Consider the following 140999-nt stretch of genomic DNA (forward strand, 5'->3'; position numbering starts at 1 on the left):
TCTGGGCCTAGCAGATGGTTTTTAAGTGAGTATTAATTTACTTCATTTAGTGGTCAGAGAGCTACTCAGATTTTCTGTTTCTTCTCAGATCACTTTTGGTGAGTTAGTTCGTGAGGACTTAGGACAAAGTTGGGGGGCCATATCCTGCAGATAGCCTTCTGTGATCGCCCCGTGCCTAGACGAATTAAATTATTCTCCTGTTAACTCCTACGTAGCACTGACATTCATTCATTCCAAAAGTATTTATTCAGTATGTACTGTGTGTCCTTTGCTATATGCTGGGGAAACAACATGAACCAAACAGGCAAAAATCCTTATTTGCACAAAATGTACATCCTAGTAGAGGTGGGCAGGCAATAAACAAAATAAACAAATGAATGATGTGATATCCTGGTGAGAAAAACCCAAAATAAAGGGGTGCCCAGGCAGGAAGGACCACAAGTTGTAATACACAGTCAGAAACGTCATCGTATACGCTGCTTCATAGAAGAGATCTTTATTTATGTGTGCTAGGCACTGGGATTACAGTAGAGGACTAAACAGACAAATTTAGATTCTTGCTTTTGTGTTTAAATTTTAGTGGGAGGCGAATAATAAATAAGTAAAAACCGAATAAAATTTATAGCTATTGATGGAGGAGATCAGCAGGTCCTTTGACGGAGAGAATAGGGGAAGCCTTCATTGAACGGGGTGTTTAGAGAAGACCCTTTGAGGGGGTTGCCTTGAAGCTGGCGTCTGATGGAAAGTAGCAGGCCGTGCTACGGAGCGTCCTTCTCGGATGGCCTGGTCACCTCCAGTCTCTTCCACTGGACTATGAGCTCCTTGAGGGAAGATATGAGTCATTCCTCTGGGTAGCCCTGACCTAGCACGGGGCCTGGCCCAACAAATAGACGCTGAGCTGTGAGGTACAGGAAACCTAGGGTAAGCATTGAGAGACATTTGAAAACGTCAATGAACCAGCTGGAAGAATCCATTTATAAAGGAAACAGCTATCTTCTACTCAACAGATGCTAATTGGGCCTGGCATTGGGTTACAAGGTATGAGGGACACCTCCCCTCCAGGTGTCACAATCTAGGGGGGCAGACAACAGGCCCCAAGCAGCCCCAATCCCGTGAGGCCAGTGAGTGGGGTGGCAGCAGGCCGCGAGCTGAGTCTCTACACAGCCCGTGTTGCATAGTCCGGGTGAGCCAGGCCCGTGCCATGGAAGGGTGGACGCAGCGTTAGAGCCGGCCTGGGGCCTCCTCAGCCCAGGGCCTTGCAGGTGGATCTGAGTTGTGACCAGGCCACTGGAAGCTGAGCCCAAAGGACCCATCAGCTAGGTTCCTTGTCCATGGCAGGACACCAGCCAACCCTGTCGAGAAGACACTGCTTGGGCACTCGGCACATTCAAAGTCACTGGGGTGTCCCCAGGGGCCGGCCAGTTGCCGCTGTTTAAATCCCAGAAGCACTTGCTTCCTTGTCTCGGGAAGCTTGGTGGGACTAATGGGTTGATTTGCAGTCCAAGAGGGAGAAGGATGCCCTCCTCGGAAACGCGCCCTCAAAACCGTGGCAGTGGCTGGAATTAACGGGGCAGCTCCACGTTTCTTGGTTTAGTAGCGACGTCCCAGCGGCATTTTCCGCCCGTTCACTGCGCGCAGCTGTCCTCGGATGGGTCAGAAACGTGTTTCCGTGCCCGGGCATCGGCAGCATCCGGCTAATGCCTCATGAGGGAGGCGGACATTTGGAAGAGTCAGAAAAACAAGCTTTTGAAATATGCAAATAATAACACTGTCTTGTTTCAATATTTACTTATGCTTTGTAAGCAGGGGTTTCCGAGAACTTAGAACCTGCTAATTTTTCCCACGTGCTGCTCAGTAGGTCTTATCTATAGTGAGCGAAACTGAACTCTCCTCTACTAAAGCAAACAAACAACAAAAAAAGGAATCTCCAGCTGCTATTAATAAAGTAATGGACAGTTTAGGACAGAATCTAAAGAACTACGAATGAGCAGGATCAAGCAGGTACCTTCTCAAAACCCTCCAGTTATCAACTGGCACTGTTCGGTCAAACCCAGTCTTTGCGCTCAAGCCATTTCCCGATTTCTACAGGAACCATAGGCAGCCACACGGATGGCCCGGAATGCTGGGGGAAGAGCGCTGGTCAGCAGCATGGGGCCCATCTGGGATCCTCCTATGGGAGAGGCCGTCGCTGCTCACCTTGCGGTGGGCTACCGCAGTCATCCACGCAGGCTCCCGGCCCCCCACCCCCAGCCGGGTATCTAGCTCTCTCCTGTCTTGGCTGCTACAGCAACGAGGGAGCCACAAGGTCATATAAGAGGCAGTCGTCATAAAAACTATCAAGAGAGAATCTGAGACAGTTGCTTTTCTTATTTTTCCCCAGTTTTCTCCTCTTTACCTTGTAACCACCACCAACCGATGTCTTGAAGAGACTTACAACCCGCCCTTTCTTCTACCTAAAATTAGCTGGAGCTTTGTCTCCTTAAATAGCTTTATAAGCTAGGCCTTAGGCATGAAAGTTAAGCAGAATCTGTCCTATGCAGAGGAGGATTTCCTCTCCCCTTCTTCACTGAGCTCGCCATTGCTGTGCGCGTGGAAGTTCGCAAAACCGTCTTTGCCTGTCACTATTCTTCAGGGAGGTGTCCTGGTTAGGGCTTGTCAGATATTGTCACCCCACTGCTTTCATGGGGAAACCGAGGCCCCGCGAATTTGATTCCTCGTCTAGTCCTGCTGTCTCCGTCTTCTTCCCCACTGCTGTTGCCATCGATCACATGTCACCATGTTGTCACTGCACTTGGAGTCCCCAGGGATCCCATCCTTCTGCGCTTCCAGCGTTATCTGTCCCAGTTCCTCCATGGCCCAGGACAGCTGCACAGCTGTCCTCGAGGGCACTGCCATGGTAGCAGATGGGACCACGTGCTATCATCACCCAGGGCCACAGGAGGGCAGGGACTGGGTCTCAGTTGTCTGCACCAGCGGACACGGAGTAAGGGGCCCAGGGCACGGCTTTGAGCTCGTGTGTAACCAAATGCAGAAGAAAAACCTAGAACCGGAACGAGGGTCTCAAGTTTATGGGGTTAGTTTGGGAACAGAGCTGAAGGGAGAGGCCAGGCCCCCGACTCCTTGTTTAGGGTCCCTCCCTTGCATTGGGACTCCTCTTTGAGTTCCCTTTGAACCACCTTCTGCCATCTTGCTTTACCTTGCACGAAAGAGCATCGGTCAAATATGTGCTTTCTTCATTTTGCTTTTAAAACCCTGAGGTAGAATTATAATTTTTTTTTTTTTTGCAGCCATCGATTTACAGAAGGGTGTTTAAAAGTAATCACTGGTGAGATCATAACATTCTGGGTGAAGGGAAAAGCTCCCATCTCAGACCTTGCTTTTACCTGTGACTGGGAGATGCCCCAGTGTGCGTGTGTGGTGGGGAAGGGGGCACTCCTCCTGCAGAGAAGCTCCCCTCGCAGCTTCCGGAGGGTAACCCACTCGGCCCCCACCTGCCCTAGAAGCGAGGCCCTCCCTGGGACACCCCGCACCCTGGCCCTGGGCCAGCATGATGCCCCAGTCTCTGCAGACATGCAATGTTGTGCACTGTGGGGTCGCCAGACTGCGTCCCCGGCATGCAGCCCCTGTCCCGTGGCCCTGGGATCCGACATCCCTAACTGCAGGCGACCTCAGCCCCACCCTCTCCTTTCCAGGCAACACTTCGATTTCTTCTTCTGAGACGGCAAATTGTGGGATTAAGCGGACTGCTGGTTTGGGAAGCAAATGAATGTTAAAAATATGTCGAAAATACTCAACCAGGTTTAAATGGTGCCATTACCTTCAAAACCAAGCCAGGAGTGCAGTGGGCTCTCCATAAACATTTGTGCAGCGTATGAATGAAAATGTCAAATCCTTGAACCATAGACAGGAAAAACGATCACACAACAGCTGAATTCTTATTTCTCTATTTTAGCTTGTTTTTGCTTTAAGAAAAGTGCAAGTGCCCATGTTAATGTTTAATATCTACGAACCTCCAAGTTTCAGCCCGAGGCTAACTCGGAATATCAGTGACTCTGGAGAGACTTGTTGAAGTGACAGCAGAAAAAGGATACGGATGGCTTCTGCCCGAGGGTCTGCAGGGAAATCCCAAGACGCTTCGTGAAATGCTATCAGCGATGTTATTTCAAAAGACTTTTTTCCTTATTTAATTTTTGATGCCATTTTGTTTCCTTCTTTATCTGGTCAGGCCATTTGCTCGCGACTTCCGGCTCCCCTCACCCCTCATTCCTTCCTATATTCTGGGTTCATTTCAGTCCTCCAGGGGCTAAACCATACAGCGCATCTCGGGCTGGGACCTGAAATCCGGGGAGCATCAGGGAGGTTGAGAGAGGAGATCCAGAGAAACCAGAAAGCCCCAGAGGGGAAGGAGAATAGGAAGAGATGCTTCCTACCTGCCCCCCGCCCCACCAAGCGGGTCATAGGGTCTCTCCCTGCAGCAACTTCGGTCCCGCTGGAGATGGGGGGGCAGTAGCTGGGAGAATCTTACTCACCTGGCATCTGACGTACTCGGCGTGAGCCCTGGGTAGCCCCGCACAGGGTCACACAGCCTTTCCACACCCTAAGGCACCGGTGCACGCTGCATTCCTGGGTGGCAGCCTCAGTTTCCCTGCCTAGCACTCCAGGTCTCAGTCCCACCCCGAAACGTGTCCTGAGCTGCTGGAACCCTGACGGGTGACTTGGGAGCCCTTTGGTTCTCCCCACTGCCCCTGGCTAGGCCGGACCAGGCATTGCCGCGTCCTTTCCCGAAGTCCTTTTGAATGTCCTTCTGACCCCGGCAGGCTGGCCTTGAGTTTGGAGGTCCTTGTGCATCTCAAAGCCTGGCCGTTTGTGTGTGTGTGTGTGTGTGTGTGTGTGTGTGTGTGTGTGTGTGTGTGGTTCCTAACCAGTCTGGGGCTCAGACGACACACCTGTAAAACCACAGCGCTGCTGACAATCTGCTTCTCAACGCTTCTGTGAGCCGCAAACAGCACTGGGTCAGTGTCAGCCTAGGAGGCGGAGCTCGGACACCAAAAACCAGCCTGCCGCTCCTCTAACCTCTGGATCAGGCCATCTCGTTTCCACCAGGCTCTCCTTGAGAGAGCGAGAGTAACAGCGGAGGCTGAGGATTGGTGGCCGGCACTCTGAGAGGGAAGCCAAGCCTATAAGCAAGCAGGGTGTGCTGCCCGGTGGTGGCTGCGTCCCCCACTTCTATGCCCTGGCACAAGGCCAGGAGCCCAGTGATGTGGGCCTCTTCCTTTAACGACAAAAGGAGCAAGTGCCAGTAGATGGGACTGCTTCGAGTTGACAGATACTGAAGGCCTGGGTGCTTCTGGAAACATCTAGGGAGGAATTGTAGAGAGGCAAAGTCGCAGCCAGAGTCTGAATTGGAAAGCCCTGTATTACATTAATTATCCCACTTGGAGACGAGAGCTGTGCTTCCCAGGAAGCTTTTAACATCATGGCCCCAGACGACTCGGGGCTGCACTCGGGGAGAACGGGGCTCGTCAATTATACATGGCCCGGGCGTGTGCGGCGGGGGCGTCAGCTTGGTCCTGAGTGGTCGGGAGTGGCGGCTGAGCCTCGGACCACGATCCCCTGGGAGAGGGAATGGGATGTGGCTCATCTCCAGGCAGCCCCTCCCGGCTTCGCCCCACCTAAGCTGTGCCCCCACTCCCCTCGGGAGTGGCTCAGAGTGAAGAAGAAATCATTTGAGTGGTTGAAGGTTAAAAGGGAAAATAATCGTTGGGAGATCTGTGCATAACGGGGCTGGTTAACGTGTGATAGCGGAGCGGGAAGAGCTGGCTTCTCCGGGTTTGCCGGGCCCCCAGCCTGCAGGTGCTGGACCCCAGGCTTGGATGTGCCCAAGGTTTGTGCTGGAGAAGCCATGGCGTGTCTACTCCATGCTGTCAATTTACGGATGAGGTTGTGCAGAAGGGGAATGTGACACCCTCCCCCCAATGCAAGGTTGCACAGTGGGTGCGTGGAAGGGTAAAACATGGTGGAACAGAGGGGGCACACAGGGGGGCTGCTTGGGGAGAGCCCAGGAGGTTGGGTGGGGAGAGAAAACACCTGCTCCTCCACATTTTGTGGCATCACAAATCCGGGGGCCTGAATGCCTGCTGCTCACTCCCCACCAGCCAGACCGTTAAGGGCAGTGGAGCCCCCCAGGCCTTGCCTGCTGTTCTGCCCCACACCTCCCCCGCCAGCCTGCCTTGAGGGTTTGGAGAAGGAAAGAGGGAGCAGAGGAGTAAGGAAGGAAATGGATAGGTTGGAGGCAGCAGGGATCCGAGATGGACAAAGGGACGGGATGTGGCAGGCCTCGGCAGAGGGGGCCGTGCACCCTCAGCAAGGGGCAGGCTCAGACTTTGCTGAACATTTTCCCTCCTTGGGTTGTGCTGCCCCATTTGGGCAATGAAGGCTGTTGGACCCCCTGGCATCTCAGACTTCCCCTGGGCAGATAGTCACTGATTCTGTCTTCTCTGGTGGGTTCCAGATGGTTCTCAGTCATCTCTCCTGTCCAGCCCCTGCCCTCTGGAAACTGGGGAGCTGACTCCTGACCCTCACCCCCAACCTCAAGTCCCCCACCTCCAAGAGGAGAAGAAGGGGCCCTTCTCTCTAGGCCAGTGTCAGAATGGCTGTGTGCTTTCTGCCCACTCTGGGGATTGGCCTCAGTTTTATTTATTCTTTTTAAAAGATTTTATTTATTTATCTGACAGAGAGAGAGAGAGGGAACAAGCAGGGGGAGCAGCAGAGGGAGAGGGAGAAGCAGTCTTCCCACTGAGCAGGGAGCCCGGCCCCGGGGCTGGATCTCAGGATCCCAAGATCCCAGGTTCATAACCTGAGCTGAGGGCAGACGCTTAACAACCGAGCCTCTCCTCTCCTTTCTGGCCCAGCCCCCTGCGCCTCGCCGGGGGGGGGGGGGGGGGGGGGGGGGGGGGGGGAGGCAGAGCCCAGCAGAAAAGCACTCCGCTCAGGAAGATCCTAAGGGCGCCCAGTGCCCGCCCCGCCTCCAGGATCCTGAGGCTGGCTCCGCAGGGCTTTCCTCTTGGTCCTGCAGCGGGGCCAGTGCCCACGCCCTTGAGCGCCCCAACCGTGTCTGGCCAAGGCCATAGCTAAATACCAGACACTGGAGCCCTGCCTGGTGAGGGGACAAGAAGGGCAGCTAGGGCCAGCTAGGGAAGGGGACAAGATGAGGGCATGGGCTGATGGCTGGTGAGCACTAGAAGGAGGAGAGGCTGGGGGGGCTGACTGGGATCTTCCGGGGGTCACACAGGGACTGGGGACATGGGGGCAGGTGATCATTCCAGGGCTGGAGTCATTGGGCTGAACGCGCGCTGCCAAGATGGCCCTGGATGGGTGAAAAGCTCACGGTGGGAAAAGAGCTCTGAAGTCCAGTCTGGGCTTTGCATCCAGTTCACCCTCGAAGGCTGCCTCTGGGCCCCTGGATCCTCATCCTTCACCGGAAGGTGAACAAGGAGTTCCCTTGGCTCCTTCTGGAGGCTCGAAGCCCGGGTGGCTGGCATCCACTGCCATCCCAGAGCGCTTGGCTGCTGGAGGCGGCCCGTCCTGGACCGTGGCAGGAGGGCTGGAGGGCATGCCTCGCCCCCTGAGCTCACTCCGGGGAGAGGCTTTCTGGGCCGTGCTCAGCTCAGAGGCGGAAGGAAGCCAGGGCCTCTGTAGCTGGGAGGTCACATGGCCGAACTCCAAGCAGGGATAGATTCGGTGTCTGGCAAGAATACCACACGAAGGGGTAATTTTTCTCCTGTTATAAATCCATCAGGAAATTAAAAACCTAGGCTGTGACTTAAAATATGGAATGGAATTTTCTTCGGAGCCTCCAGGTATATTTTTTTTTCTGTAAATGTAGAAATCTAATGAATCTAAATGTCCTCACGGAAGATAATGTTCCCGGAGGTGGCTGCCCCTCCTTACCCATCCGCTGACTTGCAGCTAGGATCATGTTTTCAGGCAATGTTAACGTGAAATCTGACATTGTTTGCCCTGGGCCGGAGCTGACATCCGTGCTTGTGCGTGTTAAGGAACACCTACTGTGTGCCAGGACCACCTGCGGAGCCAGGGCCGGGGCAGAGGGGAGGGAAGCAAGGCCAGGGCCACCAGCAGATGGTGGAGGTGTGCTCACAGCCCATAGCTCACGGCTGGTTTGGGAGACTGAAACCATTTGACAAAGGTGCGCGTCAAACGAGGCAAGGTAGGGCTCAACCAGGACTAGTGAGTCTCCGACGAGGGAAGTTAATGTGCCACCAGGTTGAGTTAGTGTCCAACCAGGAAAGTGGCTGTGTAACCAGGTCGAGCTAGTGTAGGACAAGGGCGAGTGAAGGTGTTATACGATGTAAGCGTTCTAATATTCTGCCATCTAGAAATCGGACTCGTAGCAAACCTGGCTCTGGAACAAACTTGAGACCCGAGTTCCTAAGTGAAGTGGGATCTGCCCAGCCAAGCACTTTGCTCTGTGGTTCTTCCCTCGACATCTGCGCTCCTCATGAAGCCCCCCGTCAGGAGCAGAAGCACATCTGCCATCAGAGAGCAGCGGGAAGAGCCAGAGCAAGAGCCCCAGAGGGGCCTGCAGCCAGGGAGCTCGGAGCCCACCAGACCACCTCAGACGTGAGATGGAGCAGACATGGCCGTGTGGACGCGGGCTCATAATGATGATCTTAAACCAAGCAAACTATAGTTATCACTATGGAAGAATCCAAGGAGCACGTAAAATTTTTATCAAGGCTTTTTGACCAAAGTGGTTGAAATTCTAAAAACTCATGTCCTGAGGATCAATATCATTGACCTGGAATATTTGATTTAATTTCACGCACATTCTTTAAGAATGGTGGATGAGTGTGACTGTGTGATATGTGCGGTGCACGTGAGGCCTGTGTCTGGTATGAGTGTAGTGTGTGTGATGTGTATGCGATGTGTGTGTGTGGTATGTGTGCACAATGTGTGTATATGGTACGTGTGTTATGTGTGAGATGTGTGTGGTGTGTGAGTTGTTCACATGGTATGTGTGGTGTGTTTGTGGTGTCTGAGGTGTGTGTGAGATGTGTGTGGGGTTGTGACGTGTGTGTGCTGTGTGCAATGTGTGTGGTGTGGTGTGTCTGAGGTGTGTGTTGGGCTGTGAAGTGTGTGTGGTGTGGTGTGTGTGCCGTGTGTGTGCTGTGTGCAGTGTGTGTGGTGAGGTGTGTGTGTGGTGTGTGTGAGGTGTGGGGGGGTGTGAAGTGTGTGTACTGTGTGTAGTGTGTGTGTTGTGGTGTGTGTGAGGTGTGTGGGGGGTGTGTGTGTGCCGTGTGTGAGGTGTGTGTGTGGTATGACTGTGGGGTATGTGAGGTGTGTGTGAGGTGTGTGGGGTGTGTGTGTGCTGTGTGTGCGGTGTGTGAGGTGTGTGTGTGGTATGACTGTGGGATGTGTGAGGTGTGTGTGCTGTGTGCAATGTGTGTGGTGTGGTGTATCTGAGGTGTGTGTTGGGGTGTGAAGTGTGTGTGTTGTGTGTGTGCCGTGTGTGTCTGTGTGCAGTGTGTGTGGTGAGGAGTGTGTGTGGTGTGTGTGAGGTGTGTGGGGGGTGTGAAGTGTGTGTACTGTGTGTAGTGTGTGGGGTGTGTGTGTGAGGTGTGTGGGGTGTGTGTGTGGGGGGGGCGTGTGTGAGGTGTGTGTGTGGTATGACTGTGGGGTATGTGAGGTGTGTGTGAGGTGTGTGGGGTGTGTGTTTGTGCTGTGTGTGTGGTGTGTGAGGTGTGTGTGTGGTATGACTGTGGGGTGTGTGAGGTGTGTGTGGTATGACTGTGGGGTGTGTGAGGTGTGTGTGTGGTATGACTGTGGGGTATGTGTGGTGTGTGTGAAGTGTGTGTGGTGTGGTGTGTGTGTGGTGTGTGTGCGGTGTGTGAGGTGTGTGTGGTATGACTGTGGGGTGTATGAGGTGTGTGTGTGGTATGACTGTGGGGTATGTGTGGTGTGTGTGAGGTGTGTGGGGTGTGTGTGTGTGTGCCGTGTGTGCGGTGTGTGAGGTGTGTGTGTGGTATGACTGTGAGGTGTGTGGTCGCTGGCGTCAGAGGAGGGGCAGGGCCCTGGGAGCAGGAAAGGCAGAAGCAATTGAACCTGCTGGTTTGACTCTCCCCAAATCAGATAACAGTTTTCTCAAAATATTTTCACACAACGTGGTTGCGTTTAAACGCCGTCAACTAGGAGACGTCTCCTTGGCAAAGATCCCCACAGCGGCCCCGGAGGATTAGGAGCGTCACGAGCGGCTCGTCGATGTGGTTCCTGAGCAGAACGATCTGTCCTGTAATCAATTAGGCATCAGGAGGCTGAGTTGCTGGTCCCGACTCTGCCCCCGACCTGCTGTGTGACCTGGAACGATCACTGCACAGGCTTTCATTTTCTGCAAAATCTGCAAGGTTTGGGAGTCTCTCTAGACGCCAGTGGCTCTGAAGCCGAGTCTGTATCAGAATCACCCAGAACGCTTTCTCCTGACGTGCACAGCCAGGGCACACAGCAGATCGACGTTCACAGAGCATCTGGCGTGGAGCCGGGGACTTGGATGTCAAGTAAGCTCCACGTGTGATCTGAGTCACGAGACGCACTTGGGCACCAGTTGCTTCGATTATTCGCGCTCCTGTAGCAAACACGCCCCCAGGTCTCACTGGGTCAACATGCCCATCGTTTGTTCTCGGTCATGTCGCCATCTGTGCACCAGCAGCACCCCTCCAGTGGAGATCTGGCCCCCCGGACTCCTGTCTAGTGCCTCGGCCATGGTCACTGTCAACTTCAGGCTCACTGGGGTGGCATCTCCACTCTGGCGAGCTGGACCCCTTCCAGCCTTCGGCAGAGAGCCTTCGGCAGGGAGCCGAGGAGCCGGGGCTGGTCGTCCGCAGCAGGGTCTGTCGCAGTGGGCATCACTGCTGAGATTCTGTCCGACAGCAGAGCTCCGGCATGCTGGTCCCTTTGCTGCCACAATCATCAGGACAGACCTCTCTGCAGCGCTGGTCCAGTCCGCCTCCGGTCTCCTTCGCATCAGTGTCCCCCACCCCCCGATGCCACGCGCTCCCTGAAGCAAGGGCTGCACTGTATGCATCATTCCTGCTGTCCCCCGAAGCACCCTCAAAGATTAGGCACTCCAGTGCAAACTCACAGGATGGCTTCTATTTGTGATTTTTAACAACCCCGCTAGCCCCGGTGGGAAAGGCAGGAGCCCAGGGATCTGCAGATCCAGCTTCCATCCCGGTTCTTTTACTAAACAGCGGCCTCTCCCCAAGCCCAGGTTTCAGTCAGATCGGCCCACGACAGTACCAAGCTCATAGAGCCGTGGCGAGGATGAAGGAGGAATGGCCATGAGATGCTGAGCGCACTATTTCGGTGAACAGTTGCACCTCCGTTTGTCTCGGCACGGGTTCGTGCCATCTTGAGACAGGCTCAGCTGAGGTCACACCCACAGGCAGCCGGGACCTGGACAGATTGGCTCCATTTGCCATTGCAAATGGCCTGGAAGTCTGGCACTATGGAAAATAATACCTAGAATGTTCGATACTTTATCTGGGTGGTCCTGCTGCCTCTTGAAGTCCGGGCAGCATAATGTCACTGTGTGATTCCTTTCATTTATACAGTACTTTGTGGCATTCAAAGGCTTTTGACATCTGTGGTCCTAGTTCAGAGCTGAGCTAATTTCTCTGTAAAGGGCCAGACAATATATAAAGAAATGAATGTGCCCATGCTCCAGGGAAACCTCATTTCTAAGACAGGTAGCAGGCTGGATCGGGCTTGCTCCCAGCTCCTCGGCAGGTTCAAGCTCAGGCATCGTTCGGGTATCAAGTGACTCTTCTTGCGGTAGCTGATTGGATGGGATGACAGTCATCCAAGACCAGGGACCAATCCAATTATTTCCCTAGAGAAATGGAATGACGGGGTGGGCCCATGAGGGTCAGTATCCTTGTGGACCCTGTGTCCCCGCACTTCACAGTAACTGCCAAGCAAACGGTGGGCACTTGATAGGAATTTATGGAACAAAGCCCTAGACCAAGTGACCTCGAGGATAGTTAGTGTGTGGTGGACGTTGAAGCTGCAAGATGACACATACTCGTAGCAGATCCGAGAGAGAGAGAGAGAGAAGAGAGAAGGGAGATCAGAGAGACCACATGGTTCAGGGAAGAGAGAGAGAAAGAGCCTCTGATTCCTAATGACTTCCCAGCCCCCACGCACTCTGCTCACCCTTAAGTCCACTCCCCTCTCAGCTCTGCGTGCGTTTGCGCTCCGAACAAGGCACCGGCATGGCAAGGGTTAGGACGCAGGCCTCCTGAGCTGTCCCAGGACCTGTTCTACAAATCAACAGTTCCCAAGCCATTTTATCCACCAAAAACCATACCGAAAACCCGGGCTCCCCCAGGAGAGAAAAAGAAACCGGGCTTCCTGAGAGAGCGTTACTGAGTCCTGGGCGTTCCACGTGTTCTATAGAGCTCCTAACCCCCTACATTGCCCTGGACCTTCCCATCCTTAGGGGCTGCCCCCTCTGCCTGGAGAACTGCTGGGGGTCAGAAAGCACCCCAGGCTGCAGTGGCCTTGGTTCCACCCGCATCTGTGAATGGAGTGCATTCCACAGACAGTGCACAGTGTGCACATGTGCGTGCGTGCACACACACACACACACACACCCCCCACCACCACCACCATCGTTTCCTGTTTTTCTCACTATTGAGCCTACTGGCTCCTAGGTCTCCTCTTCACACCCCTAACATCTTCAATGCAAGGCTTCTGGATAATTCCGCAATAGTCAGACAGTGTTGCCAGTTCCCCTCATTTCCTCCTATTGTTTGAAGGGAATGCATTTGATGCTGGATGTGTGTGTGTGTGTGTGTGTGTGTGTGTGTGGCTGAGGAAATGGCTGCAAGATGCTCTGTTTGTCAGGTTTATCAGTGAGAGGAAGGCAATTTTAAATTCTAATTCCTGGGGAAGAAACAGGGGGGGGAGGCAATCCTGTGTCCTCTCCTTCTGGACGTTTGTAATGCACTGAGCACGTATTTGCCAAATGCCCCCTGTACTCGGCCCTTTACCAGGCACTGAGAAACGCTCAAGAGACAACAAAAGAAATGAGACCTGGACCCAATTCTGGGGACAGCCGTCCATTTGCAGGTGTGGGGCAAGGAGGAGGAAAAACAACCAACATTTGTCAAGTCCTTGTTGTGTGTGTGGGACTACCCCCAGTAAGCCCCTTCCTCCCTGCCACCCAGAAGGTAGGTTCCATTTTATAGATGAGGCAGTCGAAGCTCTGTTAGAAGGTGACATAGCCGTTAAGTGGGGAAGCTCAGATTTGAGTCCAGGTCTGCCATGGCTGGGTCACCAGGCCAGGATGACTTTGGAAATAAACAAAACCAGCAAAAGAAATAATCCTTGCCCACCAGACATGAGCTGGGAGCAAGCCAGCCGCTGGACCTGCAGGTGCATGGGAGGACTCAGAAAGTAGCCAAGAGTGAGGACAGGGCTCCCGGGCAGGGGAAGCCCCCTTAGTGAGACGTGTCTGGGTAGGAACACTCATCCCCACCAAGAGGCTTCCAGAAAGAGGTCCCTGCACAGGGGTTGGGGAGGCTGAGCAGACCCAGCCTTCAATTGGGGGCCTTCTGTGTGGCCTGAAGGGGACCTTGACCCAACACACATGCTCCCTCTTCCCAGACCTCCCCCAGAGCCTCACCCTCCTTCCCTCAGGCAAAGCTGGTAGAATCTGTGTGATGCTGGGTCTCCCCGTGTCTGGAATGCCCTTATAGGTGAATCTGTTTCTTTAGGAGCAGAAAATTGCGTCTTTTACAATGTGACAAGGAGACCTTTCTCAAATCTGTGGGGCCCTGAATAATATACCCCAATGGGAAAGGGACATGGCTTTACACCATCCTTGAGAGTGTCAGCATGGCTGATGGTCGCACCCCCTCTTGGGAAGTTCAAAGGTCTCAGGTGGCTGGAATGCCAGCTTGGGCCACAGCTCAGATCCCGAGAGAAGTCCGTGGGCACCGCACCCTGGTCCCACCAGCCCTGTATCAAGGCCTGCCTGACCCAGGAGTTTGGGGACCTGGGGTCCAGCTCAGTGGTACGTAAGCAGGACAAACTGCCCTCTCCTCCTGTCCTCTGTCTCCCTGTAGTTCAGCGGGGCCGTGGGCGAGACAGTGGCTGCCCGTTAGAATCACGGCAGCTCCAGGCCCTGAGACTCGGACTTAATTGCCTGGAGGTGGGACCTGGCTGTTGGCCCTTCTAAAAATCTCCGCCAGCGGATTCTAATGCCCAGCCCGGGATTAGAGGACACTAGAATTGTCCTCCAGGTCTCACATAGGGTCATAAGTCTTTGCCTCTGGAAGGAGAAACCAATGTCTTTGAAAGTCAGAACTGTTTTCCCTTCTGTCTGTTTCTTTATTTTGATGACCAGCTCAGATAGTTTGTAGGTACCTTATTGAGATAATGGCTAATGCTTTCCTATAATTACAGAGTATCTGAGATGGAAGTCTGGGCAGGGAGAATTACGCTGTCCCATGTGGTAGCCACCAGCCCTGTGGGCCGATTTAAATTAAAACTGATAAAAGTGAACTGAAATTAAAAATTCTGTTCCTCAGGGCGCCTGGGTGGCACAGCGGTTAAGCGTCTGCCTTCGGCTCAGGGCGTGATCCCCGTGTTCTGGGATCGAGCCCCACATCAGGCTCCTCTGCTATGAGCCTGCTTCTTCCTCTCCCACTCCCCCTGCTTGTGTTCCCTCTCTTGCTGGCTGTCTCTATCTCTGTCGAATAAATAAATAAAATCTTTAAAAAAAAAATTCTGTTCCTCAAGTGTTCAATACCCCCATGTGACTGGTGACTGCTGCCTTGAATAGCGTGGGTAAAGGATGTGTCCGTCATCACAGAAAGTTCGACTGGACGAGAATTGGGGAAAGCCTTTAGGCTTTTGAGACTGAAGGTTTCCAGATCCACATCTTTTCTTTCTGACTTTCTGCTTCACCCACTAAAATGTAATGCTCAACGTCTGGTCACCTCTGCCCATGCCTGGCACACATTGGGAGCCCAAATGTTTGTTGACTGACTGCATGAAGGGACTGACTGCATGAGTTGGGCAGGGAGCAGGCACAGAGGGGGCTGCAGGAGAAATCTTTTAAAAAGCAGGCGGGAACGAATGGCAGGAGCTGTAGGAGGCAAACCACGATGGTAACCATGAGTGAGTGCCTAATGCTGCCAAGAGCCCCAAATAGGGACCAAACTGTAAGGGGACCCTGGGGGACAGTCTGTGGCGCGGAGCCTGAGGGCTCTGAGGCCAAAGCTACTGGCTTGGCTCGGGTGGGCTGTGTTTGCTCTGATGCCCAGTCAATGCTGGCTGCATCCTGTCCTTCGGGACCTGCTATGCCAGGGTGTGTCCCAGAGGACATCTGTGCCCTTGCCCTGGACCCTGGTGGCCGGAGGCCCGCCTAGTGGCTGAAGGACCTCCACTGTGCCAGTTGTGGGAAGATGTGCTCCCCTGCAGCTTCTTTCCTTGCAGAGCCTGGGGTCTCAGACAGTGGAGGGCACCGGCTCCTTCTCGAGCCTGGGCCTCCCGGTTGGCCTACTGGTGTCCCTGGATCAGCAGACTGGTGTCCCGGGCTGCTTCGGAAGCTGCCGCCATCGGGTGGGGAGGAAAATGGATCTTTCTCTGTGGCTTCCAGCTCTCGGCCCCAGGACGCCATGCTCTGAAACATCTTTTCAGAAGTGTGTTGATTTGATCAAGTGTGGATCAGAGCCGGGTCTGTCACCTGTGAGACGCCTAAGCTGGGCTGCCCAGAAGCGACAGGCCCCTGGCGTGCATCCTGGTCCTCCAGGCCTGGCCAGCCCCCCTCCTGCATTGCCACGTCCTCAACCTCGTGTGTCTTCAGGCAGAAGTTAAATTTCAAATGGAAGGTGCTTCTAGGATAATGCTGAAAGGTTTTTAAGAAGTATTCTGTTTTCTTTTTTCAAGTTCTCCAGGGACTATGTGACTATTAGGGTTTTGTATCCAGGGGCTGAGGTAGGGACAATTAGAACAGTCACATAAAATATTCCAGCTGTCCCCCAGAACCCTAAAAGTGGTGCGCTGATGGCATTACTGGGGCTAGTAGGGTTTCCACTGGAAGGAGAGAGAAAGGCACACCTTCGTGGAGCTGTGCTCTGGTCTGCAAGGTGGCTCGGAAGATCTCATGGTGGCAGGCAGCCTGCCTCGCCCCTGCGACATGGCTGTGAAATGTGTCCACTCTCCTTCTATCCCTAGAAGTAGCTGGGAAGGGGGTCACGTTGCTCTCTGAGAAGCAAGCCCTCTCTCTCCTTAGGAACACAGCCCCAAATGCTGGCTCGTGACAGAGGGACTAGGATTTGGACCTGGACCTCTGGCTCTAAACTGCATGGCGTCCCGCTCCAATGCTGCAGAAGTCATTCTCTGCGAAGCCTACCTTCTCTTTGAGACTGTTTTCCTATCTGGCAACTGGGTTTGCTGGGATAGATGCATAGGTTGTCAACGTGGACCACTGCCTCAAAGCTGGGCGGGGGTCCCCAGGTGTGGAAGGGGGATTAGGGAGTGGGTAAGAGTCTGGTACTGGGGTCACGCTCTCTGGCCAGAAATCTTGGGGGGGGGAGGTGGCAAATTGCTTAGTACCATAGAATCTGTGGCGTGGGGATGATGGCATTCTCTTCCCTCTCCCTCCCTCCCTCTCTCTCCGATTGCTAGAATTAAGAAGAAGCATCCCTGCACAGGATTTAGACCAGTGCCTGGCATGAGCAAAGAGGGGCATAATCCCCAAACACTACTTGTCAGAATCTCCAGGAACCTAAGTGGATTTGAAAAATGCCCTGAGATTCCTTCTAGAGAGACCACAGGTGCCTGGAGGGTGGGGTGGCCCATTATGTTCTATGTGTCGCCAATTGTACTTGATGAAATCTTAGCTGGGACGGTTAATTTTCAATTCTCCTGGGCCACAGGGTGTCCAGCTCTCTGGTTAAACATGATTTCTGGGTGTGTCTGTGAGGTGTTTCTAAAGGAGATTAGCATTTGAATCTGTAGACAGAGCAGAGCAGATTACCCGCCCCGAGGTTGGCAGGCATCATCCCATCCATTGAAGGGTTGAATAGAACAAAAATGTGGAGAAAGGCTGCATTTTGTTTCTCCGCCTGACCACTGAGCTGGGAAATTAATTTCCTGCCCTTGGACGAGGACGTACGGCGTTGGCATTCCTGGTTCTGAGGCCTTTGGACTTGGACCGGAATTTACACCACCGGCTTCCCTGGGTGTCCAGCGTGCAGATGAGATCGTGGGACTTCTCGGCCTCCGTAGTGAGCCAGTTGCTGGAAACAAATCGCAATCTCGCTCCTCCTCTGTGTCTGTACCTGTACCTGTACCCAGCCTTTTACGTAGCCCTTCCCTGACTTGTCTTTTCTTCTTACGCCTGTCACCAGTGTGCTCTGCTTGTCGCCGGCAGTCCCCCTAGAATTAATCTCTCTGAGGACAGGGATTCAGTCTTCATTTATCCAGCTGTCACTTTAGGTCCTAGGTCTGTGCTGGTGTACAGCAGGGGCTAAATAAGTATTTTTTAAACGAGTGAACGGATAAATTCATAGATGTACGCTTCCACGTACATCAGTGAGTCGTTCCGCTGGTTTTCACCAGCCTCCCTGGGGTTGCTCTCAGTCGGCCTCATTTTGCAGAAGAGAGACAGAAACACTGGAGGTCGATGAGCTTCCCCAAGGCCACTGGGTCAGGATGGTGGCAGGTGGAGCTCATGGGTGACTCCTAGTTCAGTGCTCTATCCTTGACCCCATGCTGGTGTCCTGGTGGGAAGGCTTCCTGTCCACCTGCTTTGCAAATGGGCCAGAGCCAGGGAGAACGAAGCCAGGACTCAAGGAGCAGATGACATGCTCTAACCCCATAGCCCAGGGCGCTAGCAATCCCCTCCCCCCATCCAGGGCCGACCTTCCATCGCCTCTCGAATCTCCCTAGTCCAGTGCGGGCATCGATTGCCCAATGCGTTGGTTAAGATATTACATTTTCGGGGGTGTAATGATTTCAAAGGCAATTAGATATTCAATATTTCTTATTCTGCCTGCCGGTAGGAATTAATAGAAAACCTTTCAATCAGGAACAACTGCAAAACAATTTCTGACCCCAAAGATAATCAATATTACCCAGCAGAGCATTCTTCCGTCTTCAGGAGGCTGTTCATTTCTGGTACTTTTAAAACCAGAGGGGACCATTCTATTTCCATCTTCTTCAGAAGCCCCCACCTGCATCCTTCACACACAGTCTTTAAAAGACACAGAAATCTATATGGCTTTCTCTTACTGCCCATCTCCATGTCAGCTCCAGGGTGCTGGGCAGAGTGCTTGAGGACAGCGGGTGATGTTCATGTTTTTAGGAACATTAGTTACCACCTTGCCCTGGGCCTCTGACCAGGTTTTCTGGGGTCTGTGGTGGGAATATGAGGCCTTTAACCTTGACACTAGGTAATGTGTCCTGCAAGTCCTCCAGAGCCTGTGGACCTGGCCCCCTCTCAGGAGCACCTCTGAAGTAGCTGGTGGGATCTTTCCTCCCTTCTGCCATGTAGGCCCAATTCCAGGGCTGGCCTCTGCCTCAGTTTCCCTGCTGTCACAAGTACTGATGTTCTGCCTACTTGGCAAGGTCCCTGACGTCCTATCCACCTCTTGCTGGGCTCCTCCCCGGGTGGGAGCTGTAGATACGGGCACTTGAAACAAAGGTTTGTTGTTGGCTCCCGCTCTGTCTATTCCCTCCCCCCACCATTTTTCTGTGTTCACACAGTGTTCTGCTCTTAAGTCTGCAGGAAATTACGAAGGGGACTCAAATGATGGCAATCAGTAGAACAGGACAATTTTTCATATGCTAATAGGAACAGCTGATCTCAGACCTCCATTTACATACAACAGAATAATGAAGACTATAGGGCAATGAGGTCCTGGGGGAAATGCAGAGAATGTTCTAGAACAAAGACATCCTTTGCATTGGATTCTTGGATATGAAGATCCCATTTTCAGTGGAACCAATGCAATTTCTACACTTGCCGCCTCTACTCTCTGAGAGAGGGTGAATGTCCCATACCTTCGGTTCATTTGCAATTCTGGTCGCATAGGCTGCTGTCTTGGGGACGCTGTGGGAGTTCTGAAAGCTGATGGAAACATCACCACACAAGGGCTTATCAGGGAGGGAGAGGAGGGACCTAGGATCCTTAAAGCTTTGATGTCAGGGGCAAGTGGTGAGAGTGTCTCTCAGACCAGCTGAACACGAGGGTGCTGGGAATCCATCAGATTGCTCCCAGTTTCAGTTGGGCGATGACAGGGATTCGGGAGGGCTGCAGCTTAGCTGAGCCAACACAGAAAGTGTTGGAGAAACAACCCAGCTGAGCAGAACCCAAGCAGAACACAGTGAATCTGTGCAAGAGAAGAAAATGCTAGGAAGGTACAAGGGACGGTGAGCAAATGTTCGTTTCTAATCACAGACCCGAGTCCCCTCCCCCAGGCCCGTGCTGCCGCCCCATCTGAATGCTCTGCTTCTGATTCTTCCGAAGAGCCGGGGTCCTCCCCTCTGCCTGATGCCATCTCACAGCCCCCCCTCCCCCCGACCATGCTACAGTCGGGGAAACTGAGGTACAGAGATGTAAGGTGACTCCTTCACGGTCACGCAGTCAGGAAACGGCAGAGACACCGTATCAACTCAGGTACGTGTGTTTCCACGTGCTTCCCCCAGCAGAGATGACAAGGAGATTTTGAGATGACTCCACACAAGTGTCCTGTGAGGGCCCAGAACATCCGGTGGTCCATTTACCAAACGTTTAATGAGCGTTCGGGGTCCGGTAGGTGGCGGCTTTGGGCTGCGTGGCTCCTCTGAGGCGCACGCGTGAGACCAAATGTCCTAATTGTGTGATCTGTTCTGTTCTCTGAAGTCCCGGCACTGTTCCTTCCTGGGCTTCGGGCTTCTGAGCTCTCCCCTGTTGTTTATTGGCAAAGGGAGTAAGGAAGGGATGGCTGTGATGACCTGGTCCTGACTCCAATTAAGCAAGCTCTCCAGTGACCGTGTGTTGACAAATCAGGCGTGGTGCCATCTCCGAGGGCAGGGGGGGATGGGCACTGTGCCTCTGGGGGGTGCCCTGTGGTGTTCGATGTCTGATGTCCTTCCAGGCCTCAGCACGCTCTCAGTGGCTGGATGGACCTACTGCTCCATGGGTGGTTTCCCACACCCGGTGAATTCTTTGAAAGGGTGGGGGGTGGCCTAGACTGGAGGGTCCTCAGCTCCTACCAGCTCTAGTCCTGCCCGCTCCTGACTCCTTAAAGACCCCTTCTGAGGAGCCCTTTAGAGTAACCTCGTGCTTTTTGACCAGGCCGTATCTGTCTGTCTGACTGTCCATCCATCCATCCATCCATCCATCCATCCATCCATTCACCCATCCATCCAATCATCCACCAGCACATTTTCTATCTGTTGTCCACTGCCCCCAGCTCTGGGCAGACACAGACAAGACACTGTCCCAAGGCAGAAGAGGGGCCCATGCTTCTGTCTCTTTTGAGAGCCTTTGGTCGTGGATTTTCCAACCCCTAGATTGGGAGCCACGAGCCAATCATGAAAAGTGAATTCAAACCCAACTGGCTGTCTCAGGGGATCTCCAATCAGGCCAGGCTGGTGGAAAAAGACAAATACCACCTTCAGCTGATTCTTGGAGGCGCGAGCCTGGTCGGCTGAGCAGTCATTACAGCACAGTGGATGGCACTGTCTTTCTCTCTTCTGCCCGGAGCCTGGCATCACAGCCGGCCATTAAAGGACAAAATCCAAACTGTTTGCTCACCTGGCAGCTCTCCTCCCTGCATCCGTGCCCCTCCTGGAACTGGCCTCCCCAAGTCTTTCACACCGTCTTCCCACTTGTTACTTTGGGTTTGCATTTCTTTTTGCCCAGGAAGGAAGACAATCAGCATAATGGCTCCCTTGTGTTGAATGTGACACCAGAAAGAGGACACCAGAGCTGCTTGCTAACTCCCCTCTTCACTCTCACTCTCGGTGTCCCGGTGTCCGTGACAAGCCATCAGCTTGCCTCCTCTGCCCCCCAGCACAGAGGCAGCATGCGGTGGGGGAGCCTATGTCAGCTCTGATGCCAGAGAACCTACAGCTTGGCCTCTTATGAGTTGGCCAAGCAGGGGTCATCACCCAACATCTCTGGCCCCAGGTGTTCTCATCTAGGAGGGGGATAACCCCATGTCTCAGAATCAAATAAGGTAAGGAACTTGAAAAGCGGTTTGCACACAGAGGAGGACAGGAAGCTATTCTAGGACTGGAGGGATCAAAGCCTTGGAATCCTTATGTCAAAATGGAAGCATCGGACGAGGACTGTGACCATCCCATCCTTCTTGAGTTTTCTTAAAAAAAAAAAAAAAAAAAAAAAGCTCATCACAAACATCTTCTGCAAAATGAATCGAGAGAAAATGTCTAGAGCTAACTGCCCTGAAAGGAAAGGGGCCCGAGGGGCATCTTTCTGGGCATAACTTGTCACTTGTCCCTAACACCCTAGTATGCAGGCCCACCTTTACCCCGAGGCTCTACTGCGTAAAAGGAAGGTCAGAAAGCAAGCATCATTTGTGCAGTCAACAAACTTCCCCGGGCACCTACTGCGTGCTGGAACCTGTGCTAAGTGCTGGGGATAGGGAAGTGGATGAGGGAGGGGCCAGCAGGGGTGGGGCACCTTGCCTATGGGCTTGCATAGTCCTCAGCCGCTGGACCACCACACAAGCCTTGTAACCTCTCTGAGCCTCAGTTTCTTGGTCTGCAAAATGGGGACAATAAAGAGCACATACTAAGAGGGTGCTTATCAGGACGAGATGAGATATGGAATATGTGTGGAGCATTTAGACAGTACTCAAGAAATGACAGGGGCTGACGATGGTAATGCCAGTGATCACAGTGAAGGTGAAGAAACTTCCTCCGATGGGGAAATCCTAGGACACGCAGGAAGCAGAGAGTGGGGCCCTAAGCTTCACTAGGGGCCTGGGTAACAGGCCTCTGGAGCAGGTGGCTCTTGGTCGTGGGAAGGGAAGGGAGCCCCCCAGGCGATCAGTCTGGATGGGCTGGGCCTCTGCTGTAGTTGCCACAACCCTCAAATCTCGGGGCTTTGACATGTATGATTTATTCTTGTTCATACACAGGTCTTGTATGTCCAGAGACTCAACAGCCAGCTGTCCTCCTCATAATGACTCAGTCACCGAGACTGCTGTCTCTTGGGGTCCACCACCTCACCAGCAAGCACACGGAGCTCCCACTGCTCTTCTAGGCTTCGGCCAGAAATGTCATCCTACCGCCTGTGCGTTGGCCAGAAACTCATCTCGTGGCCAGTCTAACTGCAAGGAGCGCTGGGAGATGCAGGGGAGTACGTGGATATTCAGTCAGCAATACATTTGCCGCCCAGACGGTGGGGGTGGAGAGTGCCTCCAAGACTGGGGGAGCAATATATTCAAAGGCCCAGGGACCAGAGGAAGAAGGGTGTCTGGGAAACCGTGAGCAGCTCAGGGGTGCTGCAGTAATGAGAGCAAGAAAGGAAGGAGGGGTTGGGGGCTGGGTGATGGTAAGAGTGTGACAGTGGGTCAGGCTGAAGCGCTCTGGCTGCCACGGATCAGAGGGCTGGAGGAGCCCGGCTGGGGCCAGAGCAGGAATCCGCACCAGGGGAGTAGAGGCCTGAGTTGGGACCAGGGCAACAAGGCAAGAGAGGAAGGGACCGATCCTTGAGCTGTCAACAAGTGGAACTAGGGGAGAGGGGGAAGAGTTGAGGGCAATCCCCAGTCTCTGCACTTGGGTGATTGCCGTTCCCTGAGATAGGCATCAGGGAGGCAGCTTTGGGGGAAGATGAGAGGCTCAGGGGTGCACCCGCCCAGAATGCAGTGGCTTACGACATTCCAAGGCTTGGGAGAGAGACTTGGGCTCGAGACCACAGAACACAGCCCTCCCTGGCAGAGCGCCCTAGGCACCGCTTTGGGGGGGGGGCAGAGCAGCCAGCCAGTCCTGCAGGAACAAGAGGGAGGCTGGCAGATTGAAAAGCACCATCTGTTATCTCAGCCCCTGAAGTTCTGATCAATTTCCAGGCTGCGAATTTTCAATGGGGGAGGGGGCGGGGCTGGAGGTAGGACAAAAAGTTGAGGTGCTAATTACGGCAAAGGGGAAGTACACGTTTAACTCAGGGGACAACGGGGCACAGCCAGCCAGCTCGTCCATATCCTGCTTTGTAATTGTTGAGGTAGTTGAAATGTGATTAACCCCTGGTCTCTGGTCTTTGGGATTTGGACTCCAATATATTGTGAAGGGCTCCCTCCTGGAAGTGGCTCTCTCAGCGCATCCTCGGAAGACAGGAGCTGTTCACACAAGCGTCATAAAAAGCCTCTTGCATTATTAAGTAGCCGAGGTACTTTCCGTGTGCCCTGAAGTCCTTCGCCGATTTCTTGCTCTCACTCTGGCATTTCAAAGGCTCCTTTCAAGTCAGCAGGGACCCGCGATTCAAGCCTCTAGGGAGGAGTCCAGGCGTCCTGAACAGGGAGGCTCTCTGAGGATGGATCAGAGGTGGGTGTTTTACAATGCAATCAGTACTTGCCTTTGATTCTAGCCATTTTGCAGACGGGTAAGTGGAGGTGCAGAGGCGTGAAGCCATTTGCCTGGTGCGCATATGAGAGGGCAGCCAGGCACGGAAGTGCTGCTCTGGCTTATGTAAATCACGGCTGCAGGGCCTCTGCGGAGGGAAGGAGGGAAGACAGAAGCCCTGCTAGAAGAACGGAGGACAGCACCCGGATATTCCTGCCCAGAAGTGGCAGGCGTGGGAAATATAGCCACACTTGTCTGAGCTTCTCTGCCCCGTAAAAGGGCCTGGGTGCCTTTTATTAAACAGAGGACTATTCAACAATAAATATTTCTCACACAGGGCCAGAGAAGTTACCACGGTTGGCTCCTGCCCAGCCTGGCTGAGTCAGCAGGAAATTAGCCAAGGTGCAGAAAACCTTGTGTTCTGTGGTTTGGGGGTGTTATTTTTTAAATACCAGGCTGAAAAGCAACAATGACTGAAAAACACACGTGAAAGCCTCACCTCTGTGGGTCCCGGATCCCAGGAAAAATGGGTCAGGAGCCTGGGGTGCTGGGAACGTCCTGTGGGTGAAAGGCTGGGTGCATGAGCATTACAGGGGACTTGGAAAGGTGTCCAAGATAGAGATTCCTCAACCTCAGTTTCTTATCTATAAAATGGGTCGAAGAATGTCCACTCCTCAGGGCTGAAGGAGGTTGAGATTTTCTGCAAAGTAAAGAGGGTTTTACAGGGAGAGCGTTAGCATGGGATTCACTCCTCCCCGTTACACTTCTTAGCTGAGTCTAAGCAAGACCTGCCCCCTTTCAGAGGCTACTGCTTCATTTATAAATGGTGCATTAGTATTTCCCATATGAATCTTTATTTTATTTTTTTAAAAGACTATTTATTCACTTGTGAGAGAAAGAGAGCGAGAGAGCACAGGAGGCGGGGAGGGGCAAACAGAGAGGGAGAAGCAGGCTCCACGCTGAGCAGGGAGCCCGAGGCGGGGCTTGATCCCAGGACCCTGAGATCAGGACCCGAGCCGAGGGAGACGCTTCACCGACTGAGCCAGCTAGGCACGGAGGCTCAAAGAACCGGGCCAACATGAAAGTTTGTAAATTGTGAAGCCCTCCGCATACTCAAAGTAGTGGTTTTTTGGTGCTACTGAGACTGTAAGCACTTTGCCCAGAGCAGGTCCTGACCGGGTGACCAGCTGCACGTGGGTCCTTGTCTGTTTGTGTGACACTTTCAGCCGAGACTGGGGACAGCTCCTTGGCTGGGGCTTCACAGAAAAGGATTGGTTCTGTCCGTCCCTTCACATAATTAATATTCCAAATAAGAATTATACAGTCGTTTCTATGAATATTTGATTCCTCGAATCTTCAAATATCAGCTCAGCTCTCGGGCTGAAGTGAAAGAAGGAATAATTGTTTTTACAACGACCGGAGCCAGGGAGGCAACTCTAGGTCCTAATCACAGCCTGAAAACTAATGACTCAGTTTGGTCGCCAAGATGTGTGATATAAATGTCGGTGTCCATGGCTCCTGGAGAGAAGGAGAGAAACTCCACTCAGCAACTTTTGGGGCAGACATCGAAGGCACCGGCTCCTCAGCCCTGAGCCCCTGAGAGGCAGGAGGGAAGCCCCATGCGAAGGCTGCTTCCAGATGAGCTCCCCACCCAGGACTCGTGGAGGCCCAGCACCCCCCCAGGGTGGGAGAGGGTGACTCTCAGCTTCGTGTCCAGTGCGGCCCCCCGGTGGGCACCTGTGGGAGGCAGGCAAGGACCAGGACTCAGGATGAATAGCGCCCTCTCCTCGTGGTGCAAAGACGGTGGGTCTTCCTAGAAAGAGGGTCGCCAGGCCCAGAGGCCTCTTGGCCCAGAAGAGGTCCTTCCTCCTTCTTGGCTTCTTGGGTCCTGGGCTCCTCCCTCCCAGAATTCTCCCTCCCTAGGGGCCAACCAGAGGCCAGATACATCACATTTACTGTGATACAGCCTGGTGTGGGCCAGGCAATAAAAGGAGTAAACAAGAGATGATGAATGGCTCAGAGGATTGTAATCGTAAGGTCGTCATCTGAAAATGCTCACCGTCCTTGTTGGCATTGTTCACGGTATATAAATGTGGGAATCAGAAGCGAGGTGACTGGTGGTCCCTCGGGCTCCTGGAAGAGATCCTGATTGAGTTCTCCAGCCCTTCCAGGATGCACCTGCTAGGGTAAGACTCTTGGGTGACATCTGGCTCGTTTCTGGGGTGGGGGTACCTCGAACAGAGCACTGATTCAAGGGGCAATGGGTCCTACCTGTCTTCTGCTCTGCCATTGGCAAAGCCGTGTGCCTTTGGCCATCTACACGAGCCTTAGTGTTCTCACCTGTAAGATGGGGGCAATATCCTCTTACCCTCACCCAGACCGTTCCAGCTTGGCTGGTGTCTGGAAGTCATTGGTATAGAGCTACAGAGGTGGTGATCCATGGGCATCTGTCCAGTAATCTGACTGGACTGGCTTCTAATGCGTTGTACATGCCCCTCCCCTGATGTAGTTGCCAGTTTAAGATTGTTTTTAAAATTGGGCTATTTCATAATAATACTCATATTTCTGGTTCTCATGCTTCATCGAGCAGGAGCTGAGAGCCAGCTGCCTCCGTGGATGGTGTGTGAGCTCCATGGTGCCCCAGACCCTACCATTCCCTACTGGCTACCTTGGTCCCTTTGGCAGTGTCTACACCTGAAGTGATGTGCAAGGCCCTGGCACAGCGCCTGGCACGAGGTCAGTGTGGGATAAACATCTTCTTATCTTTATGTAGCAGCGAGGCTGGGAGAGCACTCTGCTCCTGGGGAGGGACTGGTCCTCCTTCCTCTCCTTTCCCCTGCGGCCTCTGTACCTCCAGGCCGTTGGCCCATCTTCTCACTCTGCCCATATCCTTGAGAGGCTGGGGCAGCTTGGAGACCAGGCCTCTGAGAGGTGCTAGGAGGTCAGGAGGCCTAACTCCACCGTTGGCCAGAAGGGCCCACAGCTCAATTCTGGATCAATGGCCCAGCTGTGAAGCCAGCCTCTCCTTCTGGTTCCATTGATTGTGGTCCGTGGGTTTAAGTCCCCAAGTCCTGCCTGGCTGAGTACCTCCCTTTCAGCCTCCTCAGGGCTCAGGATGCCTTAGACTTAGAAGGTGACAAAGCAGGGCACCTGGGTGGCTCAGTCGGTTAAGCAGCCGACCCTGGATTTTGGCTCGAGTTGTGATCTTGGGGTTGTGGGATAGAGCCCTGCACTGGGTTCTGTGCTTGGCCTGGAGTCTGTTTGTCCCTCTCCCTCTGCTCACTCTCTCTAAAATAAATAAATACATAAAATGTTGAAAGGAAGGAAGGAAGGAAGGAAGGAAGGAAGGAAGGAAGGAAGGAAGGAAGGAAGGAAGGAAGGGAGGGAGGGAGGGAGGAAGGGAGGAAGGAAGGGAGGAAGGAAGGGAGAAAGGAAGGGAGAAAGAAAGAAAGAGAAAGAAAAGAAAAGAAGTAGTGGCAAAGCCACCTGCAGTCTCTTCTTAGATCTGGGAGGGGAGGTGGTGGGACAGGAGGAGAAAGGCCCTTACTGGTCATTCAGTGAGGATGGAGGGCCCCCTGGCTCTTTCCCAGGGCCGGCTTGCAGCTGAGGGTGGGGGTATAGACAGCGCTTGGGGTCTAGAGTCTTGAGGGGTGGTGGGAGGGCAGTTTAGAGAAGGTCAGGTGCCCAGGTAAGGGGAGAGGTGTCAAAGGTATACTTAGAACCCAAGCTTTTCTTGCCTAAGGGGGCTCTCGAAGCTGCTCTGGGCTGTCCCTCTCCCCCCTGGCCCTTCCCCCCCGCCCCCAGACAGCACGCTCACACTCACACTCACAGACGGGGACACTGCAGCATCGGAAGGTGACTCAGAGCTCCTCCGACCACAGGGGCTCTTAGGGATGCACACATCCGCCGTTAAATACAACTTAGCTGCTTGCTGCTCTGTGCTTGCTGAGAAAGATTTAAGGAAAATTGATAAGTCCTCTTAAAAATTTATGCCAGTGAGGGGCACCTGGGTGGCTCAGCTGGTGAGCGTCTGCCTTTGGCTCAGGTCCTGATCTCCGAGTCCTGGGATGGTGGAGTCTGCTTCTCCTTCTCCCTCGGCCTCTTCTCCCCCCACCCTCACTCGGGTGTGCACGCACGCTCTCTCTCTCTCTTCCTTCTCAAATAAATAAATAAAATCTTAAAAAACAAAAACCAAAAAACTTATGCTAGTGAGAAAGCCCACAGAGCCCTTAAACTCTGATATTTGCTAATCTCCTTGTTAACAAGGAGGAAACATCCATCAGTACCTGGCCGGGATTGAACCACTTAGTTTTCTTTGAATTATATTTACTTTTTGATAATTTCTTATGGCAAATGACAGTGGTTTTTCCATTTATGAGGAAAAGAAATCGTCCCTTAAAAATGCATTTTTAAAAACTCTTTTGGACATTTCCCAACTCAGACCAGAAACTGAGATGGGTGCCTGAGAGCCCACCCGCCAGCATCAACCATCGTTGGCCTGTGGCCAATGTCATTTCTCTATTCCCCTGACTCTTCCCACACTTCATTATCAAAGCAACTCCCAACTTTGTCAGTATATGTTTCAGGATGTAAATTCCTTCTCTGTGAGTGTACTGAGAGAACGCAGTAAGTAAATCATCGAACAGGGAGATCCAGATAAAGAGAAAATTGAGAGTGGCTGGAATACCTGGGGGTTGGGATCCTTGCCGGGTCAACTGCTTACTGAGTGCACAAGACACCTGCCCCCAGTGGGCCCTGGACCCAGGCCAGGCCCAGGCATGGCACCTGATTCTTCCCATCTCTATCCTTTCTGACTGGGGGCTTCCAGAGGGCAGGGCTGCGGTCCTGGGGGTTCAGGTAGGGTGTTCCCAGACCCACTCGGGAAATGTTTGCTGAAGAAATGGTGTCCAGGCGAAACCAGCCTATTGGACTTCCTAACACAGATGTGTTAAACACGCCCATCGCCTTTGCCCCCAGTGTCCTGCCTGTGAATATGTCGGTCACATGGCAAAAAGGACCTCACAGATGTAGTTAAAGTCAACCTTAAGAGAGGGAGATTATCCAGCATTACTAGCATCCTGCATTCTTCTTGGTGGACGCACTGTAACCACAGGAGCCCTTAAAAGCAAGCAGAAGAGAAAGGCAGAGGAGTTCCAAGAGGGAGGAGGACTTGAACATTGTTGCTGTTTTGAAGGCAGCGGAGGCCGTATGAGAAGACAAGCAGGTGGTCCCTAAGAGGAGAGGGAGAGAAGCCCTGCTGATCCCCATCAAGGAAATGGGCACCTCAATGACCACAAAGAACTAAATTCTGCCAACAACCTGAACGAGCTTGGAGGTGGTTTCTTCCCCAGGACCTGCACACGAGAGCTCAGCCTGGCTGGCACCTTGACCTCATTCTCATGCAACCTGCCGCAGACAGCCTGCCCGACTTCTGACCTCTGGAGCTTCGAGGCAACAGATGGATGCTGCCTTACGCCGATAAGGGGTAATTTGGGGTAATTTGTTTCCCAGCAGAAGACTGATAACAGATAGTGAACACTTTCTGTCACTTCTCATGGATGTGTAATCAAGATTCCAATGACCCTTTGGCGAGGGCACAGTCCCAAGAGATAATCCAGTTCCACACTTCGTGTCAGGAGCAGGGATGGGAGGCCCAGAGAGGGGAAGGGTCCCAGAGCAAACCAGGAGGGCCACCGAAGTGCAGTTCCTGAGCCTAGGGACTTGCAGCCCATCCACCAAGTACCTGGGCGCACCAAGCAAGGTTCAGCCGGGTCGGGGGGAGGCCCCCAAACAGTGCACACACCCTTCTAGCACCCCACACCACACCATATCCGCAGCCACACTCTCTCTGGGCTTTGCTCAGGGCTTTTGTTTTGTTTTGCATAGACACGGAAATTTGTGCTCTCCGGGTTCTGGAGGCTGGGAACTCCAAGACTGAGGCGCCCAGCAGGTGGATTTCATACGGATGCCTCTTCTCGTGGCTTGTAGGTAGCTGCCTTCCCACCGTGTGCTCAGGTGACCTCTTCTCTGTGCATGCTTGGAGAGACAGATCTCTCTCCCCCTTTGCTTATCAGGCCACCAACCCTATAGGAGTAAAGCAACAACAAAAGTAAATCTCATTGGTCGCCACTGGAGGATGCTGGAGAACCAAGCCATGCTTTTGAAAACAGTAAATGAAAGAATTAAGTGTTTGTCTTGCCTTCTCTTGACTAACGGTACCGCGAGGTGAAACAATAACAGACCAGGAAAACTTCACTTTTACAGAAGAATTCCATCCCATAAATGAAGACAGAATAGTGGATTTTGAATATTATAATTTTGGTTTTAGAAGCATTGTTAGCTATTAACATCACAAGAAGAAAGACAACCAGAAGTCATGTGCTCCTGATGGAAATACCCACCAGCATCCATCAAGAGTTCTTGCCAAAAAGATCTACCCTGAGTCTGACCAACCCTGTAGGACATCTTCTTTCATTTTTTAAAGATTTATTTGAGAGAGAGAGAGAGAGAGAGAAAGAGAGAGTGCACACAGGGGTGAGGGTAGGAAGGCTAGGGGTGGGGAGGAACAGAGGGAGAGGGAGAGAGAGAGAGAATCCCTGATGAAGGGCTCCATCTCACGACACTGAGATCATGACCTGAGCTGAAATCAAGACGTGGACGCTTAGGGCACCTGGGTGGCTCAGTCAGTTAAGTGTCTGCCTTTGGCTCAGGTCATGATCCCAGGGTCCAGGGATTGAGCCCTGAGTCAGGCTCCCTGCTCAGCAGGGAGCCTGCTTCTCCCACTCCCCCTGCTTGTGCTCTCTCTCTCTCCCTCTCTGCCAAAATAAGTAAATAATATCTTTTTTAAAAAAAGAGTTGATGCTTAACCACCCAGGTGGCCCGGTATCACTTCTTCTTTACCCATTCATCCATCAGGGGCCACTTAGCTTGCGTCCATGTCTTGCCTATTGTAAATACTGTTACAATGAACATAGGAGCACACACATCTTTTCAAATTAGAGTTTTCACTGGTTTTCAAATAAATACTCAGAAATGGAATTGCCGAATAGTAGGGTAGCTCTATTTATAATTTTTTGAGGGAACTCCATACGGTTTTCCACAGTGGCTGCACCAGTTTGCATTCCTACCAGCAGGGCATGAGGGTTCCCCTTTCTCTACATCCTCACCAACACTTGTTATTTCTGGTCGTTTCGATACTAGCCATTCTGCCAGGTGTGAGGTGATAGCTCATTGTGTTTTCATTTGCATTCCCCTAGTGATTAGGGATGTTGAGTATCTGTGTGTCTTCTTTGAAAAATATGTTTATTCAGAGCTTCTGCCCATTTTTAAATCACATTGGCTTTTTCTTCTTTGCTATTGGGTTGTAGGAGTTCTTTATATATTTTGAATATGAATTCCTTATCGGACATATGATTTGCAGCTATTTTCTTCCGTTCAGTAGGTTGCCTTTTATTTTGTTGATGATTTCTTTATTGTGCAAAAGCTTTTTCATCTGATGCCGTCCCACTTGCTTATTTCTTGCTTTTGGAGTCAGATCTAAAAAGTCATCACCAAGACCAGTGTTAAGGAGCTTACCATCTTCATTTTCTTCTGGGAATTTTATGGTTTCAGGTCTTCCATTCAAGTCTGTAACCCATTTTGTGTTCATTTTTGAGTAGGGTGTAAGGTAGTGGTCTAGTTTCATTCTTTTGCATGTGGCTGTGCAGTTTTCCCAACACCATTTATCGAAGAGACACGCTGTTTTTTTTTGTTTTTTGTTTTTTAAAGATTTTATTTATTTATGTGACAGAGAGACAGCCAGCGAGAGAGGGAACACAGCAGGGGAGTGGGAGAGGAAGAAGCAGGCTCCCAGCGGAGGAGCCCGATGTGGGACTCAATCCCGGAACGCTGGGATCACGCACTGAGCCGAAGGCAGACGCTTAACAACTGCGCTACCCAGGCGCCCCGAGACACACTGGATTTTAATGCCATCAAAGCAACTTCTAAGGAGCCACCTTTTCTCTAGTTTCCATCCAAGAGCAGATAGTCCCCAGAAATGGCACAGATGTTTGTGATGCTGATGTCACAGAGCTGCCATGTCTGTTGTCCGTGAGCCACTTTGGAAAGCAGTGTGAATGGAGCACATGGGTGTGCAAGAGCTAGGAAGGGAGGTGGGCCCAGAGAAGAGGCAGGATTACAACTGCATGGCCTATCTGGCAGTGTGGACATGAGCCACTTTGCAGGTGCAATGGAAGCATCACAGATATTTAATTATGGGGCCGGCCTGATCAGATTTGCATGTCGGAAAGATCCTGGCTGCATATGTAGAAAGAATCAGTTAGCGGAGGTCAAGGAGAGGAGGCAGGGAGAGTAGCTAGAGGCCATTGCAGCAGTCCCAAGGGAGAGCTGAGACGGGTCCAAACTAGCAGCTTGCAAACTTCAAGGGACAGTGGGGGAGCCTATTAAATATACCGATTCCTAGGCACCATGCCAGAAATTCAGATTCCTGGGCCCCACCCTAGACCTACAGAAGTGGAGTCTCTGGTATTGAAGCCCAGGAATCTGAATTTTTAAAAAGATTTATTTATTTATTTGAGAGGGAGAGAGAGAACGAGTGCATGCACATGAGTGGGGGAGGGGCAGAGGGAGAGAATCTCAAGCAGACTCCCACTGAGTGCAGAGCCTGATGCAGTGCTTGATCCCACGACCCATGAGATCATGACCTGAGCTGAAATCACGAGTTGGACCCTTAACCGACTAAGCCACCCGGTGCCCCAGGAATCTGAATTTCTAAAACCTTCCAGCCTTCTAAGGTGAGCCAGGCTCGGGAAGGGGTTGGTGGCAAATTGGAGGTAAGAGAGCTAAGGATGACAGTGGGGCTTCTGCGTCAGGCACCTGGGCAGATGTGTGGTGCGGACATTCACAGAAACGGCTGTCGCAGGGCATGAAGCAGGTCTGGGTTGGACCCAGCAACGAAGCTGGGCAGGGAGGGAGCGCAAATCACGAACAGCCGCTCAGAGCCTCTGCGTGTGGGTGTCATTCCCATTATCCTCCCCAGCACTGCTTTGTAACATTTGACTGCATTAAATGCTCAGCCAGGAAAATGAAATTTATTTAGAAGGCTCAGGTATTTCACATCGAGGGCAGGCAATGCTGCTCTAAATTTACCAAGTCAACAGCTCATTTTTGCTGTTGGGTGGATTGTAGATCTTATGACAGAAGCAAGTGAAAATGCTCCCAGCTATACACTTTCACCTTATTGGCAAAATGTCTATCCGGCAGCTGAAAACACCTAGTTAATAGGCACTGCCCTTCAACAATTGGTAGCAACAGAGTCTCAGGCGGTGATGGCAATGACATTATGTCTCTTTCATCACAGGCACGTTCTCTGTATCACCAATTACTGGCCCTACATTCACTCCTAGCCTCAGATACTGCAGAATAAAGTAAGGCTCTTCCCATGGTGCTGTCGTCACTCACATCACCTGGGGTCCTCAACTGATTTTCCTTCCGAGGTTTCTGCCTTAGGATCTCCAGTCTTCACTGGGGGGAAGACATCTGATTCTAGGAAATAGGGAAAATCATAGGAGGTGAAGTCTGGGGGACAAGGCACTAATCAAGCCAGGAGATTCCAGCTGGGTCATTCACCAGACATTGACTGGGTGTGTCTGCCAGGCCAGGCTCTGAGCTGGCGGCTGGGAATCCTGACACTCACAGGACCTTGTTCCTGCCCTCCCAGGATGTACAGCCCCTCGGATCAGACTTCTCAGGTGCGAACTCTGAGACAGAGCTGGAATGCCTTCAGGCTGCAACAACTTCGTAGCAGTAAAGGGAGAAGCCGTGGGGCGGGGGGAGGGGAGTAGGCAGTTCTCAGGTGCATTCACAGGTCCCAGTGTTTGTTTCAAACTGGCCCAGTTCCTCTCTTGAGGCAAGTTTCGATGCAGAGCTGAAGTCTGCAGCTTTAAGGAACCACGATTTGTTATTACCCTAAATCCGGTAGACGTTTTGGATGGGGTGTAGGAAGTTTTCACAAGAACCTAAATTTCACGTCGATTTGTGATGGATTAGCATACCAAAATTGGCGTAAAGTGCACTTAATGGATGCATTACTGCAGAAGGGATCTGTCTAACCAGAGCATTTCTAAATTTATGAAATTGAAATGCACTTCAGGTTACCGAGCAGTCTAAATTTGTCAAAGTCACAGGCTGGAGGCGGGTCGTGGCTGGTGGCAGAGATCCGAAGCCAGGTCCACTGAAACACATTGGAGAGCCTGTGCACTGGTCCCCACGGGCCCCTCACACTCGGGTGCAGCCCCTCCCCGCACAGGCAACTCCCAGCAGCCCTCCACCCCCACGCAGTCCCCTTGGAAACCACCTCAAATGTGGGAACAAGGTGAAAGTGAATTGAAACTTCATCCCCGTCTCTGCTAAAGTGCTAATTGAAAATGAAGGCATTAGCTGATAACTAGGGCCTTCGGCATCTGAAACGGTTTTTCTTTCGGGGCCTTTTGCATTCTAGTAGGAGGCACTGGGAAGACCCCAAATGCTCCAGTCTCAGTGCTCTAACAGTGGAATGACCAATGTCAAGGCTGCTGTTGTGGAGCTGGGTCGTGCTCAAGGCCTGGCCTTTCCTCCTGAGTGGTCCTCTGTCCCTACTTTCAAATTCCTGGGCTAGTTCCCAGAACTGTGATTAGCATCCCTTAATCCCCGGAAAAGGGACTTCCTACAGCAATTCCTCTAGAATTCATGGCTCTGGAAAACGCCAGGCCGTAGCTTTCGAGGTCCTTCCCCCTCCAGTGGGAGACCCCGAAGGCCAGAGAAGGGCTCCAGGTCTCACAGAAGCTGGTGGCAGGAGCAGAAGCTAGGTCTTCTGAACCGCAGTATTTCCCAAGTGCTTAGTGCATCCCTGGCGTAGAGAGTGGCCCCAGCTGTGTTCACCCCTTTACTCGCTCCTCACTTCACCTTCCCATCAGGCATGCCTACCGTTCACTTGAATTCATTGGCGTTAGCTCATGCTAATGGTAGAGGAGGAGATTTTGGTCCTTTTCCTACGTTGTTTGGTTTCTGAGCCTCTGTCTCCTTGCCTGAGAAATGAGGATAAGTAATATTGGTTCACAGTTGGCTCACGAGGCTGATGTGAGGGTCAAATGATACAACGTGGCAATGTGCTTAGCAGTGTGCTTATCACCTGGTGGGGTTCCGTAGGTCCCCATCCCGAGGAGGGGATGGAGACTTAGCCATCTTAGTGGCTTCAACATTCACTCCGTCGTGCAGCACAGAGCAAGTGTTCCAGGGCAGGCTGCTGAATGAATGAGGGAGCGAGTGAATGTGACTCGGTCACCCTGGCAGGTCCCTGGCCTTCCAGTTTCTGATGCCCCTGCACTGTCTCGTATGTAGAATCTTTATTCAAGCAATACTTGTTCATTGATTCAATTACTCAGTTAAAAAAGTTATTGTGTGACTGTTAACGCACGATATTACTTTCAGTAATGTTGATTGCTAATCACAGTGACTATTTCTGAGCTCTTACGATGTCCCAAGAATTGTGCTTAGTATTTTTCAAACATGTTGTCATGAATCTTTACACAAGCCCACTGAGGGAATGTATCAGTCAGCTACTGCCACAGTAATGCCGCGTAACAACCTCTGGCATTCAGTGGCTTACAACGAGCATTTCCCCCCTTGCTGGTGTGTGTGTAGGTTGGTGGAGGCAGTGCTGCCTCCAGCTGCAGGTGGGGTGGCTTGGTTCCAGGCTGCCAGTTGAGTTCAGGTCTGCTGCGTGTGTGTTCCTTCTGAAGCCGTGCAGGATGAGGCAGCAGCTTTCTTGCGACATCTTGTCATGAGCCACCAGAGCACAAGAGAGCAAGCCCAGCCCCACAACTCGTATCAATCTCCTTATTTAGTAACATTCCCTAAAATCGCATTGTCTAGAGCAAGGTATATGGCCAAATCCAAAATCAAGGCATGGGGAAGTACACTGCATGCGCTTTGAGGGTGTGTAAGTCTAACACCCCCACAGGATCAGTAATTCGACTGACCACTAGTAGGTGCTATCATTAGTCCCAACTGACGCACAGAAAGTGACATGCCCTCAGCTAGCAGATGTCAGCGGTACGGTTCGAACCAGGGCAATTTAACTCCAGGATTATGCAGGGTGTACACATGCGGGAGAGGATATTTGTCTTCTTAAACGATCTTCATTTTTCCACCCATTAGCTGCCGGTGTCATGTTGGCACCAGGCTCTCTCACACATCCAACTGTCTGTCCATCCGCTCATTCATACACGTCTGGCATTTGGGTGTTCTCTCAACCCTCCAGAATAACAGGCAAAGTGCAGTTCTTGGGTAATTTTGTGAAATGAACGTTAAGGGTGCAAATTGCCCTCCAGTTAATCTCAGGCATGTGTATAAATACCTTTGGAAAGTCCCTGGTGGAATTCGTATCAAAGCGGGTACCGTGATTTTACTTAAAAACAATTTGTTTCGTGTCAGCCGTGATTTCTGACACCTGAATTTGAAAGTGATCTGGGTGGGCCCAGCGCCATCTCCATAACGGGGTCATGTGTTTACTTGGAGGGAGGAGAGGAAAGATCGAGGTATGTGTGGCCATGGAATAATGTTCCACACAGTCTTACAGGAGGGGATTTCCTCTGCCGTGTTTCCATAGAACCTTCCCTGTGTTTGTTTAAACCCATTGCACACTCCGGTCTGACAGCTGCCTGGCCCAGGGCCTCCCTGTACAACTAACCCTCTTTAACAGCACCCTGCACTGTGTCCCTCGATGCAATTACTTGAGTATATAAACTTCACTGAAAGGCAGGCTTTTCTTGGGAGCTAATAAATAAGCCCCAAAGCCACAACGTGTATAAGACCTTGAAAAATGGCATCATCATCTATTGGGAATTGTGAACCCTGCAAAAAGCAGCTCATTGTATTTTCAGAAAAAGGTTTTTGTGTAAAAAAAATAATAATGAACACAAGTCACCAAGTGGAGTCTATGGAAAAAGCAGTGCCGTCTGAGATCTGAGGCTGGTCTCTTGCATCAATCTTTCTTCGTAGATCTTATGTAAAGGGCATTTATTTGCAGGAAAACAAGACACAGTTTTGAAGAACTCCCCTCTCATCCAGCTTCCCATCTGCAGTTATAATCCTCTGATTGTGACCTCTGCTTTAGTTGCCATGGATGCTGAGCACAAGTTTAGGACCTCATGGCAGGCTGTAGTTTCTGGGGGGTGAAAGAGAAGCCCCGGGCAATATAGATCAGATTTTCAGAATCAGAGGAAAGGGGGGAAAGGCAGGCTCAGGAAGCCCCCCTCGGCCCAGGGCCACCACTCTGCAGCACTTAGGAAACACTTTCAGCTTCACTTCTGGCTGCTCTGAGCAGGAGGATGCTGGACCGTGGCCATGGGGACATGGGCAGGCAAAAGGCTGTGTGATGGAAGACAAAGATTTTTTTTTTCTGTCCCTTGGACCCGTTTCTTGAGAGGCTGGGCTTGGTCCTCCAAACGCCCCTTGAGCTGAGTCTTCCAAAATCCAGTGTCTTTTCTTTAACTGATGGCATCTTTGTCAAGAGACACGGAGTCGACCACTGGGGCCGTTTCCTTGGCCTCGGACAGCCCAGGTGATTTTCTGGAGCGGGCGCCTCTGGGCCACTGCGGCAGGGCCCCGGGTCCCGCGGAGCCTTCCCCTCCCGGGCAGAAGCAAACAGGCTGGGCCGAAGAGCCCGGCAGAGCCTTCGCGGGCTGCAAAAACACAACAGAGGGCGCAGAACCCGCCAGCGCCGTGGCCTTGCATATCAATGTATGGGCTGGCTGCATACCGCCAAGTTCGTTAAAAATGTCTCTGGCAGAGCGTCACTGGCAGACTTTAGGGGTTTCGGTTTGCTTTCTATTTAGAACCACCGCATCACACAAACCTTGTTTACTTGAAAGGGGAGGGGGCGGGGACCAAACCCACCGCGCGGCGCACACGCCTTGATCTCACATTCCAGACTAGAGCTGATGTGTGTCAGCGCGACATGGGGCGGGGGGAGGGTTCTCTTCGGAGGTTTCATTCGCCATCTGCACGTCACTCCCAAACTTTTCCTCCCTGCGCTCGGGGAGTCAGGTTGACGCGCCCTGGATGCGGGGCTCGAGGCGCGGGGCTGGGCGCGCTCCCGCGGAGCCGGAGCCGCAGAGGCTCCGGGGCTGGACTCGGGCTTCTCAGGTACAAGTTGGGTGCCGGGCGCGGGGGTGGGGGCGGCGAGGAGCGGCGGGTGGAGGTCTGGCTCCGGGCTCCGGCGCCCCTCTGCGTTCCGGCCGGGCAGCGCGGGCGGCGGCGGGGCTGGGCGTAGGGAGTCCGGGCCGGCGGAGGCTGCGCGCAGCCTCACTCCCAGCGGCGCTCCCGGCGCGGTGGCGGCGGCGGCGGCCCAGGCAGACAATGAACTTGCGAGCGCGCCGAGCCGAGGCAGGTTTGAGCCCCGCGTCCCTCGGCCCAGCCTCCCCGAGGCCCCCGCGGTCACTAGAGGGGGCGGCCCCTCACCGCCGGTCCCGGCCACCTCTGGGCGCCCCGCGCGCCGGGGACCCCGCGGGAAGGGCTGCCCGGCGGCGGCGCCGGGGCTCGCATGCCCCCTCTCTGGCTCGAGAGAATGCAGCCGGAGCTCGGGGACAGGGGACCAGAAGGGGTGGTGGCGCTGCGGGCAGCCGGAGGCCGGCGGGGGGCGCACGCCGCGGGGCACGCACGGGCCGGCTGCCCAGAAGAACGACCCCAGGAGTCGGAATCGGGGCGCCCTCCCGCCGCCCGGCTCTGGAAGCTTCAGGCGGAGGACGGACGGACAGATACACCGGTGCTTTCGCCATGTGAGCTCGCGTTGGGGAGTGGGGGGTGGGAATTCCCCCAGCCAGATGCTTCGCTCCCCCGCGCACTTCGGGGAAGTTTCCAGGCGCAGCCCCGGGCAGGTAAGCGGGCATCCGCCTCTCTCTTCCCGACTCACGCTGGGAGCCGCCTCCCGACCTCCCGCTCCAGTCCCACGGCCGCTTTAGGTGGAGGAGGGAGGGCAGGGGCAGGCACTGACGCCTGTGGGACCCGGTTCCTGGAGGGGACACCGCGGGGGCGGGCGTGGGAGGAGAAGGGGGCGCGGCCGGGCCCGGAGCGGCCTGAACTTTTGCTCCCCGCCCCTCCTCCTTCCTCTCGGCCCTCCGCCCCCTGCTCCTTCCCGGCTGCCGGCCGTGGCTCCGGAGGCGGCGGCACTCGGAGTTGCCGGCGCTTCTCGGCGGTGGCGTCCCTGGCCGGCTGGGCGCGGCGAGCGGAGCGCGGCAGGTCTGAGCGGCACGGCTTGGCGGCGGCGGCGGCGGCGGGGAACAGGGGCTGCGGGGCGGCGAAGCTGTGGGGAGCCGGGGAGGTAGCGGCCCCTGTGCGGGGGTGACGCTGGCAATCGTGCTGGAGCGCGAGGGTGTCGGGGTGTGTGTGCGGGTGGAGAGGACGCGTGGCGCAATTGGCCCTCTTGGAGCCCGCGGGGATGGCGGGATGGAGGCGCCCTGGTGAAGGGAACCTCGCCTTTGGGGAATGAATGAAGAGCTGTGGAAGCGCCTTCCGACTCCTCCGGGCGAATGGATTGGGCGGCGCGCGTGTGTGCGTGTGTGTTTAGGATTCCGAACCGCCTGGGTCCTGGGCGCGGCTGCTTGGCCGCCCCGTCGCGGCCCTGGTGCCCACGTTGCCCGCCCGCCCCGCGCCCTGGCTCGGCCCTCACGGCTGGAGAGGCCGGCGGACACACTGAAGGCTGGGGCTCGGTTGCCGGCTGCTGGCGGCTGGACGTCTGCGCCTCGCGTAGGGAGGTTCGAGAAGCAGGCAGCGAGGCTGGGGCTGAGGCTAGCTCCTGGGGGGCGGGGGGCATTTTCCCGTTCCCGGTGTACACTGGGTGAGTTAATGGCACGGAGTTTGGGGAATGAAGTTGTATTATCAGGAAGCCCCAGGATGCCCCGTGAAGGGATTTGGCGCGCTGTTCAGTGAAATTGAGCAGGGGGCTCCGGTTCTAGGCTCCTTGGGAGTACCCCCAGCCCCTCTTTCTTTATCAGTCGCTGTTGCTGTGAGGACAGCCACCCAGCGACGGAGCAGAAAGCCACCTTGAGGGCATCTGCACCCCCTGCGGGGCCCAGGAGGAAACTGAGGTCTGGAGATTTGCCCAAATTTCCTCTAGGACCTTCCCACAAGGCTCTCCATCAGAGCTTTCCTGCCCCCCCCCTGCAGAATCAGGAATCCTCCCTTACAGAACATGGTACTTATTAATTTTACAAACTGCATGTTGAATCAGGATGTTTTAATTGGTACCTAAATGTGTACAAGTCATACATGATTTTGCCTAAAATAGCATGTGAATAAAAACATCGTTTAATTAGTTTTTATCAAATAAGTTTTTCTTTACAATACTCCTGGAAGATTGGCAGGAAAATGTTCTTGTTTCTTCCTGGATGGGGAGCGTGAGCCAGCAAGGTGAAGCCGCTTGCCATGGTCTCCCTCTCAGTATATTTGAGCCAGAAGTGGAGCTGCAGGTCTGGCTTTCCCTTCAAGGTCTAGCTCCCCAGGAGAACCGTCTCTAGGGCCCTGGGAAGGAAATTCAACAATGTCTGTCTTTTCTCTTCGGATCATTGCGTGACTGCAGAGAGCTGGCTTGTGGCTGAAGCCAGCAGCATTAATTCATCCAGGATACGGAGGGAGGGGGCAGGGGGGCAGGTCTGTCCAGAGTGGGTTACACCTAGGCCTTGCTTTTCTTTGATGCCTAGAGCTTGTGATGCCTGAACCACGGTCTTGGCCTGGGATCCCAGCACTGTCACTGTGGCATCTCTGTGGGCTGCTCTCTGTACCCTTCTCTCCTCTGTTGCTGCTGGCCCTGGCCAGGAGAGGAGAGGCATTTGGTTTTCCTCATGCCAGAAAGAGAGAAGATTAATCTCTGCATCTGGAAGAAGCAGTGTTTGCAAGAGAGGTTGGGAGAGGTTGGGAAGTGGATTGTGTTTATTTAGTGTTTAGAGAAGAGCATAAAAGAAACTCCAAGTTAACCAACTGGGCCGTGGGAACCCCAGGCCTTTTGAACCTGCACTGTCAGAAGCTTTAGATTAGTACTGGGTTGTGATAAGACTGTGGTTGTCCAAGGCCATCTAGGGCCCAGCTGGAAATTGCCATTGCAAGAGTAGGGGGAGAGCGAGGGGAGGGAGATTCTGGAGCTACCCTGAACAGGTGAATCCATGCCCCACCTATAGGGGGCAACTTTGACTCAGCCTCAGCCAGCTGGAGAAAAACAGACCTGCAGGTCTTGTTAATTTTCAAGAGAATTCTCAAGTGTGGATATTTAAGTGTGGGCTCAAATTCCAGAGGTGGAGTAAAAGGTTGGGGTGGGTACAGCACCAGGAGGCTTGAAGATTGACATCTGGCCCTGTGTCTGGATAATGGGAGGAATGTCCCATGGTCAGGGAGATGGGACACATGATAGGCCATGTGAATCACACCCCCAAGGGCTCAGGGACTAAGAATTGGTGGGTGCCCCCGTGCCTGTGGCCACGTGCCAGGCTCCTTCACGAGCTTGTGGGTCGTGCGCGCATTGGGTAGCTACGTAATGAATTCCCATGATGTGGAAAGGGACTCCATGCTCAAACTTTTCATATGCTTTCATTGACCAAATAGATCCCATGGCGGAGCATCTGGGGATGGTACAGCGATAAGACAGGCCTAGTCCCAGCCCTTGCAGGAGGGGAGTGGACAGAAATGCCTGTACCAGCTTGTCAAATAAACCTGGAGCTGGGAAGGACAGTATGGCAAGAACAGTGCTGGAGGGGGTGGGTCGTTGGGGAGGAGTCTCCTTTTACAGATGTGGAAATTGAGGCTCAGAGCAGTTGGGTGACTTGCCCAAGGTCACACAGCCTGAAAGTGGAAAGTCAGCGCAGGTCGCCGATCCCCAGCTCCCGGGCCATGCTGTGCTGGAGCCTCTCGAAGGTTCCGAGGTGAAGGCACACTCCCTGCGGTTGCAGCTCTCACTTTTCTCATCCGCTTGTTCGGACCCCATCCCCTTGCCGGGGCCTCAGTAGGTGCAGGCTTACACAGATGCCATTTGCAGCCATGTGTCAGAGAGAGGAATTTTCTTAAATTCTAAAAGCAGAAACTATGTTTAAAAGTAGCAGCTGGCACGGGAGTGTCATTTATGCGAGCAGCCAACCAGCGGGCTCCTCTTTAGCAGCGTGTCATTCAGAAGTGATGCTTCCAGTCGTTGCTGAGAATAATGCAACTTGTCTTCCCTTCCGGTCTGTGTGCTGGGAGGCTCAGGAGTGATACTCACTTCCATGGGTGATTTTGAGTCTGTCGTGTGAATCAGGAGACTGTGTTCTGACTTAGCCGAGTGGGTACTGGGAGAAGGAGTGTTTGGACAAGCACAGTGTATTTCTTCATTGTTCTCAAGTGCTAAGGTCTGATTTCCTTCCTGAGACGCCTGTCCCTTACAGTAAAGCCTGGGGAGAAGATGATCCGTGTTTTCACAGCACGAAACAAAGCATAAAGGTGGCAGTTTCCTAGTTAGTGTAGCCCATCTAGATAGCCGGGAAGAAGGGTAAAGGTTTTGTGTTGATTTGGGCCAATACGGATTTTTTTTTTTTTTTTTTTTTTTAGCCTATGGGGGTTGGGGAGGTAGACATTTGGTCACAACAGCTGTCGTTTGCTGGGTCCCTACTGGTTCCCAGCTGGCCCTGTGCCAGGCAGGTCAGGCAGGTGTCCCCCTTTGTCTCAATGAGAGGGCGGGGAGGCTGTTCGAGATCACACAGGCCAAGTTTGCAGCCATCCAGATGTACAGGAAGAAGGATGAAAAAATGACAGTGGAGGAAGGAGGGGAAGGAGAGGGGGTGGAGACTAACAATTGTGGCTTCCCCAGCAGGGGAAGGCGGGTGTGAATCAGCAAGTGGTTAAGTTAGGGAGAGGTGCCATGGAAAGCAGGTTCTCCATCTCGGCTGGTTTCAAAAGGGATGCGAGGGAACCTCGAGCTGCGTCTCTTTCATCCGTGGTAGCGACGTGCAGTATGTATGCAGGGTCCCAGGTGTGGGTCCTGGGCCAGGTGCGCGGGCCGAGAGGCAGCACTCAACACCAGGGAAGCACCCAGTAGTGGGCGAGAGCTTGCACAAGTCGGTTACGTAATGCTGCTGAGAGCGTGGCAGGACCTGGTTAGCGGCTCTGAGCTTGGAGTGGTCCGAGGTGACTTCATGCCCTGGCCTGATGGCTGTTATCCTATACATGCGTTGACACCTGCCAGGTGCTTGGAACAGTGCCTGGCACACGGTAGGCACTCAAGAAACGTTGGCTCTTGGGGTATTCTAGAGCTCATAACCAGGGACAGAGGATGTGTCCGGACTCCCAGAAATTGCATGGACAACTTCGGATGAAGATGGTGGATGTGTAGTATTCACGATTTCTAGCAAATTCTACCTCAGAGGGCTTCTCTGACACTTCATAAGGCCAGGATCCCCAGGACTCCTAGATCCTATTCGGGTTTTCTTTGGCGGGTTGCTTCACCTCCCGGGGCTGTTTCTTCACGTGTGCGAGGAGGGGCCAGGTCAATAGCCGCTTTCTGACCCTTTCAGCTCGCTCTGTGGGCAGGCCCCGGATCAGTTCAGCTGTGTTCCCACTTGTCACAATTAAACAGAGGGCAGACCGGGCAGGTCTCGCCGGAAACGTGCTGGGGTAGCTTGCTTTTCAGTGTTATGTCTGGAGCCGCTAAGCTTGAAGGACCCTGAGCAGGCTTGCAGGGGCCCCCTCTCTGGGCCAGGCGCTCTCTCCCTGACACCTTTACTACATTTCTAGAACCCATCCTGGTCCAGGCCTTTTGGGTCTCAGAAGAAAGTGAGGTTGGCAGATCGTCAGAAGCAGAGGGTGTCATTATAACGGAAACTTGGATGCTTTCCAGAATTGTGTTTGTGGTGAAAATATTGAAGCAGGCCGCCTAGTCACCCAGGTGCCTGGAAAATACCCCAACATGGGCAAATAATTAGATGCAGGCTGGGCGCAATTATTTTTTCCTGCAATGTGCTGGGACCTGGTTGTTTCACATTTTCTCTTGAAATGGAATACATTCCCACCGATCCATTTGCTCCCTGTGGCAAAAATGTCAGTGGTGGTCTGGGTGCGGGAGGCAAGGCCCCGAGGGGTAGTGGTTTGGTCCCTCCCAGGGCGGCCCTGGGTCTCAGGGAAAGTTCTGTCCTGTCTGCTGTGCCCTTGCAGGGGCCTACCCCAAGGGCCTGGGCCTGTGGCACCTTTGCTGTGAGCTTGGGACCTGCCTTCCAGACTCTGAGAGGTCTGGGAAGGTGGATTATTGTGTCCTCCTGTTGCTGAAAGGGGTTGGGTAGCTCTGTCTGCCCCTCGTGACACCAAGAGTTTGGTGCCTCCTTGCAGACGTTCTTTTAGCCGGGGGTTGAATCCCTTAGGAGACCCTTGGGGAGGCAGCCCAGGTGGTGGGTGAGCCCTGACACCATACTGACCAGGGCCGGAGTCCCTCTGTTTCTTTGTTCCATTACCGTGACCCCGGGCAAGTGGCTTAACCTCTTTGTGCCTCAGTTTGCTTATTGGTAAAAGGGGGTTGATAATTTCTACTTTGTATTGTGTTTTGAGTATTAGAAGTCGTACAACTTAGGGCACAAGGGGTCTCCCCAAGGTGAGCCCCCTCTTCCTGGCATAAAAGAATCCCCAAGTCGGTAGCGTGGCGTTTGTCTCCGACTGAAGCAGACGTTGGAGAAAGTGGCTGAACTGGTGGGTAAGTGGGCGTCACAGTCCTGAACTGAGAGCACAGCGCAGTCAGGCCAGCGGCCCCCCTATGCCCCCCGCCCCCCAGTCACAGGCAGAGTGGGAAACGGGCAGCTTTCCTCCTCCACCGGCAGCTAGCAGGGTGGGATGCGTCCTCTGGGTGGGAAAAGGCGTGGCCGGGCTCCTCATGTCCAGGTCCTCCTTCCACACTTCTGGGACAGTGTGGACACTGCTAGGTGTAGACACATGGGCAGAGTGCTCTCCATGTGTAAGGAAACATCAGGAGTGGACAAGAAGAGTCCCTTGCTGCCAGCGAATAGTAAATGCTGAGCCCAGGGGCTGGCCCTTGGTGGGGGTTGGCACATGGGGCCCATGGGGATGGGGGGGGGGCATGGAGGTTAGGCAGCAAGGCCCGTCAGCTCTGTGTTGTTTTCTGCAGTGCGTGGGAGTGAGCGCCACAGTGAGATAAGGGTTAGTCCTGGACCCCAAGGCTGCCTTGTAACTGGATGGCAGTTCATGTGGAGTCGAGGTGCGGGCTGCCCAAGAGCCTGGCCAGGAGAACCTTGTCTGCCTCCTTTGGGTTCCCCCACGAGGCCCCACGGCCCCCATCACCTTCAGGAAACCTTTGCCAGTAACTCATCCCGTGTCTGCCTCACCACCCCCGTGTCCCTCCGTCCCCCAGCCAAGGGTTACTTTCCTGCTCTGAGCTTCTGCATGCTACTCTGCTGAGCTCAGCCTTGAACTCATCCCACTAGTTTCCTGGGTGCCGTCTGCCTGCTCTGGCCCAGTGAGCCTCTCAAGGGTGAGGAGGGTGTCTGGGAGGCCCGCCCCTAGCTAGGCCCACACAGAGTTGGGAGAGACTGCCATTTATTGAACTAATGCATCATTTAAAAATGATTCTTCCAAAAGCCCATTTTTCCTGCACTGTACGGACTTTACGTGGGCCCCTGGGTGTGCACCCAGAAGGCATAAAAGAATCCCCCCAATCTGGTAGCACGATACAGGAGTTAACGCTTGCCACTAAATTTTTGAAGGAGTCAAGAGCCTAATGTAATCACCTTGGATTTCCTGGCATTAGGTTTTTGGGCCATTAAACAGGTTTTTGTGTGCACGTGTCTTGAGAGTCTTGGGGAGAAATGTTATGGAAATTTGATTGGTGTTTCAGAAATATGAACAGGACCCATCTACTCAGGGAAGAAATATGGGGGCTGTTAGTGTTTCTTATAGCTGGCGTAAATAGCTTGGCTTTAAGTTCCATGCGCCTTTGTTTGGAATGTAAATATTTGCATTAAAAATATAAAGTATATCCTGGCATGTATTTATTGGGACCGTAATTTCCAAGCCCTGAATCAGACTATTGGTCTACAGAGGATTATTTCCTCTGATTTGTGAACCTGTTTATGTAAAGAGTCTTCCCAGTGTACACACAGACAACCGTATTTGCTTGTGCACGTAAGGGGGCTGCAGGGTTGTAAGAGAGCAGGGTTGCCCTGGGGAATCCGGACCCGTAGTGCTTGTGCTTCCCGGTCCATTTCTGATCCTGCTGTCTGTTCCGCTGCAGCCACTCTGAGGATGGCCGAGTGTTGGCTCAGGTCCCATGAGATCGTCTGGCTGCTCTGTCCTCAGGTTCCTGGACATCCAGGTGGGGGGTTGGCTGCAGCTGGCTCATCTCTGGGTCACGTAACCACATGCTGGATTTCAGAATTGCTGTTGCTTTAGGACGATGTGGAGAAGAACGGAGGCTTGGCGTCTATTCTGTGGTCTGGTGGAGGGAGCAGGAAGTTCTCTTTTCTGGTTCATGGTTGAACTCTGAAGGCCTCTGTCGGATGTCATCCTCCACGAGATTCTTGGGGACAGTTTGACTTTTTTTTTTTTTTTTAAGATTCTATTTATTTATTCTACAGAGATACAGACAGCCAGTGAGAGAGGGAACACAAGCAGGGGGAGTGGGAGAGGAAGAAGCAGGCTCATAGCGGAGGAGCCTGATGTGGGGCTCGATCCCATAACGCCGGGATCACGCCCTGAGCAGAAGGCAGACGCCCAACCACTGTGCCACCCAGGCGCCCCTGACTTTTTCATTTTACTATGAAGAGCATAGTAAATGGAGATGGAATTTTACCACTTAGGTGGTCTCTGCCCCCTTCTCCTGAGTGAGAGGATGGGGACTGCAGTTGGGCTGGGCCAGGATTTCTGTTCCTGGTGTGTGTGTGTGTGTGTGTGTGTGTGTGTGTGTGTATTGGAGGGCGGGGGAGTTGTTCTCAAAACCCTCTGTGGCAGCCCTGGATAGAAACCCCGTCTCCCAGGGTCTTAAGAAATGGACAAATGGAGGTCCGCTGGCCTGTTGGAGACAGCCAACCTGGGTGATAGGCCAGCCCCAAATCTGGCAACCTCTCTGTCATCACAGGGTGGAGGAGAGAGGAGAGGCGGGCATGGGCATTCCTGGCCCCTGGGAGCTTGGTACCAGGGCCTGTTTGTGCCTGCTTCCCAGCCGTCCAAGGCCTTTCCCTTGGGTGGGGCCCCCTCCTCCTCGGACGCTTTACCTGTTACCTTAGCCCCAGACTTGGTTGAGGTAGCAGGAATCCTCGGTCTTGCCTTCCCTCTCTCCACCTTGCAAAGGGCATAGCGTCCTGACTAGGAATGTCAGGCATCCCTGTGGTTAGGAACGTTTCCTTTCTTGGACTCCCTGGATGCTGAGCCCCACGTGGGCGAGGAAGGGAGGGAGGGAGGTAGTCTGAGAGGAGAGGCATGCAGAGCCGGGGTTCAAGGCCCCACGCTGCCCTGATGGGCCATCCAGTTCGTTCTTACTTTGACCCATCGGTGAACATTCCTTATTCTGTTCCTTATTGTCCAGGCTTAGAAATGGTGAGCCCTTAAGAAGGACCACTTCCTGTGTGTCTGGGTGTTCTTGAACTGCGGGGAACTCACGGTTGCCTTTTCTGTGGTCATCTTTAGCCTGACCCACAGTGATGTGACCCTCCCTGATTCTCTGTTGCAGTTCTTAATAAAGATCCTATGATCCCGGACCGGCCCCGTGCAGCCCCGTAGTGGGCCAGTAATCCAAGTGCACTGTTCCGAAAGTCAGAGGAAATAGCTGCTTGTAGGACACGCTGAACTGGCCGAAGCAGTTATCAGTCGGAATAAATAAGAGGATGAAGGGACGCTCCAATTAACGAGAGTGGGAGCAGCCTGACATTTGTGTCGTCCTAACTTTAAAAAGCGATTTGTACCCACGATAGCAGTCTCTGTGAGTAACGAGATGCGGAGGGGTGTACGGAAGAGAAGAGAAGAGTGGGCGCTCAAAGTGATCTCAGCAGCACCTTCCAGGCAAAACACCAAAAAAACAACAAAGAAAACCCCCACCTGCCCCCAGGTCGACGGTTGCAAATCCGCGGATCCTTTGCATTGGACAAAATTTGGGTCAGAGAATAAAAATGGATGTCTTAAAAGCTAGGTGAAATCTCCGTTGCCATTTGGGGGGTAGAAAGGAGATTTGCTCTCGGCTGTTAAAACTGAAACAAATTGGTAGAAAAAATGCAGGCCTGCCCACGTCTGAGTCAGCAGTGTTTTGGGTTTATGGAAGAAGGAGATTTGCCCGCTGAAAATCAGCTCTGTACCTTTCGGACCAGCCGTGAAGCAGCAGAACTCTTTAGGGAGGTGTGTGTGTGTGTGCGTGTGTGTGTGTGTGTGTGTGTGTGTGTATTTATCTTACAAAGTTCTCATTCTGATGTATTTTTAAAAATTATGCAACAGACTCTTTCGGTCCATTCAACCTATTCTTTTTTTAACAGCTTTATTGAGATGTAGTTCGCATACCACGCGTTTAAATTAAATCCACCCATTTAAAGTATATAATTCAGTAGTTTTGCGTATATTTACAGATATGTGCAAGCAGCACCACATTCCGTTTTAGAACATTTCATCATCTCAGATGGAAAAGCCTGTACCCGTTAGCTGTCAGCCCCCTCTGTGCTCACACATAGCCCCCCGCCCCTCAGCCCCGAGCAGTGAGGAATCTACTGTCTCTATCAGTTTCTCTGTTCTGGACTTTTGTATAACTGGAATCGTTGAAAGCGTGTGTTTTGTGACTCGCTTCTTGTGCTTGGCATCGTGTCCTCAGTTTACCCATGTTGTAATTTATGCATCAGGACTGCAGTCCTTTTGATGGCCAAATCATATGCCAATGTATGGATAGACCATATTTTATAGACGTTTTTATAGACATTGTCTCCATCTTGGGTGCCTTATGGTTAATGCTTCTATAAACATTCATGTACAAGTTTTTATGCGGGCACGTGTCCATTTCTAGGGTTATAGTTTATGAGGTATTTTTACTTGCTCTTTTTTTTTTTTTTTTGCTTGCTCTTAATTTACTTTTTTACTTTTTTCCCTGGCCCTCGTGAAGGCTTCATTCTCAGGTGGATTTCTGTTCCCCCTCTGAATTGTCTGAATTTTAGAGCTTGGAAGGGCCTTCCGGGAATAGCCCCATTTTGTAGTTGGGGAAACTGAGGCCCCAAGAGACCACACAGGGTCAGGATTGAATCCGGGTTTTCAGAGTTCGTCCCCTTGCCCTGAATGTTCTTCCTAAGCTCTTAGTAAAACCCCAGGTCATCCTCTTGCCTGGCTTGGGGCGGACCATCGGTGACCACCTTGCCCAAGCCTGCTCTCGTAACCCCCTCTGACCTGATGGGGGCCGGAGAATGGCTCATCCGCCCCCAGCTGCCAAACCAGACCTACGACTTGTGGCGCCAGCGCCTTCTCGTTCTTTCTCCCTGCGGCAACAGGAGGCCAACGCTTATCCGGGGAATAATTAAATTAGGAACCAATTCAGAGAATGAAATTTTATCTGATCTGGCTGAGCCCATAAACAAGGGGCTGTGCCTGTGACTTCAGGGTACATTATGAAGTTGTTTTTAAAGCATTACATCGGGCCAGGGCATTTCACAGAACCGTGCGGGCCAGTGGGGGCACCTCCCGGGGTGGGTGTGCGGCTGGCGTGGCTGGGGGTTCATCCTGGACTGTCCAGCTGTGTCACCAGACCAGGTTTTCACGCACTTGATTCCGGGTACCAGTTAAGTTCTGATGCAGTAGATAGAAGTGTTTAGGGCTGGAATGTTCTGGATGTTTCGGGAAGTCCATCAAGATCCTCATGGATACATTTCATGTTGTTGTCACTGACACTGTCATGCACTTCTACAACTGTAGTGAGAAGTGAACTTTGCAGGAAACTCATGGGCTCTAAAGCAGGGTGCTGCATCGGAACCCCATGGAGCTTTTCAAAAGAAATACACACGCTCTGACCCTTCATCAGGCCTGTGGGGGGCCCTGGGTGTCTGTGGGTGTGCGTGTACATGCATGTGAGGGCACCGTGTTAAGCTCTATAGCTGAGAACCATTGATGGAACTTAGCAGCGATTAGAATTATTCTAAGGAGAATTTCGAGTTTCTTCCGTGGCAAAGAGGGGACAGGTAATCTGCACAGTGATCCTTAGGCATGAGCCTTTTTTGTCCTCGATCTGTGTTGGGACTTGGACGGAGACTCTCTTTGGGTTTCTTGACCAGACTCCCTGGATGTGACCATCATACATTTTCCGTCACTCTGCTGCCTCTGTGGGACTGTAAGTCTGTCTCCTTCCTTGTGAACTGCCCCACCACCATCTGCACCGTGGCCAGAGACCCTGGGTCTCCTGCGGCACTTAGCTGGTCAGTGCTGGAGTTGCTTCCTTTCCATGTGCTGCTAAAGGTTATTTATCCCCCTAAGACAGGAAGTGTGTCTCACTCAAGCTCATCTTCCCAGGGCCTAGCTATAGGAAAGATGATTGGATGGATGGTTAGATGGGTGGATGGACAGACATATGGGTGAAGGGAAGAAAGGGTACCTTGGATAATTGAAAACCTTGACCCACAGTGTGGGGATGGCAAAGGTCTTACAGGTTCCCTCGTTCATTTTCCCATCCTGCTCACAGACCTTTTACAGCTGGGGAAGCCGAGAGCCGCGGAGGTGAGGTGACTTGCCTCCGATCGTTCGGCGCCATTAATGAAGACTATTTGGGAGCCTGACCCTTCAACTTCTCCAGTTCTTCTAACTCAGGCTCTGTACCTCCCCTTATTGAGGAATTGCTTTGTGCCTGACACTGTCCTAGGAGCTGGGAATGCAGCAGTAGCTGGACAGGTGGGGTCCCTGTGCTCATGGAGCGTATATTCTCCTGGGGGGAAGTCAGACAGCGGACAGGTTCACAAGTATCAGAGAATAGATAGTAGTAAGAGCCCAGCAAGTGGCTGACTGGGTGATCAGGGAAGGCCTTTCCAATGAGGGGACATCTAGGCTGATCCCTGAAGCTTCGGAACTGTGTTCCAGGCAGAGGGAGCAGCGGGTGCCAAGACCCCAAGAGGGGCCCAGCTGATGGAACCGGGGAGCTGGTCGGAGGACCTGGTTTCAAGCACACTTGGGTTGACATCCATTCTTCTGTCTTCCCCCAAATTATCATCTACAGCCCGGCCTTCTCACTTGCTGTACATCTCGGGGTAAAGAACACTTGTCCGAAGCTGGCTGGTCCCAGCTGGTGCAGTTTCAGAAACAGGGCTAGTGGGAAACCGGGAGAAACCCCATCCTCCTTGTCCTTTCACTTAGGGTTTGGCTCCTGAGCAGAGGTTATTTTTATGTTAACACATGCTTGAGGGCAAAGTCTTACGGTGGGCAGCTGAAACCACACTCATCCGCACAAGATGGAAATAGTACCATGAAGTCCCCAAGGTGAACGTGGGGCTGATGACTTGAATTTGTGACAGCTCCAAACAGCCCTCTCGTGGGAGAGGGGACCCTTCGGCGGGGCAGTGGGGCAAAGCAAATTCCTGGGCTGGTGTGGCCCCTTCCTTGAGTGTTGCTTTCCTGCCTGGCCTTGACCAAGGCCCGGCTCTCCCTTAGGACTGACGTCCTCTTTAACACTCTCAGATGGGGCTCTGCCTCCCTCCCTGTGCTACCTTCCTGAGGTCCCTGCATTCCTGTCGCTTTCTCGCAATCTTCTCCCTCCCCACCCCAGGTCCCGCCATCACTTAGGTACCCGTGAGCGCCATGGGAACGGCCTGTTTTGTGCTCTGGCCCCTCGATCTCCCATTCCCTCTCTTGCAGGATACACTGGGCCTTATGCACACCTGGAACGCTCCATGCAGCCTATAGTCAGTCCAGGTTAGTGACAGGTTAATGACAGCCTTCCTTTTGTGGGAACGATGTCCAAGGACCCACTGGCCGACCTGACACATATCGGGCCTTAACGGATTATTTCTATCAGTTATTTTCACAGACTTTAAATCTCTCTCTGGTCGTCCCTGGACATCCTTAAGGGTGTAGTATTGCAAAGCTTTCCTATAAATGTTTATCAGTAGTTGTAGTGGATACATAGCTCCGTTTTATATTGTTTGTGATTAGTTTTTAAACTCTGGACAAAACCTAAATTTCCCTGAGTTTTAGTAAATGGAAAAACAACAGAAACATTTTTTTTTCCTGAATAGCTTGATTTAGACTCATTCCAGATGTTCACTCAGCGTCTCTTCCCAAGTCCGCATGGGGCTATCCCGCCTGGAAACTGTGACTGTATTGACATGTTGAAAACTTGCCGAGAATCCCCCTAATCTTTTGGCATTCCTAGATGTTGCCTCATAATTGTATTGTAGTTTTTTATTTTGAAATAATTTTTAGACTCACAAGAAGTTGCAAAAAATAGTACCGCGTTCCTGCGTGCTCTTCACCCAGCTTCCCGCAACGATACCTTCTCGTGTAACCACAGAACAGTATCAAAACCAGGAGAGATTGACACTGGTAAAATACTGTCACTAAGCTACAGACCATATTCTGCCGCCACTTAATTTTATGAAATCTAGGGATCCACGGCACTTTAGAATTTCATAAACTTCAGTGTTGTCTTTTATCTTTTAGACCGTCTTTGGATCTCTTCCAATTGGCCATCACGTAAGATTAGTTTCCATCGGTCAAAGCAGAAGACCCGTGATGTGTGCCATTCACGTCCACCACGCGCCCCCATGGTACTCTGGGAGCATCACCCTTGATACTTGCGTGTACGCAGCCTTCGTCCCCGGGTAGGAGAGATTCTCAGATCTCAGGGGCCCTAAAGAACAGTGTGTGATAGATCCCAGAACGGGGAGTTGGGAAACTTGAGTTCAGATAATGATAACCAGTCGTTGGGTGCTGTGTTTATTCTCAGCAACCTTTGATAAAGACACGCTTAACACCCCCACTTACAGATGGGAAAACTGAGGCCAGAGAGGTTCACCCTGTCCATACTCTGGCAGCCAGTGAAAGGTAGAGTGGGACTTGAAGCCAGGCGGTCTGACTTCAGAGGTTGCATGCTCTTCCCTTGTAGGGCTGCCTTCCTTGTTCAGGCCTTGACACTTCTGGTCCCAAGTCTCACTGAGTGCTCTGTGTCTTGGGGCTGCTTACTTGGCCTCTCTGAACCTCTTTCCTCAACTGAGGCATGAGGGGTTTGGCTGAGAAGATCTGTTATGTCCCTTAAATTAATTCCTTCCTTCCTTCCCTCCCTCCCTCCCTTCCTTCCTTCCTTGAATGTCCGTTCAGTTTCTGAGTGCAGCTGGTTTTACTGGTGAAAAACCAGTAGGTACTTTTAAGGTTGGGAAGATTTCTGCTGCCTAATTTGGTTTGATGGGAGCCTCAATTCCAATTGAATTATGCTCTAGTGTATTTTAATTAAACTGTCTACAAGCTGATTTCTTAAAAATGCAAAATCCCCATGCAGCCTGCTGTGTCTGAAGCCCGCACGCTCCGCTGTGGGTCAGAGTGATGCTCGTAATAACCAGAAGGCTTGTGCGAGGCGGCTCACTGCCAGCCTCATGGGCAACGTTAATTGTGAAATGCCACCAAAACGAGATACGGGGGCATTATCAGCAGATACTTAATTGATTTTGCATTCTCCACCAAGGAAGGTTAAAATGAAGCTTGTTTGTAAATGGTGTTTACACCTCGCAGTCCTGGGGACAGTTGTAAACACTGACAGAGTGGCCCTTGTCCAGGGGCTTCTTGTTCTTTGCAGCTTGTGGAAGGAGCCCATCGCTCAACGGAGGTAAAGATTTTCCCATTTAAAGGGGCCAGAAGAGTGTAAGCTTCCGCCGTAAATTTCACGGAAGGGGCCTCCGCTTGAGCGCACGGTGGCTGGACTCTGGGATGAGTGCATAATCGCGTTAGTGTGATAAATTCAAGGGCCCGTATTGTTTAACTTGTCAGGCAAGGCTGCATGAGAGGAGACGCTGCTGTAGATCGGCGTTAGGATAAAGGGGCTCACGGAAGCGCCTTGCGCTAACCTCCCTGCTGGGGAGAATGCCAGATGCTGATTCCGAAGTCCTCTGGGAAAGGTCCTTGCTCAGACCCACGATGAGCTTTGACCCGAGGTGTCATGCCATTTCCAGGTATCAGCTCTTTCGTGGTTATGTGCACCAGGAATAAGAGAAGCTCTTCGGGCATGATTTCTCTTTCCTTTGAATCCCGGTTACATAACTTGTCAGATCGCTCGCAAGCGGCCGTATAATTTACAGGGCCCAGTGATCCAGTGCCACATGAAATTGTGAGCCCCTTCCTAAAAGATGCCTGAGAATTTCAGAACGGGGACAGCAGAGCATTAAACCCAGTGCAGGGCCCTCCTGAGCCTGGGGCCGGGGTGACTGCGTGGGTTGCAGTCCGGGGAGCTGGTCCCGGGTATCTTGTAGGATGCTCATCCCAGACCGACTTGACTTTGAGCCATTTGTGTGAATGGTGGCTTGTGAGTGGCCGGAGGGCAGGGCTGCAGCCGGCGGGGTGCCTGACCCCTGTGTACGCTCGGGAAGGACTTGCTGACCTGAGTTGGTTCCAGGAGCGATTGTCCTGGTCTGCTGGTGGGATCTCCTGTGGCTTTCATGGGTTCCAAGTTTCCGGAAATCTGGAAACATCTACCGCTATGCTTTTCAGAATGGAGAGGCACAAGGGGCCAAAATCCTTTAAGGAAACTCATTGTCGGACAGCTTAGCTTACAGAAGAGAAAACCTGAATGTAAAACCCTTCTAGATTGTGTGTGTGTGTGTGTGTGTGTGTGTGTGTGTGTGTCTAAAGCTAAAATCCTGGTAATTTTTCACAGCACGGTATAAAAGGCTGACAAATGGTGATTATCCAGCGCCCCTTAATGGATAATGTGTATTTGTTTGTGGCCCTGAGTCTCTGTCCCTAGAGGGGCAGCAGCCTATCCCCTCTCGGCTTTTCATCTGGCATCCACCGCTTGGGCTCTGCCCTCCGGGCTGCATGGAAGTCCCCTGGAGAGAGTCCAGGCTTTCAGGGCCACCGCAGGTCACTCTGGTCACTCCCCCGTGTGCGAAGGAGGGAGGCGGCCGGGTGCACCTCAGCTAGGGAACTCGAGCGCCCCGAGCGCTGTCCTCTGCAGCGAGTGGCCACAGAGCTTGGAAGGGCCGGCTCTCCTTTGTGTGAAGTCTTTGTTCTCTCCCAGCACAGCTAGCCAGGACTTGTGCGCGCTCAGTGGGTGCCTTTTCTCTTAGGAGCCAGTGGAGAAGCAGAAAGTAGCATCCGGAGCTGGCTGCCAAAGGGAGGGAAGGCTCCAGCAAAGGAGAGAAGCTGGCCTTCGCAGGTTTTAAATTGGAACTGGGGCTCTGAGATGGGGATTAAAGTGATTTTGTACCGGGAGGGGGTGTAGGGGTCGGTGCTGGGCTCAGAGTATGTCGGGAGAGCTGCCCAGGTCAGCTCTTCGGAGCTTTGTCCCCGGGGGAGCTGCTGTGTGCTGGGTTTTCCTCCTTTTGTCCTGGGTTTGTGCAGAGGTCATTGGAGACGTGAGCTCAAAGCACCCGGAGCTGGGCTCTCCTTCGTCCTTACAAGGTGATGGGTCTGAATGGGACTGTGAGCTCGAGGAAAGAAGAAGGGACTGTCTCTCCTGCCTCCTGGCTGGGGAGAGGTAGCAAGCCAGGGATCCCGCTCTCTGGAGCCACAGCTGCCCTTGAGCAGCCCGAGACCCCAAGACCCCGTGTTGCACTTTTCCCCTGCAATCAGCTTCTCCCTCCGAGGGAGCACTCGGCCCGGTGCGCGCAACTTCTCAGTGACAAGAACAGAACCTTCATTTGCCAGGAAAAGCTGGTTTTCTTTCTTTTCCCTGTGAAGACAGCCACAGTCATTGTTTTTATTTTGAAAAGAAAAATAATTGGCGAAAAACCCACAATATTTTTATTACCTGGTGTGGGAGTCTGAGATCACTTAAATAATACTTCTGGGTTAAAGCTGTTGGGGAAGAAAATCTCAGTGCACGAGTGAAAAATGAGAGAGAGAGAGAGAGAGAGAGAGAGAGAGAGAGACATGAAAAGATAAATGTTCTAGAATAGTCTTTCCCCTCTGCAAACCCGATAGCCTCCAAAGGGGCGGGGACCTTGTTTGTCTGGCCCACCCCTGGTGCCCTGTGCCACACTTAGCTCAGCCACTCTTAGTGGAATCTGTTAGTGGATCAATGAACCAGAGACTGGGTTCCTGCTGGGCCTGTGAGCCAGCATTCTTGGACAGTAGCCTCAAATGGAAGGAACTATAAAGATACAAGATTATTCTGTCCTGTTGGAGACATCATGGTCAGTACTTCACGTAACTCAGTTAATCTCCCCTTTGGCCCCAGAGGTAGTTGACATGAGACTTGTTTCCTAGAGGGGCAGATCAAGCACAGAGAGGTTCAGTAACTTGCCTGGGGCCAACCAGCTGGGAGGGGCTGGGCTGAGATTTGGTTCTAGGCCCTGCCTCATGGCTGTGCTGCAGGAGATGTTAGGGAGGGAGAGAAGTACATTTATGGCCAGCCGGGTGTTGGGGATGCCTTGGTGTTCCCACTCCGTGAGCCCTAACCCACAGAAGGACACAGGCAAGGGAATAAACCCCGGCTGCTGGGTGATCAGTGGTGGCTGAGATGTGTCCGGGCCCCGTGGACTCGGAGCTCAGAGTCTAGTGAACGGACTAGACGTAAACACTTAGTCAAACAGTCATTTAATTGCAGTGGTGATGCTTGTGGCACAGGGGAGACCTCAGGGGCGGGCTTGTTGATGCACTGGGGCTTCTGGGGGGGGGGGGGACTTCCAGGCCATGATGCACAAAGCTGGAGGAGAGTGGGCAGAAGGAAGTTCTGGGCCCAGGGCGGAGGGAGGGAAGGCCCCAGCAGGCCTCCGGAGGGGCAGAGTCTGCAGCTGCTGGCTAAGCGACAAGGCGGTCCTGGTGAGCATGAGGGCGGGGGCACACAAGCTCCATGAGGTGCTGGGACCTGGGGTTCTCTCTAGAAGGTTCGGAGGGCGTGGAGTCCTGGTTCCTGGAGAGAGCCGCCACTCCAGCATTGTGCCCCCGTGGGCGGGGTGGCCCACACTGCCTACCGCCTCCTGTCTTCTGCCTAGAGGGAAGCTGGCCTTCCTCTGGGGACACTTAGGGCTCCTGGGACCTCTTCGTCGTCTTGCTCCTTTGGGAGATTTAAGAAATTTTCTGGAAGTAACTTGCAGAAAGGAAGATTTCTAAGGCCAAGGTGAGAATCCAGTGTCTTCCCTCTCTGGGGGTACTGGCCCCGTTAGCCATGAAGTGGGAGACTGGGTACCCCTTGGCGAGTTCCCTCCTTGGCGGTGCAGCGGGAAGGCTCGGGCCTGCTGTTGATGGTGCAGCCTCGGCCCCAGAAAGTCTAAAATGGAATGAGGCCGAAAGAACATGTGAGCCAGCCCTTTTAAAGCCCGCACCTCAGACCTCACCCCTACCATGTGCCCTGCCAGGCCACCAAGCTGAGCAGGCCCCCGGTGCGGCAGAGGAGGGCCCAGGGCTCGCAGCCTCCTGGCCACGTCCACCCCGGAGGAGCCATTGAAGACCCTGGAAACCCATCAAACCTGGCAATGGGAGGTCATTAGCCATCTGACTTCGAGCTGGGTCCTTAAATAAACCCTAAGTGGTTATGAGCTCTGTTAACCGTTCTGAAATTCACAAGCAGAGGCTTTGGGGTGGAAATGGTGTCCACCTGATGGGAGGACATTCACCTTCCTCAGGGCGACAGGGCTGGATTGCCTCGGTGCGTCCACACTGTGTCGCACTGCCTGCGTGCCCTTTGCTGCTCTCCTGGGTTCGTACGGGGAAGAAACTGAGCACCACCCATTCTAACTTTTTTTGTACGAACTCTTTTTCTTGGAGCGTGCTATCCACTAGAGAGCACCTCCCAGACACATATGGCTCTAGGGATTTGCACGAACAGACCTCACCTGTGCAGCCAGCCCCGAGGGCAAGAATAGGAACAGCATCCCAGAACCCCAGGTTCCATTCTGCTCACTAACCCCCAGCCGGGGGAACCACCGGCCTCACCTCCGCAGTCTCGGCTCATTGCCCCTGTTCTGTGGCCTTGACATAAGCAGGGCTATGCGGTGCGTTCCCCTTCTTTCTGAACTCGTGGGCACAGCACTGTGTGTGTGCTTCTTCCCAGCTGTAGCTTGCAGCTGTAGTTGGTTCTCTCTCGTGGCTGAATTAGAGTTGCCCACTGGACTGTGGGGAGACACTGCCTTTTCCAGTCTGTGGCTTTACATCTAGCTGTCCGAACTTTCTAGTGTGTCTTTCATGAGCATCTGAACACAGTGCCGTGAGGCGCGGACCTGGTGGTAGGACGGTGGGTCTTTGGAAATGAGCGTGCTCGGCTGTCATAGACGCTGCCAGTTTTCCAAACGATTGTACCAAATACAATTCCCACCAGCAGCATATGAGTTTCCTGAAGGAAGAGCCTGGAACAACCGTACCATGGTCGTTTGCCCCAAATGGGAAGGCCCTGGGGGATTAACCGCTGGTCCTTCTGCGGGTTTGGGTTGCGTGGATGAATGGGAACCAGTAGAGAGAAGGTCTCTTATGATGCCCCACAAAGACACCCCTGTCCCTACTAGGGTTCTGCATCCCACAGTCTTGTGTCACTGGAGGCCCGATTTTGTACCTGAACTTGGGGAGGGGGATTTGTTGGTCTCTGGGAAGAGAGTACAGAATCCAGCATTTTAGTTGTCACCCTTTGGGTGTCTGCTTGCCTTGGAATAAAGCCTGGGATGCCTGTCTCCTAAGTGGTGCAGGTGGGCGTGGCCACCACTTCATGGCTCCGTGGGGAAAGGTTTTATTTGCAAATTGATCCGGTCCCAGAACCAACTGGTTCTGTGCAGGCCCTTCTTTTGTGCAGTTTGACCAGCCGAACCTTCACATCCCATGTTCAAGGTGGCCAAGGAGCTCTTCCTTCCCCCATGGCTGCTCTTCAGTGTGACCAGGGGTCCAAAGCAGGGGGAAGAGACAGCTGGCATTTCCTGAGGGTCCCTGTGTGTTGACAAGAATTCTGAGCACAGGTGGGCTGATCTCCTGTTGCTGACCGAAAACTGAAGGGGAGAGAATATGGCAGGGTCCCTGAGGACCGTCCCTGAGACAGTGTCCCTGAGGCACGGTCCCCGAGGTACCCTCCCCCAGGGCAGGGGCCCTGGGTGAGTTCCAAAGGGATGCTCCCCCCTGGCTCCAGCAGTTCCAGCCATAGAACAATGATGGCTGGATGAGGGAGACTCTGCAGAAAGGAAACCCTCTGGCTATTAACTTGAGGCTTAAAAGTCCCCTGGGGTAATTGCCTGCCTCCGTCCCCATTAGATCTGCCCCAGTAGGTCTGGGGCGGGGCCAGGCAGCTGTGTTTTTACCTAGGGCCCGAGGTGAGTCTTAACATCAATTGTGGGAAACAGTGACTTCCCAGTGCCTTTGCGGGAGGCTGGGTAAGGAGGGGAATGAGGACGCATGAAACGGACCTCGTTGTTAAGGAGCTCAGGGTCCTGGGCAGCCCCGTGCAGTAGAACTTTCTGAGACAACAGAGAGGCACTGTATCCGCTCTGGCCATATGGGCGCACCAGCCACACGTGGCCAGCGGGCCTGTGAGATGTGGCCAGTGCCCCTGAGGAACTGCATTTAATTTTAATTAATTTAAATTTAAAAAGATAGTTCAGTTACTGGAAAACTTGTGAGAGTGTTTGGAGCAACGTGGGCATGTAACGCTCCTTTTTAACTGTACATTTTATGAAATCAGTACGGATCAGGTCCTTCCGGTGAAAATTTAACATCCAAATTGAAATGTGTCATAAGTGTAAAAATACACACTGGAGTTTGAAGACTCAGTATGAAAAAATAATGCAAACAATTTCATTAATGGCTTTGATAGTGACTGCATGCTGAAATGGTCATGCTTTGGATATGTCAGGTTGACTAAAATACGTCGTGAGAAGGAGGGGCGCCTGGGTGGCACAGCGGTTAAGCGTCTGCCTTCAGCTCAGGGCGTGTTCCCGACGTTGTGGGATCAAGCCCCACATCAGGCTCCTCCGCTGGGAGCCTGCTTCTTCCTCTCCCACTCCCCCTGCTTGTGTTCCCTCTCTCGCTGGCTGTCTCTCTCTCTGTTGAATAAATAAATAATCTTAAAAAAAAAATACGTGAGAAGGAACTTCATCTGGAATGTTGAAACGTGGGTGTGTGGCTCCCGTTCTCTTTCCGTAGGACACGCTGCTCTAAGGATTCTGTCTCTTCCTGGCTGGGAGTTGAGCCAGAGCGCTGGGTCGCGGGAAGAGGTGAGAGCTGCCTGCTGTCTCCTGTTGTTTCGCTCACCTGGAAGTGGGGTTTGGGGCTGATTACACACCTGGCGGTACCCCTGGCCTCAAGGGTGCCTCATCGGAGGAGGGGAGAGCCCTCGGTGAGCTGCCCGAGTGCCCTGCCCTTCTGACCACGTCTCTCCTGGGGCTGCCTTTGGAAATGACCGTTGCTCTGATGCCCTGCCCTGGAAGATAGTACTTCAAACCCTGAGCGACAGAAGTGTGTCCCAGAAAGTGAAACGGATTTCGTTTCTGCCTGGTCTTGGCGCCTGTGTTTCTGGAGGGGAGTGGGAGGCCCCTGGAGGAGCCCCGGGCAGGTGTGGCGGGCTGTGGCACCGGGGGGAGCACGTCCGTGTGCCAGCAGCTCTTTCTCACCCCCCGCACTTAGCCCATCTGTCTTAGTACCTCCTTTGTGGGATTCTGGATGCTTCCGCCCCCTGGCCTGGGAGCCCACCACATAGGCCTCGTGTGGTTCACTGCGGTGCCCCTGGCTCGACACTTGGGCCCGGCCCACAGGAGGGGTTTCATGGACTTTGTTGAATGGATGAATTTGGAGCATGCTGTCTGAAGATCCAGTAGGGCCTTTGAAGGTGGGGGATTGGCCTTCCTGAAGTTATACCCCAGTGGGTAGGCTTGGGGGCCCTGACTTGGGAGTGGTTAGGAAGCTCAGACCAACGTTGTGCCTTATTCTAAAATTCTAAGTGCAGTGTTGTTTTTCTCCCTTCTACACACTGTTTCTCGGACAATACCATAACCATCACACGTTGAAAGAGAAAGCTTCCCAACTGTGCAGAGTTCTGTTCATCCACTTGACCTTCCTCTGCCGTTTGCTCTGGACAGCACCCTGGGCCACCTCAGCATTCTCTTGTCGCCCCAGGAAACAGGTGGGGCCACGTGTCCAAAGTCGCAACAGTCCCATGTTAGTGGGAAAGCAGAGTGAGAGAAATCTGTGCCTGTCTGGGCGGAGGATTAGGGTCTGGTTCAGCAGGGACAAGCCGGCTGGCTGGGGACGGTCTCAGGCTGGCCTCTGTCTCAGGTGTCCCTCAGTGGGTGTTTGTGGATGACACAGGTCCTGGTTCATGGGTCCTCTGCTTGGTCGTTTAAAGTCAGTGACTCAAATTTCTACACCTGAAACCATAAACTTTCCGGTAAATACCTGCTCTCTTCAGCTGTTCCCAGGCCATAGGCTCTGCTCTCTGCTTGTTTGAGTTTCTCCTGTACTGGTTGACCTTGATGGTGACACTGCAGCTTGGGTCAGGGCACCAGGTGACTTGCCAGGGACCCTGGGCCCCCCGGCAGCAGCCTCCCGAGGACCAGACCCAATGACTCATGCCGTGTGACACCGATCACACAGCCTCCGCCCCTTGTCATCCATTCCAGCTGACTGATGAGGTCCGAAAACAGCAGGGGTGAACTCGAACGTCACTAGACGCTTGTGTCTCCTGGCTGTATTTATGGCCTGTGTGGCATCGATTGGTATGAAAGCTGAGCTTGTGGAATTCGATCGACTCCTATTCTACCTACATTTGGGGGTTTTAAGGGATGTGGGAAATCAAATGGGATTTTGCTTTGTGGGAGTTTGCACCTTTGCCGGGTGAGACTCAGGCCCGTGGCCTCCGAGGGAGGGGCCTCTGGGGCACCGTGCTGAGCCGGATGTCTGTGCGGGGATGCGACGCCTCCCCACCTCTGAGAGGCGGGGTCCCCACCCCGACTGGTCGTGTCCCACTCATGTCTGACTGCAGCTGAGCCCAGAGAGGGACCTGCTCATACCTGTTTGGATACTTTCTTCCTAGCTTGGATTATCTCTTTGCTATGCTTTCTTTGTGGGCTTGAGGCCCAGAATCAGACCTACCATTCTAAGATAAAAACGATCCTGCTTTAATCTCTTGAATTTGTGTTTTTTATTAAAACGGAACACTTTGCAGTTAGTCACAAGGCCTTATTTTTAAAAGTTAAGTCACAAGGCCTTATTTCTTCTGTCTTTCTGCCTTTTGTGTGTGTGTGTGTGTGTATTTAAGACTATGGCCATCAAGGCATTGATATGAAAGCAGAATTTTTTATAAGAGCACGGCAATTCTTTTTAAACTGACTTAGAAGACATTAAAATGTATGTGTTTTGATCTTCTTTTCCTGGATTAGAATATGAAGGATCAGTTGTTGCAACAGACAGCAAAGTAATTCATTTCTGATGCATCTCAGTGAGCCCGCCTTCTAGAAGGGGCCAGAAGGAAACTCGGAGCTGAGTGAGACAGAACAGACCAGAGACCTACCTGACTCGTCAGCGAAACACACACCCGAATAATAATAGGAATGGGGATAATCGTAATGGTGAGGATAACGCGTAATTAGGACGGCTGCCATCTAGTCAAGGACTTAGGGGTGCCCGGCTCCTTGCTCAGCACTGGCCGTGGATTATCTCAGTTCTCCCTGCACTTCAGTTAGACTAGACATTATCATCATCATCATCATCATCATCATCATCATCATCATCCCCAGTTCTCAGATGGGGAACGGAGGAGGGCTTGGGGTCAGGCCTTGGAGCCAGAATGAGAACCCCAGCTGGCAGATGAACCATGTGCTCATGATCACCACCCTGTGCCCGGGCGGTCGGCACACGGAACCGCGGAGCCTCCTCGCCGCCACCCCCCGGCTCTGCCTGTGACCCCCGGAGCAGGTGAGGACTGGAGGCAGTGACTCCCAGAATTAGCCAGATGCTCATTTTTTGCTTCCATCATTCTAATAGCTCAGGCAAAGGTTCTGGGAGCTTTGATATTAAGTATCTGGCTAATTGCTTCGTTTCACACGTTTCGACGCAACTTTTACTGAAATTGGAAAACCTGACTCTGCTTGGGGGAAACAACGTTACCATATTTCTCACTTTGTTTCCCCAAATTCCTGATGGCCGAGGCTTCCAGTTAGGAGCTTAATTGCCCAACACATGACATCCTCCACCTGCCCCGTTTGTCAGACTTGAACGTCAGCTGAGGTTTTGGGCCGATTGACTGACCTCTCCTCACTTGTGAAATGAGAGCTTTAAACCAGATGGTCTCTCAGGTGTCTCGCTCTGTGCTGGTGGCTTCCATGCCCAATGGGAAGGCAGGTCATAGATGGTCAGGACAGACGTCGGCTCTCGTCCGCCTCCCTCCTCAAGGCCCAGCCCTGGTGACAGAGCAGCTGGGTCTGAAAGAGATGCCGCGGTTTCACTGATGTGAATGGAAACGACTGGCCAGAAAATATCCATAAAAGATAAGTATCTAAGAGCTTCATGCTACCCTTGAACAATGTTCCTAATTTCTTCTTTGAAATCCCCCAAGAGGATTTTAAAGAGGCGTGAAGTATGCTGCTCGCAGGAGTCCTGGCACATCATTGCATCCTCCGGCGTGAGCACAGAGTGTGGTGTCTGGAGGGCTGCTGTCGTGCCGCCCGGGCTGGGGGCCTGCATGCTCAGCAATGCTCAGAGAGAAGGCCAGCCAGAGACTCTGGGCTATGCAGACAGCTCCTGTGCTCCAGCTGCAAAGCCCCTTTGTCGGGGAGCTGGTCAGATCCAAGCAGGGGTGCAGGCGAATGGGGCAAAAGCAGGAGGCTGAAGCCGAGGTGTGTGCTAACGCAGGCTCTGTGGCCAGAGGCCCTGCGAGGTCCCGGAAAGCTGCGTGGGGAGCTCAGGGGGCCGGGGGGAGCCGCCCTGAGACGGAGGGAGGTGACCTGCAGTCTAGGCAGAGTGCCACCCTGTCCGAGCTGAAACGGCTCCATCTCTCTTCCAGATTGTGAAGTGAGTGCTTTTGGCCATCGCTAGCATCTTGGGGATTTGTTCCTAATCCTTCACTTTCGCCTCAGGTTTTACGATGGCAAAAAGGGTGTGCAAACCTCAGAAACACTGAGTCAGCCAAAGACGGTCCAGCCAGGTCCCAACTGTTGGTCCTCAGAAGGTGGAAGGTCACCCTGGTGCAGAAACATTCAGGAAAAAGATCAGCCCCAGTGCTGTGTGGAAGAGTCCAGTCGTTTCTTCCAGCCGGCGTGGTCAGAGGAGGTGGGGGTCAGGCCTGGAAACAGAGGCAGAAGCAGGGACAGACATGACCTGGTGGCCGGGGTGAGAGACAGCCCCGGGTTCGAGCCCCGGGTCGTGTGAAGCGTCCGCTTTCGTCCCCCACGCCCGCCCCTCTGCGGGAGCAGAGCTGGTCCACGCTCAGCACCCTGCCCACCGCAGCCCTGTGCCGTGCTGCCAGGAAGCGTTTAACCCGAGCTAGTTCCCCCCACCCGTAAAACCCAGGAAATCCCTCAAGTTCACGAAATGGAGTTGCACACTGAAGTACAGAGGGAATTGGTATCTTATCTCTTCTGAAGTTGAGAAGAGGTGAGAGGAGCAGAGGGGCCGCAGAAGAAAAGGGGAAAGAAAGAAGGACAGAGAAAGGTAATTTGGATTTTTGGTCCACGCTCCGTACTTGACATTTTTGAAACATTTCCAAATCCTTGAATGAAAGCGATCTGAAGGGCGGAGGGGTCTTTCTTTTCCCTTTTGTTGTGAACTCAGTCCTGGGATTTGCGGCTTTGTGCGGAGAGAGGGTGGGGGCCAAGTGCGTTCAGAACTTTGCCTGAAAGGGGGTTGTAAGCCCTGAAGATGGGTAAAAACAGAACGGAAAAAACAAACCTCTGGCCACAGATAAGAATCATAAAATTTACTAAGACATATCATTTTGTGTCTTCTTAAGCATGAAAGCTAATTTAGAAAGACGAGGGGTGTGCTTGACATTGGCGGGAATGAGGCACAGTCACGGGCGGCAGGGGCCCAGGCTTCTGCTCCTGCGGACCCGGGGTAGTGGGGGTGGCTCTTGGAGGCCGAGGCCGACGGGGCCCGGGCCAACCCACGGCCCTGTGGTGGAAGCCAGTGCCAGCTGCAGGTCCAGCAGACCCCGACAAGTGGGTTTTCAGTGACATAAGGACTAGTCCTAGAGAGGCAGAATTTCACCATGGCAGAATTTTAAGTTCTATTTTAAATACCACCCCCCCCCCGTATTTATTGGGAATTCTCTGCGATGTGCTGTAGTTTTATATGTGTTGCCTGCCTCCTGCCTTCCTTTCTCATTTTCTTCCTTTAGGAAATAGTGGTAAAAGTGAATGGAAGAGGCACTCTGGCCGCCGTGAGGATCACAGTACATGGTCAGGGCAGGGGGGCCAGCCCAGGAAGCACACAGAGATGGGGCTAGAAGGGTTTGGGTGGATGATCATGGGGCCCGACTTGGGGTGTGAGGTTCAGGGGGGCCCTTGGCTGACATCTGAAGGGTGACAGGAGTTCGTGAGCCAAGCAGGTGGCCAGGGGAGCTGGGGGGTGGCAGTGGGATAGACGGTAGAGGGGCAGAGGGGGCACCCAGGGTCTCTGTTTCTCCCATCATCTTCCTGTTGTGTGGCGGGAGAGTGGGTAATGTCCCCCATTTACAGCCCAGGGGCCCAGAGCTCAGAGGTTAGGTGGCCTGCCCAAAGCCATACAGTGGTGGTTTTAGGATCTAGAAGTATCCCCGGACTGCAGGTGCTGCCACGCCTCTGTGTTCCTGCTCCGCTCACCATGTATTCCTGCTCGGGCTTTGGTTCCCCAGCATCTGCTGGGCCTTTGGAGGGATGAGGAAAGCATCACGTAGGCCCTCGGGTTGTGTAGAAGAAAAATTCTCGCTGACTGGGAGCTGACTTGAAGTCCGAACAACTGTGTGCTTTAGCCAAATATTTATTTTACTGAAACAGAGACCAGAGCAGCTCTTGATAGCAAGTCAGCTACGAGGACTTGGTTAAAGTCAATTTTTTTTTTTTTACGTTGAGACTTTTTTTTTTTTTTTTTTTTTTTTTTAGCCCTCTGCAGACAAGTCCCGACCTTTATAATGAGGCCTGAAGGCTTTCCAGATCTTTATGAAAAAGATTCCATTCTGTGGTTAATTTGAAGAGGTTGCTTTGTTTACTTGTTGACACAGAACCGAGGGTCCAGAACAGCTCTTGTGCCCAGCTGTGTGATTTCACATGCTGTATGGCTGCCTCCTATTTCCCCCTCTGCTGTGCTTCCTTGCGAAACAGAGGCGCTCTCCCCTGGGCGAGCAGCAGCCCCTGCTCGTCAGCGAGACGGGCAGAGATGTGGCTGGAGAGAGATGGAGCTGTTCTTGGAGAATGTCACCTTTGCTATGATACTTCAAGTATTGAAACTCAGAGAGGTTTTTTGAAAAATATAGGCCACTAAACAGTTCAAGAGTGTCTCTACTTCATGGAGAAGAGAACTCCTTTCCCATAGCCTGGCCATATCCACGTTCTGTGTCGGGGGGGTATACTCGTCTATAAATAATACTTGCTTGACCTAGTTCTTTTACACGGTTGTGACTGCGGATGCCCGAGTTGAGTGAGGTTATCAGAAACTGGGTCTGTTTTCTTAAACGTCTAACGGAGGCTTTGAAACCACTATCGTGTAGCTTGGTTCCTTCTTTGGGTCTCTCCTTGCATCTGAAAAGCGGCGCTAGGCTCTGGGTGTCCTGGTGGCCCTGTCACCATGTCACCACGAGGAGGGCTCTTCTTCCGGCCTATTTCAGTCTCTCCAGACCTGGCCCATACGAAGCCCTTGCAGCTTTCCCCCTTCCTGCCTTGCAGCCAGCCTTGGCTGGGTCTTCATACACAGGCTGGCATCCCTCCTGCCCAGCCCAGATTCCCCCCGGCAGCGGTGGGAGGGAGAGGAGGTGGGGAAATGGGGACGGTGGTTCAGCTGCTGCTCCTTGGGCACTTGGTGCTGGCGGCCAGCACGCAGACATCTCGCATGGGTTACCCCACTGGAGGCCTGTGGTAGGTGTAGTGGGGTCTCCGGTCTATAGACGAGCAGACTGAGCCCCAAAAGGGGAAAGCAGCGTGCCCATGGGCACACAGCGACCAGATGGGCATGTGTGTACGTTCACATACTTCTCACTTTGGTTTTTCATCTTTTTTCTCTGCCACTACATTCCTCTTTCCACGAGGGCAATGTGCCCATTCCCACGCCTGTGTACCCATGTGACGCTGGATCCTGGGTCAGCCTCATCAAAGTCTCATTTGGCATCAGTGAACAGCACAAGACAGTGTCCTCCGGGTCCCCTTTTGCTCAGGGACCCTTGGTGCTCTCTTGGCCAGTGCGTGCCCACGATTGTAAACGAGCACACTCACTCTGTCGTTTCCATGGCAGCAGCAGGGAAGGCAGGGCGCACTCCCAGGCATACGTCATTCCTAGTGAAATGGGGATGGGATCTTTTTTTAAATGACAGTTGAGCATTGTGGTATGTCCAATGGGAAGATGCTATCGATGCAAAGGTAACTCGAGAAATAAGGGGATGAAGTGAGGCTCCCACATAATGTCCCATTTGTACCTCGTGCAAAGCCCTTTAGTGCCGCCGGACGCTGCCTCAAGGGACCCTGTGGCCTCAGTGCCATCCCCCCGGGCCACCCGAGCTGGGGATGGGGACAAGAGTGCACTCATTTCCCACAGAAGGGGAAACTGAGGCTCAGAGATGAGAACTCCTGTCCTGGGGGCCTTGGCCCGGTCTATTTTCCACTTGTCACACCATTTTATTCAATATTTATTATTATTACTTCATCTTTACTGTCTTTGTGGTGACACAAGGAATACTGCTCAATGTGAGGACTGCTCTATGTGGAGACATGTAAGTGGAGAGCAAATCCCTCCCCCTGCCCACCCCCACGGCTGGCGTGTCCGAGTGTGCGTGTGCGGGGATGGGGAGTTTGGGTTCAGCTTGTGTTTAAATCCAGCTCTGTGTCTTACTTGCTGTGTGATTTAGGACAAGACACTTCACTGCCCCGAGTTTCGGCTTTCTTACCTGCAAAATGGAGCAATTACATGTATCTTTCGCACGGCTTCGTCGCCGAGGTGGACGGGAGGCAGCGCGGTTCCTGCCGTAGAACAGGTGCTCAGTTCCTGTGGGTTCGCTTCCCTCTGCTCTATAGCAGTGGTTCTCAAACTCACGTCCAGGGCACCCTCAGGCAGAAGACCGTCCCCACCGGGGTGCCCCCAGCCGGGCCTAAGCCGTGTGCAGACGGCAAGGCAAGCTGCAACTCTGCAGATTTTGTACCATTTAGTGATCCATCTGAGCTTAGCTTTACTTAAAAACAGTGCTTGTCATGTGGGAAATGTTTACATATTTTGAACATGGAAGCTTCAAATTGTCTTGTAGCTTCCTGCAGCCCTTGGCACACCTCTCCACAGCCCTGGGGGGCTGGTACACCTCCCCACAGTCCGGGGGGGCTGGTGCACCTGCCATATCCCTGGGGTCTAAACACCCAAGCTGGGGTTGGTGCTGGGCTGCTCCTTGCTTCTTGCCACTCCAAGTAAGGGCCAGGCCTGTGGGCTGACAGTGAATGTCCATTGCCTGCAGACGACACCCTGGAGAAATCCCATTTCACCTTGTTCTAAAAACCTCCCACGGACATGGTGATTCCGTCAGAGTGTTCACTCTTTCCATCCAAAAGAAATAAATTCCAAAGGAGTGTTTTCAGGAGGTTCTTCTTACTCAAGGGTTAACCAGACTCTTATTTTGCTTATCTTTGGAAATAAAACAATGTTTAAAACTATTCAGATCAGCAAAGCCATCTGGTGGGGAGTACGCAGCTGCTCCCCATTCAACTGTGCCGCCTTTAATTTATTCATTGAAGGGCGCCGCCGTACATCTGCAAAATCATTATTCGCACTTGGGTATGAACATGTGAGCTATGTGTCTATGCAAGACCTCTCTTCTTCGCCCGAACTGAAGGACATCTGGGTTGGGCTTCCTCTGCTCTTCGATGGCCTTCCACTCTTCTGAATTGCTGTCCGAGCACGCAGGAGGGTTCTGGGGACTCAGCCGGGGGGGTGGGGAGCCACCCTGCTCCTTTTGGCCCTGAGATGTCATCTCTGGGCCTTATACTAAGAGCTGCTGCTGCTGTTTATTCACTTTGCTGTTTGTGTTAAGGGAACACTGTTGAACGCCAGCTAGCATCTGCCTCTCATTTTTGCGGTCTGGCTGCACAAGAGATACAGTGAGCCCTCGGCCCTCATCGCATCCCTTTTTTCTAGTTAGTCAAGGTTCATGGCAGGTGTTGGAACCCTGGAAAGCGTGCATAAGGAAGAGTAACAGAATATACCACATACCTGGGTTCCTGGGATCACCGGACCATGTGATGTGTCTGCTTTGGGAAGAAGAAGATGAGGGTCTAAGGGGTGCCGGGGTTTGCCTCGGGTCACGTGGCTGGTTAAGAGACGCTTGGAAGGTGCTCCGCCCAAGCCTCTTGATCCCCAGGTCTGCTCGCTCTCTACTCTATGTCATATGGGGGAGGAGGGGTAGAGGATCCCATTCTCTGGGCTGCAGTGTCCCCATCTGTCAAGTGGAAATGCTAATTGGGCTTTCCTCTTAGAGTGTCTTGATGTAGAGACGGAATCATCCAAAAAGTCCCAGCCTGGTGTCTGGGCACAAGGAAACCCTAATAAATTTGAGCTCATGTCACATTTATTGTTGTCACTCAGTGGCTGAAGCCCTGTTGTGGATATCTGCTGGGAGTTTGCTCCTTCACTCATTACTTGAAAAAAAAAAATTAGTGGGTACCCACCTGATGCCAGGCACGGTAGGTATGGAAACTTGTGTGGGAGATCCAGTGCCTGCACTGATTGGAATTTGGGGCTGAGCATTGCTGACTCTGCCCTCGAAGAGCTTATAGGGAGACAGGACGGCCGGTGGGCTGGGCGGAGGCTGCTCTTGCTGCCCCGGGAGCCTGGATTTCTGAGCAGGTTTCTCCCAGAGCTGCTGTTTTACCTGATGGTGGGTGCGGGACAGAGGTCATGGGGCTTTGCAGGAAACAGGCCTGCAGTTGCATTTCGGTCCTGGTGCTGGCTGGCCACAGCGGGGCTCCGGGTATGTGTTCACCCCAGCTGTGCCTCAGTCTCCCACATGTAACATGGGGGTCGCAGTGCTGACCTCAGAAGGTTGCCATCAAGGAGGGAACTCACATTGGGGCGCCTGGGTGGCTCAGCTGGTTGAGCGTCCTGACTCTTGATTTTGGCTCAGGTCATGACCTCAGGGTTGTGAGATCAAGCCCTGCATTGGGCTTTGTGCTCAGTGCAGAGTCTGCTGGAGAGTCTCTCCCTCTCCCTCTGCCCCCCCCCTTTCTCTCTCTCTCAAAAAAAAAAAAAAAAAAAGAGGAAGGGAACTCACATGGTGCTCTCATCCTCTGGGGTCCCTGAAAGCCCTATTTTGGGTCTGCACAAAGGGTAATATTTAAGTTTGAATTTTGAATGCCTTAAAACAGACAGAAGATTGCTTCCTTGAAATGCTTTACGTTATGTGACGGCCGTTGCTTTCTTGCCAAGAGGCATTAGGTAGGCAGCTTTCATAGCAGATCATGAAAGCTCGTCTCCAGTAGCTTCTACCTTAAGAGAAAACCACTGTCGGTAGATCTATAAGCTTGAGTGAAAAATCTAGTACCTAAGTCTAGTATGGATTTGCACGACCCCTGGCAACAGTAAAGTGAGCCACCAGAAATCGTTTTTCCCCCCAGTTGGTTTCAGAGAAAGAAAATCGTCAGCCGTGTCACAAAGACCTTCAGCGTCTCGTACGCATTGAAGTCACCGTGGGACAGCTGCGGCATGAGTGTCTCCGAGTCTCCTGTCCACCCTTCCCTTCTGCTGGGGAAATCTCGTCGTGCTGTGCGTGGCAGAGACGGGGGTGTCTGGCGGTGTCTCCTGCACAAGGGAGTGGGGGCACGTGACCCTACTGGAGAGCCACCAGCTCAGAGAATATTAAAAAGATCCCATTCATCCCCCCTGCCTTCAACCGGCAGAGATCCCGTGGGTCCGTGTCTCTGTTGTGAGGACGCCTCTCAGCTCCGTGAACCCGTGCTGGTTCTCCCAGGGTCTGCAGACTCTCGGAGCCAGAGGGGGCTTGCGGGGCTGCCCTTGAAATGGAATATGTGATTCTGAGTGTGGCCATATTTCTGGAGGCTCTGGAGACTTTGTTCTGGAGTTCGATGGAATGTTCCAGAGGGCCTGGGCTATGTTTTTCATATTTGTTGCCTCAGCAAATGCAGTGGGTGCTTGATAAACATGTGCTTAAGGGTGTGGGCTAAGGAGAAAACACTTTCGTGTCTTTGGGGCTACTTGTGCAGTTTTTGTTTTGCCTAGCGTAAAGGAGGTGAGCCCCGGCTTCTCCGTGCTTGCTGCCGGACCGCCGGCTTCTTAGCGGCCCTCGAAGACAGAAAAATGATGGCAGTGGGTTTGTATCAGGGGAACATTCACTTGAAATCATACACCTGTGAGTGTCTGGGCTGAAAGAGGAAGTGCCAGCTCCAGGTTTTACCTACAAGGAAACAGGCCCAGAGACGCAGTGACTTGCCCTGGGGACCAGCCAGGTTAGTGATCAGGACGGGATTGAGAACACGCTGGGGGATATCAGGGGCCGCGTGCAGTAGCTTGCTGCCTGGTTGGGAAGGTGTTCCTTTTGTGGCTATCAAGTTTCAAAGCCACCACCTCAGCCATCTAGGTCCAGGCTTTTCCCTTTGATGCGCAAAAACAAAAGGGGCCGGGGCTTCGGGGCTTCGCTTCGTCTGCATCCCGCACACGGGGCCCTTTCCATTCCTCCCTGCTGTCTCAGCTTCAGCATTCCGTGAATGCACCAGCCCCACCTCTGTCCCCTGCCCCACACTTGGCACCAGGCCAGCCCCTGCAAACCTTGTCCCTATCCTGGTTCCCCCCCTGTCGTGCCCATAGTACTTTGCAGCTGGAGCAGACGTGCCTGCATGATGGATAGAGTCTGAATTGAGACAGTTTAAGACTCGGTGTCCCGGGGCCGACAAGGGGATTGAACGAAGTACCTGCCTTGACCCTCTATGTCCGCCACCACATGTCCAGGGCCCCCTGTCCTGTATCTCTGTGCAAATCTGTTCTTTAGGAAAGAATTTCTGGAGGGACGGGAAAGGGCTGGGAGGAACTACCAGACTGTCCGAGGCCCGGCCAGGGTGACGGGGCGGAGGTGCGGACGGGCTCCCCGTTGATGAGGTGCTGGGGCAGGGGTGGGGAGACAGGGATCAGGACGCTGGGTCTCTGTGATGAGCTGCGCATCCTTGGGGAAGTACAGAATCCCATTGGGCCTCGATTTCCTTGCCTGTGAAATGCAGGCCTGGCTGAGCGGGTCCCCATAGGTTGGATTCCCTGGAGCCTGCCCAGGTGTTGACCCGGGCCCTGACTCCCCACCATCATTCTTGAGGTGTTCAGGTCTGTCATAGCAGGAAGGACTTTACTGTAGAAGGCCCCAGGAATTCTCCATGAATTCGTTTCTGTTTTTACCTCCTGTCTGCAAAGAAGCGGCTTGCTTAGCCCAGACCTTTAGGCCTTTGGGGATGGGCCCATTTCTGGAAAACTGGTCCTCCGTGGTAAGCACTGAGCAGGTTATGGATGGATGATGATTCTGAAGGGGCTGAGCTTTTCCCAAGTTGCACCCCCAGCTGCCTCAGACTCTCCAGGGCTCCCCACCCTGGTTACCGGGGCACCGGAATGATCCCAGTCGGCTCTGCTCATTAGCATCTTCCTTCTGCTATAAAACCTGGCTGTTCTTTCCTCTTCCTCTGTGCCGCCTCTCGCGGCCACCTGCCTCTTCTCATTCATTACTTCGGATTAGTTGCAGACAGGAAAATTGGACACCCGTGCCTAGAATTATGTATACATTGCAAGCAACTAGGCCTGGAGTGAGGGCCCGAGGGCTTCTCTAGAAGAATGCAAAGAACACCTGTCACATACTGAGGTTTGCTAGGTGCCAGATGCCAGATGAAGCATTTTGTATCTGTTATCTCATTTCCCCTTCACATCCATGCTAGGCGACACAGATGGTTTTACTCCCATTTTACAGATGAAGGAATAATGTCACAGAATGGGCAAGTCAGTTGCCTGAGATGATACAGCTGGCAGGGAGTGGAGTCTGATCGAAATGCAGGTCTGCCTGACTCCAAAGCCTGCAATGCGTTGTTTGCATTGCTCAGAAAACATTTTTTGGGGGGCGCCTGGGTAGCGCTGTCGTTAAGCATCTGCCTTCGGCTCAGGGCGTGATCCCGGCGTTCCGGGATCGAGTCCCACATCGGGCTCCTCCGCTGGGAGCCTGCTTCTTCCTCTCCCACTCCCCCTGCCGTGTTCCCTCTCTCGCTGGCTGTCTCTCTGTCACATAAATAAATAAAATCTTTAAAAAAAAAAACACATTTTTTGCTACATCCCCACTTTCTACCAAGTTGCAAATCGTTGGGCCTCTAGACCAGATGCAGGGGAGGAGTTGGCTGCATCCTATGGAGATCTGATCACAGAGGAAACACCTGTTTCTGTAGGGATGTATTTTATGGGTTGTAAGAATAGTTGGGAATATATTTTCTATACTGTAAGGCATGGGAAGTGGTCATTATTAACAAGTATGTTGATGAACTTACTATATAGTCAAGTATGCTTTAAAAATAATTTTTGAAAACTGCCTGTGTTTCGGATGACACACATTTTGGGCCCGCCAGGAAGACCCTGCAGGTCGCGCAGTTTGAAAACCCCTGTTGTAGACAAAGCACGGATGAGGTGTCTCCGTCATCAGGAAAGGTGCAGTCTGACAACGACACCATAAGGACTCGGCTACAGGAAGGGCTTGCTCAAGGAAGCACAGAAGAAACCACAGCGGCCCTGGAGCGAGGCAAGGAAGAAGGTGTCTTTATCGGGAAGTGGGGAGGATGGGGTCAGTTGTCCAGATCACAAAACAGAACAGCTGTGGTTGTCACAAACACACATTTTGCCAGAAAGTAACCTGGTGTGTGACATTTGGGCAGCTATGTCTTGTTCGAGAACAGCTGCCATCTGGGTTTCCAGCACTGTTTTGGCATATCTGCTTCCGGCGTTAGTCAAGGGGTTCTGTTAGGCAAAAGCATTGATTCAGTTGGTGCACTGGGTCTTTGGATGAATTGCTTTGGCCTGAATCGCTCACGATTCACTTTGCTCATATAAAGACACTTTTTGAAGCTTCTAAACATAAAAGTATACCAGTGTAACTTAGTAACACCTAGTGTTTCTAACCTGTGGGAGAGTGTATCAGTTAGCTTCTGTCACATACCAGACCACCCCAGGCACTGCCAAGCCGCCATGTTCTTCCCACAGTGACGACGAAGGTGCAGAGGCCGAGCGGGTACACGTGCTGTGTCTTATGGCCTGGTCTTGGGACTGGCATGTTGTCACTTCTGCCTCATTCTGTTGGCCAAAGCCAGTCTCCACACTCAAACCAAAGGGTGGAGACACGTACCCCATTGCTCGTGGTGAAGTTGCTGCCCATTCATGTGATGGAAGGTAGAATACAGGGCAGGATGGTGAACTGGAACCAATAATGCAATCTGCCGTAGGGAGTAATCAGCTACTTACCAAATATTTCTCGTGGGCTGCGACTATGTCTATATAAAAAGACCCACCATTTTTTAAAAAGATTTTATTTATTTATTTGAGATAGAGAGTGAGTGAGTGAGAGCAAGCCTGAGCGGGAGGTGGGGGATAGTGCAGAGGGAGAGGGAGAAGCAGGCTCTCCACTGAGCAGGGAGCCCGACACAGGGCCCAATCCCAGGACCCTGGGATCATCTGAGCTGAAGGCAGACGCTTCACCGACTGAGCCACCCAGGTGCCCCCAAAAGAGCTAAGATTTATTTAGCACTTACTATGGGCCACTTGTCTAAGCACTTTATATGAATTGATCACTTAATGCTTACAGCATTGAGCTATGGGAGAGGTCCTGCGAGTGTTCCCCATCTACATGCAGGGAAACAGGAGGAGGGGAGTATAATGACTTGCTCAATGTCAAAGCCGAGTGTCCTGGCCCAGCACTCAGGCTATGGTGCTGTGTGTGATTCGTTACTGTTAGGGATTTCTTCTGAGAATCCAGAGGCCCAGATCACTTAATCGACTTGTCTAAAGTCGCCGGGTGGACACGGCTCTGGGATCCTGGCCCACAGGACTGCTGACTGGCTTCCTTCCACTATGCTGTAGCCAGTGAGCCATCATCAAGGGTCGTAGCTTTATTCTGTTGATTGACTGCATAGGGACCAAAAGCATAAAACTCCAGCATCAGGTTGAAACTGGTAATCTGTTGCTTGTACAGGACTCCTCAGGCTTGCTGCCTCTCAGTCTCAGAGACAATTTTCTATCTTTGAGTTAAATATGAAAAATGTTCCTTCTTGTAATTGTTGATGAATGTTCCTTGAAGAAATGTATTTCCATATACATAGCCCAAAGAGAAATGTCAGCAGCTAGACATGCTAATCAGAAGAAAGCCTTGTGTTTTCGTAAAGGTTACTTAAGACCCATCACATTTTTTTTCCTTAAAACATTCAAGTAAAATAACGTAATTAGCTATTTTTTCCTCTCTCCTCCCAGAGGGCAGATGTAAATGGGCTACCTAAATGAAGCTATTTATTTAAGTCCATCCAGATTTCTTTTGAAGTTTTGTACATCTTTCTTCTGCTGTATCAGCTCATAGCTACAATAATTTAATAAGTTTTTCCTAGGGTGAAATTGGATGCCCTTTATCGATCTTACACCAAAGGGGCATTCAATTACTTACTCTAAAGTGGTATTTCTGGGTCTCTCAATTACAATTTTGTTATAAATGGCTTGCTAATGATGCTTGGGGTGCATAGGTTAATAGGGGGCATCCTAGCCAGGGCTGGGTAATTGAACGCTTTCTATTTTGGGACCAGTCATCTGATCTCGCACAGGGGTACAGGTTCCCACACTTGCTGTCTGCCTGCATAGGGCACAGCACTGAGCCCAGGCTGGGAAGAGATCTCACTGAAATGTATACCTGAGTACTTGGTTTAGTACCTGCCTGGGAGCACAAGGGTCCTGGCTCATCTGAGTCGACTGGCACCAAAACGGGAACATTCCAGACAGGTAAAGTGCAAGGGACGCGTGTTGCTTATTTTTTTAAGGAAGAATCACCTGAGCATTAGGTTTCTGTGGAACTGTTCTCAGGATGATCGTGGCACATGGGAAAGGCCAGTTCAGGCGTCTAACAGCAATCCCTTTTGCTTTCAATACAGTCACATGAACTCAGTTTTTCTTCACTGGGTTATGTTAGTTAATAGTTACACATCTTGCAAAGATCCTTTTGAGAGCATATGTGGTGTGCATCCTTTTTTGCACTTGGACAAATCTCAGCCCTGACTCCTGCCTTCCAGGCCTTATAGGATCTGGCTCCTGCTTCCTCTCCCATCTGGTTCCTACCCCCCACCCGCCCCAAAGCCCAGGCGTCTACCCTCCTGGTCGTCCCCCTGGGCTTTGCTCCCCAGCTTCTCTCCTTCACAGGGTCTTTACTTCTCCTGAGCCCCACATGGCTGGCTTCCTTCTCATTATTCAAGTGTCCCCTCCCAGCTACGCTTCTCTGGACATCCTGCTGCTGGACCCCCTGTCCTGTCTGGGTGCAGGTCTCACCTGGGGGTGGAGGTCAGTGCACAGAACAGCCCCTGACCATGAAGAACGATCTGGCCCTACTGCTGCATTAGAGAACGCCTGTTGTTATGGTTTCATTGTATTCTCCCTTTGTATTTTCTTCATTGCCTTTATCAGTGTCTGCGATGAGATTATTCCTTTGTCATGTTTATTGTCCTTTGCCCTGTAGCCCCTGACTCCTGGTGGGATATAAGCTCCGGGTGGGGAAGAGCCTCGCTGTCGCGGTCACTTCTGTACCACTCCTGTCCAGTCAGCCAGAACTTGGTCTGGAAGCCTCAAAGCTCCAGGCCCTGCACTGACAAGGGCCCCAGCCACGTCTGGGATATGGTCAAAGGACTTCTTTTTTTTTTTTTTAAAGATTTTATTTATTTATTTGACAGAGATAGAGACAGCCAGCGAGAGAGGGAACACAAGCAGGGGGAGTGGGAGAGGAAGAAGCAGGCTCATAGCGGAGGAGCCTGACGTGGGACTCGATCCCAGAACGCCGGGATCACGCCCTGAGCCGAAGGCAGACGCTTAACCGCTGTGCCACCCAGGCGCCCCAAAGGACTTCTTTTTAATCGACATTATCAAGGGGTATTTCACATACCAGATACTGGTTATACGTTTTGGTAAAACTTGTAAGATTGATATTGTTTCCCCATCCAACAAACTCCAACTGTCCAAACACCGGCTGAATTGTCCTACAATTTAGCTTAGTTCCAGTAGTAACTACCTGGAGCTCGCACAGACCCCACAAGTTAAGGGCTCAGTCCCCCAAGACTGCCCCCACTTCAGATGCCAGTTACAAGTCCTGGGTCCCAAGGCTACCCAACTTCTGTCTGATCTGGCTACAAATTCAGAGGTTCCCACAAGGCCCTCCTGAGGTCTCATAATTCACTAGAACAATGCAGAGAACTCAGGACAGCGCCTTATTTACTATTACCAGTTATTAAGGATACAACTCAGGAGAGCCGGATGGAAGACATGCCTGGGGCAAGACAAGGGGGGAGGGGCGCGGAGCCACCCTCCTAGGAGCACCTCCTTGTGTTTACCAACTAGAAAGCTCTCTAGATCCTGTCATTTTGGGGGTTTTTCTGGAGCTTCCATTACATAAGCTTGCTTAATAAATCATCGGCCTTTGAGGACTAACTCACTTGCTTCCCTGGAGGTTGGGGAAGTGAGGCTGTAAGTTCCAACCTTCTCACTGTCCAATCGAGGCTTGGGCTTTCTGGCCACCAGCCCCATCCTGAAGCTATCAGGGGTTCCCCGAAGAGTCATCTCATTAGCATAAATTCAGCTGTGGCTGAATGGGGCTTGTTCTGAATAACAAAAGAATGCTCCTCTCACCCCTTCATTTGGGAAATTCCAAGGGTTTTAGAAGCTATTGCCAAGAACTGGGGACAAAGACGACATGTTTATTTTTTATTCTCTTACCCCCCCATCTTCTGTTGGCTTTGGGCCTCCGCAGCCCCACTGCATGGCAGCCGGGCCTGCTCCAAGCTTCCCCTTCAGAAGAGAGCTGCCCAGCAAAGGAGCAAACAAGTGAATGAGTTGTCACCCCAGGTCTCGGCTCCCTGTTCTGTGTTTAAGAAGCAAGACTGGAGTAGAGGTCTGGCTGGAGGGTGCAGCCTGCCCAGGGGTGCAAATGCGTGGGCTCAGCACGTCCCAGAGCCTCCCCGTTGAGACTGTCAGCTTTCCCGACGACCCAGATCTATTTACTTACTCTGCTTGTAAGAAGAAACCTTTGTTTTTGTTTAGGAGTATTTTGCCCATTCTGCTGGGTCCAGATTTTGTACATTCTTGTCTTAGAGCTTCAAAGACTCTGTTTCTTTTCTTTTCCTTTCTTTTTTTTTAGAAATCTAATTAGACTTTCTGCAGCCAGAGAGACAGAAGGGTGTGAACATGTTCCACACTGAGCTCCTGGTCGGAGCCTCCTTTTAGCCCTGCTTGGCCTTGTCTTCAACATGTAAAAAAATGTTTTCTTGGCTTAGCGATAGGATTTCCAAGTAGGGGATCTTGCCCTTTTGTTTCTTTGGTTTGGAAGAATTGTTTGTACCAAGTGATGGGTCAAGGGTGGCTGAGCGAGTGGGAGGCAGAGATTTGAGCCTTGAGGCTCCTGTCACGTCTCTCCAACTGCTCTCAGAAATGAGCGGGCGGCGGAGCCCCGGGTGTTGGCCTGGTTCCAGAACAGTTTGCTCCTGCACACCCTTGCTCCTCTGCTCTTCCCAGAACTGCCCTGACCCCAATCTCGGCCTCCCTTAACTAGCATTTCTCAAGCTGGTTCCTTGCGACATTAGGAGAATTCCATGGCCAATTATGTTTTGGAAATTTTGCATCTTATATTCCTCTCCTGTGGATTCACAGGGCTCATTAGCATATTAAGGGCCCCCAAAAAGTCCTGTTGTAAAGAAATCTGTTTGATTTTGTCCATCTTACCTTTTCTCCAAGTAATGTAAGCACAGAACACGTATCCACAACGTGCAGAACACCGAGTGGGAGGCATTTTAGGAAGCGCTGCTTGGCTATTTCTTGGTTAGCGTATTTTGATAAAGCCTGGGCCTTTCTGTCCAAGGGAAGGGAAGGTTCCTGCTGGTGAGTCCTCATTGTTCAGCCTTCTAGCCAATACAAGGAGGCTTTAATGCAGGATTAGTTAATCCCACCTTCTCTGGGGACAGGTAGGATTGTTTGAGGGCTGTGTGTGGGGGCCAAGTTGAAGGTGAGTCTACTGCCTTTGAGTAACACTGGAGCCCTAAGGAAAAATAATGTGATAGGATCTCCCATCTTTGATTCCACTTTGAACATTCTTGGCGTTCACTGACAATTAAAAATCATAATTGTAATGGTCATCGATGATGCTATTATTAATGTTGCTTACCTTTTAGGGGTTGCTAATAACTATGTGTAGGCATTATGCAAACTCTTTGTGTGTTAACTAATTTAGTACTTGCTGCAAGCTTATAAGGGAGGTAACTCTAACCCTAATTTTACTGGGGAGGGAGGCAAAGCTCAGAGAGGTTATATGGCCCGCTGGAGGTCACACAGCTAGTTAGTGTCGCTGCCATTATTGGAAACTAAGTCTCCTTTTTTGCTGTTTTTACAACATCTACAAAGAAGTGTCATCATTTGGGCAACGATACATTTTATAACCACAGAATTCTGTTAATGGATTTTTAAGAATCGTGTTTTCCCCAGGATGATGAAAGTGAAAAATGATTTCAGGGTCTGAATGTTATGTTACTCAGGGGAATACTGCACGTTGGGTTTAATTGCTTAATAACTTAAAGTCAAATGGTTTTTTTATATGATGCACTCTACTGAAGGAGAGAATCTTTTCAGTGTTTCTAAATTTTCATTAACTTTTGCCTCCTAAACTGATAATAAAGGTTAATTCTTGGTAAGAGACTATGGGTGCTATTGGGAGAGAAAAAACATATTTTCTCTATACGCTCCTACCCTGACCAGGCCGATTCTTGGATAGTTTGTTGATTTAAAAACATGGATGCTTCCGTTCATTTCTCAACTTACAGTCACTGACCGTGCGTGCATCTGGGAATGGACTAGGAAGTCCTGAGATTCGGGGACTCAGGACTTAGCTGTGGTGTGGCTGGGGCATTAGAGGGTATATGGGCTGTGCAAAATCTGAGCTGTTTGACGTGGTGCTGGTGGGCGTGGTGCTGGAGCCACTTTTGGTGGCAGAGATCAAACCCCAAAGCCAAGCACCAGGCACCTAAAAGCTCTGCTTTTATCCCATGTGATTTTCTATGACTTGCTTGTGGCCCAGCAGACTGACTGAAACCTGGAGTAGAAAAGAGAACTTCTCTCCTGGGAAGGTGACCCCAGGGTATGGTTATCACCACATCATGTAATAAAACCTCTTTTCTTTGTTGTTCAGGTAATCCGACATTTTAAAGATTTTGCTCCCCCTGAAGAGGAAACATTTTGAAGGAGTGCGGGATGTAGAAGAAATCTTCGCCGGCCTCTGCAAGGATGGCTTGCCGACCCATCCCTCGCTGAGACCATGCTCTCTGCTAATCTCTTGGGTGTCTCCATGTTCTCCAGCAAGAATTCTTCCACTTCATTTTGTGCCATGGGAAAAACCTGAAGGACAGGCAGAATTGTTCCCAAACTTGTGGATTCTTCTAAGATTGCAGTGGCTCTTACAGAACATGACAGTTGGGGATCACTTCTTTTTGTCTTTTGGAGTTGAACCAAAGAAGGCCCTTGTCTCATTCTCCAGGTCTTCGGTGCCTGCTCATTTTTATATTCTGTTTGTTTCCGTTGCTTGTGCCTTAAAACCATCTTATCTCATTGAAAGACATCCTTAAAGTTTTTCCAGCACAACTTGCATGCATCCGGGCTCCTCGGGGGCTCGCCCATGGCTCTGTGGGCCAGCCGTCCAAGGGCATTACCATGAGGCACTGCATTAATTGCTGCATACAGTTGTTGCCCAACAACGAGTACAAACAGCACATCGGCTGTGGAGAAGGCCCCCTTCGCGGTCACCCGGAGTGCCCCGCGTGCAAAGGAGAGAACAAAATTGTGCTCCGTGTGGACGGTAAGCAGATGAACTTGCTTGCTGTTCTCGAGGTGAGGGCTGAGGGGAATGAGAGCTGGGGCAGGTTTCTGCGCTTCAAGAAGGGGAAGCGATGTAGCCTCGTGTTTGGATTGATGATCATGACCTTGGTGATGGCATCTTACATCCTTTCTGGGGCCCACCAAGAGCTTCTGATCTCCTCGCCTTTCCATTACGGAGCCTTCCCCAGCAATCCCAGCTTGACGGACGGCGAAAACCCGAGTGACACAAAAGAGCATCATCACCAACCCTCTGTAAATAATATTTCATACGTGAAAGACTATGCAAGCATTAAATTAATTATCAACAGCATCACAGCCAGGATAGAGTTCACGACCAGGCAGCTCCCAGACATAGAAGACCTCAAGAAGCAGGAATTGCATGTGAGTAGCCTTGTGCTAATCTCTCTTGAATGATTGATGGATTGATTTTTAAAAATAGATGCTTCCTTTTCTGCACCATGTTTGGGAACACAGTAAAGAAAAATGACCAAAAAATTTCTCAGGTATAACATGGATAATTTGACAGCCTCACAGATCAGAGGGCCCTGGGAGAGGGCTGTCTGTTCATGATGTTTATTTACACCAAGGAGGAAATGCGAGGTACTGAATGGCAAAGCTAGAAATACCAAAGGGCCACCCCTTCTCATAATTCCATCGCAGGACTTGAAATGCCACCATGGTGGTTAAACTTTTTTTTGTAGATCACCATCATCCTGTTTCTATTGTGTCCTAATTAGTATTTTTGTCTCTAATGGTCATTTAAATACACAACTAGTAAAAAGATTCCAACTGTGAAATTTAATTAGATTGCTGTGCGTGCTGGCGTAGGATGGATTTTGAGTAAGCTTTTATCTTCATTCTCTCCAAATTTTAGTTTTATTTTGGGCTAAGGAAAAACATGGTCTTGGCTGTGTACCAAGCTTTGCTTTATTTTAGTGTTTAGCCATTGTCAAATGATACTTCAAATGTGAACACCGTAACGAGGGTCAGGGCATGACCGCATCGTGGTTAGAACGTGTTCTTGCTAATTTCCCCCCTCCGTGTGTCTCGCCCTCTTTTTCTCTTTCGTTGCAGATGTTTTCAGTAATCCCCAATAAATTTCTTCCAAATAGCAAGAGCCCCTGTTGGTACGAGGAGTTCACGGGCAGGAACACCACTGACCCGTACCTGACCAACTCCTACGTGCTCTACTCCAAGCGCTTCCGCTCCACCTTCGACGCCCTGCGCAAGGCCTTCTGGGGCCACCTGTCCCACGCCAGCGGGAAGCACTTCCGCCTCCGCTGCCTGCCGCGCTTCTACATCATCGGGCAGCCCAAGTGCGGCACCACCGACCTCTACGACCGCCTCCGGCTGCACCCGGAAGTCAAGTTCTCCGCCATCAAGGAGCCCCACTGGTGGACCCGGAAGCGCTTCGGTGAGCGCAAGGGGTCGCCGCGGGGGGCGGGACCTGCGTGCGGGTGCCAAGTCTCTTCCGGTCGCCTCCTGCCTCAGTCCTTTGGTCGTTCAGCCGCGCTTGGCTCAGGTCTGGCCCGCGGGGCGGGCGCCCGGCGTGGTGCTCAGGGCCGCCAGGGAGGCAGCGCAGGAGGTGAGGAAACACCTTGAGACGCAAAGTGCAGGCAATTCGCTAGTCCAGCGCCCCCCCCCCCGCCCCCCGCACAAATATACGCGGGGCTGGACCTACCTCCCAGCCACCCAGAGAGCATTTATTGAGTGCCAGCTGTATGCAGGGCAAGGGTAAGGGTGCCAGGTGGGCGTTTTTCTGGGGCTGTGCCCCCCATCTTTGTATTGTGGCCCCCAGAGCCCCCCACCCCCACCCCAGGGGGACACCGGGAAGAAAGGCTGCCATGCCGGGTGAGTGCGAGCTTCTGGCTGGCTCCTCCGAGGGCTGTGAACACGTCTTCGAGCTGCTTTGGGCCTCATTTTTTCTCTGACCTGCACCATCCGTCTGCCTCAAGCGCAGAAGGAAAATCACACGGACATGACTCTGGGCGACCTTGCTCACAGCACCCCTTGCACACAGGGATGACTTTGGATATGGCTCCCACTCAGCCCTAGCCACCCCGCAACCCTCGGGTCACTGTTTCCTTTTCTTAACCTTTTCCCTTCTGCCAGGAGACGTTCAGTCACTTCGACAAATGCCAAAAGCTGGGGCGGAACTCCAGGGCGTGTTTCATGTAAAGGACCAAGTTGCTTAGAAGGGGATCTTAAAAGTTTTCCTTCGAAGAGCCTAAGTTTAGATCAAGTCCTGTTTGTTTCCTGACAAATTGACTTAATCCTTTTGATGTTCTTCCTGAGTGAACCAAGAGGAGGAAATGTGTCTTTCGTGGTTTGGCAGAGGCAGCTGTGGGAGCCCCGGTGTCATGTAGGGTGCTCTCCCTGCACGGCTCACCATTTGCCCTAATGAGAACCAGCCTCCCACTGGCGGGGACGAGGGAAACACACAGGGGCGCGTGCTTCTGGGATCTGGTACTCAGAGTCTCCTTGAACCTCTTGCTCTTTTGCAAATGGACGTTTTCCCTCCACTTTCTATTAACCTTGGTAGCTGTGGTTTGGGGGCAGTGTTGTGTTGTTAATAGAGTTGCACGCAAAATTGACCTGTTTTTAAGGCAAAGGGCAAATTTCGGCTGCATTGGGCTATGGCAGAATGACTGGTAAGTTCAACCGTGTGTCCTGGGATTCTGGGACAATTCCCCTTGTTTGGACAGACAGACGACCTGCTTGATCAAACAGGCCAGAGAGAGAAAGAAGCTCCGATAAAAACTCCTTTTCTGGAGCACCTGGGTGGCTCAGTCGGTTAAGCATCTGCTTTTGGCTCAGGGCAGGATCCCAGGGCCCTGGGATGGAGCCCCGTGTTGGGGAGCCTGCTTCTCCCTCTGCCCTTTCGCTGCTTGTTCTCTTTCTCTCTCTCAAATAAAATCTTTAAAAACCCTCCCATTCCTGTTTGATACAGTGTGTGCATTCTGGATGCCCTTGCTGCCCAGCCACTTCAGGGCCCCACCTGGTGCCCCTGTCAGCCAGCCCCAAAGTCTGGCCTTCCAAGCAGATGTGTTCATAGTTCTCGAATGGGTGTGCCATCCTAGAAGCCACCACTTGCAGCTCAGTGGTGGTCTCCCACCCCTCGAAGGGAGCAGGCTAAAGAGGACAGCCAATTTGCAAACATTCTCCCTGTGAGCCCCTTCCAGCAGCTCACTTGGGTGGAGCCTCGGCTGCTGCGGCTGGCCCCTGGGCCTTTCCATCCCTCTCTATCTCTTCCTAGGAGGCCACCCCCCAGCAGTGGCCGCTTCGTCCTCAGTAACTCCTGCTTCTTGGTTCTCGTAGGGATTGTCCGCCTGAGAGATGGGCTTCGGGACCGCTACCCCGTGGAAGATTACCTGGACCTCTTTGACCTGGCTGCACACCAGATCCATCAAGGCCTGCAGGCCGGCTCTGCGCAGGAGCAGAGCAGGATGACTAGAATCATTATCGGTACGGCTTCTGTGTGACTCCCCGTTGGGGCCGCTCCTGCCTGGGGCCCAGCCCCCACTCCCACTGGGCCCCTTCTGCTCTAGGGCTGGCCTGGCTTTTGCTGTGGCCTGGGGAACATTTGCAGGAGGCCTGCTGTCTCGGTGGAGGGCGTGCTTCCCAGCCTGGCCATCACTCTTACTGCTGTGTGAAACGTTTACATCACTGACATAATTTCTGGAAAGCAGAAATGTTGAGCAGACTTTTTAGTACACGGAGACGGCCATGTACCTGGAATGTTTTTTTTTTCCTAAAAATTGACATTTTTTTGTTTTTATTTAAATGAAGCACACGTGCTTGGTTTCTCTTCATGACAGACCGGTCTAAGTTGGGATGGGGGAGCATAAAATTAACCGGTTAGTCATTGATTTAATATCGTGGCCTTTGGAATCCCTGGCCCCAGGACCTGGTAAAGACAGAGGCAATCTCTCCAGAAACAGATAACAACCCCGATGCATTGTTGGTGACTAATTGCTGTTGAAAAAGCCTAGCCATTGTCAAGTTAATGCCTTTAGACATTCAAAATGAGGTGGCTTGATTAATAACCATTTTTTTTAATTCACAAGAACGTTTATAAAGAACCTACCTATTCGCTCTTTGTATTGGATTCAGCTTAGGAGAAGACATTTATCCACTTACACCTTCTGAAAGAGAGAAATCTGGCCACATAGTTTCCTTAAATTGGTTACCTGAGGCAGCAATCTGTTTTTTTATTTTCCTAACTCTATTATATTTTGATTCTCCGAATTCAGTGACTCTGTTAGCAACTAAGAGGAATTGTAATCAACCATTCGAAAGATGGCTCTTTGCTTTTGACTCTTCCTGTCCTAGGAGATAGGCTTACATGCCTAAGCCCTGATTTATTTGTTGTTTTGTTTTTTTAACCCAAAGAAATCAAGTTCGGAGAGCCGGATGAGATCATACACCACCCCCACCCCGGTGTGAATTGGCTACTAGCTATTTTCTTGCAGCCTTGGGTCCACACACCTTAGATCACAAGTCTAATTAATATTTGACTGTGACTCCCACACCATATGCCTCTGGGAGAATCTCATGTTCTTATGAAAGAGCTAAAAATATATATCCTAGGGCTAGGAAATAGAGCCTAAGATAATGAATGAAAAAGGAAAGCCTTAGTTTGGTTTTCTAATTTTACTTACTTCCAGATTTAAGAAGGAAAATTAAAGAAAAAATTTGCTGCTCTGATATTTACCTAAAGCAGAGTTTGGGGAGTTTTAGGTAGTGGAGAGGTGTGGGGAAAGCTGGCAGCTCGCCCACCCATGCCACCAGGCAGCTCTGTGCCTTGTGACGAGTCCATCTTTGTATTCCTGAGCTCGGCCTGCACATCTGTTCAGTGGGCTTGCTGGACCAGCTCCATTCCAGCCCTGGAACGTGATTCAGCTTCAGCTTCCTCTGGTTAGATCTTTGGTAGAGAGTAGGGGGTCGATCTGCATCTCGGCTCAGGGCTGAGAGAGAGCCTTTCCTCAGTGGTCTGGGCTGATGGCTGGGCTTACGAAGGGTTTGAGTGGCCGGGTTCTCAGGGGTGGGGCTCTAGACACACTGAAGTGCCCCTGCCTTTGCTCTCAGGGCACCCTGCTCTACCCTGTCCACGTGCTCACATGGGGGGCTGATTGCATATGGAGTTGTCGGCCCCCCCTAGATTGCAAGGTTGGACAGGAGAGGGGATTGTCTGTCTTGTTTCCCTCCTCTATCACAAGCACAGTGCCAGGCACTTAGTAGACGCCAGATGAATGCTTTCTGGATGAATGGATGTGAAATGAACGGAGGATGAATGGACGGACGGACGGACTGGAGGATGGACAAATGTTTGTATGGTTGTAGTAGTATATTTATGAGATTTGACAGAATTGTGCCAATTTAGTTTTAGATACTTCTCTTGTTCTAATATTCTTGTATTCATTGTGAGGAGAATTTTCAAAGGACTTCTGATTGACTTGTCTTTCCTATATCCTATGGTATTATTTTTAAAAAAAGAGAAGAGAGGAAAGACCAGAACAGAAGTGCTCACCTGAATGTGATTGCACAGACAACAGAACAGACGGGGCCTGTCTGCCAGCTCCCTGCATTATTGTGATGCACTCATCACTGATCAATGACGCTAGTCTTTTGGCTCAGGTTTTCCCTGAATAAGTGACTTTGTGACGTATCAAATACCCATGTAAAATGTTGGGAAATTGAATTTGTATGTAGTTGATCGATTTGCCTTTCTTTCTAAATCTTCTAAAAAAAAAAAAAGTCAGGAAATTGGTTCAAGTATCTGAGTGAGAGATGTTGAAATGTGTGTATCTTGGCCTCAGGGCTGTCCTAGAATGTGTATTTAACATTTCATCCTTCATTCATACAGACCGTGATAGAAAAGGGTGGACCCACTCCCTGTCCACCCAGTCAGCACGGAGTGAGTGCCAGCTGTGTGCAGGGCGATGAAGTGGGGGGGCACTCAGGACACAGCACCTCCAGACTGAGGTCCCGTGAGCCTTCCCGCAAAATCTTTCTCTTGGTTTGCTCTCAGGGCGTGCTGGGGACCAGCCGTGGGTTGTGATTTCATGTAAAATCCAATGCAGATTGCATCTAATTTCCTAATGAAGGTCAGCTTCCCCAAACTACTCCTTCATCTCTGGTGCTTTTCGAAGGGAACCATCTAGTACATTCTCAGTGGGCCTTTAAAATGCCACAGAGCTGTGCACCATGAGCAATGTCAAATATCATGAAATTGGGAGGCCAGATGCTGGTAGAGGGTTTTTTTTACACATCCTGGAGAGGAGCTGGGAGGAAGCAGATGCTCAGTGTTGCCCGGATCACCTTGATTTCCAGACAGCGACCTCTGGGTGGGAGCGGGGGAGGTCACTGTGGCAGAGGGGCCTTGTCAGCCTCCTCTTCCTGGAGTCCGGTGTCAGCGTGGAGCCTGGTTTGGTCCCTAGCAGCTGCCCCGTGGGAGCCCGCAACTCAGCACTGCTTATGTGCAGTGTTCTCTGTTTCTAGGGGAGGCCAGTGCCTCCACCATGTGGGACAACAATGCCTGGACCTTCTTCTATGACAACAGCACGGATGGAGAGCCGCCCTTTCTGACCCAGGACTTCATCCACGCCTTTCAGCCAGATGCAAAACTTATCGTCATGCTCAGGGACCCTGTGGAGAGGTGAGCATTTTGGATTTCTTGTATTTGGGGTGAAAAAGCAGTTTTGAACTACTTGAACAAGATCTTCCTTTTTTTTTTTTTTTTTTAAATAAACAAGCTTAACTTGGAATTTTACTGCTATTTCTTATGTAAATGTTATTGTTGGTGCAATCTTCACTGGGTCTAAACAAATTGTGGATTGTTTTCTTAGACCTTCTGACTGGTCTGTGGACCTTCAGCCTCTGGCCTGTTTGACTTGGGAACGTGGGACCCTCCTTGGTTATTGTGCAAAACCCCCTTGGAATCAGGGGATGTCAGGGTTTCCCAAGGGGTTTGGCTCCCACGATTCCTTGTGTCCCGACCTGAGCGAGGCCTTTATCCCTATCAGCTCCAAGTATTCAGTCTCCCCCTTTCCTTGAAAAGCCAAAAGGAGGAGAGATGATGGGCAGGGCTGCTTTGTTGTAAAAAAGCAGGGGTCGCCCAGTATGTCCAAGGCACAGCTAGCATGAGACTTCACAGTATGGGGGTGGCCGGGTTGGCGCTGGTGATGCTTGAGTCAGATGAAGCCAGTGGGGATGACAGAAGCCTGGGACGTCCAGGACCTGAAATTCACTTAGCGTGACAATCCACGCAGTACTATCCCATCAGAGAGAGGAGCCCTCAGGCGGCTCCAGGACCCAAGAGTGGGAGTCCCCCACCCAAGATGACCAGTCCAGCTTGGTGACAGTAGTCTTCCTGTTATGCAATCAAGTCTGTCTTTTGGGAGCATCCACACTGGATCTGTTTCTTCCCCATAGACCCAAGGGTCACGCTCCCCAAGCGGGAGAGCCTGCCAGATGTTGAAGCAGACCCAGCCCTCCGTGTCTCCCTTTCCTTTGGGCTACCCACCTCTTGTTACGGGTTGAATTATGCCCTTTGCAAGGATATGTTGAAGTTCTAGTCACCCCCTCCCCATACGTGTGAGTGTGATCTTGTTTGAAAACAGGGTCTATGCAGATGGACTCAAGTTAAGATGAGGTCCTATTGGATTAGGGTGGCCCCTAATCCGGTGGCTGGTGTCCATGTGAAAAGAGCACATCTGGACACAGGGAGAGCACCACGTGATGACGGAGGCAGAGACCGGAGTAACGTGTCTGCAGGCCAGGGAACGCCGAGGATTGTCAACTGGCAGCTGGAGATGGGCCTGGAACAGAGCCTCCCTCAGAACCCCTAGCAGAACCCCACCCTGCCGACGTCAGGCTTCCAGACTAGCATCTTTCAGGAGGGCCAGAGAATGAACTCCCACGGTCACCAGCCATGAGACGGTGGTAGTTTGTCTCAGCAGCCCTAGGAGTCTAGTAGGCCCTGAATACCTTCACGGACGGGCATGCGTTCCTGGCCTCACATCCTTGCCGGTGATGGAAGTAAGACATGCTTGTTGTGGAAATTTTAGGAAGTACACCGGAAAGCTATAAAGAAAACTATTATAGAAAGCACCTATAATCTCCCATCAGATAGCTCTTATTTATATTGAGTGTTTTTCTTCCAGACTGCCTACCTATGCAGCTAAGTGGTGTGTGTGTGTGTGTGTGTGTGTGTGTGTACACACATAATTGTAAGCACATAGAGTCTTATAACTTGCTTCGTTTGTTTCACTTTGTTGCCCCCAAAGAACATGACTTGAAGTCCTGCCCTGCTCACACCTCCCTGAATTTATCTCTCTGTCCTTTCAGTGGAGTTCTCAAAATGGCCCCTGTGGCTCTGAATGTCATCTGGTCAGAAGGGACCTGGATTATCCCCCTCCATCTCTGCCCCTTGCAGCCCTCCTGGTGCTATGCCATAAGGCACATCTATATGTCCCAGATGGTTCCACTCTGGTTCCGTCCTCCTTTCAGCCTCAGGAATCCATTGGTCTGGTTCTGAGGCAGCCACTGACCTTGGAGCAGCTCGCCTCATCCTATCTTCTGGTTCCCACACTTCGGAGGCACAAGTTTGGCCCTTCTGCTCACGGAGTGAGCTGGTCCCCCTCAGTCTGAGAACAGTTGACACAAACCAGTGATGCTCTTGTGTGGACATGATTATGTAACTGTCAGCCTTGAAAGGAAAGGCTTAGTGACTAAATGACCCCTTGCCGCCCACTGAGGTGTTTTCACAGCTGCTCTGCCTCCCTCCCCCAGACGGCCCCCAGCTGCAGTTCACAAGGTTGGAACATTCTCTCAAGAGTGTGCTTTCTGCTCCCTGAATGTCTTCCTGTCACATCTCCCTAGTTCCTCGTTCTGAGGAAGGTCACACTGCACCTCAACCTCAGGGGGCCAAGAGAGTGAAAACTGCAACATGTTGTCCCTCCCTGGGCATAGAGCAGCGGGAACCGGTCTGTGTCTGGGCTTGTTCAGTGTGTGTCAGCCCTGTTCTAGGCCCTGGGCATGGGGAGCTCATGGCTGGTTGCAAGACAGGAATGGCTGTGGTTGTTACAGTCTGTGGATTCAGCCGGAGCAAGAGGGAAGATAAGTGGCTCAGAAGAGGGAATGAGCTTCAGGTGGGAAAGAGTTACTTTGGAGGAGCCAAAGCCAGGCTGGGTTTTGAAGGACGAGTAAGAGTTTGCCAAGTCAACAAAGAATGTGGTTGAGAGAAAGAAGCATCCCGAGCAGGGAGATCAGTGAGGACAAATGTAAAGACCATGGGTTCTCATGTTGCAGAGTGGAGTCAACTTCCCCACATGTATCCCTCTCTTCCTGCAGTTCTGATTTTATCTCTGAGGACACAAGTGCCATCAGGCGGGCCTCTGAATGGGGGGGGTCATGGTGCTGCCCAGGTTCAGACAGTGAGCCAGAAGCAGGACCTGACCAGCCTGCCTCTCAGACCCAGCCAAAAGTCTGCCTTCCCTTAGAAGACTCGAGGGCCCCAAGATGGCCCTTCCAAGTAGTCACCGTGTTTTGTTTTGTTTGCTTGCTTGCCTGCTTTCTGGAACAAATACTCTGTCTATTGTAGGAGTTGAAAGTGAAGATTTCTTGCCTTTCTGGTCCTCAACGGAGATAGTTCATCAGCTCAGACATTTGCTGAGCCCTGACCCCATGTTGGGCCCTGTGGTGGGTGCTAAGCATATACATGTCCCGGAAGGATGAAGGCCCACCCAGTGCCTACCCTCCGGGAGCTGGCACTTTTACCTAGAAGTGAGGCCTGGACTCTCTCATGGTGGATGTCGTGGTGCCGAGGAGGGGATGGCAGGATGCCATGGTGACAGCCTGCATCAGGAGGCTAACCCCGTTGTTGGGTTGCCTCCTACGTTAGTCATCTACTGCTACGTGACAAATCACCCCAAAACCTAGAAGCTTAAAACACCACACACTCAGTATTGCATAGTTTCTGTGGGTCAGAATCTGGCACAGTTTACTGCGTCCTCTCCTTCAGGATCTCTCCCAGGGCTGCAGTCAAGGCTTCACCAGGGTGGGGTCTCATCCAAAGGCTTGACTGGGGAAGGCTCTGCTTCCAAGCTCACATGGTTGTTGGCAAAATTCAGTTCCTCAATGGCTGTTGGAAGGAGGGCCTCCGTTCTTTGCTGGCCATTGGCTTGAGACTGCCCTCAATGCCTTGCTTCTGCCAACACGGCTGCTTGCTTCTTCAGAGCCACCCAGGGAGAGGATCAGCAGACAGGTCAGAAGTCACGATCTTTTGTAATCTGATCACTAGAGTGTTGGCCCATCACCTTGACCACATTCCGTTGGTTAGAAGCAAGTCCTGAGGGCCAGGCCACACTCAAGGGGAGGAGATGGCAGGGTGTGCGTGTCAAGGAACAGGGATGATCGCCTGCCACACCTGCCGTCCATTTCCCCATCTGATCGTCCAGGAACCTGGGCCCCAGCGGTGCGGCCAGGAGTAGAGAAGCTGCCAGCACATTACCATGTCCAGAGACAGCACCTGCACGTGTACAGTGGAGGGTGTGTTCATGTGCACATTTTCTGTGTGGGTTACTGAAAGCAACAGCTGTTTCCTCGCTTTTCAAACATTGATAAGTATGCAACAATAGGAATTTCTTTTTTGAAACCCATGACTCATGGCGTATCTTAAATGGCTTATTCGCCATCCCAGCCGGAAAGGATGATAGGTATTCAATGTTTAGATTTTTGGAAGAAACAAACACTTGGAACCCCTGTTCCCATTGGTCTAACTGGGTCCAGGCCATCAGCCCACTTGGGTCATTCCATGACCTTGCTCTTCTGTAGGGGAAGGTTCTGGGGGTTGCTTGCTGCGGGTGGGATTAGGCTAAACTGCTCTTTCCATCTACAAATTGGTGGGGGATGGGGGTGGAGTTTATTTCTAGTTTCAGATTCACATTTAGCCTTTATTTCTAAAATTGATCCAAGGTAGAGGGTTTTTAAAATGTTGGGATTGCACACAGAATCAAATCAATCACTTATTAAGTTTCCAGAGAAAGATGTAAATGGTACGTTTATTTCCCTCCCCCCCCCCCAGGAGAACAGAGGAATAGTGGAATGCGGGTAGGCTGGTTCTCATGGCCAGAAGGGCCAGCCAAGTTTCACGCTGCAAATTTCTCTACGTAAGAGATAATGACAGTTTAAAAAAGTGAACCATTTCTAGGCCAAATTGGCCTAGTTAATTAAAAAGCAGAATTTTTCTTCCTTTAATTCGACTCTAAAGTGGGAAAGACTGTTCCTTTCAGCACATCTCCTGTTAGCTTCCCGTCGCTTCGTTTGTGAGTGGTTGACAGAGTTTGCCTCCTAATTCAGACACCGCCTTCATTAACTGGGACAAATGGCTGGAAGGTGCTGAGCCCTCTGATGTAGTTCGTTCAGGGGACACTTGGAGTGGGGTCACATGCCATCTATTAAGGATTTTACCGTGTCTATGTTTTGGGTCTAATTCTGTGCGTAGTCTTAATGCCAGGGATGGCGGTGGCCAGCACAGGATGCTTGGTGCTCACGTTTTATGATGAAGGGTCCAACGGGAAGGAGAACTGAGCTCAGTAAAGAGCGAGAACTTGATTTTGACCCGGGCACCTTGAACTTTGACTCCTGGGGCATTGTTTTCTTCATCTGCTTGTAGAAACTGACTTCTTAACAATCCACTAGACTGAGTCAATAATTAATCTATTTATGTTGATGTACTAGGAAGGGAGGGAATCAAGCACTTAATGAAATGTGTCCAATCGGACAGAGTAATGAGTGATGCTAAACCTTTGGACAGGAATCCTGGTTTCATGGATTTTACTCCATCTGCAAAGTGGGTGGTAAGACATGTGGGTAGTAAGTGGAAAACCAGGGTCACCTTGACAGAGTCATAGCCTTGGGGGGGGAACCAGATGGTTCCGGTTCTGCCACTGACCTTGGGCAAACTACTAGACCTCTCTGTGTCTCATTTACTTATTGGTGAAATGGGGGAAAATAGTCCTGCTTTTAGGGTTGTGAGAATAACTTAATATATGTAACGTATTTAAATAGTGCTGGATGAACGCAAAATACTATGTAATCGTTAGCTATTATTACTAGGTCACACTAGTAGCAAATAATAACAGTAACGCAGAGTGAGCACTCGTTTACTCACTAAACAGTCATTGGACGCCTTTGAAGTGCTACATGTGGGGCACATGTCAAAGGGCAAAATCGTTGTCTGCCCCCCTGGCGCCTATGTCTAATGGAAGGAGTGGGACGGCCCTCAATTAAGTGACCTCAGCATTAACTCAGGGCTGCCTCTGTGCTAAGCACTGTTCAGGCATTGCCCCACTCGTGCTTGGCAAGTAGGTGTTTGGGCTCAGTGGGGCTAAGTCATCTCCCCGCAGTCACCTGGTTAGCAGTGGCCAGGCTGGATTTGAGCCCGTGTTGTTTGAGGAGTCGAGCTGTCTTCCTATCAGAGGCTGGTCCTTGGGACGCAGACGGGGAGACAGCAGTGTGTGTGCAGGAGGATTACGGACCCCATTGTGGGACAAGCTGGGGGGTCCAATGGGGCGAGCCAGACAGAGCGAAGGGCTGGGCCATGACACAGTTGCACAGAGGTCTCCCCAGTGCCATCAGGAGCTGTGTGGCTGGGCCCTTCCGAGCTGTCGCTGGGGAGGCCTCTCCCGTCCAGCGGCCACCGTCTGCTCTCTGCCCTGGGGAGGTTTCACTGTGGGTGGAACACGTCTTTTCTGCTGAGGGCAGATGCTGGGTGGGATGGGACGGTGAGCCATCAGCAGGATGACTCCCCACTTCCCCTGTCTTCTGGGTGGCTAAGCATGGACTCCACATCAGCGAGAGCGAAATGCCGATCCCAGGGCGATACCAAGCTCAGATGGCAGGAGGCTGCGCCAACCGATGCTTCTGAATCGCTGTAGACCTCTGACCTGCGACAAGAATTTCTCTCGCCACTCAGCCTGTGCTGAAGATCTTTTCCAAACAGCTGAACTTCTCTAGGTCGCTGGAAGCACTGATGTCACACCACGGACACGTTCTGCGACAGGAGAGGAGAGCTGGCATGCCGGCGTCCGGTGACGTGTTCTCTATCACACGTTTGCACGAGGATTAGAGGGCAGGCTGTTCCTCAGCGCTGATGGATCAGTTATTAGCATCCATAATCTTAAAGGGAAATTCAGAGAACTCTGGGGGCAAGAGCTGGAGTGGGGGGAGAGGCCGGTGGAGCAGAGAGGTTGTGACAGCCGAGGAGCGATTCCATGCCCTGCCTCCCTCCCTCCGGCTCCCACTCTCCTTGTCTTTAAGACCCTGGAGGAGGAAGGATTAGCAGCAGTCTGCAGGAGACTTAATAGAGTGTCTCTCAGCAGCCTGTTTCCTGGTGAATTGAGGCATTTTGCTTCTCAGAAGCTGTCTGGGTGCCACTGGCATGCCTTTAATGAGCCCTAAAAGTAGTGTGAGGTCACGTTCATAGGGCTGAACTGGGAGCCACCCAAGGGCCAGGGGGTCGGCCTCGGACGTCAGATCAGGGAGGGCGAGCTGGCCAGGCCCCGGCCAGGACAGCGCTGGCCTTCGTGAAGGTGCTCCGATGGCCATTTGGGAGTAATCGCCTGGTGAGGGGCCACATCTTGTTACTGGGGAGAGAAAAACCATCATGCTGAAAATTCCCATGTGTTTGACACTGTTTATTTTTGGGGAAATGTTTACAAAGTCGTTGGCAGTCCTGAGTATTCCCACCCGGATTGTCTTCGGGGGGCGGGGGGAGGCACACCGGGGAGAAGGGCCCCTTGTTGCTCTGTCTGCGGAGGCTATGAGCCGTGGACCCCTCAGGCCAGGATGGGGGAGGGCGCTCAGTCCACTCTGGACCGCCAGGTCACTTCAGGGACCTCGAATTAGTGAGGTTGGCGAGTTAAAGCTTTTGGGGGGGGTGCGTAGCAGTCAGGGACCACTCTCTGTGGTGGGATCCCACAGCCAGGGATCCAGGCCTGGCTTTGCTGCTGCTTCAGCCAGGGGAAGCCCAGCAATTCTGTGTGCTTCCTTTCCTTCTCTGCCAGCAGACGCCTGCTATCAGGGTCACAGGGAACTGTGTGAAAGTGCTTTGTAAACCATGCCAGGCTTTAGATCAAAGGGATGTTTGGTATTGGCTCTGAGAGGTTCTCCCCTCTGTTCCATGAATGTTGACCAAGGACCCATGATTGGATGCTCTGGAAGAAACAAAGGTGAACCGGAACCCTCCTCCTGCTCCAGGGGAAGAGAAGACCCAGCCCAAATGCCCTCAGTGAGCTGGAGATGTTGCATCCATGTGGGCATGTTTAGGCCCAAACCTGGATGTTCTTCTCTGGCAGAAAATGAGACTCATCAGTGTCACCCATGTGTACGGCCTTGGGTGGCTCTTGACGTTTCCTCCAAGTGAGCTGGCCCTGCCAGTCCTGCTTCGTTGTTCCTCGTGATGAGAAATTCACAGCTTATCACTCAGTGAGACAGAAGGGTCTCCTTCTCGGCCACGTTAAATGGCCTTATTTCCTTGAAGGAAAAAATATACATAATCATTATTGATGGCACCTTATCAGAGGTCAGGAAGTTATTGATCAGTGATTTGCATGTGGATGCCAACAAATGGAGAATGATGAGGGGGCTCTCCAGGTTTCATTCTTGTCATCACCGTTCGGATGGCTACAGAGTGGTGGAGATGTCATGGGGTGAGGGCTGAAGTGGAAGACGAGAGCGTGCCCACCTCTTGGGGGCTCCTGCTGGAGGAAATAGGGCTGTTCACGTGTGTCACTGAGAAGCCGGCTGGTGGGCGCTCTGGGCGCACAGCCAAGTCGGGGCCAGCACAGCCGTCGGTGAGCCCCCCCAGGAGCCGTCAGCTGCTCTCCGCCGCCCAGCACCTCGGCGTCCGCCCCTGATCTTTTCTCAGAGCTCAGCTCTCCAAGACGTCTGACACGCAGAGCAGTAGCTGGGAGCGATGGCACCGCTCGGGCTCTCGAGACGGAGCTGATGCAGTCGAACCTTCCGTGTGCCTTGTGGGCGTGGGATCTCCGTGACTTCTCCTGTGAGCCTCCCTCGGAACTGACAGGTTAAAACCGACAGTCACTTTCTGGGGTGATGAAAGTCTTCTGGAATTGTCTGGTGATGATACTTGTGCAGCTTTGTGTGTCTGCTAAAAACTACTGAATTGTTGATATGTCGATTACATCTCAATTTTAAAATGGTATGAACAAAACCATTTCAAAAGGAGGAGAAGCCAGCCTCCCTGAACTAGTGACGTTGAGCTGGAACCTGCCTGGGTCTCCTCGTTGCGGGAAGGCTGGCCGACAAGCACACCATCATTGAAGAGCCAAACCATTTAAATCAAATGAGCTGTTGCAGCAGCCAATGACTATCAGCTTATGTGCGTGCTCAAAGGTCACTCCGGGAGCTCTGAAATTCTAATAAATACCTGAACACCTTTTTGTGGTTGCTGCCATTTTCTGGACGCCCAGTGCGCTGCTCTGTGACCGCATCGGCTTTTCCTGATCGTGACGGTGAAGCTCGTCGTGTTTACCCTGAGCGTTTGCTGCTCTGTTACGCCTCGTGATTGCTTTTCTGTCCCCTGTAAGTCACTAACTAGTTCTCTTACAGCGTTCCAAATCACCGTGCACCTCAAACAAAACGCCAAGCCCATCGGCTCCACTGGCCAGCACCCCGCTCTTGGTCAGCTCTTGATTTGGCTCTGTCTTTGAACTCTGAGGCCAGAGCTGAGGCCTGTTGTGTCGGGGGGCTTGGGGCTCAGGCAGCCATGGGTTGGTTTGGGCTCCAGCTGCAAAGTCTCCTGGGCTGTGTAACCTTGGGAACTCCTTAATCTCTCCAAAAAGCCAGTCTTCTCCTGAGACAGGGTGATGACCTTGAGCTTGTGTCTCGGGTTCGGGGGCAGGTCTTGCACACGGAATGAGGACATGTGCGCAGTACCCAGCGCAGGGCCTGGGGAGGGGCGGCCGCATCAGGGGTGGACCACGAGCTGAAGCCCCTAGCACTTGCGCGAGCCTGACGTGCAGGGGCAGCCCACGGAGTAGTGGCTGCCGCCGTTGTTGCGGCGAGCAGGCCCCCCACCTCTGCTCACGTAGGTTCTGTGTCGTTGAAGAGAATCACCACTGGCCTTGGCATAACCGTCTTGATTTTACCCGGTGGGCCCTTCAGTGATGGCCTTGATAGCCACTCCTCTGTCCCCATGGGAGAGACGTTGTCCCTTCCAGAGGCCCTGGGTTGAGGGAGCCACCCCCCCCCCCAGGTACATATTTTCTCCCGCTCCCCCTTGCAGCAGTGCTGGGCCCCAGGACCCCCACCCTGCCCAGGCGGGAGCTGAGCGCACCTCCACAAGGGCTGAGCCCCTGTCATGGGGCCGCCTAGCAGCCTTTTAAAATAACCATAGCACAGAAGGCCTGGAATGTATTTGGACTTATATTTGGAATTACTCTTGGAAACAGTCCTGGCCAAATGTAACACCCATCTGTTTGGGATGGTTGAAGAGGAAGACAACTAGGTAGTTCAGGAGAAGGGTCTTAGCAGCCCCTAAGCTGCAGGGGGGCTGGCTGGGGGTCAGGGTCAGCTGGCTCTCACTCAGCCCCACCAGCCTTGGCTGCTCCTACCACTGGGGCCACTCACTTCATGCTGGACTGTCCCAGCTGGAGACTTTTTGCCTTGCCTCAAACTAGTTCCCGAAGCTTCTACCTACTGATCAGTCAGTCCTTCAGGAGCATGGTTCAGGTCTCCTTCCAGCCAGGACAGCCTTATAGACATTGAAACTTATTCTTTCTTCTAAGTCTTTCTTCTTCAGATGGAACAGCTCCTTCCCCCCACCATTCAGTACCCAGCACTGAAGCAGGCAAGCATCCTTTGGGGTCCCAATCTGCCAGGGTGGAGCAGAGTGACATCCTTCCTCATTCTCAATGCCATACCTTTGTTAATGCATCCTGAGATTTGCATAAGTGTCTGGGAACTTCTGTGATGATTCATTACGAGCTTATGTCGGCTTAACCTGTGGTGTATTTTCCCTGCTGGCTTCTCTCCCCTACTTCATCATTCCACAGTTGGTTTGAAAGACCAAAATGTGGATAAATTTAGATTTATCTCTTGTTACATGGGTGTGCCTACTCCAGCTTTTGGATCCTTATTCTTGATATATTCGCTGCCCTTCTCAACATTTTCTGAATGGTTTTAAACCATCTAAGTGGCTTTCAGTCATCCTTGGTCACTACCTGGTCCTTTCCCCCTAGAAAGCAGCTGCGGGGAAATTATAGCATTGAGTATTTGCTGACATTCTTATGAAGCATGAGCCCCATTCTTCGGGGGATCCAAACAGCGCTCCCCCCAAAATGAGAGCTCATGCTTTTCCTTTGCCTTCTTTCTTGTGTCTCTGTGGGAAAGATGGCCCTGTGGCCCCATCCAGCTGCACATGCAGGACTCTGCCAGGGTCTCAGGGTAGGGGAGAGGTGCTGGCAGAAATGACTTGTCAGTCTTCCTGGCAATTCGGGATTAGAACCTGCCTGTGTTTCCTGGGGCTGTTGCAACAAATTTCTGTGAACCTGGTGGCTTAAAGCAACAGAAATGTGTTCTCTGGCAGTTCTGAAGGTTAAGCCTGAAGGCCAGGTATCAGCAGGGTAAGTTCCTTCTGGGGCTTCTGAGGAAGGGACTGTCCCAGGCCTGTGTCCAGCTGCTGCTGGTGGCTGACAGCCCTGGGTGGTCCCCGGCTTGTGGCAGTCATCACCCCATCCTCTCCCTCTGTCTTCACGTGGCCTTCTCCCCTGTGTCTCTGTCTCCTTTGTAAGGACACCAGTCATCAGATTTACAACCCACTCTATATCAACATAATTTCATCTTCAAAGACCCTATTTCCAAATAACATCCCATTTACAGGTACCGGGGACATGTTTTGGGGAGACCTATAGAATCCACATGGGAGGGACGGCCATTCGTTGTGATGAATAAAGTGTCTGCTCAGATGTTTTTGACAAAGTGGAACGTGAAGGACGTTTGGTTACAGATATACGTGCTAGCATGCATGTGGGCTCGAGGGAATCCCGAGGCCCACTGCACATTCTGTGGGCAGATCCAGGGTCCCTGGAGGGTCTGAGGGGCTCAGGATACCCGCCTCTGCTCTACTGAGGAGATAGGCCTGGCCTGGTTGTAAAAGGCCTTGAACCTGACTCCCAGAAGGTGAGGTCCTGAGTTCATTTCACCTCACCTCAAACAGATGAAAATCTGTAGTCCTCTCCACCATCCTGCCCCCTACCAGGGCTGGCCTGTCCTGGTTGGAACCTCAGACACGTTCCAGGTTGTTCCCTGGGATCACTTCCTGATCTCTCTCAGGCACGTTCCAGATTGTTCCCTGGGATTACTTCCTGATCTCTAAAGAATTATATGGAATCAGCAGATTCTTCATGAAGTTACTTGATGTTTAAAATCGAGGCAGGTTTAGGGGCTCTTGTTTTATTTGTGAGCCAAACATCCGCAAGAAATATTACTACAAAATCTCGGTATGGAAAGCTTGACCCAGTGGTTGGGTTTTTAGATAGTAATTTATGTGATAGAATTCCAGTTCCACCAGGGAATGTGGGTAGTCCTGTAGGAGTCCTTGGTAAGAACTCTGGTCTAGATTTCCTATTAAACACAGATTTTGATGACAGTTTCAAAGGTGTCTGTTACTTTTTCTGGACAGAGTTTCTTGGCCTGGGACATAATATCAGTGGGACTGGTAAGAAATGTGTGAGCCTGGAAGGGCACCGCATCAGACTCACGGCCACATGGTATGTGTGGCACATACGGCTGCATTGCTCTTTGGGGTCCAGGCAAATCTGATTTTGGCCTTTACCCGTCAGCCTCTAGGTTATACTGTGACCGGCCTGCAGTGATGGGTGTCGCGATGGACGGGTGATGTGGGACCCTGTAACAGGTGGATGTAATATCATCCTGGGTGATGTGCTTGGGTAGGCACGGATCTGGGGGGCGTGAACTCACCAGTCACTGAGCATCACTAATGACGAGTCTGGAAACAGAGCCTTTTGAAGAATTTAATCAAACAGGCTGAGGTCTATAAAACTCTCCCATTCCAGGGTGTGTGTAGACTGTCTGTAGGCAGATCCCAGGCATCTCCAGACTTCTCACAGGTGTCCTCTGTGGACACGGGCTGTGGATGGATTCTAAAGGGTCGTGTCAAAGGCCCTGTGTCAAATGTCTGAGGAGAAGCAGCTCTGGCCGCTGAGAAGCCACGCTTGTGTTATCAGTACGTCTGCATACCCTCCTGGTAGAGGGAGGGGCACGGGAGGAACATTTGCAGCTGGCCTGTGCCATGGGGGCCCTGTGGTTTTGCCCCCATGGGTGTGGCTGAGTGCCGGGGTCAGGCCGGAGCGTGGGGAGTAGTTGGCAGGACGGATGTGTACTCCTCAGACATTTGGTACAGAGTAAGATTCACTGACTTGCCTTCACTGGAATGAGTGAAGCCACATTGGAGAAGTTGGGGAAGTACAAAGTATCGCGTTAGCAGGAGAGAGAACGTGAGTCCTTGGAGCAAGGAGGCCACCCTGCGTCAGCCGCGTGTTCCCACAGGCAGGCCAAGGATAGTGCGTGAGGGAAGGGTGCAGTGCGGAGGTCACATCGGAGTGGGCATCAGAAAGGCAACAGGCAGAAATGAAGAAAAACAAAAGATGAAGACTTACCCTCTCTGCAAGCAGAAAGCAGGAAAAGGCGTGGGAACTCACGACTCAGTTCTGTTAAAGAAAAGTTATTTGGTGACAGTGGCCTCACGGTACTGTCAGGCTGCAGTATACCGTCTTACCTGCTTTTATGGATGTTCAGAGTCCTCCAAACGAGGTGATTGGAAAAGTGCCACCGTGGTAGGTCTGTGACCTGACTCCATCCGATACAATCGGATGCCATCTGTGTTTTCAAAAATATAAAATATGCAGGTATGTGCTTGAGTAGGGAACAGAAAATTTCTAGAAGGCTATTTCAGCAACTGATAATGAAGGTCACCTTTGGGGAGCAGGACTCCCAGTTAGGACCACCGGAGAAACTGGGCAGGAAGACTTTCCATGGGAGCTGCATTTATTATGTTGTTATAACTCATCTTGTCTTACTGTTTGTTTATGTGATGTAAGAAAAGAAATATTCCATGCTTAAAAAAAAAAACTATCTGTAATGCTGAAAGTCCAATAAAATATATTTGCAGAGGATTTATTGAAGGAAGGAAGGATAGAAAGAGAAAGAAAGAAAGTGAGCAGACCCTTATCCTGGTGCTTGTTCAAGGCTGGAAGGCAGACTTCATTCAGGACCATTGCACGTGGTTCGGGACACAACGTGGGGACAAAGACTGGCCTCAGCTCTGGGTACAGCAGGGAAAGGTGGGAACTTAGAGCCAAGGAGGAGTGGGGGTTGAGGGGTTGGAAATTACTGAGAGGACACATCGGGGTAAGCGGGCAGGGTTTTTACCAACCCGACCTAGCAGGATTCCGGCTGAAGGCAGGCTGAGGGGGTCAGACATCTCCTAGGGGAGGCGGCGGGGAGGGGGGACCAGGAACCCACCACATATGGAGGATAATCAGATATCAGAGGGTGGGGGATTCTGGCTAAACCGACCTAGCAGTATTCTTGCTGAAATTGGGCAATTCACGGAAATTGGGCAATTCACGGATGGATGTGGCCATCTATAAGGTGAGGTCTAGTTGGGAAGAAGGTTTAGAGGCGCCCCAGTAAAGTTCGGTCAGGGAGTGGCAGCGCCAGTTCCTGTAGGAAGACATGACACATCCCTGTGGTGGGATCTGTGTGAACGAACCCATGGACAAACAAACAGGGTTACAGGTGACTGCATGCATATGCGGGGGGGGGGGGGTTTATATTGTGTTAAAAAGTAGGTTCCTATCAATCTAGAAAGACACATCTCACAATTTTTTTTTTTAATGTTTGAAATGTCTATGGAATGGGCAGGAATTTCACAAGGAACTGTAATGTTGTAAGAGCGACAGATGTTCTTGTTGCCTCAGATGGAGGAGAGAGAGATCGGAAGGAGCATAACATTTTCATGGCCTGTCTTCGCTCTTGACAGTTTCTAAGCTTACTGGGACAGGGAAAGCAGGGCTGCATGCTCAACAGGCTGCAAAGGATAAAGAAAGTACTGGTGGCTTGTCTGGGGCCAGTGTAGACGAGTCTGAGCCCAGGAGAGTCTGGGTGGCCCTGGCAGAGGTGGGAGGTATGAGAGGAGTTGGGAAAGTGGCCCATCCACAAGGGAAAAAGAGAAATGGCAGGGTCCTAATGAACAAGATGAGATCGTGTGATTGCATATTGATTGTCATTGTCACCCAAGGAGCGTGATTTCCCATTCCCGGGTGGTAAAAATATCCATTTATTTTATTCACAGGTTGTACTCCGACTATCTCTACTTCGCAAATTCGAATAAATCTGCCGATGACTTCCATGAAAAAGTGACGGAAGCTCTGCAGCTGTTTGAAAATTGCATGCTCGATTATTCCTTGCGTGCCTGCGTCTACAACAACACACTCAACAATGCCATGCCTGTGCGTATCCTGGAAGCCCGGCTCCCCTCAGAACAGGCGCCTTGGTGCTTATTATGCAGGCAGCATGGTGGATGGGATGGAAGCATAGAAACACAGAGAAGCATTTGAATGTGCAGATGCCTCTCCCCATGCCTCTGAGCGGTGCTAATGCACACACAAATATGCACGGACGTAAAAACTGAAAGGGATGGGCCCTTTCAGCTGGCACCAGGCTTTCTTCCCTGCTCATCTCCCCAGTACAACACTCTCTCCTCCCTCTGCAGGGAATGAGGGCACATTTAAGAAGATTACCATGTAGTGAGGCTCTGAAAACGCACCCTGCAATTAGGATTGGCAGACACAGGGACCCAGCTCTCAAATGGTCTTAAGCGTGTTCTCCAGTGGTGGATTGCTCTGGTGGTTTAACATATTGCCCACCAATGACTTCCAGTGTTTCTTCGGCAGGGCCTAAACAGAAAAATGTTTTCCCTTGATCTCTCTTTTCTTTTCTCTTTTTCGCTTTCCGGAATCTAGCTATACATTCTTGCCTTCTTTTATGCAAAAAAAGCTGCTGGTGGTGAATTCAGCACACTTTGGCTAAGGGTGGTTTTCTACCGCACAGCTCCTGGGTTGTGTGCATGTCTTTGCAGTAGATTTGTGCAGCGGGAAAGCCTTCCACTGTAAAAGCCGGTGCTGCCTCTGTCCTGGGGTGTGGTTCACAAGTGGTGCTCTGTGGAGCGCATCATGTGGTAAGGCAGACAGATGTGCTGGAGGTGGAGGCTGGGAACCCCCTGGGCGTGGGGAGTTCAAGGTCAGAGAGTTTCACCCCCTCTTTTTTGTTATCAAGGCCATCCTCTCTGGAAGGCAGGGTACTACTTCTGGCAGGATGCACTGGGCCTTGAGTTGGATTGAGGCTCTCCTGCCAGAGTTTTTAGTTTGTCAGAGAAGCTGCAGACAAGGACACAGATCCGCACAGAATCTGGCCAGAATCTGGTAGGGTAGAGGTGTGGCCTGTGGAGCCAGACGATGCAGTTCCCAGCCTGGGTATTTACTAGCCATGTGACTCTGAACAGTTGTTGTAGCTTCTCTGAGACTCCATGGCTTCCTCATAAAACGGAGTTAATACCACTGCTTTATTGGGCTATTGTAAGGATCAGAGAGATAGTTCATTCACATGGAGGGGAGAAATAAATAATCCTTTTCTTCCAGCCATCGTAAAGTCATTGGTTGGGGCCCCGTAAATCAGACTGACAAAAGACAGTTTCACAAGAGGAAAAAACCCCAGAAATTTATTAACGTGTGTGTTGCAGATACACATGTCCCTGATGAGTAACTCAGAAAGATGGTTAGAACTCAGGCTTATATAACGTCTTAATAGGAGAAGAGTACATTTGTAGAGAGGTGACCAGACAAAGGGAAAGGACTTTGAGTTTCTAGAACAGCAAATTGTGGGAAGGCAAATAAATGTATGAGGGAACTAATGGCTGGTGAGGGTGAGTTTTACTGAGGTTTGTTATGTCAGGTCCTTGGTGCTGTCTTAAGGCTGACAAAGGTCTAGAGTTGTCTCCAGTGATAAACTTTGGTCCATCCTGGTAGAGAGGGGAGGAAGGGCACCCTTACAAATTTATGTACCTCTTGTAGGCCAACAGGGTGAGGGCAGAGAGCTTTTCTTATATCTGTGTTTTCAGTTGCCTTCAGCTCAAAATAATCCTTATACCAAAGTGGTATATTTTGGGGCAGCATATTCTGCCATCCTTCACGTGCATTCATTGTCTCGCTGTGTCTGTGCCTGGCACCTGGGCTGGTACTGCAGCTGTGGTAGGACAGGCATGTCCTTGGGTTCCGGTGCAGCCCCATCCCTAGTGGGCAAGTGACATAGAGGCTGGGGCAGGAGCTGTGGCCCCCAGCAGAGGCCACCTGGACACAGGGCAAGGGGGACTTCCTAGGAGAGGTAATGTTTGAGCTGAGCCTTAAAGGGTGAGTCATCCAGGGACATGGAGGTAGTGAGCTGTTCAGGTGAGGGGAACAGGATACACAAAGGCCCAGGGGTGGGCATGGAGGGCGTTTGCTACAGCTGCTATAGCACATGGTTTTGTGGGTGGTGGGGTGATGGCAAGAGGGAGGTATGAGCCTGCATCACCAAGGATCTGCTGTACCTTGGAAGTCTGGACTTCATCCTGAGGGAGATGAGTCCTCAGGGAGGGCTTAAGGAGAGGATAGTTGTAGCAGTTTTGCATTTGAGAAAGATGCCCAGTATACGGGGCCCCGGGGGGTGGGAGGGTGGGTTGTCTCCCAGAGACAGGGAGTCTGGGGTGGGTGTGGGATGGGATTTCTGGAAGAGAACTGGTGGTGGAGCAGGATAGGAGAGAATGGAAGTTTCTAGAAATAATTAGAAGGAATAGTGGTAAGGATGTGCAGGTGGATTAGATGAGGTGGTGGGATCAGAGGGGAAACCACGTGTTTTCTGGTTGGCGTGTCAAGTACCGTATTTGCTTCAAAATGGCTCTGGCTCTTAGCTGTTGCTTTTATTATGATTATTTATGACCGTGAGGGTCATCCATGCAGGGCCTGCTGGAGAGACATTTCCTGCAAATTCATTGATGTGGTGTGAAATGGGGATGGGCCTCACTCACAGCTGGGACTCAGTTCGTCCCCAAGGACATACACTGGGTGCCCATTCTGTGTTCAGCACTGTGCTCAGTTCTTTAAGAAACCCCAGCCAGGACGTGACCTGGAAGGGAGGGTGGGCATGAGGCAGGACAGGGAGAGTTGAGGTGACCCTTCCAGCTAGCGTGGTTCAGAGAAGGTGCTGGAACCATCCTCTCCCAGTGCTGCATAGCACGCTTGTCGAGAGATGAAATGGTCACTCAGAGACCAATAATTCGGACCAAAGAGAGGCCCAAAGGGGCTGCAGGGCCTGGCACAGCAAGGAGTGCAGTCACGGAGGCGAAGCCCCTCGTCCGGGTGGACTCCTGGTTTTATCGTACAACGCAAAGTATGCGGAAGCAAGGAGGGAAAGACAAGAAGGCCATCACATGGGGGGCCGCTGGGAGCTGTGTATGTGACTGTTGGCTCGGATCCTAGCGAGGCGTGAACTCGGGGGCTGTAGAGCTTGGGAGAACTGACCTCAGCAGGCCTCGCTACCTTATCCATCACCGCTGTTTTCAGCGCAGACTGATGGCGGGAAGAATTGACTTTTGCCACATGCACAGAGCTGTTGCCATTCATGCGTGTTCCTGTTCTTATCGCCTCTTTTACCCGCTGAGGTCTTGCTCTCCCACATCCCAGACTGTGTGAGTACTGAGTACTCTCTTCAGGGAATCACGCGTTAGACAGAGGGAGGCACAGGCGTGGGCTTTACTTCGGGCCTTCTACAAGCAAGCGCTTATGCTGGCTGGATTTGGGTGGGGAAGGCCAGGCACGTGGGGTGGAGCTCCTGACTGGGGGTGCGGCTTATTTCAGGGGCTTCACATTGTGTCTGTCTCATGGAGGAGTGAATGTCTGACGTAAGCGGGTTGTAGAGAGTGAACGTCCGTGGCACCGGGCACTTTGCGCCCCCCAGAACTTGCCGGGCCTCCAGCCCCTCGGCACCTTTGCCTGTGAGAGCAGGACGATGGGATCTGACCTTTGTTCACTCCCGACGCTGCACCAGGCACTGCCTCGAGCTCTTCTGGTGCATCACGTTCTGCCCTTCGCTCTGCCCTGAAATCCATGCCCATTTGACAGATGAGGACACTGAGGCCCACAGACATGAACTCTCCCACCCGGAGACTTAGAGCTGGTAACAGGCCTTGTGTTTGCCCCAGGTCCTGTGGCCTTTCAGACTCACGGCATTTCTACCTTAGCTGGCTGGCTCCTAAAAGCAAAGGTCCAAACTGGCTTTTTTTCATTTAATCTCAGGTTTTGCTGAGGATGACGAGCTGGTGGCTTAGCAGCTGGTGGCTTAGCTGGTGGTCAGAGAGAGATGCCCAGGGGCAGGACGGGTAGACTGGACAGGGGCTGGCAGGCATCACAGATCGCAGATTGGCCGTTACTCTTCAGCCCCTGGCCAGCTCCTGGGGGAAGAGCCAGGCAGTCAGGAGCAACGGGGAACCCTCCTTTCGGGGGTGAATCTTCAATTCTCGGATGGGGGAAGCAGATTTCCCTCCAGCTGTGAATCCCAGCTCAACCACAGCACAGGGAGGGCGATCTTTTTCAAACACAGGTGGACCTTGGTGCTACCCTCCCTGCAGACGTTCACGGCCTTCCTGTGGCACCGGAAGGTACCAGCCAGCCCGGCCTCCTCCTCCACCTCCTCCCGGCCGCCCCTCCACACCACTGTGCTGCAGCCACATGCTCTCCTGTCAGGTCCTCAGGCCAGCCTCTTTCCTCAGAGCCAGGGTTTGCAAAGCGTTTCCCTGGACCAGCAGCATCAGCGTCCCCTGGAAATTTGTCACAAATACAAACTATCAGGCTGAGCCGCAGACCCCAGAATCGAGCACCTTGGGGGTGGACCCATCAATCTATCTCACAGCCCTCCAGGCCGATCTGTTGTCCCCTTAGGTTGGAGAAAGGGGTTCTAGCGCCTCTTCCCACTTCCTCTCCCAGGGACACACTTCTGGGTGTGGCAGGGCTTCTTATTCTCCGGGTCTTGCTTTCATCTGACCCCTGTTCTCTGTCCCCACCCTGCTTGTTTCCCTGTAGCATGGGCCACAGCCGGTGGTTCCAGGTGTTGGTTTCTTCAGCAACTTAGCTCTGTGTACCCCCTGAGGCTCCAGGAGGCCAGGGGCCATGTCGGTTACATAGCAGCACGTCTCCATTGGCTAGTGGGGCACCTGGCATGCTGCATGCCCTTGGTTATTTGCAGAATGAATGAATGAATGAATAAGGAGTTTTTGACACTAGCGGATAGCAGATGGGCTGGGTGGGGAGTTCCGCCTGAAGCCCCGATCGGGAATGGAGATGCTCGGCATGGCGCCTGTCTGGGAAGAGCCCTGTACCCACCCCTCCTTGGCTCTGTCTCTGTGTGGGGGAAAAGCCCCAGTGGCGGGGACCTGGCACCAACTCCTCCTGCTGGTGGGCCTCCCAGCTGACCCTGGGGCCGGCCCTCACCCCTCCCTGGGCTTCCCTTTCTCCATCAAGAGTTGGCTGGGGCCGATCACTGCAAAGGCTTCTCAGTTCTGATGTTTTGTAATTTTAAATCTATCAGACACTTCCCCTAAATACCGTATTTATCTTCATTCCATTTTGATTTTCTGACCTCTGCGGGGGAAAGACAAAGAAGAACAATTCTGAGGGGGCCCGTCCTCGGTGTGTCTTAATGGTGCCCGGTTGTGGTAATGACGCTGCACGCACCAGAAAGTGTCACTCGGGGCGGCCAGAGCTTTCATGGAGTGGGCCAGAAGAGGGGGTGTTCAGGGGACTGGGGAGCCTGTAGCTGTGAGAGCCAGCCCACCTTCCTTCCGCTGCAGAGCCCCCCTCCCCCGCCGGGGCCATCGCTGCCTCTGAGGGAAGAGCTTGCTGCAGGAGGGCCTCAGCCAGCAGGTCGTCGTCCTCCTGGGAGCGGCGGTGGGGGCCCTGCCCACGATGGGCACAAGCGGGCTTGCAGAGAAAGTCTGTCACCTGTAGCCAGGTCAGGAATGGGTTCCCGCATCCTGTCGCAAACCCCAGCTTCCTTCATTCTAGAAAGCTCAAGTCCCAAAGGCAGGTTCTCTGGAAGAGATGGCCCTCGTGAGGCTGGTCCTCCGGGATAGGGGCTGGCATGAGCCTGACAGAATCGACGTGCTCTGTGAGGCTGAGGGCTCAAGAAGACCTTCTCATAATGGTTTGTCCTGTGTTACAGGGTTTCGGAGGCTGGCACGTACTCATTTTCTCGGTGGCTTTGGCCCAGCCTGTGGTCGTCTTTATGGGTTGGCGCACAAGGAAGCAACAACCTGGGGGCTGGCGGCAGCTAATGAATTTTGGAGACAGCTTATCCCCTCTCACTGTTTTTCTCCCTCCGCGTCCTCCCACATGATTAGAAAAATAATGAAATGGGAAAAGAATAGCGGGAGAGCAAAGTGGGAGTGCAGCCGGCCTCGTGCGGCAGGGATGACAGAGGAGGCCCAGCCCTCAGCTTAAGGAGCCGAGGCTCAGAGGGGGCGCCTGGGGGCTGAGCACACACCAGACCAAGAGCTTTCCACACGGGGACAGTGGGTGGGCTGGGCGTGGGGACAGCATGGCCAGGCCACCAGTGGGGACAGTTTACGCTGGTGGCAGCCGAGGGCTGGCTGCTCAGAGACTGGACAGGAGCACCAGTGAGGAGGCCGTGATGGCAGGGTGTGACCAGAGGGGCTGGCATGAAGCGGGGCCGAGGCAGCAGATGGAAACGTTGGGGAAGGTCGCTGAGGCAGAGCTGCAGACAGGAAGTAGAGCAGAGTCCCCAAGACTTGGGGAGGGCGGGGAGCAGGAGTAGGAGCGCAGGAGAAGGGGCCTCAGGGCGGAAGGGGAGAGGGCTGTTCTCCTGAAGCTTTGAAGAGCTTAGCAGCAACTGGGAAGTTGGTGGGAAGGTGCCAAGACCACTCTCGCTTCTGACACGTTTGTAAGTCGGGGGTCCCCAAAACCACTTCTGGGTTTCAGTAAGTCACTGGAAGGAATCACGGGGCACACCGAAGACTGTGGTACTCGTGGCTACAGTTTACAGCAGGGAAGGGGTACCCGTTAAAACCCGCACAGGGGAGAAGCACACGACCCGCACCAAGCCTTGGCAACCAGGGAAGCCAGCCAAGCCTTGATGGTCAGACTGTTTCCTGGGGCTCAGTCGCATACCACCTTTACTGTCCAGCCCCTGCCGCAGGTCAGACTGATCCTGCGTCCCCCAAAGCCCCCATCGTAACTCATGCTGTTTACTGTCGGGGGGCCTGGTGCCCCAGGCGAGCAAAGATGCTTATCAGGACATTCTAGGTGACCTAGAGGTCACCTCCCAGGAGGCGAGGACAGGGGCCAGACTTCCCTCTGGATAAGGTTAATTCTTCAGTGTGCAATCTTGCCCGTTGGGTGTGAGAGAAGGCACAGCAGGACGGGGATCCCAGACACGCAGTGGCCGCATAGAGCACTGCTGCGTTTGGGTGTCCACACAGCCGCCTGGTCACGGGTGTTCGGGTGGCCCCGGGCACTCTGCGGTTCACTCTGCTGGCCTGTGCCCCAGGCGGTTTTCACAGCCGTTGTGGGCTGGGTGTAGGAGCAGAGACGGCCAGGTCACTGTGCAAAGAATGTTTGCATTGTCCATGCGTGCGTTCTCGGCCTCTTCCTTCACCTGAGTCTTTGCCCCGAAACGTGTCACGCCGCTACCTACAGGGTCATCGTGAGGATTCAGTGTGACCCTGAGTAGGAACCTTTTGTGTGGGGAGCTTGGAACCCTCCGTGAGGACTCAAGAACGCGTGGCTTTTAAAATCCATCCTTTGCAGGCAGTCGTTCGCTCGGATAGCTCTTCTGGTGTCGGCTCGTCCGCACACCGTAATGCTTCGGGGAAAGTGTTGGGGGAGTGGCTCCCGAAGTGACGCCCGCTTCTTCCTTCGTTCTAGGTGAGGCTGCAGGTCGGGCTGTATGCTGTGTACCTTCTGGACTGGCTCACTGTCTTTAACAAAGAACAGTTCCTCGTTCTTCGCCTGGAAGACCACGCATCCAACGTCAAATACACCATGCACAGGGTCTTCCAGTTTCTCAACCTCGGTAGGAACGTCACGCGGGAGACCGTGGAGCTGGCTTGGGCTCCGTGGACCCCGGCTGGCCGTGGTGCTCTCTGAGTCATGCGCAGACTCTGTGCGCTGGGCCGGGCCGGGCCAAGCTGGGCAGCTAGTTCAGTAACCCTCCGTCAAGTGCAGGGCCTGGTGCCGGGGTGGTGAGGGGTTCCTTATCCGGAGCTTTCAGTCCAGCAGAGGGAGACGGGAAGGGCACAGCTCAAGTAACCAAGTAACTGGTAGAATGATATGGGGGAAGGGTAGTACCCTCGCAGTAGGTTCGTACACATGACTTGGGGTCCCAGCTGCTGACGGATGGAATGGAAGGCTTCATGGAAGGAATGGTCTGTGAGCTGAGCCTTAAGGATGAAGTGAGAGGTCAGTGTGTGGCTGGGACAGTCCTGCGGAAGCCACAAGGCTTGAAAGAGGGAATGGACAGGTCATTGCATCATCCCAGGTTTTGGGGGACCCCTGGAGTTGGGGCTACATGGCTGAACAGCACGTCTAGGAAGGTCCGCTGCTCCCCGCCATGGCAATGGCCGGTAGGGGTGCGTATGTGGGCACGGAGGACTGCCCATGTGGATGGATGCCCACGGACTGCTTAAAAGTCTAGAGCAGAGTTCATATCCCTTCCCAGGACACCTCCCGAGGCCCTGTCTAATGATCTGGCCTGGGAATTTTGTTGATGGAATATTTCTTGAAGTATGTTCACCTACCACTGGCCTTGGAACCCTTTTGTCACGGGTGAGCTGGTGACATGAGGCAGTGTGATTACTTTTCCCTTTGAAGGCCCAGAACCATTTTTCTTTGTTTTGGCCACTGGTAGATTCTGTTGCATTGATGAGCTTGGCTTCAGCCCCTGACAGGAAGGCCTGTGCTGTTCCTTCTATCACACACATCCCAGGGACACTGGAATAGGGTTTTCCGTGTAAAGGCTCAGGACTTCGGCCAAATTCCGAGGGCCTAAGCAGTGATCTGGTTGGTTAAGCCAGTGAGAGGCCTGTGGTCCAGAGGGCTGGGGATGGCGGTGGCTGGCTTGTTCCCGGGCCTCTCTCCCCACAGATCCCCTTGCTGCAGGTGGAGTTTCAGCTCATGGGGTCTCTGGGCACAGGTGGCCTCCCCCAGCCCCATCTCCACCATACTAGCACAATACACAAGGTGAAATAGGGCCCAGCCACAGGCCCTTTGCATCAGCAGCCTGAAGCAGAAATGACACCAGCAGAATTCGGTCAGGCTGGTCAGCAGGAAAATCTGAGCACATGGACTGTGCCAGGCAGGTTAGATAGTTATCCAGGGACAGGCTGACGGCCATGAGAGCTGGCCCTTTGTGGCTATGTGGCCACGAAAGCAGGAGGTGAGGCTGGGTGAGGCTGCATCCCCCAGTTCCTGCCGCACTTCCGGGGGCAGGTGTGCAACCCCAGGCCAGGAGTCCCTGCTCTTTCATGTGGGCACTTCCGCTTTCCACCCTCAGCAGCTCCAGGATGGGTCCAGCTGAGGAATTTTCATCTCCCAACACTTCAGGGGCATTCCTGTCTCAGCACGAAGCATGGCTGGGATTTTCAAAGTTCCTTCCTGCTGTGCCTCCGGCCTCATGGGAGTTTTTCTCTGTGTTCCAGGGCCCTTAGGTGAGAAACAAGAGACCCTGATGACAAAGAGCCCTGCGTCCAATACGCGGCGTCCCGAGGACCGGAACTTGGGGCCCATGTGGCCAGTCACCCAGAGGATCCTGCAGGACTTCTACGGGCCCTTCAACACCAGGCTGGCGCAGGTGCTCGCCGACGAGGCGTTCGCCTGGAGGAAGACCTGAGGGCCGAGCTCCCGCGGCAGGTTCCACTGTGCCACCACGGAAGAGTCTCTTTGGGGTGGGGGGGGCCCATTTACTCACAGTGTGGAGAAGACCCTGAGATTCTTCTTCCCCTCCCTAGGCACGTGTTTAGTATAAGCATTTGTGGTGTGAAATGACCTGGCAACTGACCCTTCTCAGAGCTCCTCCCTCCAAGGCCATCGGGAACTCCACCTGGGAGACCGTTCCCTCCTGCACTGGAGCGACCGGGCTGAGGGGGTGAGGCAGGCGGCGCCGGGCGGGGGCCGTGGGGGAGGCGCGGCTGGGGTGCTGATGCTGGGATCTGATCAAGCACAACAAGGTCACGCCACCACGCTGGAGGTCATGTCACCATGTCAGAGGTCACGTCACCATGCTGGAGGTCATGTCACCACATTGGAGGTCACGCCATCATGCCAGAGGTCACACCCCACGCCGGAGGTCATGTCACCATGCCAAAGGTCACGTCACCACGCTGGAGGTCATGCCACCACACTGGAGGTCACGCCACCACGCTGGAGGTCACGTCACCACGCCGGAGGTCACGCCACCACGCTGGAAGTCACATCACCACGCTGGAGGTCAAGTCACTGTGCGAAAGGTCACGTCACCATGCTGGAGGTCATGCCCCCATGCTAGAGGTCACACCACCACTCTAGAGGTCATGCCACCACGGTAGAGGTCACACCACCATGCTAGAGGTCACGTCACCATGCTGGAGGTCATACCCTGACGCTAGAGGTCACGTCACCATGCCGGAGGTCACGTCACAGCACTGCCGGAGCTTGCGCTTCCATTCAGTTCTGAAACACGTTCAGGTCAATACCTTTATTTGGGCAGAGAATGGAGGCTCTTTCCTTTTTCTCCTCTTTCACTCCAAAGCCCACCCTGTATTCTCTTCAGATGTAAACCCTGTTCACTTCACTTTCACGAGAGAGAAGAGAGAAAAAACTGTCGATTTTTTGTGGCACATTTGTTTCTCGGATCATCTCCCATTCTGCCCTTGCGTTACTTACGTTTAACTAGAAAATGAATGTTTAAAACCACTTTCTGCATTTTGTTAGCCATAGCTCTCTTTTCTGCCTCTTCACATGTTTCTTCCAGAGTTTATTCCGTTTATAATCAGAATACAAATTCAGTTTATAATTGGAAGGGAAGTTTTTGCTGTTAATGCCAGACTGAGCAACTTCCAGGAATTGAACTCTTCGTGGGAAATCTGGGTATCTTGGACCCTCCTCTTGCACTCAAGGTCACCAGCAGGCCTGGAGGGTGTTTCAAGTTGTAGTTTTGGCCACAGACACACTCTGTTGCTCTGCCTTCCTCTGGGAATGAGCTCGCTATGCACGTTCTCCACCACGTGCGGCTGGAGGCCCCTACTATGTTCCCAGACTACAAGATGCTTGCATTCTGTTTCAGAAACAGTGCGTGAGCTGTACGTGGGCCGAGCCCGGTATGCTGGGACTCTTAATGGAACTTTCTGGGCCACTTGGCAGCTTGGTTTACCAATGGATGGACTAAAGGTCTCGTCATTTCTTGGAAGTGATGGGGAGAGATTGAAGAGGACACTGGAACCCACTTGGCACGCAGCCCCAGGTGGGACCTCAATGAAGCTTTGCCCTGGAGTGTTTTCAAGGGAAGCTTCCTGCGAACCAGAGCTCTCTGGTCAAGGTCCCATAACGCCAGAGTGAGAGAGTGCAGGTGCCTTCGTGTCCAGCCGTCGCTCGCAGACATGCGGATTTGCTCAGCCGTCCAGCCGAGCCACCGCAATCTTTCTGCCGTCAGGAGTGGGGTGTGCAGCCCGTTATGAAGGCAGGCAGAGGGCGGTCAGAACTGGACGGCCGAGCCATTTCTGCTCCTGAAGGGGCTGTGTGTCCTGAAGACCCACTTTGTGGGACAATCCCCCCTGTCCCTTTCCCTCACAGGCCGCACGCGGAGCGGGGCGCGTGGGGGAATCTGGCCTTGGCACGGTGGGGGGCGGGGGGCGGGGTGCTATCACTTAGGCGTGCGTGTGTATTTATTTGCAGTAGACGGTGTGTGTGCGCGCGTGTGGGCACCGTTCCTGAGTGCGCTCCCTTCTAGTTCTGTGGCTGTTGGGGCGCCTCCGCTCTGGACACCACCTTCTCATGGATTAATTTCTCTGCCGACGGACTTGGAATTTCCAGTACACGTTTCGCTATCTACTCCAACCACAGCGACAGCAAAGGACTTTGCCTACACACTCCCGTGCATGTGATAACATGTGGTGTGATTCTGCTTCTTACAGAAGTATTACCGGAGCTATTATTTCCAATATTATTTGGTTTATTCTACAAATCTTTTTATATACGCGGGCCCAGCCCTTCGTGCCGGTCCGTGCCGTCCAGACAGTTTCTGTCAAGGGGCCTTTCGCTGGAGGGCGTACGTGTTGCCTCTGCTTTCTCGCGTCCAGGCCCGGTTCTCCTTGACAGCCCCGGGCGGTGGCCCTCGAGCCTGTCATCCAAAACCAAAGTGAAAGCATTTCTCATGACCTGGTATTGAAGTGACTTTGTGTCCCCAAAGCTGTGTATCGGACTATATTCAGTTGTACACCCTTAGTAGTGGAGGTGTGTCCAGTGAGCCAGAGTTACGCTGTACTTTTATTCATATTTAACATTAAATGTGGACCCCTGTGACTCGTCCCAGGAGTGCATGCCGTTCCTCGCCCTCCCGAGCCCCCGTGGTGGGTTCTCCGTGGCGTCTGCCGCCCACAGAGGAGTCAGAAATCATCCGGGGTCTCACGTGCGGGCTCCCCGCACACACTGGGTGAGGGGGCCTCCTGCATACGGTCACGGGAGAGAGAAGAGCACAGAAAGAAGGCTCTGACGTGACCAGTGACTCCCCACGAGCGGCCTGCTGTGGGTGTGCGTCCGGGTGCCAGGGCCCTCCCGGACCCCAGACGGGCCTCACGTGGACGTCAGGCATGTGCGTGTGAAGGTGGGGTGACTGACCACAGGCCCCGCTCCTCCCAGAGGCTGCTGTCAGCATGGCTGCTGTCCTCATTCCCGGGGCCTGGCCGCAGGGACAGTGAGTTGGAGACTCCTGCTATCACGGGTGTGTGTCACTGTCACTAGGCACTCGGGGTGCCCTGGCTGCACTGGGATAGAAAAGATGGGATTGTCTCAAGTTTGGATTTCTGGAGCCCTGGGCTATCCTGGTTGCAGTGTGGCCCATGGGTGGGTCCCCTAATTCTGGAAAGACCCCCTGGAGAGTCTCTCTCCCAGCACCGCCCCCCATAGTGGTGTGTTGTGTGAAGGGGACCAGTGAGTCTAGACCTGGAAAGAGGAGGACCCCATCTCTTGATGAGGGAGCCAGAAACAGCTTGGCTCAGCAGAGAAAATAGGCCCGAGAGGAGAAGGGGGGGGGGTGGGACACGAGGGGCAGGATGGACAGGTGAGTCTGGAGGGTTGATTGATTCCCTGTCCCGGGAGCCTTTCCGGAAACCCTCTCCGTGTGTGGACACTCACCCCTACTCGGGAACCAGCTAACGTGTTGATACAGATCGTCTGGGTCTTAATGTAAGCCTCCCTTGGAATGCCCTCTTCCCAAACGCCCCTATCTGGGAACTGAAGCAAAGACGGTGCTCTGGAGGAATTTCTGGCCTCAGCCAGCAGGAGAGGGAGCGAGGTCGCGGTGTGGGCGGGTGTTTTCCTGTTGCTCCAGAAATCTCACCCTGTGGGTAGCCACTCTGCTTGTGGGCGAGGCAGATCCTGTTAAGACTCGTAGGAAGAATCACCTTCCCAGAACCTCCCCGGGCCAGGCTCCTGCCGAGCCGCAGGGAGAGGGCAGGCCCGTGGGCGGGACCCCAGCAGCCCGAGCACCAGTGGCCCTGGGGAACTGGATTAGTATCCCTCGGCTGTTGGAACACATTGTGCCAAACTTAGTGCCTTAAAACAACACAAGTTGATGGTCTGGCAGTGGTGGAGATCTGAAATCCAAAATCAGTCTTGTGGGGCTAAGGCCCAGGTGTGGGCTCTGTTCCTTCTGGAAATGCTAGGGGAGAATCTGCTTCCCTGGCTTTTCCAGCCTCCAGAGGCCTCCCCTTTCCAACGTTGGGGGCCCCTGAGCCCGTCCTCAGTGTAGCATCTTCGAATCTCCCTCTGTGGTCACGTCACCCTTCTCGCGACTGTCCCCCTCGCTTCCCTCGGAAGGACTCTGGTGATGACTCTGGGCCCAGTGGGATAATGCAGGATCTTCTCCCCAGCTCAGGGTCACATCTGTAAAGGCCTTTTTGCCATATAAGGTGACTAATTTACGGGCTCCAGGGATTAGGGTATGGACATCTTCGGGGGTGACTGTTCGGCTGCGCATAGGAGGGTGGCCCAGCGAGCCAGTCAGGCAGTCAACGGAGTCGTGCCCCTGGCTTGTCCCTTGCCGCTGTCCCCCATGGGGCCCAAGCAGATCTGAGTGGGCAGGCGGCTGCCCAGCAGAGCACCAGGCTTCCCGGCGTGTCCGTCCCGAGATGGTACGTCTTCCTGTGCGGCAGGATCTTGTGGTTGGGGTAAGCGGGGCAGGGGTGGGCCAGGCAGGGTCAAAGACCCACTTTTCCCCCAAAGTCACATTGCAAGTCATTTTTTTGTGTGTTTCTCCAAGTGAGCCCAGGGGCACTCTGGCCCCAGATAGAACTATTTCTCCCTCTTGGGGTGGAAGTGATTTCTGAGTCTTACACAGGTTTTGTTTTGTTTTTTTTTTTCTTTAAAGTCACTTTCTCGGTTCCCTAGGAGACCCGCATCAGCCACGTGGGCAGTCTTGAGTTTCTGAACTTCAGCTGTTTCTGAGTTAGTCATGCTGTAAGGGGAACAGCTTCTGAAAGCTACAAAAATAGTTTGCATGGTTTCTGGTCCCTGAGAGAGCCTGGGGGGCCGTGACCTCCACGGGTTCACGCTCCAGAGGCGGCATGGGGCCACTGACCTCCAAACTCTCTCTCCTTGGCCATGCCTCCCACCCCAAGCTGGACTCGAGTCCACGACCTCTGTCACAGCTCCTGAAGCCTCTGTCCCCGGCCCTCCCACCCTGCCTTCACTGTGGCACTTAGGGCTAGGCAAGGAGCCAGACTTCTCCCTTCCATGGCAGGCAGCATTTGCTGGCTGCCCTGGGGTGGGGTGTGGAGGAGAATATGAAAGGGGCCCCCCTCTCCCACAGTGGGGGGTTCCTTACTTGGGGCACAGCATGGGGATAGCAGGGCGGCCACTGGGGCTCCTGCAGCTTTCTGGAATGCGTCTCTCTCTGCCTGCTCTGAAAGGCCCTTTCAGGTAGCCTCCAGAAGCAGGTAGGTCTATTTGAGGCTGACTCCTGGGCCTCCCTGAGTCAAATGGCTTTCCCCAGGCCATGTGGTGACGTGAGAGTGGGGACCCAGTGGAGCAGAGAAAAGCAGGTCTGACCTACACCCACCAAACTCTGCCCCCAAAGAGGGACAGTATGGAAGGAGGACAAGCCCAGGGGCTGAAGCCAGATGGGCTGGGTTCAAGGCCTGGGTTCCCCAGGGGAGGGCCTGAGATGCACCCACCCCATCACCTTGGGGACACCACTGGCCCTTCCCCCATCCACAGGTGTGGGGGCCTCATGAGTGGGTGTGAGAGTTAATAAGACAATGGTACACAAAAGTGCAAACAGGCTCAGAGAGGCCACACGCCTCCCTGAGGTCACACAGTTCTGATTCCCAGACACAGCAGAATGGCAACTCTTGGGAACTCGTTGACCCTCGGGGGGGGGGGGGAGCAGCTATGTCCTAGAGATGGCAAACAAGTCCCTAGTGCGTGAGCCTCTGATACGTAAACCAGCCAATCCTAGCCTCCTCCTCCAGATCACCTGTTTTATGGGTCACCCCAGGGCCAGGTGCCAGACAGCCAGGACAGCCCTTAGCCTGGACCCCGGCCAAGTCGCTCAAACCGGCCGGTCCCAACCAGGCTTAGCCTGAACACCTCTGCACCCACTTCTTCCCTGCAAACCACGATAGAGGCTCTCGCCTCCTGTCCTGCCCTGGTTGTCCCCCAATGGCCCTGCGTGGCACGGCGCGCCCCCTCCTCTTGGGAGCTGTAACAAACTGTGTGTTCAGTGGCACGTGTCTCCTGGCCTGGGGGCCTCACTCTGAATAGTAATAAAGCCTACATGTAGGGGCACCTGGGGCGCATGGTTGGTTGAACATCCGACCTGGTTTCGGCTCAGGTCATGATCTCAGGGTCACGGGATTGGGCCAGAGTCTGCTCAAGTTTCTCTCTCCCTCTCCCTCTGCCCCTCCCTGGGCTCTCTCTCTCTCTCAAGAAAAGAAATAAATCTTTTTTAAAAAACCACCTACGTGTAAAAACATCCCACCACCAATGGTGGGAGCCCCGCCAAGCCTCCCCCCCCCCCCCCACTGCAGCTCTTTCCCTCCAATCTGCAGCCAAGGTAACGTTTTTTTAAAATATCCCTCCAACCATGTCCCTCTCTGCCTGGAAACCTTCCTCAACCTCCCAGCTCATTTAGGATAAAATTCGGAGCCCTGCCAATGCCCCCGAGGCCCTCCCTGCCCTGCCCTGCTGACTAACCCCTGAGCCCCCAGCCACCCCCACTCACCCGGCCCCCCTCCGGTCCAGCGCTGACCTCGCTGCTATCCCTCATGCAGGCCAAGCCCTGCCCTGCACCCCATGCCCTCGCTGTGCCCTGCCCGGGGCACGCCCTTCCAGGCCTTGACAAGGCTGGCGACTTCGCCTCCTGGAAATCGGTGGTGGGAGGGGAAGGGCTGGCTGGGTGGGGTCCACGTTCTGGCAGCGTCTGGAACTATGGGATTAATCCCGCAAGCTGGATCAGTGGGAAATCCTACTGAACCATATAAACATTTTTAAACATTTCGTTTTTACTTACAGTATTTAAAGGGCATTCATTTGTCTTTAGTAAAAGGGCCAGAGCCTTTCCTGCCCACGTGAGTGTGCGGACAGGACCCGGACCGCGCCCCGCAGAACCAGCGTCGTGATGAGTCGGTGCTGGTTTCGGGTTTGGGCTCCCCGAGGGGCGCCCAGTTCCCACTGGGAGTCAGCTGCCAGGTAGGCTGAAGGCAGAGTCCTTCCTCACTTACGTGGTTGTTCTGCACTTGTCTCCCTCGTCTGTGCTAGGACTTCCTCGAAACTTCCGGGCTGGTGTGCAGAGAGCAGCCCATGTTTTGCTCTCGCACGTGGTTAGCCCACAGCTGTGCTTCCCCAGGGGTCCGGGTGCCGGGGACCCTCGAAATCCTTTCGGGAGACCCACCTGTCCGACCTGGTGTCGTGATCCTACCAAGATGTCATTTGCCCTCACGTGCTCACAGTCCTTCTCGAACGTCCGAGTGACGATGTCTGCAGCCCGGCCTCTCCCACGGCGGATGCTCGAGCAGGCCCGGGCTTTACAAATCCCTCTGCGGTCCAATGCGGTAAATAGTGACGGCCGGAAACGACACCCCAGACTGTCTTCGGGATCTTCGATAATTCCTAAGAGTGTAAAGGAGTCTTAATCAAACGCAGCTGGGAAACTGCTGCTTTGTCTGTTTAATGAAATCCTGCCTTTCTGAGGTCGGGCCCAGATGACAGGAGACGGATTTGGGAGCGAACACGACTGATGGGGGGTAAACAAAACCTACTGGAGGGCACTTGGCAGAATGGCCGGGAGCACCGAGTGGGGGAGAGACTCAGAGACAGACGTCTGTCCGCTGGGAGGGCCGGATTGATCTCAGTGCTGAGAGTAATCACATGCTGAGCGCCAGCTGTTTACCCAGCACATGCTGAGCACCAGGCCCCTGGGATCCTCACCTCCACCCCAGAAGGGAGGTCCTGTCAGAGTCTGGCCTACCATTATACGGATGGGGGACAGAGGTAGAGAGGGGCCAAGTCAGGAGTCCCAGAGTGTCCAGCGACGAAGCAGCAGAGGTGGTCCTTGGTCGCAGGTCCACTGGTCTCCAGGACCCAAGTCTCCACCTGCCCACCTCAGTTCTGAGTCCCTGAACTTGGAGTTTCCAAAGAGGTGAGTGGAGAGGGCAGAGCCTCTGGTGGGGGGGGGGGGGTCACATTGCCTTCTGGAGTCTGGGCTGAGAGGCCGATGCAGGCCCTGGGGCTGGGGTCAGGCCCAGGGGGCACCTTCAAGGTCATTTCCTTGTGGAAACAGTGAACGGATCCAGACAACAGCCCCACCTTCTCTCTACCCCCCCCCCCCCGCCGGTGCCCAGCCTTGCTGGGGACACCGAGGCAGAGACTCAACCCTGGCCTCCTGCCCCCACTTCCCGCATCCCCTTCTGTGTCCGGCATCCCCCTGGACAGCAGGTAGCAGAGCTGAGCGTCCTGCCTGGCCTCCAGAGGAGCCCCTGACCTCTCGGGAGGGTGAGCAGGTGGGCCTGCCCGCTCCATGGGCCCCCCTCCAGTCTGAGGCTTTCTCTGGGCCCTGGAATCCTGGGCTGTTGCAGTAGCCAGCTCTGAGGTTAGGAAGAGGCCCCCCGTGGCCGGCAGTAGCTCCTTCCGCTGTGAGTTCGAGTCATGACTGAGGAATGGGGAGTGGCGGCCTTCCTCCTCAGGGCTGGCCTCCAGAGCTCGGAGGGGCAGCCAGACATCTCAAGTTAGGCCCCACAGTCGCCATAGAGACCATTTGTTTACTCCTACCTCCAAATGAGATAATCTGGAGAACTGCCATTTTCTGTACTTTCAACATAATGGAATTCAAGAAAATTCCAAAGCCAAGCCAACCCCTAATTCTAAAGACAAAGACCTAGGCAGCCCGCATAGACCTCAGGATGTGGGCAAACTTCTCTGTCCAGCCTCTAATCTCCACCTTCCCCTAAGAGCATGTATCTCACTGGCTCTCACTGGTGCTCCTCCCCCCGCCCCATCTTTGCCCAAGCTGTTACCCCACCAACAGTGCCCCCCTCCCCACTGCTCAGCTGAGCCAGTGTCTTACACCACCCTAAGGACAATTTCCAAGTGTCACCTCTTCTTCCATGATGGCCTCCTGGATTCCACCCTCCCTCCCACCTGCATGAGGAGGTCTCCCCCTTACTAGTCCCTCTCCCACCTAGTGTGGTGTTCAGGACTTTCTACCCGACTCTGGTCATTTGTGTGTTCCTACTCCCATCCAGACAGCAAAGCCTGGGGACCCCTACCCCCCTCCCATAACCAGCAGTGGAGTGAGGGAGGCAGCAGGTGCCTGGAGAGAAAACCGAACTGGGAGCTGGACGATACTGGGCAAGCAGCTTAACTTCTCTGAGCCTCAGTTTCCCCAGCTGCTGACCAGGGTCGGGGCCTGAAGGATTTCAGGGGCCTTTCAGATCTGCTAATCTTTTTATTGCTTTTTAAACACCTGCCTCTCTCCCCACGACACTTAACTTCCTGAGATGTTTTGCAGGGACAATGTGTGGGGAGGAGGTGGGGAAACGGGTTAGTGAGGGTGGGGGCTGGCAACCTGCTCCCCAACCTTCTGGGGTTCTGGGGACAGCTCACCTGGGGGAGCAGGAGGCAGTGAAACGCAGCCCCATGCTGTCCCCGTGTGGCCATTGAGGGCACTGCAGCCAGGATGCCTGTTTCAGCCAACCTTTGGGAGAATTGCCCTGGCGACGTCCATCACCCCTCTGGACCCCCACTGTCTTCCCACTGACCCCTTACCTAGGCCAGAGAGCTCTCAGGAACCAAGAGTAACCCCAGTAACAGGGCGTCCAAGGGTAGAAGGACTCAAGATCTCAGTCCAGCCAATTAGGAGCATTGTCCTGAGGCACCTGGATGTGGGAAGAAGGGGTGGTCCTAAGGGTCCCCGGAGGTGCACCCCGCCTGCTTCTTGGCCTCTGGGCTTTTACGCATGATCATACCCCAAGTGTCCACAGGGAATGGGAGGCTGGGAGAGGGCCAGTCGCAGAGCTGAGGCTCCCTGGGAGCCAGCCTGACTCCCCATACAGTGCTCCCTCCACTCCATCTGGCACCTCCCGGACACGGATCGTGATGGGCTGAGCTGAGATCCTTCTAGCCTCTTTGTACCTGGTCGTGGTCCAGACACCTTCTCCCCAGCCCCTCCCCACCTTGGTCCTTCCACCTTGGCTACCTTGCCATCCCAACCCTCACTCCAAACCCACCCTTCCAAGCACGCAGTCTGAGCCGCCCGTGCATTGCCAAGGAAGGCCCTGAGGGAGCCATCACCTACCCCAGCAGGCCTCAGAGGTGGGTGGGGATGTAGGCAATGGGGAGGGCCTGGGCTTGTATCTTCTGCCCGCAGCCATACAGAACTCCATCCCTGCTCATCCTTGTCCGGCTTCCACCTCCTCACTCCTCCCCTGCATCTTCTCCTGGCTGGGCTCTCCTCTCTCTTCCCTGCGAAGGGCCTGCCTGGCTGCAGGCTCCACCTCCTTAAGCCTTGTGTCTGGGACGTCTTGGCCCCAGCAGGCAGGCTGTTCTGCCCCTGGCCTCGGGCCAGTCCTTCCTAGATGCGGAGGGAGGAGCTCAGGGGCCTGGGGGGCTGCTGGGCTCCCATCCCCAGCTTCCTTTCCCAAGACCTCCCTGTGCTAACTGCCTCAGTTTAGACATGCTGGGGTCTGGAACCTCCAAGTGGCAGCAGAAACTCGTCCTGTTTGACCCAGTCTAACAGGGCAGACCTGCCCTCTGTCCCCTGTGCCTTTGAGTTCTTTCTACTCCTTCCTCCCACTCTGTCCCTTCCCTTCCCTCTGTCCCAGTCCTTCCCCCCTTCCTCCGCACTTGCTGTCCCTCCAGCAGCAAGAAGTTTGCTGGACTGGACGTGGCTGGGCTGGACTGGGCATGGCTGGGTTAGACTGGGCACAGCTGGGCTCGGCTGAGACAGGGTTCTGAAGGGCAGATCATGACCCAGATGAATCCCCGTGCCCCACATCACCAGGACCTTGAAAGAATCAGTCCAGCCACCACAGGACATGATCCCAGTTCACTAGAATCTGCTGAGAGACACTTTCCTCCGGCTTCTCAGGCTCATGGGCTTTCACAGTCCCAGCAGATCCAAGGCTTCTCCCTTGCCAGCTGGGGGCCGCTCTTTCTAGAACATTCGAGCTTCTGGGCTGGGTATCAGAGGAGAGAACTCACCCCTGCTTCCTCTGAGAAGTGAGCCGAGAATATTCGGCTGATGCTGCGGTGGCCAGAGCCCACGTGGGGCAGGTGGGCTAGTAAGTGCGTGAATGGAGGCTCATTGCTGGCGAGCACCTCTCAGTCACTTCACTGCGGCCCTACTTGCCCCGGCCTGGCGCTCCTTACCCCCTTCCCCAACCCTCCTCCCTTCCAGATTCTAGCTGCATCCCACATTATCTCTGCACCGTGCTGTGAAATATCTTTACATTTATCTCCCGGCTCACCAAATCTTTCTGCCTGTCTAAACCACCAATTCTGCGGGCTTAACTATTGGTTTTAGGCTTTAAGTGACTTTTTTTTTTTTTTTGGATCATTTTCAGTCGTGGGACTTCAATGTGGTTCATTTTCAAATCTTTTTTTTTTTTCACAGAATCTTGTTCCTTCCATATGGTTTTTATTTCTTCTTTACATAACCATTTTAACCATGCTTTAAGTATGATTTATAATCTCAACTGAACTATTCTGTTATTTAAATGTGATTTATAAATGATTTCAATTTATGTGTGATTTAAATATGATTTGTAGTTTCACACATTATAGAATGTAAGTCATAAATTGAAGTATGATTGATAATTTCATTTGAACTGTTCTGTTATTGCAAGTGCTTGGGGGGATCTGATCCTGTTTATCTGCTGACTTTGCCTCACAGAGAATTGTTTCCTGTGCAGTTGGTGATTTAAAGAAATTATTGTGAGTCTTTCTTCAGCTGGCGTTACCAGTTTTTGCTACGGGAGCCTCACGTGCTCTGCGGTGGAAATGTCTCCAGGAAAGCATTTGTCTTTGCCGTGGCCTGGACCCAAGGGGTCACATTTCTGAAACCAAATTTTGCAATGACTTTTTTTTTGGTTTGGGATATATTGAAACTTTCCATCTGACTGGGGTGGGGAGGTTTGGAGGTTCGGTTTCAAATGGGAGCCTTTTTCCACCTTCACCTTTTCTGAGCAGAGTCGAGCTTCGTTCTTGAGACGTATGTCTGGATTTCCTAGTCTCTCGTAGAAGGACGGGCCAGGCTTCCAGGGACCTGGCTTTGTTCAGAGTTCCCAGTTCACCTCTGTCTCTTGTATGTCAGAGCTGTACCCCTCTCCTACGAGCGTGAAAACCCAGCCCCAGGAGCGCCTGGGTGGCTCGGTTGTTAAGCGTCTGCCTTTGGCTCAGAGCGTGATCCCAGGATCCTGGGATTGAGCCCCGCATCGGGCTCCCTGCTCCACCACTAGGAGCCTGCTTCTTCCTCTCCCACTCCCCTTGCTTGTGTTCCCTCTCTCGCTGGCTGTCTAAATGAATAAAATCTTTAAAAAAATAAATAAAATAAATAAATAAAACCCAGCACGAGGGAGGTCGCCTCTCCTTGCCAAATGAGACGCCATGTGATTCACTAATTGCTTAATGAAGCCAATTAGATCTTCATAAATAAATAACCCCCAGCCCTAAGGACACACACTTGCATCTCACGCTTCCCTGGGCTTAGGTGGTCTTGGCTCATGAATGATCCCTCGGGCTTGTAGTTCCTGCTTTGTGTCTGGCTTGAGAAGTGCTCCCTTTCCTTCTTTTCACGCTTGCCTCTGTTTTACAAAGAACTTGACATGGATTTGGGGTCAGAGATGACCAGCAGGGCAGGGGTGATCAGAATTTTGGAATTGACTCTCCGTTATTAATTCCTGGATTAATTCCACGGTGATAGGAGGACTGACTTACCTGTGAGTGATGTAAATCCCTTAAGATGTGTTGGTGTTTGCTTTACGACTCAACATATGGTTCATTTTATTAAATGTGCACCTAGAAAGTTGTCTTCTGCCATTGTTGGGTACAGTGTTAATTAGGTCAAGCTAATTGCGCTGTTCAGACTTCTATCCTTACTGCTTCTCCGTGTCTGTTGAGAGGACCATGTGATGTCTGCTAGGATTGTTGTGGGTTTGTTTTCCTCCTTTTAGTTTGGTGTTTTCTGGCATAGATTTCGGTGTTATCATCTTTTGCTCTTACTTGAATCTCTTGTAACTAAATTACAGTCAAGTTCTTAAAAATCTGATTGGACAATTTTGGTCTTACTTGGAGTATTTAGTCCATTTACATTTAACATAATTATTAATAGATTGGGATTTTTTTAAGCTACATTTTTACTATTTATTTTCTATCTGTTGCACCCTTTTTATGTTGCTTTTCTACACCTGTGTTTTCATGTTTTCTTTAAGGGCTAATAATTTAATCACTCTGTTTTCCCTGCATAAACTTGGTGCTAAATTATACTTTTATTTGTATTTTCATAATTGTCCTGGATATTCCAATATATCTCCCCTACTTATGACCGTCTAATATAATTTAAGACTTTTATTTCTCACACAATGGGAAGATCTTACAACACTGTATTTTCCCACACTTTTCTGTTATTGTGAAGCATTTTAATTCTACCTATGTTTTAAATCAGAATGCTGTGTGCACAGGGCAGGGGTGCTGAAAGTCTCAGGGCAGAGGGCGAGGGTACAGGAAAGGTGAGGAAGGGAACGTCAAAGTGTTTGGTCTGTTTCCAGGAGGAGAAGACTCTCCACCACGCAGGGAGCAGGAGAGCAAACAAGGCGGAATACCAGCCTCGACTCTGCAGGATGGGCTGGGAAAAATGAACCGCGGGCTCCTTCTAATCCCCCAACACCCTTTCTCTGGGTTGCTGGTTGGGAGGACCACCACGTTCTGGGTGGTCCATGCCCTGGGGCAGGGCATGTCACAAATAAAACAAACTAGGAAGGTGGCAAGTCCTGGCTTGTAACGTCCAGAGCTGTGGTCTCTGCTAAACAGAAGATTCCGGAAGCTGTGCAGAACGGTTTTCCGTCATGAACAGTACCTTCGCTTCCAGCTGAGGCAAAGCCAGGCAGCAGGGAAGAGCTTGGGTAGGGAGCGGAGGCTCACGGACCGAGCGCCTCAGCTTCTCCAAGTGCATCAGCCAAAGGGCTGGGGGTCTGCAGCCAAGACCCCTCCCTGGGTGCGGCGGATGGTGGGGAGTCTAGCACCACCCCCCGCGCCTGGTGCCAGCCGCCCACCCCCCACCACTGCAGCTCCAGTGTGCCTGCACTGTGGAGGGACTGAGGGGACCGTGAAGACCCCTTCCTCTCGACTGCCCCTCCCCCAACCTGTTCCTAGCCTGTGAATTAGACATTTGCTAAAAATATTAAAATAGCACACAAATGATCGGACCATCCGTTTTCTGCAGAGAAGATGAAGAAGCACGCTGTCTTTCGACCTGGCCACCTCCGGCAGGGACCCGGCTTCGGGGCTCTAGGGAGCAAAGGGCTGGTACAGAGTGGTCGGGACCTCCGCAGAGGAGCTGAGGAGCACGGAGCCTCCACCAGGGGGCGCTCCTCCCCCCTGGAGCGGGACTCCTGGGCACTGTGCTTCCTTCACCTCCTGGCCAGGGGTTGGCTTCAAGGCCAGGACACTGAAACTCAGCACCAAAAGGAAAGTCATCTCCACTCCCCCCACTCCCAAAGGTCGATCCACCTTGCCGCTCTGCCTGATGTACTTAACAGCATTTTTCAGCGTTTTCCTGACAACTTGTGAGCTTTGCGGGATTGGCTCAGGAATCAGGACAAGATGCGCTTCCCGCGAGCTAAGCTATCATCCTCCCCTTATATCCCTTTTGATTGGTCCCGCTGCTTAACAAGAAATCTGAGTCGCTCCTGGTCACAAATCACATTCATAATCAATACTTAATATACTGCAGGACATCTGGAAAAGTCACATACGCAGGCAGGGTTGGTTTTTCAGGCTTTCCTGGGCTCCCTGCCTAAAACTCTCAGCAGGGAGTGGGTGGGGGGAGGAGGGAGGAGAAAAAAGAGTCAAACCCTCTGTGCGTGTGTGCATGCGTGCGTGCGCGCGTGCGTGCCTGTGTATGTGTGTGAATATCTTGTACCCCGAGGCTTCAGGGTTGGGTCCTGCCTGCAAGGTGCAGGGAGGATGTTCCTTTCCCTTAGGCTCCCCCAGAGCAGCAGAGAGCGTCTGGATCCCCTGTCCCTGGATAGCGGGGCCCCATGTCACCGTCAGAGTGTGTTGGCAGAAGAACAGCAGGTGGGAGCAGGTGGCCCAGGGCAGAAGAGGCCCGTAGGGGGCTGGTCAGCAATGTTCAGATACTGAGTGCCTGCTAGGGCCCGTGGATTGTTCTAGTGCCAGGAGCATAGCCCCAAACAAGATGAGTGTCTGTCCTCAAGGAGCTGGGGGCATCTCCCAGAGAGGCTGGACAATGCAGAACCAAGTGGGGTCCTTTCAGGGCTGGTCTGGGCCATGGAAAGCGTGAGACGGGGTAGCGTGGGGGAGTGGCTGGCTGGCAGTGCTGTCTGGATGGGCAGCCAGGGCAGGAAATGAGCATAGGCGGGGGTGGCCATGCCGAGGGCGAGAGAGGAAGGGACATCACCTCAGCTCACTCCTCCGGTCAGACTGCTCTGCAGAGCTCTGGACGGTCACATCCAGCAGCCTATTTGCCTTTACCGCTAGGATGTGCAGTGAGCAACTCACACTCCTGACCTTGCTGACCTTCACCACCTCCGGAAACCTGCCACCACCTCCTTCCCTGCCTTAGGGCCTGGTGCTTCCATCCTCCCCAAGGCCTGGGCCCCGGCCAGGAGCCATCCTTGGTTCGGCTTTCTCGCCCACACCCCATTGGCTGGGATTCTGCAGGTGTATCCTTCAACTAAATCCAGACTCTGGCCACACTCACCACCTCCATGGCTGCTATCCGAATGCACGCCTCCATCCTCCTCCTGGCAAGTGACCGGACGATGGCCCTCAGGCTTCACTCTGGGCTCTTTACATGCCGCAGCCAGAAGAGGCATTCTGAGTGTGAGCTGGAGGCTATCACTCTGCTCAAACCCTGCCCAGACTCCCCACTGTTCAAATGGACGCTGAGTCCCTCTCGCGGCTCCCAAGGCCCTACATGGCCTGCTCTCATCCTCTACGACCTGGTTCTTGCCATGTCTCCTCCCTCCCTCGTCCCGGTCCCAAGGGCCCCTCGCCATTCCTCAAACCCCGGGGCTCTTCCCACCTTGGGACCTCTGCATTAGAAGGCCCCTGCCTGGGACACTCCCGTCACCTGGCAAGGAAGCCACTCTGACCCTCCTGCTCTTCTTCTTTTTCTCATAGTGTTTTTCATCTTCTATACATTATTTACTTATTCAGTTGGCTTATTGTTTTCCTAGCTCCCCCTAATGAGCTCCAGGGATGTAGGGAGTTCCGACGTTTTGCTCCCTGATGTCTCCTATGGCAAGTTCCCAGATCAGTGCCTGGCACATAGTTTGCACTTCATAGATGCTGCTGACCTTTGGGTGAGCTCGAGCCCTGGTTGGTCCCGGAAGGAACTTGAATTTTTTTCTGGCACTGCAATCGGCAATGGGAGGGTTTAAGCAGAAGTGTGATGGGAGCTGCTTTATGCTTTAGGAAGAACCCCCCGCCCCCTACCTGCCATGTGGGAGATGGACTGGGGTGGAGGCGGGACACCCAAGAGCAGGCAGGGATCCTGGTCTCTTTCCTTCCCCGGTAGGTCCTGGAGCAGCACCATCCCACAGGACTTTCTGCCATGGAGGAGATGTTCTGTACCGTGCTGTCCGGGACAGTGGCCACCGAGCACTGGATCCTGGCTTATATGACCAAGGAGCTGGATTTTAAATTTCACTTTATTTTAATTCATTGAAATTTAAATTGCGACATGTGGCTAGAGGCTCCGTGTGAACACTGCAGTTCTAGAATCATGGACAAGGGTGGAAACAGTGCAGCTGGTGGAGGAGGCCACACTTGGGATGCATTTGGGAGAGGGACCCCAGAGACTTGTGTTTGGGCGGAGGGAGAGAGGCTTTGGCCTGAGCGTCAGACAAGGAGCGCTTAGCGGGAGGGGTGTGGATGGGCACAGCGCTTCTGTTCTATTGCGTAGGAATGGAGCGCAGGGAGGGGGCTGGTCTGCACAGAGAAATGGCAGTCACCTGCAGGGAGCCACACTTTAATCCAGAGGAAAAGCCGAGACTGGAGGGAGAAAGCACAGCTGTAGCTGAGAGAGGCTGGCCCTCCCTGACACCTGCCCCCCCCCCACCCCGGGGTCTAGATCCCACTCGCTGTAATTAGGGGAAGGGGGGCTGGGCTCCCAAGGTAGGTCAGCGGCCGAGAGCTAAAGTCCGTCCTGCACCTGGGCTGTGGTCTGTCACGTGCCTCCTTGCTACAGATGGGGGCCCGCGAGCAGAGCCCAGGGGCCTGGCCGAGGGCGAGCAAGGCAGACTTTCTCCCACAAACACTCCAGGAAAAGCAGCTCATGAGAAGCCGGTCAGACCAGAGGCTGGCATTTTATTGGGGATTAAGTTGGGGTCATAGAAAGATGCAAATCGGCCGGATTTTGGAGCCCCTGTCGCTGTCCTGTGAGACCCGAGAGCACGTCTGTGGCAGCCGACGAAAGCTTTGAAGATCTCTAGACTGACCGACACAATGAGATGAGCGGAGGGGAGAAACGGCTCAGTAAACAACACTGTTTTCTTCGTGCAGTCGTGTCAATCCACTTCAACGCCTGTTCTTAAACATCGAGGGTTTCCGTTAAGCCCTGAGTCCCGTGTTTTAGGCATTTTGGTCTTGAGTGTTGAGTTCCAAGTGGCCTCTGGATGCTGAACCACGGCTTGTGGCACAAGGTCCCTTGTTAAAGGACATCTCGGCAGCCGGTCAAGGGGCTCTAACTTCGCAAATAGAGCAACACGTTTACCTGCGCGTACACGTGAAAGGATCCTGACGTGCGGGGATGGGGTACCTGGAGCCCAGCCCTTTCACCCCAGCCCTCCGCACCCCCTCCCTGCCTCCAGCTGGGAAAAAATATGCTGTTCACACATGTTGTACAATTCAAGCAGCGATTTCATTGACAAGCAGGACATAAACCGTTCTCAGTTCAGGTAAGTGGGTGCAAGGGGTGGTACAGGGGTATGCGGGACTCTGTTACAGACTTGGTGAATTGTCGCTGCCAGGTTAAGAGCGGACACCTGAAAGGGACACGGGAGTCCCGAACCTGAGAATGCGGACTCCATTTTCCGGTCCCTCGACAGGCCCAGCAGAGGGCAGGCTGGCCCTGGGAATGCGCCGGAGGCGGCTCCAAACGGGAGCTGGTCTGCAGGAGCCCCATGGAAGCCTGAATCCCCGACTCCCTCCAAAGGCTCTCTACCCCCCGGGGCCCTGCCAGGACCCAAGTTACTCCCCGTCAAAGAGAAGACCTCTGGGAGTTCTCAGCCAGGTCCTTCTCCCTTCCTACAGGGCCTGCCCTGCTCCAACAACAGGAATGTTCTGGTTCACCTGTCTCCTGGGGATTTGGAGTCGGGGTCTTGAGAGAGGGCTGCCTCCCTCCCTCCTTCCTGCTGCTTTTTCAGGGCCAGCTCACTTGTAGCCAGCTCCTGACCTGCCGAGCCCACACAGCAGGCTGGAGCCACCCCACAGCCCACCTCAGCTTGCCCCCTTCCTGCCTGGACAGCCCGGCACAGAGGGGAGGGGCCTGCGTTCCAGAGCAGCCTGGGCTCTCCCACGCAGTGCAAAGTGACCTGGGCTCTCCAGACTTTGTTTTCTCATCTGTAAAATGGGACTCAATGGGTTAATATTGGAGAACTGTTGACAAGAGTGTCTGTGATATAATGTGAGATAGATACCTGATAGGTGATAGGTGATAGGTACAGATGATACACACGGTTTTCTTATGCTGTGGGACACTTTGTTTTTCCACTTGAAACCTTCAGTGACCTCAGTGTCCCGAGGTCGGTGCCCACAGCCAAGCAGGGGCTGCCACTCACCCGTCAGAAACCTGCTTGCTTTGCCAGCAGGCGGAGCCCCAGCCCTGGCCCTCCTGGATCTCTCGGCTTCTGCGTCCCCTGCCTCGTGCTCTATTTTCTCTGAAAGAGACAAGAAACTGCAGAGCGCCGTGGAAGGAAAGGGGGTTGAGTTTTCCTGCTCTTTCTTTTAAATCCTTAGAGGTTGAGTTTCAGGGCCAGGCTGGAAAAGTAAGGAAACCCTGAAATTCTATATGGGTCTAGATCATTCCAGAAGCCCCCAGAGATACGCAAGACTGCAGAGAGCAACCAGGAGCTGCAAAGCCTCCTCACGGCCCTCCCTGGCGGCCTGGGCACAGGTGGCGGACACTGAGCCCGGGCTCGCATATGGCTGGGGGAGGCCTGGGGGGGGCATGGGGCGGAGGACACAGCACTGCCCAGGGCACGCTCATGTCCCCTGTTTGGGTCACAGCACAGGAGACCGGACCTTGCACGAGGCCCCTGTATCTGTCTCAACCCCAGCTCCGGGTTTGCTCCCCAGGTCACCACAGGCCCCTGACCCACCCCAGCCCCTCCTGCAGGCCATTCCTTCCAACAAAGTCCGCTGGGAGCGGCTCTGTCCCTTCTCGGCCTCTGCCCGGCTCCCTGTAGTTGAATAGAATGTGTGCTTCGTGTGAATTCCCGTACAAAACCTTTCTGGGTTCATCATCTTCATTTTGTCAGGTTTCCTCTGACTCATGCAATCAGTTGATATGTTAATTCTGCAAAGATGGCCAGGTGACTTGGTCTGGCTCCTTCATAAACAAGGAGACAAAGGGCCCAAGGAGTGACTTGCCCTGGGGGGCCAACCCCTGGCAGAGCTGGGGGGAGGGGGGCTTGAATCCAGGTCTCCTGAGCCCCTTCATTTGCCCCCAGGGCTTTTTCCTATGCTGCTACTGACTCAGCTTGCATTTCCAGCACTGATTCCCTTCGAGTAGCAAAGCACTAGAATGACCCATGAACTCGGGAGGCCCCAGCAGGAGCTCGGGCCTTCTTGGAAAGGAGGTGTGGAGTGGCGAGTAGCCAATTTGGCTGCGTGTGGGACGAGGGGAGGGGGCACAGAGCTCTTCCTTTCCTGTTTCAGTCGTTCATTGAGTGGGGACCCCAGGGCCCCGGACACCACTGGTGGGATGGGTGACATCGGGGCTCTGGTCTCACAGAGGCTGCCCTCAGACCGGAAAGGGGAAGGGCGCTGACGGCCAGTGACCTCGGGGGAGAGCAGCCATGCTGGCTCATGCAGGACGGAGGACCAGGAAAGCGGCAGTCATGAATGTGCCCGGGGTCCTTGGGCAGATCAGAGCCTCAGTTTCCCCATCTGCCCACAGAAGGGGGGGCGATGGTACAGTTTATGTCACAGTGTTGTATGGATAACCTGGAGTCTCTGAGAGCCTTTACTAGCAAGAAAGTTCTGAGAGGAGCCAACAATGACTTTATCACGACCTAAGCCCACAGGTCCTGTGGGGTTTGGTTGGTGAGACTAGGGAACAAAAGAGCCATGTCATCAGTGTTAAAGTATCACACAAGGAGGCTGTTAGCCCGGGTGGCTCTGATGCCTTGGCGGCCTCCGGAAGCTAGCCCGAACCGAAGCCTGAGTCAGTGCACTTGATCGGAGAAAATGAAGCTTAAGGACAGGGCATCACAGACAACTTTCCCCCAGGAAGGCGACCACTTCCACCTTAGCCAATCAAATACATGTCCTTGCTTCGCTTCGGGTCTTGTCTATAAAAACCTCTCCCCAGCTCCTGTCAGTGAACTATTCCTAACCTTGGATTCACATCAATGTACACTCAAACTAACGTGCTTCAGTTTAACTTTTCACTGCTAAGTATGTTGCACAACATGCCACCATCCGCCTGGTCCAGCCCAGGAGGGGGAGCAGGTCTGGGGTGGACACGGGGCGGGGCGCCCAGGCAGGTGGCTCAGGGACTGAGGTTTTCAGCCCTGGGTGCACACCTCTTCGAAAACCTGCTCTGGCCCGGGGGCAGCTGTAGCTAGCAGCCCGAGGGGCCCCTCACCCCCAGGTCCCTCCAGCGTCAGGAAGGATGGGAGATGGGCAGGCCTGCCCTTCCTCCCAAAATGAGTCAGGCCATTTCTGTCACTGGGGGTCTGCAGGTCTGGCTGGGGAGTGGAATCCAAGTTTCTGAGGGTGGAGGCTTCTGGGTTCAGGGTCAACTGACCCCGGCCACGGCCGAGGCACGGGGAGAACAGCCCCAGCTCCACTCGGAGGCGCTGTGTACTGAGTATGTGGGGATTTGGGCACCAGGCGTGAGCAGCGGCTGGTAAACACCCGTGGCCTTTCGAAGAAGGTCGGTGTTGATGTGGGAGATGCCGCATGTGGAGGGCCCAGCGTCGACACGCGAACCACGCACCTCAACGCTGCATTTCCTTCCGTCTGTTCAAACCAAGCCATGGAAGCTCCGAGTGCCTGAGAGTGGGTGGCCGGCCTCCCTCCCTTGACAGCCAGGGCCCAGGTGGCGTGTGTGTGCGCGTGCATGTGTATGTGCGTGTGTGTGCGTGAGTGCATGTGTGTGCGTGTGCTTGCGCGCGCGCGCGTGTGTGTGTATGTGCGTGTTCGTGTGTATGTGCGTGCGCGTATGTGTGCACGTGCGGGTGCATGTGCGGGTGCATGTGTATGCGTGTGTGTGTGTGTGTGTGTGTGTGTGTGTGTGTATTTTAGGGGGCGATGTTTCCCAGACCGGGTTTGGAGCACATGGATTGTTCTAAGTTTAGAAAGCAAATGTGTGAAGGATGAAAGGGGCGCTGCCGGAGGGGTGGACTGGTGCATCTCGGTGACTCTTCTGGAAATTCAGGAAGAAGAGTTCTGGTCCGAGTCCTCCTGCCGCCAGCCGTGTGGTCTCAGTGAGACATTTCCCTCCTGGGGCTGCCGCTTCCCATCTGCTGTTGTTCATCACAACCACTGCAAAGGCTCTCCCAGGGCTGTGCTGTGGGGTGAGGAGGGACCCCCATCTTCTTGGGGGTTGGATAGGGTTGGAAGAGGGCAGGGGAGACTGGGAGTCCCACGCTTATTTTCCAGGAGCACAGAGTGAAGTCCCCTCGGGCTGCTCCAGAAAGTTTTCATCTGACATAAGGATTCTGCAGCTCCGTAACGTGTGGAAATCTTCGCATCCAGAGCTCGAACATTCGACGATTCTGCAGCAAGCCCTCCTTCTAGGATACCGGTCATGTGGGTTTGCCCAGGACTGAGGCTTTGGTACTGAAACCGGGAATGTTCTGGATAAGCAAGGCCACTTGGCTACCCTGTATCATGTCCTCACAGAAGCAGCTTATCTTTTGGGGAGGGAAAGACACACCATGTAGAAAGCCTCCTTGATGCCCATGTGCCAAGAAAAATGGGATCAGTAACCCAATCCAGTAGTAACACTGGATGGGAAGGGGAGGGAAGCTCATCCCATCTGTTTCTGAAAAAGAAGCTTTTATTTTAACTTGCAAAACACAGAGCGAAGGCAACTGGAGCCCGGGTTGGTGTGACTGATGGGAGCGGAGGGAAGGGGAACTTTAAAAAAGGAGGAGAATTTCACACTGAATCTCTTCATCTGTTTTACAAAGAGACTCATAAAACCTTAATATAGCCCCGGGACTGTCGTATTTACAGGCCTGGTCACCAGCACAGCCACCGCGCTTGGAACAGCCCAGAGAGCCTGCAGCCATGCACCAGGGTGGGGTGCTGCCCAAAGTGGCGGAGCCCCCTCTGAACAGGGTACGGACGGACAGCAGGCCCCACACGCCATGGAGGCCAAGCTACGAGCCGTCTGAGGTGCCGGGTCTCTTACTCCCGTCTAAGAGCTTGATCTCGCCCAGCCCTGCCCCAGGGAGGAAGTGGAGCCTAGGCCCCGGGAAACCCTGAGCACGTTACTCTCCTAGGCCAAGAAAGGCTGCCACGTGCACGGAAGCATGTGAGTTCCAGCACGGTGGACGCACTTGAGGCACGTTCAAGAATGGCTGGAGGTAGCTGAGAAGGAAGGGGGCTGGCTCAGGGGACAGGGGGCTCCTGTGGCTTCCTGGGGAGGGTCCCGGGCTGGGCTCCAGAGCATCTAGGAAGGCAGGAGGGAGGGCCCTGCAGGGAGCGCAGGCTGAGCAAGCGGCCTGGGGAGAGACGAGGTGCCGAGAGGGCAGGAAGAAGAGGCAGGCGCCCAACGCGGGCAGTTGTTGAGATGAGAGATGAACTCCATCCTCGTCCTGGCCGTGGGGACAAGAAGAAGAAAACCAAAGCAAAGCCTGTCATTCCAAAGAGCTCACCGTCTAGACTCCACCTGGGGGACATGAGCTCAGCAACAGGTGTGGGAGCAGCTGTGACCCGGAACAACGAGCCGGAGGAGGCTAGATGCTCCAACGGACCTAGGACAAGCCACGGCCACGGGCGCACCTCCCAGATCCTGTTCTCCCCTCTTTCCCCTCTGCTCCGTCACTGCCCCAGGATCTGGGAATTTTTATCTCGCATATGCTTTGAAGAAGGAACTTCCAAACAGTGGTCTATGTGGAAGCAATGAAGAAAGAATCAAGGGTTTCCTGCGCAAAGGCAAAATGTGAAAAATAGTGAGAAGGTAATACGTTTTTCATAAAGCTGAGTTTTCCCAACTTCCAGGCACGCCCTGTGCACGGAGAGTAGCTGTTCTTATCTTGGTGGCTGTTTGAAGGGGCATTCGCAGGTGGAATTGTGGTGACAGGGGATGGCCCCCTGGTGGTTCTCGTGCTGCTTTGTTTTGTATATTTGTTGTTTGTTTTAAGCTGTTTAAGCTGGAATCAGTCCCAGATTCAACTTAAAAGTAATTTCAGATTCCCGAAATCCCGAAGGCGGAGGACCGCTGGTTAGACCACCCTGGCTGGAATATATGTCCGCGCAACTCGAAAGTTTGACGTAGGGACATTAGGCCTCAAGAAGCCAGAAGCGTCTGGACTGTGGGGGACCAAGACCTAACTGATTGTGCTCTGGAGTGCACTGTGTCCACGGGGAAGACAGGGCCCCCAGAAGGCGAACCCCACGGCTTCCCTCCTGCCTCCTTGGCTCTCTGTCCCTTGGAAGACGTGTCTACTGTGGTCATGGAAGATGGGGACACATTGGGAGGGGCTTAGGTGATCCTATAAGACTGGAGCCTACACAATCTTTGCAAAAGCTTGTGAAGGTTTGAAGCAGGTATGGGAAGGGAGACAGAGGGGAGGGCAGGCGGGCTCAGCTACTGTCACAGGCACGTTCCGGGGCAGAGCTCCAAGGAGAGCTGTTGCAGGCTGGGAACACGGTAGCGTCAACGTACGCAATCCATAGACGAGTCAGAAGAAATTGGGGATAAAAAGCAAAAGGGGAAATAAGGGAGACGAGGTCGAAAGTTAGAAACTCAAGTTTGAAAGTCTAATATCTGCAGAAGGAGCAAGAAGGAGCGCCCAAAGAAAATTATTAAAGAAATAGTTCTTAAATTCATCTGTTAACGTGATGTCTTCAGCATGCTGAAGCCAAAATAGAACTCTGAGCCCTCCCGCACCCCACTCCCTGCTTGTAACGCACCCCCCGCCCCCAGACAGGCCTCCCATGCTGTCCTGTGTCCGTGAAGAGTGCAGTCAAGGGCTTGGAGGCTGGAGCAGGGGGGAGGAGGCGACACCTGGCCTGCCTTTTTGTGGTCTGTGACCATCTTCCCAAGTCAGGAGTCCCGGGAACTGCTGGAGACGAGGCGGGGCTGACGCCACCCTTCTGGGCCCGGGACCTGGGGGAGCGTCACGGCCCCAGGGAAAGGCCTGACTTGATCCGGTGAACCGTGAACCGTGCCATTTGCTGCTGTCGCCCACATTGTTTTCAGCAGAGAGCTGAGCCCAGCAAGCTGAGCGGTGGACAGAAAGGAACCAGCCTCAAACTAAAGCGGAGGTTCAGCAAAGAAGAAAAAGCAGGGAGGGAAGGAATCTAAGTAAAAGGTGAACAACATGCCTCCAAAGAGGGCTTGCTCGCAGAAGGGAAGGACGAGCTCGAACGAGTTGTCCGCCGCCCAGCAGAAACCGCAGAGGCAGGGACCTAAAGAGTGGGGTCAGCTGAGATCCGGGAATACTTCGGGGAGGAGGCGCTGGGACAACGAAAAGGATGAAGGGCAAGGTGGCAGAAGTAGGGAGACAGGTCGAAGAGAAAGAACATCACAGGGACGGAGACCATGCACAAAGCCACAAAGCCCTGAAAACACGAGTTTGACCAAATCATACAAAACAAACTTGATGAACCAAGACGCACACGTGATTGTGGAGAAGATGATTTGTGTGGAAGGCAGAGGACGAGCAGGTGATTCCAAAGAGAACAGAGGAACGGAACAGAAAAGACGTTCAAGGGCATTACGAGAAGCAAACTTTCCAGAAGAGGGCTTTGGATCTTTAATTCAACAAAGTACATTGCATCCCAGGAAAGAAAAAATGGGCAGAGTGATGAATGCTGAGACATGACACGTTTAGCAGCTGAACACCATGACCAAGGCAGAATCCTATGAAGAACAAAGCCAAACAGGGGCGCCTGGGTGGCTCAGTGGGTTAGGCGTCTGCCTTCAGCTCAGGTCATGATGTCAGGGTCCTGGGATCAAGTCCCGCGTCGGGCTCCCTGTTCGGCAGCGAGCCTGCTTCGCCCTCTGCCTGCTGCTCCCCCTGCTTGTGCTCTCACTCTCTCTCTCTCTGACAAATAAATAAATAACATCTTGAAAAAAAAAGAACAAAGCCAAACAAACTGAAACAAGACAAAAACTCCCCCATGACATCCCAGTGTCTGCAGGTGGTGGCCAAGGTCCACAGAGTGTGGAGACAAGGGGCCTGCGACCCAACATCCCTGGGATACAAAAGACAGCAGAGACAGACGGTTCTAAAAAGTCTTTTTAGGACAAAACCCGGAGAAATCAGACCACAGATCTCAGAAACCAGGCATCCTCCTAGAAGGGTTGGTGGTGAGCATAGGATCTATTCCGTTCTGGAATTAAGACTCTGTAACTCTTGGAATGACGGTATAGGACAGGACATCGGTGTCGCAGAGCTGGCCCGAGTGAGTACTGCTGCCAGGAACTGAACGGGCGGGGGAGGAGGGCGATAGGCAGTATTTCCCTCATCTTTCGGGGCCGGAAGTCCAACTGGAACACATAGTCCTCAAAATATAATAACCCGAAATTCTTATTATTTTTATACTCTTTCTCTCCCTTAACTTTGAAGGGATCTTTTGGTCCTTTTTATATTACTTGCATTTCTTTTTTTAATGAGCATGATTTTTTTTTTAACCAAAAAAAAAGGTCATTATCCTGAAAACATTTCTTTTTGAGTTTTCTCTTTTCCATCTGGTTTGCTTCATTAAAAAAAAAAAAAAGAAGAAGACGAAGAAGAAGAAAGAATTTCCATGCCTTTGAAAGGCAGCTATCCTGATTCAACATCCCCAGGGCCAGGAAGGAGCTGAGAGCTGCAGGCCAGAGTCTGGGAAGGGTGGGTGCAGGTCTCCCCGCTTCCTGCCGAGTGGCGCCAGGCTGAGAGGCTCTGGGAGCCCCTGGCTCTTGGAGAAACGGTCCGTGGCCAGAGGGGGGCTGAGGGGGTGCCCTGTGCTGGGGATGGGACTTGCTTTGTAGGGCAGAACCCTGGGAGGCAGGCAAAGAATATGATTGCCCAGAGTCATTCTGGAAGGAGATTACTGGGGGCTCCCCTTTCCCCCCCATGTCTATCTGGGATTTGGAGTCAGACTTCCCCAGAACAGCAATCTTGCCTGCTGCTTTGTCTTTCTCCAGTCGTGAACTGGGCCCCCTCCCAAGCTGGAGCCTAAGCAGACAGAAACTGGGTATGCACGGGGGGCGGGGGGGGGGGGAGGCAGAGACGGGGGGGGGGCGCCATTCTTGTATCTCTGTGTTTTTGCCCTGAGCCGCCCCTGCCCCTCCGTGCAGGCTCGCACGGTCTCTGGGGACACAGAGGTGGTCTGCCACTCTCAGGCCTCTTGGCGTCTCGGTCCAGTGTCCCCGGGAGACCCCCGGGGACACCGTCACAGAAGACTCTGGGCCCTCTGGTATTGTGGGGGGTGGGCTGTATGCCAGGCACCAGCCAAACGGTGGGCACGATGTTGCCTCCAGGCTGGGACGAGGGCTGCTTCTTGGAGGAAGGCCTTCTCTGCTGGGCCTCAGAAGGTGACAGTAGAGTGGCTTATGTGGGGTCTCCTCCTGGCTTTTCTCTGGCAGAAGCGCCCCTTTTCCTTAGATGCCCATGCCTTCTGGCCTCCAGGCCTTGCTGATGCAACCTAGGGCGCACCGGACCTGCTTGGCCCAATTAGAACGAAACAGCAGCAGATCTCTTGCTTCAGACCCCAGCTCCTTGACCGTGGGTTGGGGGAACCAGCGCCTGCTGTGTGCCTCTGTCTCTCAGCATGAAATGGAGCCAAGCCCACCCACCACACGGGGCTGTGGGGTCATCCGGGGAAGGCATGTGTTACCGTGCCTGGGGCGCAGTGGATGCCGGCACCGAGGCACCCCCGAGACGGGAGGTATCCTGGGTCTCCAAGGGCAGAGCTGGCTCGGGTCCTTTCAAAAGGCTGACTTTTCTCTCATTTTTGGAGTTCGTAATCCAACCTGTGTTTTTATGATCAGTTCTCCTTTGTGCTCGCGTGGTGCCGGTGCCGGTGGTGCCGGTGGTGCCGGTGGTGGTGGTGGTCTGTTACTCACAATGGTGTCCCGGGGGGAGGACAGGGCGCTGCAGATGGGGTGGGCGAGGGGATGCCTTCTAGGGCCTGACAGACAGGAACAATGCTAAGCAAGCTTGGGCTCATGCCATTCACCTGGAGCACAGAGCCTGGGCGGGGGCAGCCTCGGCCAGGCTGGCGGGGGGGGGCACCCCGGGACCAGGCTGTGACGATCTAGGTGGCAGGCAGGACGCTGAGGGTGCGCCTCGGCACATCGTGGGTACTCAACAGGAATTGGCTTTCCCCTCCCTGCCGCCTGACGCTAGCGGGCCACTGCCCCCCCAGATCAGCCTCTCCTGTGAGGGGGCGGTTCAACTGGAGGATCTCCAAGACCCCTTCCAGCCCAAGAGGCTGAGTTCTCTGGGCTAAGTGATGCACTGTGTACGTGCAAGTTGTGACATGTCATAACGCACCCTTCAGACCCCCGCACCGGCTTCATCTCGCACAACCCTCACATCCTTGCTCTCCGTGCAGAGACCGCGACGTCGAGGCTGGAGAGGTGCCCACCTGCCAAACAGTAAGTGGCTGAGACGCTGGCGCCTGGCTTTTCTGACTCCAAATTCCTTGCGTTTCATCAGTATATTTTTCTGTGTATTGGTGGCCTGTTCAAATAATGATTCCCCCCCCTTCTACTGGCGAGTAACAAAATACCCGAAGGGAAGAACTAGTCTGTGCACAGAGAAAGGACAGTGGGCAGGGAGGGAAGGAATAAAGGACCGTCAGGGAAGAGCTCTGCCAGAGCCATTTCCCCTTAATTGAGAAAGTGTTTGGAAAATACTCGCTTTCCTGCATAATGCAAGACTGTAGAAACCAGCTTATTTTAAGTACCATGAGGTACTGCATATGCATGGAACGCTGATGCGCGAGCTTATGTTATGTCTGCCTTCTCATTTGTTTTCTCTGGATGTGTCTGCGTTCAATATACATAACAAAATGTCTCCATTGTGGTCTGTTTCTGGGTTAAAGAAAAAAAAAAAAGCCCAAGATTTAGAAATGCAGTATAGAACCAAAAGCTTTTAACTCATCGGCTTCATTAAAAAACAAAACAAAACAAAATAAAATAAGGCACCTGGTTTCCTAAAAAAGAGGTTTCGCAACGGTCCCTGGCAGGCTGCCTCCGAGCGCAGCGCGCCCTCCCCCGCGGGTTGTTATTACTGGGTCCACCGAGCCTCCCTGGCCTGAACGCTCAAGTAGGTATTTGCTGTGTGGACACAGAAGCAAAGAGCTCTCCCTTTAGAGAGAATCCAATTATCTGACCTTTTGTATCAGAGACCCATCTGCAGAATTTTAATCATTCCAGCAGAATGGAAGATTCCGGTGGCTCCCGGTTGATTTCTGTGACTGCCTTTTAATCTCCGTGATTATGCGGTTTTCTTATCTCTCTAGGTAAACAAG

General features: G+C 52.9%; 1 protein-coding gene across 4 annotated transcripts; it reads left to right on the forward strand.

Moving 5' to 3' along the window:
- The first annotated feature begins 23205 nt into the window (after positions 1–23205).
- CHST15 (carbohydrate sulfotransferase 15) lies at positions 23206–114703 on the forward strand. Of its 4 annotated transcripts, XM_045809335.2 has the most exons (9): positions 23206–23580; positions 26189–26334; positions 80306–81369; positions 82063–82402; positions 84307–84453; positions 87490–87646; positions 102392–102548; positions 110070–110217; positions 111842–114703. In XM_045809335.2, exons 3-9 carry the CDS (start codon positions 80824–80826, stop codon positions 112030–112032), a joined length of 1686 nt encoding a protein of 561 aa, XP_045665291.2. In that variant the 5' UTR covers positions 23206–23580; positions 26189–26334; positions 80306–80823; the 3' UTR covers positions 112033–114703. The 4 variants fall into 4 exon arrangements, with proteins under 4 accessions (XP_045665291.2, XP_045665292.2, XP_045665295.2 ...); XM_045809336.2 differs by lacking the exons at positions 23206–23580; positions 26189–26334 and adding an exon at positions 37596–37782; XM_045809339.2 differs by lacking the exons at positions 23206–23580; positions 26189–26334 and adding an exon at positions 38746–38874.
- The last annotated feature ends 26296 nt before the right edge of the window (positions 114704–140999 follow it).

Source organism: Ursus americanus, chromosome 6 (genome assembly GCF_024610735.1).
Source record: "Ursus americanus isolate L20-20 chromosome 6, mUrsAme1.1.p, whole genome shotgun sequence".
Lineage (NCBI taxonomy): Eukaryota > Metazoa > Chordata > Mammalia > Carnivora > Ursidae > Ursus > Ursus americanus.

Excerpts from the sequence above, each read along its gene's own strand:
- CHST15 (XM_045809335.2), top strand. The coding sequence starts at position 80,824 with ATGAGGCACTGCATTAATTGCTGCATACAGTTGTTGCCCAACAACGAG. Across the intron at positions 81,370-82,062 it reads TCAAGAAGCAGGAATTGCAT|ATGTTTTCAGTAATCCCCAA; the intron begins GTGAGTAGCCTT and ends CTTTCGTTGCAG. Across the intron at positions 87,647-102,391 it reads CTCAGGGACCCTGTGGAGAG|GTTGTACTCCGACTATCTCT; the intron begins GTGAGCATTTTG and ends TTTTATTCACAG.